This window comes from Microtus oregoni, unplaced genomic scaffold (genome assembly GCF_018167655.1).
Source record: "Microtus oregoni isolate MIOR12 unplaced genomic scaffold, Mior012 000002F_ref0000024, whole genome shotgun sequence".
Lineage (NCBI taxonomy): Eukaryota > Metazoa > Chordata > Mammalia > Rodentia > Cricetidae > Microtus > Microtus oregoni.
The window spans coordinates 13,634,034-13,760,285 of record NW_024543061.1 but is presented as its reverse complement, the minus strand read 5'-3'; the positions used below and the strand labels follow the sequence as shown (position 1 = coordinate 13,760,285).

At 47.1% G+C, this 126,252-nt stretch overlaps 6 protein-coding genes, 2 non-coding genes and 1 pseudogene across 12 annotated transcripts; 4 read left to right on the top strand and 5 right to left on the bottom strand.

Annotated features, from left to right (window-relative positions):
• The first annotated feature begins 4,808 nt into the window (after window positions 1-4,808).
• Vamp5 (vesicle associated membrane protein 5) lies at window positions 4,809-14,228 on the top strand. 2 transcript variants are annotated; one of them, XM_041640707.1, is made up of 3 exons: window positions 4,809-4,950; window positions 13,081-13,218; window positions 13,791-14,228. In XM_041640707.1, the coding sequence occupies exons 1-3, from the start codon at window positions 4,948-4,950 to the stop codon at window positions 13,959-13,961; spliced, it is 312 nt and encodes a 103-aa protein (XP_041496641.1). In that variant the 5' UTR covers window positions 4,809-4,947; the 3' UTR covers window positions 13,962-14,228. The 2 variants fall into 2 exon arrangements, with proteins under 2 accessions (XP_041496641.1, XP_041496650.1); XM_041640716.1 differs by lacking the exon at window positions 4,809-4,950 and adding an exon at window positions 9,400-9,455.
• Window positions 14,229-19,775: 5,547 nt separating this feature from the next.
• Window positions 19,776-21,521, top strand: Rnf181 (ring finger protein 181). The gene is made up of 5 exons (XM_041642517.1): window positions 19,776-19,936; window positions 20,608-20,735; window positions 20,902-21,011; window positions 21,160-21,234; window positions 21,378-21,521. The coding sequence occupies exons 1-5, from the start codon at window positions 19,812-19,814 to the stop codon at window positions 21,435-21,437; spliced, it is 498 nt and encodes a 165-aa protein (XP_041498451.1). The 5' UTR covers window positions 19,776-19,811; the 3' UTR covers window positions 21,438-21,521.
• Window positions 21,522-22,278: 757 nt separating this feature from the next.
• Window positions 22,279-26,676, bottom strand: Tmem150a (transmembrane protein 150A). Of its 3 annotated transcripts, none has more exons than XM_041642489.1 (8): window positions 26,476-26,676; window positions 25,752-25,933; window positions 25,272-25,319; window positions 24,922-25,008; window positions 24,007-24,074; window positions 23,592-23,719; window positions 23,257-23,434; window positions 22,279-23,030 (listed from the first exon to the last, which is right to left on the bottom strand). In XM_041642489.1, exons 2-8 carry the CDS (start codon window positions 25,814-25,816, stop codon window positions 22,789-22,791), a joined length of 816 nt encoding a protein of 271 aa, XP_041498423.1. In that variant the 5' UTR covers window positions 25,817-25,933; window positions 26,476-26,676; the 3' UTR covers window positions 22,279-22,788. The 3 variants fall into 3 exon arrangements, with proteins under 3 accessions (XP_041498423.1, XP_041498438.1, XP_041498430.1); XM_041642504.1 differs by lacking the exon at window positions 26,476-26,676 and adding an exon at window positions 26,014-26,460; XM_041642496.1 differs by lacking the exon at window positions 26,476-26,676 and having other exon boundaries at window positions 25,752-26,460.
• Window positions 26,677-29,045: 2,369 nt separating this feature from the next.
• Window positions 29,046-34,908, bottom strand: CUNH2orf68 (chromosome unknown C2orf68 homolog). The gene is made up of 4 exons (XM_041639683.1): window positions 34,728-34,908; window positions 34,535-34,650; window positions 33,352-33,503; window positions 29,046-33,024 (listed from the first exon to the last, which is right to left on the bottom strand). The coding sequence occupies exons 1-4, from the start codon at window positions 34,832-34,834 to the stop codon at window positions 32,902-32,904; spliced, it is 498 nt and encodes a 165-aa protein (XP_041495617.1). The 5' UTR covers window positions 34,835-34,908; the 3' UTR covers window positions 29,046-32,901.
• A 1,049-nt stretch (window positions 34,909-35,957) lies between these two features.
• Usp39 (ubiquitin specific peptidase 39) lies at window positions 35,958-65,213 on the top strand. Its single transcript, XM_041644008.1, has 13 exons — window positions 35,958-37,347; window positions 38,443-38,512; window positions 39,440-39,534; window positions 42,840-42,976; window positions 43,520-43,672; window positions 45,098-45,323; window positions 48,963-49,040; window positions 52,746-52,813; window positions 53,509-53,697; window positions 56,701-56,843; window positions 62,149-62,284; window positions 64,167-64,253; window positions 64,763-65,213. Exons 1-13 carry the CDS (start codon window positions 37,083-37,085, stop codon window positions 64,808-64,810), a joined length of 1,695 nt encoding a protein of 564 aa, XP_041499942.1. The 5' UTR covers window positions 35,958-37,082; the 3' UTR covers window positions 64,811-65,213.
• LOC121443738 lies at window positions 40,924-41,030 on the bottom strand. The gene has a single exon (XR_005973696.1). It is a non-coding gene; the product is annotated as a U6 spliceosomal RNA (small nuclear RNA).
• A 19,584-nt stretch (window positions 65,214-84,797) lies between the features above and the next one.
• Sftpb (surfactant protein B) lies at window positions 84,798-93,630 on the bottom strand. Of its 2 annotated transcripts, none has more exons than XM_041644337.1 (10): window positions 93,564-93,630; window positions 93,166-93,293; window positions 91,735-91,806; window positions 91,148-91,273; window positions 90,414-90,578; window positions 90,105-90,194; window positions 87,758-87,941; window positions 87,073-87,233; window positions 85,258-85,338; window positions 84,798-84,860 (listed from the first exon to the last, which is right to left on the bottom strand). In XM_041644337.1, the coding sequence occupies exons 1-10, from the start codon at window positions 93,628-93,630 to the stop codon at window positions 84,798-84,800; spliced, it is 1,137 nt and encodes a 378-aa protein (XP_041500271.1). The 2 variants fall into 2 exon arrangements, with proteins under 2 accessions (XP_041500271.1, XP_041500276.1); XM_041644342.1 differs by having other exon boundaries at window positions 87,758-87,872.
• Window positions 93,631-99,324: 5,694 nt separating this feature from the next.
• On the bottom strand, window positions 99,325-100,782 carry LOC121433668 (annotated as a pseudogene).
• A 2,087-nt stretch (window positions 100,783-102,869) lies between these two features.
• LOC121443827 lies at window positions 102,870-102,976 on the top strand. Its single transcript, XR_005973712.1, has one exon. It is a non-coding gene; the product is annotated as a U6 spliceosomal RNA (small nuclear RNA).
• The last annotated feature ends 23,276 nt before the right edge of the window (window positions 102,977-126,252 follow it).

Genomic DNA, 126,252 nt, shown 5'->3' with positions numbered 1-126,252 from the left:
TTTGGTGAATGCAGGTGCATGTGTATCTATATGTGCTTGTATGTGTAAGCCAGAGGTCAATGTTGGATGTCTTCATTGCTTTCTACCTTACTATCTAGTGTGTGCCCTGTTTTCCTTCCTTAATGGTACTGGGGATTGGACCTACATCATTATGTATGTAAAATAAGTACTCTACTACTGAGTTATAGCTCCAGCCCTTACCATACTTCTTGAGACGTGTAGGCTGAGGCTGCTCATTCATTCCTGGCCACCCAGACCCGAAATAATCACACAGAAACTATATTAATTAAAACACTGCCCGGCCTATTAGCTCGGGCTTCTTATTAACTAACTCTTACATCTTAAATTAACCCATTCCTATTATTTTATATTTTACCACAAGGCTTGTGGTTTACTGGTAAGGTCCCTGGGGCGGTTGTCCCCTTCAGAGGCTACATGGTATCTCTCTGACTCCTACTTTCTCCCAGTATTCCGTTTAGTTCTCCTGCCAGGAAATAGCCTAGCTCTATTCTGCCCTGCCATAGGCCAAAGCAGCTTTATTCATTAACCAGTAAAAGCAACACATATACAGAAGGACTTCCACATCAGAGACGGGGTCACTCAGTAAACCTGGAGCTCAGGGATTTGGCTAGGATGGCTGACCAATGAGCTCCAGGGATCTGCCTGTCTCCACAGTGCTGAGGTTACAGAAGCCTGTGTCAGACCTTTACAGGGAACTGGAATCCTAACTCAGGCCCTCATGCATGCACAACAAGGGCTTTCCCTCCTGTTTCTCCCAAGCCCTCCTGTTTTTCTTCATAGCACACTGTTCATAGGCCACAATAAGGATTTCCTAAGGATCTTACCACAAGGAGAATTAAAACCTCCATAGCACTTTAGGGTAGGATGTGGAATTCAGTGTCTTCCTTGGACCTTGTTATGTCCCTTAACTAGTCTCCTGGATGTGTTTGCAAAGATATGACATGCCATTTAGAACCTGATTCAAGGGCTCTTCTGCCATTCTTTTCTATGGCCTTGGTATAACTCAGAGCCAAACGCTGAAGGAACTAGTCAGCTTTTCCTTTGTTGGTCGTTCTGTGTATTCTGTTTGCCTTTTTCCACCATTGCTCTTCTGGGTCTTTACAGGGCCCTGGATCTCAGCTGTTCTGAGGGGGTGGGGGCAAGCATCTCTCCCCCGAGTCCCATGCTGGTCACAGTCAATGTCACAGGACAGGCCTGCAGCACAATGAGCTTTCTGTCTTCTGGACCCCTCCTCCCCACCAGGTTCTTCGTCAGCACTGTGCTTTCCAGGGCCCAGTCTGCATTGGTTTGTGGGAAAGGTTCTTGGCTACCTCTACCCCTGTTTCCTCCACAGCCTTTCCAGAATTAGAAACAACCTGTTGTTGGGAGGATGTGCGGAAAGGGCAGGGTTAAGAGACAAAAGTTGGAGACTAAATAGAGACCAGATTCTGGAACCATGCTCCTGATTCCAGGCAGGACCGGGAAAGTACCAAATAGCCCCTCTTGGTCTGTTTTGCCATGGCAACACCTACCCTCTCTTCTCCAACCTGCTCTGAGGTGCTGTGTCTAAGCTTGGAAACCAGTGATCTGTCCTCACAGTGGCTCAACCCCAGGGAAGAAAGCCTCTGATCCTTTGGTTAAGAGGCCTCTTTTGGAATGTCAAGGGCGGTCTGGAAGATGGAAGACGGCTTTGGTGATTTCTCCACAGACGTTCAGGAAGGCTATGCAAATGCCGGAGATGCACCAGCAGCCTTGGTACAGGAACAGGCCTGCAAGTTTCTCACGACGAGTTCTGAACAGAGAAAAGTCAGAGCTAGCACTCCCACAGTGCTTTCTTTTTACATTGGGGTGAAATTCTTAATCAAGTCTCACTTTGTAGCTTTGTAGCCTAGCCTAAGCTGTCCTGGAACTTACTATGTAGTTCAGGTTGGTCTCAAACTCAGTCAGCCTTCCTGCCTCATCCTCTTAAGTATTGGGATCACAGTCATAAGCCACAGTGCCAGCTCAGTTTGTCTTTTTGTTTTGTTTTTAGAGAGGGTCTCATATAGTAAACACTGACTTTAAATTCACTATATATAGTAACTGGGCAGTGACGTCGTGTGTCTTTAATCCCAGCACTTGGAAGGCAGAGGCTGGTGGATCTTGAGTTTGAAGCCAGCCGGATCTACAGAGTGAGTTCCAGTACAGTCAGGGATACACAGAGAAACCCTATCTCCAAAAACCCCACTGAGTATCAGACCAGGGCTTGGAACTTCTTTTTTTTTTTTTTGGTTTTTCGAGACAGGGTTTCTCTGTGGTTTTGGAGCCTGTCCTGGAACTAGCTCTTGTAGACCAGGCTGGTCTCGAACTCACAGAGATCCGCCTGCCTCTGCCTCCCAAGTGTTGGGATTAAAGGCGTGTGCCACCACCGCCCTGCAGCTTGGAACTTCTGATCCTTCTGCCTGGCTCCCCCAGTGCTGGGATTTCAGGCATCTACCACCAGATCAAGTTTCTGTAATGCTGGAGATCAACCCCAGAGCTTGGTGCACGCTAGGCAAGCTCATGTCCAGCCGCAGTTTACAGCTGAATTTTTCCCTTAACACTAGTTTTTTTAAAAAAAATATTACTCTTTTGAGAGGCCAGGTCACCATCTTGAACCCCAGATTGGTGCCTAGTTCAATTATCGTCAGAGAGCCTTCATCCAGCAACTGATGGAAACAGAGGCAGAGAATCACAAGCAAACATTAGGTGGAGTTCTGAGAATCCTGCGGGAGCGAGGATAAGAGCGAGAGGAAGGATTATATGAGCCAGAAGGGTCAAAGCACACTATAAGAAAACCCACAGAGAGATGGCTCAGTGGTTAAGAGCATTGCCTGCTCTTCCAAAGGTCCTGAGTTCAATTCCTGGCAACCACATGGTGGCTCACAACCATCTGGAATGAGGTCTGGTGCCCTCTTCTGGCCTGCAGACATACAGACAGAATATTGTATGCATAATGAATAAATAACTATTTTAAAAAAAAAGAAAACCCACAGAAACAACTGACCTGGGATCACAGGAGTCTCACAACTGAGACTGAGCTGACAACCAGGGAGCCTGCATGGGACTGCCCTCTGCATATATGTGACAGTTGTGTAACTTGGTCTTCTTGTGGGACTGCTAAAAATGGGAGCAGGGGCTGTCTCTGACTCTTTGCTGACTCTTGGGGGTCCTTTTCCTCATACTGGGTTGCCTTACCCAGTATGAGGAAAATACAAGGGGAAGTGCCTAGTCTAACTACAATTTGATATGACATGTTTGGTTGATATCCATGGGAAGCCTGTTCCTTTCTGAATAGAAACAGGGAAGGAGCAGGTTGAGAGGGTGGGCAAGGTGGAGAGGGACCAGGAGGAGAGGAAGGAGGGGCAGCTGTGGTCGGGAGTAAAATGAATAGGTAATTTTTAGAATTACCTTTTCTTTAAATTACTTTTATTTCATGTGTAAAGATGCTTTGCTTGCATTTGTGACTATGTACCACATACATGACAGGTGCCCTTAGAGGCCAGAGCAGGGCATCAGATCCTCTGAAGCTGAAATCATAGACAGTAGTGAGCTGCCATGTGGCTGCCGAGAATTCAGTCTAGGTCCTCCAGAGGAGCATCCAGTGCTTTTACTCACTGAGCTAGGGCTCGCAGCCCACGTTTTAGTCCTCGACTAAGAACATAAGACCTAATATATTTCCCCATAAGTTTTTCGCGAAGTTCGGATTACAGGTGTCATTGCAAATCTTTTGCCTTTTTGATTACACCTTTCACACAGTCCTTAAAAACAAGCTCATAGCCTTGAAGTTGGCCTGGGGCTGGACTGGGCCAGTGGGATTTAGGAAGAAGACTGCTTATCTGCTCATTGGCTCCTCTTTAATTTTTCCCAGTTCTGCAAGAAAAGCTGTGGTATCCTCACCACCCCTCTCCTTCAAAATCCCATCTTCCTCACCTGCTAGAGGTCCCCCACGGCAGGCAGCAGGAATCGAAGGGGAAGCTGCACATTCTCGGGCTGGACCGTCCCTGTTTGTTTTCCTTGCAGCAGCTTGCTCTCCAGCTCGGGTGTTCTTCAGGACTTCCCATGTTTGTGTTTTATCTTTATAGGAAAGGAAAGGTCTCTCTACTTGAGTGCTGTTCTGGAAGCTAGCTCAGATCTATCTTTTCCTTTTCCGCCTCTTGTTGGTCGCCGTTGTCATCTTTTATTTCAGGCTGGGATCCATCCCTGCAACTTTAGAGGCTCATTCATCCATACATCATTGAGAATTTTAGCTCACGGAAATGTCTGCAGCATTTTAGCATTAAAAAAAAAAAATCCCCACTCCCCCGTGTCTGGCCATCAGAGGACAATTTGCAGGAGCTGGTTCTCTCCACTATGTGTTCCAAAGATGGAACTCTGATTAGGTTTGGCTTCAAGTGCCTTTATCCAATGAGCCATCTTGCCAGATCTGTTTATCATTTTTAAGTATACAACTCAGTGACATGTAATGCTGCCTGCTCCGTCTGAAAACAATCAGAACTTTGGAGTGGTTGATGAGTTTTTAATTTCGGGTGAGATGAGCTCACCAAGGTGACAAACACCCATTCTGGAGTGTCCATGACATCTCAAGCACTTAGCACTCACAGATGCTTGTTGCATGACAGAATGACGCCTCCCTGGCTAACTTCTTTTGCAGTCGCAGATCCAAAAAAACATTCCCTTTTCACTAGGCTGGGGTGTCATCGGAAGTCGGACGCTGGTGACCCGGTAGGAGGCGCCCCACGGGCCCTATTGTCGCTTTCGGTTTGCCCGGGTCGGGCACCTCTCTGAGAAGTCGCGCCCCCCCCCTCTCCTTGGCCCGCGGGCCCGCCCCGCCCCGCGGCTTCCTCCTGGACCGCGGGCACCGAGGCCGCACAGGGCAGAGGAGCCGGAGCCGGCAAGCAGGCTGTGGCGGCAGCGGCTGCAGAGGCGATGGTGAGATGGGCAGGGGCAAAGGGCGATTGTGCAGGGGCGTGAGGTGGGAGCCCGAACCCCAGGGGTGTGGGTCACACTGGTCGCATGGGCCAGACCCAAACTTTGCAGGCAGCGGGTATAAGGGACTCAGAGTGCGCCCCGTCGGGGCGGAGTGAGCGGAACTGCAGCTTCCCACGCTCCTGCCCCAATACCGGGCAAGACACTTAACCTCCACAAGCTTTCTTTTCCGTGCCATAAAGTAGGGGCAGCAGCAATACCTACCTACCTTAGTAGGTCCTTGAGAGGTTAAAGGAGATGTTTATGGTTGGTGTTGCCAGACACTCAGAACCCTCTGCTAAGAAGTAGTAGGTAATGTGATGACCTCTACAGGTCTTCCTGGGGCTCAGAGCGCCAGTGCTGGCCCAAGGGCTGGAAACCTGAGTAGATGCTTGGGCGAGGTCCGCTGTAGGCCGGCTGCTGAAGGATAAACACTTTCCCCAGGGAAAGAGAAAATAAGTTGTTTGCTAGAAAAGTCCCTTGAAATTATCAGTGTGACACAGGCTGACTCTTTCCTAACCTCTACCTAGTGACATAATCCTGAGTTAAGTCACCCATACCTGTTGCAGACCTGCCATTTCCAAGGTGCCGGAGACCTCTGGTGCCAGGATGCCCCTCCCCTTGGGACTCCTGGGAGCATGGGCCAGACTGGAAGCAAGTTCAGTCCTCTAAGGCTGGATGGATGGGGCCTGGCTAGTGGTGGCAATGCCTGGATGGCTTCGTCTCTAGGGAACGGGAGGCAGGAAAGGGAAGTGGGGCAGGAAAGTAGTCCTAAGCTTTGAGGCCACACCAGGAAACTGAGGGAGTCTCTGAGAATGGGCTCGAGCTGAGAGCCCACTTCCTAGAGTGCAGGGTAAGAGATGGGAGGAGGTAGGGGGTGGGCTTCCAGAGCGCCCTCAGCTCCTGGGGAGCTGAAACGAAGGTTAGCAGGTTAGCTATCTGGCTCTATGGGAGAACCTTGGGATGCTCACAGGTGCATTCCGGGTAAAGGGGGTTCAGAGCCAGGAAGGGGGCTCATTGTTCCTCCAGCCTGTCTCCAGCTCCATCAGCTAACTCTTCCTCCCTTCTTGTCCCCCTTTCTGGCTCCACCTCTTTCCCTTTGCCACCCACCCCTCTGACTACCTAATTACCCCACCCCTTTCCTTTCCTTCCCTTTTCTTCTCCGTGACTCACGGGGTCAAAAAGGATATAGCAGTTCTTTTGTGCCACTAGCACAGAACAAAGCGATGATTGGGAAGATGGAAAGCGAGCAATCTTTTTTTGCAGTGTACAGGTGTGGTGTGCATGCTTGTTCACATGTGTGGGCAGGTTCGTGTTTAGGTGCAGATGGAAGTCAGAGGTTGATGTCAGCTCTCTCAGTCAACAGCTCTCTGCTCTGATTACGAGGCCCGGTCTAGGGCTGAACCCGGAGCTCTCCAGCTTGTCTAGGGTAGCTTTTCCTCGGGGTCCCTGTTCCTGCACCCTGAGCACATGGACCGCTTGACATTTATGTGGGTGCCCTGGAGCCTTATGCATGGAGCCATCTGTCCAGAACCATAAATAAGTTTTTTAAAAAGACTTGATCGTATGTGTATAAATGTTTTTCCCACATGTGTGAATGTGCACTGTGTACACAAGTGCATGTGGAGTCCAGAGGAGGGTGTTGGTTCACCTCATAGTGGAATGGTAGATGACGGTGAACTACCAACTGGGTGCTGGGAAATGAACCCAGGTCCTCTGGAAAAGCAGCAAGTGCTCTTAACTGCTGAGTCAGCTCTCCAGCCTCACTATAAATAATTTTAAAAATTACTTAGCTTGCTTGTTTGTTTTTTGGGGGACAAAGTCTCATATAGGTCAGGTTGGCTCTCACTATAAAGCTGAACCACCACGCCTGACTAGAATTAACTATTTTTTTTTTGAGGCAGTCTTGCTATTTAACCCTTAACCTACTTATGTAGACAAAGCTGGCCTTGAAACTGCAGCAATGCTCCTGCCTCTGCCTCCCAAGTACTGGGATTACAATTATCTGGTACCATGCCCAGCTATTGAATAATTCTTTTAGTTAGTTTGTTTGTTTTTATTTTTGTTTTTTCTTGAGACAAGATCCCACTATGTAGATTGGACTGGCCTCGAACTCTGCCTACTGAGTTCTGGGATTAAATAGGTCCACAACAATGCTCAGTCAAAAATAATTCTTGAAGTCATTCATCTGACAGAATCTGTGTGTGTAGTCACAGGCCTCTCGTTTGAACCCAGCATCAAGTGGCTGGTAGTCTTTAGCCCCCTCTCTCTGTAACTAGTTTAGCTTAGTGTTTAGACTTGTGGCCCCTGGAGTCTGGCCGTTCTACCCTCAGATCAGTTACCTACTGACTCCGGACAACTCTGGGCTGTAAAACAGGGATGATAACACTGTCCAGTGGGTTATTGTGAAGACTGAGCCAGATCCCCCGTGCACAGCTGGTCAGTGCTGCTCAGGTTATGTACCCACTGAAAAGTGTCTGTTGCTAGTGTTCAAGACTTAAGGCCTGTAGCCCCAACACTCAGGGGCAGAGGCAGGAGGACCCCCAAGTCTCAGGCGAGCCTGTGCTGTTTATTGAGAATCTCTTTCATTTTTTTTTTAAATTAGAATTTCTGAAAGGGCTGCAGTATGTGACGTCCTAGGTTCAATCCCCAGGACCACACAAATAAACAAGATCTCAATAGCCTGTGGGACCTGAGCAAAAGAAAGCCGAGGCTGGGTCAGAGCAGCAGTTCTCGAGGATCCACGGAAGGTTCCCCACTTAGACAAGATGATAGTGTGCAACAGGGAAGACCTTGGCTGGTTATGCATCTCGTAAGAAAGGAAAGAAAAGGAAAAGGTGACTCTCTTGAGGAACATATACCCGCACCTAAGATGTCCTTACTAAGGTCCCCAACTTCTTCATGGTGGGGGGGGGGCGGTGGTGTTGGCTGGAGTGGTGGCTCAGTGCTGCTCTTCCAGGGACCTGGGTTAGATTCCCAGCACCCAGATGGTGGCTCACAACCACCCCTCTCCAGATGCCAAGTTCCAAAGAACCTGACTTCCTCAGGCAGGCACATGGTGCACATACAAACATGCAAGCAAAAACATCCATACACACAGAAATAAAAAATGAATAAATAAATCTTGGCGGAAAAAAGAGTGGGCAAAAGGAGCCAAGTGCGCATGATGGTAGACACGTAGTGAGTTCAAGGCCATCCTGGAAAGAAAAAGAAAATGGGCTGGAGAGATGCCTTATTGGTTAAGAGCAATGACTGCTTCTACAGAGGACCTGAGCCCAGCCCCCAGTCTCCATTTTAGGTGGTTCATATGGCCAGTGCCTGAAGAGACCAGATAGGTTGTTAGATGTCCTGGAACTGGAGTTGCAGGTGGTTGTACCCATCTCATGGGTGCTTGCAGTCAAAGCAAGGTCCTCAGGAAGACCAGCCACTGCTTCTAATCGCCGAACCTTCTCTCTGGCCCCCATAAATATTTTTTTAAAATAAATCTTAGGGCTGAAGGGATGGCTCATCGGTTAAGAGCACTGGTTGTTCTTGCAGATGACTTGGATTTGACTCCCGGAACCCACACGGCAGCCTACAGCCACCCAAAATTCCAGTTCCATGGAAGTCTGAAATCCTTTTCTGTCTTTCTTGGGCACCAGGCACATACATGGTACCCACACATACCTGCAGGAAAAACATCCATTCACATAAAATAAATAAATCTAAAAAAAATCTTATGTTTAAAAAAGAAGTCTGTCATAAAAAGGAAAAGTGATGAAAAATTGGTTTCCATTAATACTAATTAGTTATTTATTTGCATTTAGTGTGGGTCAGGTATTGCTTAGGCTTTTGTTCATAATATATCCCACAGGGGACTGGAGAGATGGCTCAGTGGTTAAGAGCATTGCCTGCTCTTCCAAAAGTCCTGAGTTCAATTCCCAGCAACCACATGGTGGCTGTAACGAGGTCTGGTGACCTCTTCTGGCCTGCAGACATACACACAGACAGAATATTGTATACATAATAAATAAATATTTAAAAAATATATATCCCACAGTCTGAGCTGGGGTGATGAGCTCTGTGAGGTAAGTGCAGTTACCACCACTTTACAAAAGAGGAAGTAGTTGGTCAGAAAGGTCACATCCTCAGGTTAGTTAATCAGCTGGTAAGTGGCAGAGCTAGGTAGAATTTGAGGCGAGGGAGGCAGCACACCTTGTTCTTGAGATCGGGTCCTCCTGTCTTCCAGGCCCCCAGCAATGAGGTTATAAGTGCTCACCAATACACACGGTTTTTACATGGGTATGAGCTAGCAGGCTCTGGGAATTTTCCTCTACCATGTCACGTGCTCTGTCCCCCTTCCTTGTGCTAGGGTTATGTTCACGCGTGGTCACACCCTACTTCTTGTTTTTAAGAGGCAGAGGCAGGGAAATATCTGTGAGTTCAAGCAGCCTAGCTGGTCTATATATTGAATTCCATGCCAACCAGAGGTATGTAAAACGAAACAAAACTGGGCAGGGCGGGAGGACGTGCTCAATGAGAGATCAAAGGTCTGAAGCTCTCCGCAAGCACGTGTGTGTGTGTGTGTGTGTGTGTGTGTGTGTGTGTGTGTTCCTGTTCTAGCACTCTCTACCACATCCCTTTGAGACTAAGGCTTTTACCAAACCTGGAGCCAGAATGGCAGCCCATAACCAATAATCCTCTCCCTTTGCTCGCTAGGTAGCTGGGGGTATTAGGATGTGCAACCATAACTGGCTTTTTACATGGGTGCTTGGGATCTGAACTCAGGAGCAAGCACTTTTACCCACTGAGCCATCTGCCCAGCCTACACACCCCAGCCTCTGCCTCTCGAAGGTCTCGTGTTGTCTGAGAATTTTCAATTCTCTTGCCTCTGTCTCTGAAGCGTTGGGATTGCAGGTGTGTGTCATGCCTAATGTTTTTGTTTTGTTTTTGAGACAGATTGTACTACATAGCCTAGGCTGGCCTGGGACTGGAGATTCCCCAGTTATGCATGCCACCACCCCTGACTTTTTTGGGTTTTATCACTTCCTCCACACTGATTTCCACCCCTTGACTTCTGCTGCTTTCCCTAGCCCTGCCCAGCCTCTCCACCCTCTGCCAGGTCCCTTCACTAGTGGGCTGTGTCCCTGCCTCTGCCAGAATGACCCAGCTCCATTCCAGTACCTGCCCTTTTGATTACAATTCTGACCCTTGTAATCGCCTTACTCCAAGGGTGACTAGGACACTTTATGTCTCGTGTGGAACTTTACCCTTTTATGATGGCACCACATATTTCTCTTTCTCAGCTAGGGAGAGCTCTTCCTGAAAACAGGTACAGTTCATCCAGAAAATATCTGTCATGTGTGTGCCAGCTGCCAGGCCCTTGGCTGAGTGACAGGTGGCACAGAGCAGCTTGGTCCTTGCCCTCTGTTTGCTCAGCTCTTCCCTGACACTTTTCCTAGCAATCTCTCTTTCATACTGTGAGCAGAGACCTGTGTCTATGGTTAGGGTCCTTTTTATCTTTGGTTGAGGAGACCAAAGTGGGCTGGGATTTGGTGGCTGTGTTCCCTGGAACATACGTATCCTTTTGGGTCTGGGGCCCATCTTGGCTCCCCATAGGCGTAGGCCTGGCTTTGCTGGAGAGGAGAAAGGCTCTGGACTATAGTTGGAGCACAGCCGGCTCTCCATAGAAAGTGAGCCTGCTTACCCTTTGTATGGGAATAAGATAACAACAGCTGTAGAATCTGGAACACAAGAACAGAGCTGGGGATGTAGTTCAGCGGGTAGAGTGCTTGCCTGAGCGTGAATGAAGCCCCGGGTTTTCATCTCCAGCAGCACATACACTGGGCATGGTAGAGCACACTTGTACTGGTACTGCGAAATGAGACTAAAAGGGGCAGAAATACAAGGTCATTTTTGGCTGTATAGTGCGTTGGAGGCCAACCTGGGCTAAACAAGACCTTGTCAAAAGAAAAAAGAAAAGAAAAGGAAAAAGTTAAAAGGTAAAGAAATAGGAAGATGCTGGGGCTATGGCTCCGTAGTTAGCAGCACCTGTCACTGGTGCGTCAGCATTGGTAGGGCTTTCTGGTTACCAGACTCTTCCAGGTTCAGTGAGAGACCCAGTCTCAAGGGAGTAAGATAGACAGTGACAGAGCAGGACACTGGCATCATCCTCTGGCCTCTGGGTGCATTGCAAGTAGGTGCTCCAGCAAAACCACTAACAATACACTCATAAGCTACCCAGAGTGGGGGACAGACAGACAGACAGGGGCTGTGAAATGGCTCAGCGGGCAAAGCGCTTTCCACACAAGCCTGCTGACCAGAGTTCAATCTCCAGAATCCATGGGAAAGTGGACAAGTTGTCCTCTGACCTCCACATCTGTGTCCCCTTACAATCATAAAAACGAAAATACCCACAGCATCTCACCAAATGGTGATTCTCGTTTTCAAGTTCTGTCCATTCCCAAATCTGTGCTTTGGAGTTCTGGGATGTGGGGAGGTTCAAACAATGGAGCCTTGTCCAACAATGCAGTAGTCACAGCGGGGATGACAAGTGACTCAGGAATGGGAGGACGCATGAGTCCCCTGTTCTCTTCACTGCTGCCTTGGGTTCCAGCCCCTGAGCAACTTCTGCCTCCTTAGTTTGCCCACACCACCCTAAAAACAAGCTGTTTTTCTGGCTCTTGGGTAAATATTGACCTGTTGGGGTTTCAGGTGCCTGTCCCTCGAAACTCCTGCTGAGCTAGATAAGCAAATCAGGAGAACCTCTCTTGAGACTAAGGGTTCCTTTTGGATAGGCGATCTAACAGCCGGCCCCTTTACTGGGTCCTTGGCGTGATCAGCATTGTGCTGGCCTCCCAGGCTTAAGGATGCCAGCGGATGGACTAGGATGCTGCCCCCTGCTCTCCCTCTGGGAGCGTGTGACCTAGCTGTGGAGAGAGGACTCATGTGCTGGGAATGCGCTGGGGCTGTGTGCAGGGGGGCAGCTGTGATGGTCCTCTGTGAGGATTCTTGCCTGTGGAGGAGGGAAGCCTCTGTGACTACCAGGTCTCTCCCAACACGTATTCTCCGGTTTTAAGTGGAATTCTGTCAAATGCCAACATGTCTGCTGCTGTGAACAATGGGAGATATGGGCTGGCAGGAAGGGGTGGGGGTTGATGCTCTGTGAAAAGGAGATAGATTAGGGATGGGCTGGGAAGGACTAGGCTAAGGGGAGGGAGTTTCCCGTGGTTTGCTAATCCTCTGGTATTTGTCTTCCTGACGAGATCTGCTCCTGGTCTCAGCACGTGACATCAAGAGACAGCAGCCTTTTGCCCCCATTCTCTTACCCTCTTCCCCTCTCTCCCTCTTTTCCTTTCATACCCCCCCCCCCCCCATTGAAATGTGTGCCCGTCTTGTCTCCAAAACAAACTGGGTTTCTTGGTTAGGTGAAGCAGTGCCAAAGATTGTCACTTGGATTCCATTGAAAACTACAGATCCCAGTGAAGTCCTGGGTGACTAGAAGGCTGGAGGCCAAAGGCCAGAGGGTCTCAGGTTCCCAGGAGGAGAGGAAATAGAAGGTGGTCACTGAGGTGGAGAGTAGGTTAGCTCAGAGGCAGAACTGGCCTGACTGGTCAGCTAAAGAGGCAGAGATGAGCTGCTCAGTTGGGGAGGGGTTCTAGGCAGGGATGCTGATATGGCCTGGTCTCCAATGACCTTTCTGTCCTGCGGAGTGGATTTTTTTTTCTTGCCTGGCTTCCTGCTCTTTGCCACTTCTTGGGGTCAGTGGGAAGTCATAGGACAGATGCCAACACTGGGTAGATGCCATCTTGGAGCAGGTGAACAAAGCATCTGCTTTGTGGGAAGGTGGAGACCCGGGAAGTTCCCAGTTTGAGCTAACATAGAAGAAGCCAAGATACTGAAATCCAGAGAGGATGAACAAAGAGCCCGGAGGTCAACTGTTCAGAAGGCAGCCCTTTAACCTGAATAGCTCATGCCTTTACACACAAAAGATGCTATTACTCATCTGCCATACCCAGACATTGTAGGGGAGCGGGGAGTTCAGGTCCTTTGTGCCAGGAGGAAGGCTCCTGGGTGGGGAACTCTTGCATCCTTGACCTTGGGCTTGGTGCTCAGGCAGGGAAAGAATTGGAGCTATGCCAGCAGCAGGCGGACGAAGTGACGGAAATCATGCTCGACAATTACCAAAAGGTCCTAGAGCGGGATGGCAAGCTGGCAGAGCTGGAGCAGCGCTCGCACAAGCTCCTGGACATGGTGTGTGGCCCCGGGGAATGGGGAAGGGACAGAGCTCTTAGGCTGTGGTGGGGAGGCTAGAGATGGGGTCTAGGACTTCTGGTTTCCTACTAGAGGATTTTAGAAAGATACACTTGGGTTGGGGCTATAGCTCAGCTGATAGGGTGCTTAGCTAGCATGTGCAGCCCTGGGCTCACTCCCCAGCATGGCGTGAAACACAGCAGTGTACACCTGTGATGCTAGCACTCAAGGGATCCAGAGGACCTGAAGCTCATTCTCAGTCACACAGTAAGTCCAAGCCAGAGCTGCAGGAGACCCTGCCTTACAAACAAATATAAACAAATAAACCTAAGAAGTCTTTGGAGTTGTGTGCATTCCTAGCGGTCATGGGCTAGGTGGGTGTGAGCTAGCAGGGTCAAGAGTCAAGTGTTACAGCAGTGTTTGAGGTCAGGAGCCAGGTCGGAAGGGTTCCAGAGTGCAGTGAGTGGAGGGGCAGCAAACAGGACAGGGGGATGCTGGCATGCAGATGGAGAGCTGCCTTTGAGGTCCTGTGGAACCGTTAACTCTCTCTCGGTGTCTCTGGGTATCCACAGAGTTTGGCCTTCAGCAAGACAACCAATACTCTAGCCCAAAAGAAGCGCTGGGAGAACATCCGGTGCCGGGTCTACTTGGGGCTGGCAGTGGCTGGTGGCCTTCTCATCATCCTGATTGTGCTGCTGGTCACCTTTCTTCCGACGAGCGATGGGGAAAGTAGTCAACCATAGGACTTGGATGTAGGAACTGCCGTACGAACTGGAACTGACCCAGCCAGGCCTGGAGGAGAGGCTGAAGGACTGCACAGGCCTGTCCTGGTCTCCAGGGAATCCTGGTGTTTGCGTCTGTCTGGGCCTCCCCACTGAGTGCTGAAGGGCATCTTGGACGTGTGCACCTCTACATCCCCCATTATGTCATGGACTGGCCCTTGAGGGCAGCCTGCTGCACTGGCCCTACTAAGTGGCACCGCTGGAGCTGAGTAAAAGCTGCTGTTTGGTTAAAAGAGTGCTCTCTCTCTTTCTCTCTCTCTCTAACACACACCCCACAGACACAGAAATATAACAGACACACATACATCACAGACACAGATGTGTACATACATACTCCAGACACAGAAATACCTCATACACACACACACACACACACACACACACACACACACATCCCACGGGCCCAGAAACATACTACATACTATATACACACACATATACACTAAATTAATGTAACTTTATTTATTATTTTAAATATTTTTTATATTTTATTTATTTATTATGTATACAATATTCTGTCTGTGTGTCTGCCTGAAGGCCAGAAGAGGGCATCAGATCTCATTTCAGATGGTTGTGAGCCACCATGTGGTTGCTGGGAATTGAACTCAGGACCTTTGTAAGAGCAGGCAATGCTCTTAACCACTGAGCCATCTCTCTAGCTCTTAATGTAATTTTAAAAAGAAAAAAAGATTTTCCTTTAGGATACCTCCTTCCTTTCCTCTCCTCCTTGATCTTGCCCTTCACAGACAGACCTTTATGTAATATAGGGGCATGGACACAGCAGCCCACAAAACAGACCTTTTTGTGGAAAATGAAAATCCATCATTTCTGACGTCTTGAGGGTTGTCAGAGGACCAACAGGACTCCAGATGGAAGAACAGAGAAGAACGGGCTTGCTGGGAATCCAGCTCAGTTCTTAAGAGTGCTTGCCTAGTATGAACAAAGTCCTGGCTTTGATGGTGGCGCACACATCTATAGTCCCAGCACTCAGGACATAAAGGCAGGAAGATTACAATGTCAAGATCATCCTTGGCTACAGTTAGATAATGTCAGTCTGGACTATGTGAGACCCTGCCTCAAAAGCAAAAAGGTGGCTGCAGAGATGGCTCAGTGGTTAAGAAGGCATACTGCCCTTGCAGAAAACCCGCATTTGCAAGTTCAGTTCCCATCTCTCAAGTCAGACACTTCATAACTACCTGTATGTCCAGCTTCAGGAAGAGCATCCCTCTGTGGGCACCTGCACTTAAGTGTACACACACACACTTTAAGCAAACAGAAAACATGCTGAGAAATAATCCCATAAAGTGTTTCCCTTGAAAATACAGGGACCTGAGTTACATCTCCAGAAACCCTTTTAAAAAGCCAGGTGTATAGTCCAATATGATAGCATTAACCTTGATCTAAGCACTGGGGGTGTGGAGACAGGTAGATCTCTGTGAGATTGATAGCCTGATCTACACAGTGAGACTTTCTCTCAACACATAAACAAGCAAACAATAAACAATATGGTGGCCTTGTACATCCAGAACTGGGAAGGTAGAGACAGACAAACCCCTGGGGAATCACTAACCCCCAGCCTAGCCTAATTGGTGAGCGCCAAGTCAATAAGAGATGCCGTTTCAAAACTGATCTGGTGAGTAAAGACTGTGGAGTTGGGGGCTGGAGAGATGGCTCAGCAGTTAAGATCACGGACTGCTCTTCCAGAGGACTTGGGGTTCAATTCCCAGCACTCACATGGCGGCTCACAACTGTCCTGTAACTCCAATATCCTCACACAGATATACATGCAGGCAAAACACCAATATACATAAAAATAAATAAATAATTTTTTTAAAAAAATACTGTGGCATTGTAGCTGGTCTGGTATGTTTGTGCACACCTTGCCCAGCTCTTGGAAGGCAGAGGTAGGCAGATCTCTGTGAGTTTCAGGCCAGCCTGGTCTACAGGGTGAGTTCCAGGATAGCCAGGGCTACACAGAGAAACCCTGTCTTGAAAAAACAAAACACAAAAATAACAATGCTCATCTCCTCTTTATCGCCGCTAGTTTCTCAGCTCTGGCTAACCAGCATGGATTGTCCTAGCAGAGCTAAGATTCACCTCAGTGGTGCCAGTCTCTTGTTGATCACCACTGGGCCTTCAGCCCCAGCTGACCAGAGACACAGATTTGTTTTTGCTTGTTTGTTTGTTTGTATTTTTTTTATTTTGAGATAGGGTTTCTCTGGTTATCCCTGGCTGTCCTGGAACTTGCTTTGTAGACCAGGCTGGACTTGAACTCACAGAGATCTGCCTGCTTCTGCCTCCAGAGTACTAGGATTAAAGATGTGTGTCACTACCACCCGGCTAAGCCACAGATTCTCAATTCAAATATATCTCACAAACAGCCCTGGCAGAGTCTCTAAGGGACTCTTGGTGTGGGAGGTCCTTCTGTCTATGTGTTGCTTTTCTTGGTTAATAAATAAAGAAACTGCCTTGGCCTGTTGATAGGGCAGAACTTAGGTAGGCAGGGAGATGGAACTGAATGCTGGGAGAAAGAAGGGCAGAGTCAGAGATGCTGTGGATCCACTGCCAGAGATAGACATGCTAGAACTTCGTTGGTAGGTCATGACCTCATGGTGATACTCATATTAATGGAGATGGGTTAAATTAATATGTGAGAGTTAGCCAATAAGAAGTTAGAGCTAATGGGCCAAGCAGTGATTTAATTAATATAGTCTCTGTGTGGTTATTTTGGTTCTGGGCAGCTGGGACTAACAAGCGGTTCCCTGCAACAGACTCTCAAACTTGCCTCTGAAATGTCTTTAAGCCAGGCCTTCATCAGCTGCATGGCTGTCAGCATTATTTTCCAAGTTCCCACAAGTTCATTAAGTTCTAAGACTTTAACAACTTTTCCAGCCCAATGTTCCAACTTCCTTGATGGAGGTGGGTCTTGTATCTTATCTGTTGCTTTCATTGGTTAACTAATAAAGAAAAACTGCTTGGCCTGATAGAAAATTAGGTAGGTGGATCAAACAGAACAGAATGCTGGGAGAAAGAAGCCGAGTCAGGCAGTCGCCATGATTCTCCAACCCCAGACGGATGTAGGCTAGAATCCTTCTTGGTAAGCCAGCTCGTGGTGCTACACAGAATATTAGAAATGGGTTAGATCAATATGTAACAGCTAGCCAATAAGAGGCTGGAACTAATGGGCCAAGCAGTGTTTAAAAAAATACAGTTTCCGTGTAATTATTTTGGGTAAAGCTAGCCAGGTGGCGGGAAGTGGCCCGCCACTCCTATTTCAACACTTCCTTACCAGTCTTCCCAGATAATATGTTCAGATCTGTCATAGAAATACCCAAGTCCTAGTGCCAATTTCTGTTTTGTTTGCTTCTATTTATTTATTTGGTGTTTTCTCTGTAGACCAGGCTGGCCTCAAACTCACAAGAGATCCCCTGCCTCTTGGTGCTGGGATCTTCCTGAGTGCTGGGATTAAAGGCATGTGTCACCACTGTCTGGCAGTGTTTCCTTTCTATTGTGATAAAACACTATGACCAAAAGCAACTTGTTGAGAAAAGGGTTTATTTCAACTTATAATTGTAGTCCATTATGAAGGGAAGTCAGCACAGAAAATCAGGGCAGGAACTGAGGCAAGAACTGGAGCGGAGGCCCAGTGAACCCTGTCTTCACTCTGCCACGTGCCAGGCTAAGTCCTTGGTGGGCGCTACTTCTCCACCATCACTGTTTTACAGACAAGGGTATAGGGAAGCGGTGAATTAAGAGGTTCCCTAGGAACCCGGCTGCCCGCTTTCTCAGTCTGCTTCCCTATACAGTGCTGGGGTGTCACTGCCTGCAGTGTGCTGGGTCCTTCCATATCCGTCACTAATCAGGAAGAGGACTGTCTACAGGCTCGTGGGATGGAGGATTTTTTCAGTGGAGGTTCCTTCTTCCCAGATGACCCTAGTTTATGTCAAGTAAGGGTCATACTGGCTTATTAGTCATTGTTAGAGACAATGTCTCCCTAAAAGCCCAAGATGGTCTCTTAAATTCTCAGATTACAGGTATATACCACCATGCCTGCTCTAAGAATTTGTTTCCTTCCCTGGGTTTATTATCATCTTCCTCTGCTGAGAAAGATGGAGGAGATCCCTTTGTACTGTTAAGTAGGTCAGCAACACTTACATTGGGTAAGCCACTTCTGGGGGCTCAGATTTCATTTATATAAAAGGGCACAGAGGTAATGAGGGCGCAGCTCCATGATAGGGCAGGTGCTTGCAGGCTCTGCAGTTAAGCCCCCATGAGAAAAAAAAAGCAGAAGGTACCTCACTACAGTATCAGACAATTACAGTGATCAGATATGGGTTTTTGTTCTGTGTCTCTCTTTTTATCCTGTTTTTTTTTTAATTTTAATTTTTATTTTTTGTGCATTGTTGCTTTTGCCTGTGAGAAGGTGTCAAATCTTAGAGTTGCAGACAGTTGTTAGCTGCCATGTGGGTACTGGGAATTGAACCCAGGTTTTCTGGAAGAGCAGTTAGTGCTCTTAACTGCTGAGCCATGCTCTTCAGTGACTCCCCCCCCCCCCCACCCCAACCTTCCAGCTTAACCTGTTTAAGACTCTTACTATGTAACCATGTAACCATCCTCGGGCTGTCACTTTTTTGTTCTGGTTTGGTTTGGTTTAGTTTTTCGAGACAGGGTTTTACTGTGGCTGTACTGGAACTCTCTTTGTAGACCAGGCTGGTCTCGAACTCACAGAGATCTGCCTGCCTCTGCGGGTTTTTTGGGCGGGGAATTTATTTTTATAACTGTGTATGTGTTTCTGCCAGTTGAATGTAGGTATGGGGAAGAAGGGAGACAGAGGGGTTATCTGGAACTGGAGTTGCAGGAGGTTGTAAATTGACCGATTTGAGTTCCTTACCATACATGATTTTGTCTTCTTCCTCTTTCCTTATTTATGTTTTTTACTTTTTTTTTTTTTTTTGATTTTTCGAGACAGGGTTTCTCCCGTAGTTTTTTTGGTTCCTGTCCTGGAACTAGCTCTTGTAGACCAGGCTGGCCTTGAACTCACAGAGATCCGCCTGCCTCTGCCTCCCGAGTGCTGGGATTAAAGGCGTGCGCCACCACCGCCAGGCTATGTTTTTTACTTTTATTGACTGAGACAGGGTCACACTTTGTAGCTATGTTTGGCCTCACACTCACAGAAATCCCCCTGCCTCTGCCTTCTGAGTTCTGGGGTTAAATGTACTTTTTTTTTTTTTAAATGTGTGTGTGGGTGTTTTGCTGCCCTTCTGTCTGTCAGTCCTTGCGTGCCGGGTGCCCGCCGAGTGTCGGAACCCTGGAAATTGTCTTACAGATGGTTGAGCGCCGCCTGTGGGTGCTGGGACTAGAACCTGGGTCAGCTGAGCTTCCTCTCCAGCCCTTCCACCCTTTATTTTTATACCCAGAGCATCACAAATGCGTGGGAATTATCCTCTCGAGGAGTAGGCGGGGCATGACGGGAAACTCAACCAACAAGACTCAAAACGACTTCCGGCTTGCACTTCCACTTGTGGAACACGGTGAGGGCTCTCGGGGCGTGACGCCGGGAAACTCCCCGGAATTCCCTCGTTCTCCAACTCTATTGGCTTTAACCTTTGGTCACCTGACTCTTCTGACCAATGAGAAGCGACTGAATCTGTACTTCCGTGCCTCTGTGCGGCCAGCGAGCCACTAAGCCCACCCCACGAGTTCTCTGATTGGCTGCCCTCTCAAAGCCCGCTCGCTTATTGGCCAGGGCGGCATCCGGCTATCCAGCGGCAACCTAGAGCTGTGTCAGACAAGCCTAGCAACCCGGCAGCCATGGCGTCTTATTTTGATGAGCACGACTGCGAGCCGTTGAACCCTGATCGCGAGGCCCGCAACAATATGTTGCTGGAGCTCGCGAGGAGAGTGCGCGGGGCTTGGAGCTGGGCCCCGGGCAGCAGGTTTCTGAGCTGGGGCTTGGCGGAGAGGGCGGGTAACCTGGGAGATGGGATGAATAATATGGAAATGTTAGTCTGGGCAACGCGAGTAGACGGGAGTCATTAATTTGGGCCGTTAATGAGCAGGACTCGCCAGGGGATCGTGGGAAGGACTGAGCTGGAAAGGGTGGGAGTCGCAGAGGGAGACACCGGAGAAGATTGTCACGGGGGAGCGGACACGACCTGTGTTTCTGCGCGTAAATTGGATAGATTCTAGCAGTAAGCTGGCACAGAAGTCCACTGCCGCCCCGGAATCAACTTGGCGTTACCCGGTCATTACTGAACGACTTCCTTGAGACCGCTACTTCGTGTAAAATGGGAATGAGCAGCGAGCTAGAGTTGTGTGGTCACACTGCCGTGCTGGTGTTTTTCTTGTGTTTTGTTTTGAGACAGTCTCTATGTATCCCTAACTGGCCTGGAACTTAATACCTAGAAAAGGCTGGCCTCGAACTCACAGCCTCCCAAGTGTTGTGGGAGGCGTCGTCCCGCCCCCACCCCGCCTTTTTTTTTTCCTGAGCTGCTGTTGTGTACTGGTTATTATTAGCTAGGACACGTGTTTTTGTCTGTGTCTAGGGAGTTAAGGGGACCAAAAATGTGTGGTTTCCTTAGTTGTGACATTACCCCCTCTTCCTCAGATCACTCTTTAATAGGATGGACTTTGAGGACTTGGGACTGGTAGACTGGGAACACCACCTGCCTCCACCAGCTGCCAAGGCCGTGGTAGAGAGCCTCCCCAGAACGGTCATCGGTAGCGCCAAGGCTGGTGAGGATACAAGGTCGTCTTTTCTGTTTAGGGCAGATAAGCCAGACCTGCCATCTCCCCCAAGCCACCGCAATCTGGCCTGTTAGTTTTCTAAGCCAAGTCTGGGTCTGAGTGGGAGGTTGGGTGGGGCCTTAACAGTTCTCCTGATCAGCACATCCTCTTCAAGAGCTCAAGTGCCCTGTGTGCCTTTTGGAATTTGAGGAGGAGGAGACTGTCATTGAGATGCCCTGCCATCACCTCTTCCATTCCAACTGCATTCTGCCCTGGCTAAGTAAGGTATTTCATCCAGCCCTTACCCTGCCCTGATAACCAATTCTGAAACTTCAATTTTGGTTATGGACTGAGATGGGAATTAAGGAAGGGTAGGAGCAGGGGTGGAAATCTGGAGCAGGAAAATGCTGGAATACTGTCCTGATTTTTCTAGACAAATTCCTGCCCCCTGTGCCGCCATGAGCTGCCCACTGATGATGATAGTTACGAAGAGCACAAGAAAGACAAGGTAGGGGCTGGTGATTTTGTGGAGGGATACAGTGGGCTTGGTCACCCGTCCTTCCACCTCAGCAGACTCCATGACAGCTGCTCTGTGGCCCTATCCATCAGGATTCAAGCCTGGCCCTGCCCAGCCTGTTGTCTTTCTTTCAGGCTCGGCGGCAGCAGCAGCAGCACCGCCTGGAGAACCTCCATGGAGCCATGTACACGTGAGGCACCATCAGGGCTGTGAGCTCGGCCTCTGTGACATCTATGCCCTTTTGCACTTAGAGTCTTCATTAAAGGTTTCTTTACCCACTCTGCAGGTGCACTGCTCACACGCCCGAGCAGGGGCTCTGCATCCTCAACCCTGCTGCTAATGAGAAAGATGGCAAAGGTCTCAAATGGTAGAAGGTGCCAGGCTGCATTTCCCTTTCTGCTGGCTCTAGACTCTGGGTGGTGGGGCCCTGGTAGCAGCCAGGGCTTGGGTCTGAGTGTTCTTGGTTAGAAGTCAGACTGTGTCAGGGCCTGGCACTTTGTAGCTTTTTGAAACTGATAACTAACTTGCACCACCCCCTTCCGGAAGAATCTAGTTAACCTTGGAACCTTTAGTTAACATTGGAATCCTGGGGGTGTTCTTTAGTTCCACAGAGAAAACTTTTAACATTGTAAAAGTTGCTCTCTGTATCCTGTCCCTGTAGTCCCCGGGTATCAAGAAATCAAAGTTCAAGCCAGACTGGGCAGGGAAAGAAATTAAGACTACAAAGCCAAGCCAGGTCTTTAGCTTGTTTAGACTCATAAAGGGGGCCAAGGTTTTGAGAGTGGGTTTCTATGTGGCCCTGGCTGGCTGAGCCTGGTCTATACAGAACTTAGGAGATCCTCTACCTCCTAGCTCCCCATTGCTAGTATTACTGGTATGTACCACCATGTCCAGACCCTTCTGATGTATTTAGATGGCACCTGTCACTCTTAGTTACTGGCAACCCTCAAGAATCTTTCCAGGATGAAAGGGTTTCTTCTCATCCCTACCTACTGGATCAGACCCTCCCTGATTCTCCAGAACAGACTGCAAACATGCAAATTAGAATTCTTTTAATAGATATAAAAAAAGTACTAAAATACTCATGTGGTTCTGCTGTGTTATTTGCCCTAAAGGAAGTGAGGGACAGAGTGAAGAACCCAAATGCAGCTGGGTGGGCCTTCCCTTATGCTAAGGCATGCTCCTCCCATCATCCAGACTTATGGGCCCCCGCTGCCCCAGCCCCCAATTCCTGCAACAGGAAACCCCAGTGGTCTGGCTCTGGCACTGGGAGTAGAAGGCACCTGAAGGGCTGGCAGGGCAAGTGAGGACAGGTGACCTTTAACTCAAAATACTGCTCTGGTATGGGGTAACAGGACATGGAGCAGAGCAGCTGGTGAGACCACGCTCCTCTATGGCACAGGTGGATGTTGGATGGCCACTTCTCCAAGAGTGAGGAAGCCTAGATCCCAACAATACTCTAAAAAATTGTTTTTGGTACAAAAGAAATGCAAAGAAGGTAGAGGGTGTGGGTACCGCGGAGGCTGGGCCAGCCACCCTCCAGACTCAGATCATGGCAATACTCTCAGGAGCACAGTTGAGGTGGGTAGAGGTGCTGCTGCTCCCAGAGGACTTACAAGCCCTGCCAGGGGTGGGCTGCAGGGCAGCCACCAGTGTGCCTGAGGAGACTGTCCCAAACTCATAGCTAAAGGTGCCATAGAAAATGAGGATATCGAGGACAAACACCCATTCACACAGGGCAGCCCCATGCTGCAGCTGAGAACTCTCGTGGAAGAAGAAGACTCCACCTGGAGTAGGTAGGGTTAAGGAAAGGTTCAATGGGATGTGTGGACTTGGCAGCACTGTTCAGCCATCCCGTATATTTAAGTATGCTGAGGTAAAGGCTCAGACCTCATAAGGAGACTATAGGACAACGGCCACTGGGCTCAAGATCCCACCCCTACCCCCGACTTGGGTGGGAGAAGGGTTGAGCTAAGGGGATGAAGTCCTGGCTACCCTGTCCCAGAAGGATACTAAGGACCAGGGTGATGAAGGCGATGACAGCTAGCACACTTCGCAAGTGGGCCATAGCCAGGTCCAGGGTGGTGGTGGCCCCATGGTAGAAGAGAACACATTGCAGGCACACAAAGAGCAGCCCAGCAAGGAGGGCCACACCGGCTCCGATGTAGTGTAGAGACTTGGCATGGTCCACCTGGCTCAGACAGGGGCTAATCCATGAAGTAGCCCCACCTCTCTTCCCCATCCAAAGCTTCTCTTTCCCTCCTCACCCCCTCCCTTCCTGGATCAGCCCCCAGGCGCTGCCCATGCAGGCAGCTAGACCCTATTAAGGGGAGGTAGGGAGGAGGCACCTGAAAGTTGCCGACCACCACAAGGCCCGCAGCATTGGTGCAGCCTGTGATGAGTGCTGTGGTGTTAATCCAGGAGTGCCGGTTCTGCTCCAGGAGCTGCCCATAGCGAAGGAGGCAGATCAGGGCCACTAGGGGAAGACAGTAATGCTGTGGCCAGTTCCTGGCCCTCCTCCAACCTTCCCAGCCTGCTCTCCAGCCTCTTGCTGAGAGCTACAAGGTTGTGGACAAGAAGGTAGGACTGTTTTTGTGTCCTTCCCGCCAGTGCCAGGCTTTTATCCAGGGCAGCTAAGATTAGTTAGCATCTGGTCTTCAGTGAACTGGAGAGAAGTTGCCCCTTCACCAGCTCTTGGTGATCAGAGTAAACATTTCTGGGTGTTTTTGGAGATGAAGGTAGGGATGTTATAGTATCACTCACCCATAAAAGCACCCACGTTGCCAATGAGGCTGAAGAGGCAGCTCTCTGGGGGATATGTTCCAGACTTGCTGAGGGGAGGGGTGAGGACAGTGAGGCAGGAGTACCCATGGCCCTCTTCACCCCTCCCACACCCTCTGAGGGGGCTTTATCTGTACTTGGTCCTTCAGCAGGGAGCCTCTGATTTAAATAGAGCTCACGTGTAGGAGAGATAAAGAGGTGTCCCAGGTGCCTGGCAGATCTGAGACTCCTTGCAGCCTGCAGCTGCTCTAAATCTCCTTGAGCTTGTTTTGGGCACTCAGAAGTGCTGACCTTAAATCCAGGTACTTCCATTGGCTAGCTGTATAACCAGAATGAGTATCTCCAAGCCTCTGTTTCCACATCAAAAGTGAAAAGAGATCCTAACCTGAAGATGGATGGAAAGGCACTACTGGCATATAAAACTCAGCAGAATGCCCAGTCCTAGAAATAGCAAGTAGTGCATTTATTCCTTTGAAACAGGGTCTTACATTGCTCAGACTAGCCAAAAACTAGCTGGGATGACCTTGAATTTCTGACCCTCTTGCCTTACTCTCCAGAGTGCTGGGATTGTGGGCCTGGGCTACCACATCTAGTTTTATGTGGTGCTGGGTTTTGTGAATGCCAGGCAAGCATTCTGCCAACTGAGCTACGTACTGAGCTACATGCCCAGGCTCCCTTGTCTCTGTTCTTCCCTGAGACAGGGTCTCACACAGCACAGGCAGGTCTGGAATTCATCTTCCTACTTCTCAAGTGCTAGGAGTATAGCCCTTTGCCACTAGCCTTGGTAATATTACTTGGCTAAGTGTGTTTCATCTTGAGATCCAGAGATAGTCCTTTGCTTGAGGGGGTTTCTGAAGTGCAGAGGGACCTAGAGTCTGTCCAGTTTCCAGGACCTACCTGATGAGAGGAACGTCGTCAAGGGTGCAGCAGGTCTTAGGGCCCCCTTGTTCAGTGGGGTCAGGAGAGCAGGACTCGTTGTAGGACCTGGCAGGTAGGACACAGGGTAGACTGGGAAGGGGTATCTCAAAACCTTGGAAATCTTTCCGACCTCCCCAGGGCCTTCTTGGAGCATAAGTAAAGAGGATGAAGGGATGATGGGAAGTGGATGGGCGGGTAGGATGTCATGCCTGGAGACCAATGTCAGGGAACAGCAGTGAGGACTATGGTCTCCATGTGGCTTGTGGGCTCAAAGAGGGACAGAGATGAAGGGAACTTGAGAGTGAGGCCATCTGCAGAATGTTCCATACCAGTTTTCCACTGGGCACACGTGGCGGTTCATCACGGCCATGGCATACCTGTGGAAGCAGAACTTCCTGTCACCTGTCCCCATGGTTCTTCAGGCCCAGCCACCCCCTACTGGCTCTTTGACTTTTGACCTAATTCAGCCTCACTGTCCCTGCTGTCATTTGGTGGGGTGAGGAGGTAGGTACTGATGCTATAGCAGACCCTGCAGAATTGCCTCCAACCAAAGACCCTCTGGAGGTGTCCTGCCTAGAAGTATATGTCGGAGCTGTCTTGCTGGACTGCAGTGGTGCCAGCTTGTCTCACGAGGCTGTGTGCCCAGGAATCAGGCCAAGCTTTGGAGACAGAGTGACCCTGGGTACCTACCATTCTGGAGCCTACAAACAGGTCAACAGATTTTTTTTTTTCAACAGATTTTTTTATGTGCAATCAAGGTCCTGTTAGAGCCCCCCCCCCCCCCCTCGACCCACACTCCTCTTACTTACACTGTCCATATGCCCGTGATGGAGAATGCTGACAGGCTGACAGGCAGGAGGATCCAGGCGGTCATGAGGGAGTGGAGCCAGGGTGGTGGTGGTTTGGGGGTAAGGACAACAGGTAGGTGGGGAAGAGGGGGCAGGCCCAGCTACCTTGAGATATTTCAGCCACAATCATCAGCTGCCCTGGCCTGGTGGGGGAGAGAGATCAAGGTCCAGGGTCTGGTGACTGGCCAGGGCGGGGGGAGGGGAAGGGTGGGCAACACTTCACCCAGAGCTCTCCCTGGGCTTTCGAGCGTCCAGATCGTGGCACCCTCTGGCTATCCATCTGGGGCCTCCGCGAGATTTACTCAAATGCCACCGGCGCGCTGAGACCCTCGGGCAAGGCTGTAACATCTGGAAAGAGAGCCAAGCTCCCCGACCTGAGGGACACCGGCTCGGTGGAGGCTGGAGCTAGGACAATCATGGGGATCATGCCAAGGAAAGCCTGGAAGGGTTCGCCCGGCCGAGAAAGCGGCTGCGAGGCGTTGGCGTGCGGGCAAACCACCTGACCACCGCGCCCCGGCAAAGGGGCGGGTTCTCGAGGGAAACCCGACCGGGTCTCGCTCGGGTAGGCACAGGGACCCCAGCTTGGGTAGGAGTCTGCAGTCAGCGACAACTCCCCTCCCTCCAGAGTCCGGCTCCCCAAGGCGAACCCTTAGTGGCCGAGAGAGAAAAGAAGTCCAGTACGCACCTCCCCGGAGCGCCCCGCCGCCGCTGCCGCTCCCTGCTCGGCCCCCTCGTGGCTGCGTCTCCAGCTGCGGCCCTCGGAGCAGCCCTGAAAGGTTTAAAGGGCCGAGCGGCCCCGCCCCTGGCGGCCCCAGGCCCGCCGCGCCGCCCGCCGGGACGTGGAGTCCGCGTAGCCCCGGCCCCGGTGCCGGCGCCCCGCCCGAGACTACAACTCCCGAGCCCCCGCGGCAATGTCACGGGGGAAACGTGGGCGGTACCCTAAGTCCAGGGGACCTGGGCGCCGGGGGCGATGGCCCGGACACCTCTGATCTAGAGGGCAGTTGTGTTTGTCATTCCTGCGGTGGGAGTGCGGGCTGGCCGACCCTGCAGCTCCGCCCGTGACTGTAGCCTGTGGCTGTCATCGTACACGTGGCTGAAAGAAGCCTTCCTCCACTGCCTCGGCCGACTGTCAAGGCTTTGGGGAGGCTCTCCCCTACCTCAATGTGGCGCCCCAAGCCTGCCACAATCTTGACAGGCATGAGGCAGGTGGATGAGAAGGCAAGTATCAAACCTGGTCCTGGCTTAGGAAACCCAAAGCATGTTGGATTTGGTTTTGCCCACCCCACCCGCTTCCCTCCGACCCGCCCCATTAGCAAACTTTGGAAGAAGGCTGCTTTTAATTTTATTCTGGGGGCATACAAGAACACAGAGTACTGGCCAGAAGTCACTGTGTTCAAGATGTTTCCCGACTAACGACTCAACACTTAAATAAGGTTTAGGGTACTAAAGGATATCCATTTTAAATACATACAGGTGCCTGTGTAGGGCCAGTAAAGATGAACACACCCAGGTGCTCTTTGCTAGAGGGAAAGGTGAGGGACTAAATGGAATCTGGGAAGAGATAATAGGGAATAAATTACCCATTAGTCTCCCTTCAATTGATGGGCTGAGAGTGTACCCGGAACATTCTCTCCATGAAGGAAAGGGCAGGCTATGTCCTGTGGTGTGATAGGTGTGCCTGGCTCTGCCTATGAGGCAGCCGAGCAGTGGGGTCCCCGTGAGACCACTCTTAGGAGAGTCATTATCCCAAGGGAGCACAATCTCAGGCTGGTAGAGGCGGGAGATAGACTGGTGAAACCAAGGTTAGCTTCACAAAGTCCCTTGTGCTGAAGCAAATAGAGCAGAACACGCTGTGGATTGGGGCTTGGGGCTTCAAGAGGAGAAACCTTGCGGGGAGCCAAATGGAGGACAGAAATGTATTGTATAGGAAACCACTGAATGGCCATTTCCCCCTTACCACCAGGACTTATTAGGGAAAGCAAGATCGAGAAACATGACTGTGCAATCATTACTGGACAAGACGAGCTTGGCTGAATGGACAGGGGTGGTGGTGGTGGGTATAAAATCCAGCCCAGCTTCTGACTGTAGGGACAAAGGTTCAGCTCTCAGTAACACAGAAGTAGTATCTTCCTGTCCCACTGCATTCCGACCTAGCCAGGTACCTTCTTATATGTTCAAACAGGACTATGACCTATCGCTGAAAGCTGCTCCCCTTCCCCCCACATAGTGTCTATTATGTAATCCAGACTGGTCTCAGACTAATGATCCTTCTGGCTTTGGCCTCGAGTGCTAGGATTACAGGCATGTAGCACCACACCTGGTTAGCTTTTTTTTCCTTCCCCTCAAGATAGGGACTGTGTAGTTCTGCTGCTGGAACTCCTTGTATCTGGCTGGTGACCTTTTATTTTTAAAATTATATGTGATTTTTTTATTCCTTTCTATGTATGGTGTTTTGCCTGCAAGTCTGTGCACCACATCCTTGTAATGGATCCTCTGGGACTAGAGTTATGGTTGTGTGCTGGGAATTGAGCCTTTGTCCTCGGGAAGATTATCAAGTGCTTTTAACCGCTGAGCCATTTCTCTAGCCCCCAAATTATAATCTTTCAACTCAAGAGATTTGCCTATCTCCGACTCTTCGCCCAGGGATTAAAGGTATGCTTCACCAAGCTCAATTTAGCCTTTAACTTTTGACCATCATCCTGCCTCTGTCCTAGTACTGCTACGACAGGACTCCATGGCCTTGACATTTATTTAGCTTTGCAATTCCTAAAGCTCACCGCATCCTACTGAGTTGGATTTGTCTCTCTATCCCATCTTCACAAGCACTGCTGACTATTCTGACATGGTGTTGAGGTCACCTGCACTCTGGAGCTTTGCCACTGGAGGCACTTTGAGATTTACTAGGTCAACCCGAACAATCCCTAAAACTCTTAAGATACAGGTCCTGATGAGGACCAGCTTGTTTATGGACATCTGGAGGAAGCTGCCTAAGAGGACAACAGTAGGACCAGATGGCTTTAAAAGTTTCAACTTTGATGCTCTGTGAGTCTAGCTGTTATACTCTGACCAGAGCAGCTCTTAAAATAGTGAGCCCAGCAAGAGATGAGATTTTCAGTGCTGATTCGGTAGTGGAACGACTTTAGGGCAGGCATTTAACCTCCTGCCCCAAGTACACAAGTGATTTCACAACTCTTGGCAAAAACAGTGCTGTAAAAATAGTTTATTCGGTTAAAAAAGTACTTTCCACAATTTTGAAACAATTTTCATAATTCATTTTATTTATACAGAAACACCGGAAATGAGAATGTATGGCTTTTTCTGTTTAGCACCACACAGCTGGTACACTCCTATGTGGTTTTGCTTTGTTTTTTGCTGTATAGTTTAGGCAGTTCTCGAATGGACAGTGCTCCTCCTGTCTGAGTTTCTTCAACTGTTCACCACCACTCCCAGACTCTTGTTTGGTTGGCTCTGGGAAGAGGAGCCCTTTACTAGAAAGTTCTCACTTGTAGTTTCACTCCAGCTCCTATGGAAATCTGGGCTGGATGCCTAGGGCTCCCAGGGATAGGATAGGAATATAACTGAATTAAGGTTTCAAATAACTGTCAACATTCCACAAGATTCCCCAAAATCTCAGAGGTAGGAAAGTCATCTGTCCTTCACACAAAGGTCTCATTTAAGTTTGGGTTGTCTGGGAAGCACCACCCTGCCATTCAGACCTTGTCAAACACACAGCAGGTTGGCATACTTACCCCAAAGGGGTTCAAGCTATCTGGGTTGATCTAGTTAGTAGTACACCCCAGATGACCAAAGAGATGGGATGTTCTTCCACATTGACTAGACCCACCATGGCTGGACTGTAGCGGACCATATACTACTCACATCATATACATTTTGTATCTTTTCCCTTCCTGCACTATACTCTTCAGAGACTTTCATGCTTGCCAGAGGGCTGCAACTCCAGCTTTATCATTTCTACTTGCATAGCCTAAGGCCCCTTGCAAAACCAGCTCTCTCACGAATTTCATAAACTCTGACTCAGGAATTACAAAACTGTGAAATATGGGCTTAATTCTAGTTAAGAACTGAGGGGAATAAACATTCCACAGAGAGTAGGAATGAGACTTTTTGTTTGATACAAGGTCTGTAGTTCAAGCTAGCCTCAAACTCAAGGCTTTTTTTTTTTTGGGAGGGGGGTTTAACATGGGGAGTTGAGACAGGGTTTCTCTACATAGTCCGGCCTGTCATGGAACTTGCTATGTAGACCAGGCTGGCCTCAAACGCAGAGACCTTTCTGTCTCTGCCTCCCAAGTGCTGGGATTAATGGTATATGCCACCATGCCTGGTTATATGGCAATCCTTTCACCTCAGCCTCAGATGCTGGAATTACAGGCATGTGCTCTCCTACCTGACCCAGCCTCCCTTGCCCCCCGTATTCTCCCCCACTCCCACCAAAAAAAAAAAAAAAAGACAGCCAAGACCTTATCTACTCAAATGAGTGCTGACCCTGAAGCAGTTGCTGTTAAGTTCTGCTTATAGCACACTGCTTCTACTGTGCCACAGCACGGCACAGTTCTGAGAGCTCACTATGGCTGTAAGACATCTAGAAGCAGGTCTGCCAAATGAACTGAACAGTACTACCATGGACCCCAGAGGAGATGAGAGTGACGTAGCCAAGCTATGAGGCTGAAGACGCAGCCCCCGGCACTTCAGGGGTGCTGGAGAAACAGCAGCAGCTCCGACAGGCTGGCTCAGAATGACGGCTTTCTGTTAAGTGCAGGTCTGCAGCTTTAGGACAAATAAGCTAAGAATCAAGAAGGCTTTCTTGGCTAGAAAATCTTTCATACACCCGATAAGCAAAATGCTTCTGGGAAAAAGGCTGAGAGGAGTTTCTATCAGTCACCCTTCTGAGGTCTTTGTGAGGCTCATATAAACACATAAAAGGACTACACTGAATGCTGTGTTCTTCTCTTTCTTCCTTTTCCAAGAAATGGGATTAGAGGCAAATTTTTAGGTGCTGGGTCCTCAGATTCCTCTTCAGGTCTTTTTTTCTAAGTTCAATAACTGAACCAGGAAATAGGAAAGAAAGCTCTAAGAACGCAAACCCCCCAAAGCAGCCAGAGTTCCAGTGAATCCTGTGTTTCAAGTCAGAAAAGGACTGATTAACTGGAGACTAAAATGACCTGCTGGATGAAGAGCATGGAGTTTGGCAGAACCTCCTTCACCCTGGAGGTTCTGGATGGAATTTAACCATGCAGGTCCAAAGGCACTGACAGCACATGTGCGCAAGTGCAGGGGAAAGGCGCTTTCCTTTGACAGCAGAACTGGGCTTAGGACCAACATGCTTAAGGCACTTAACCCTGGGATCAGCTCTCTGGGTCTAGAGCATTTAGGTCCCCAGTCACACCCACAACCAGGCCCTTCTAACTTACCACCTAACTCACTGCCCCAGAATTCCTCTGCATGGCAAGCTGTGACTTACTGTTTTAATGACATCAAGATGCCCAACCCCATTACATCTGTTTTCATCGGAGTGGGATAAAACCCAGCAGCCCCTAAGTATCCTTAAAAACTACTGAGCTGATCGCTAGAATGAGGGTCTTGAGAGCCTTGTGTAGAAACCCCCGGGGCAGAGGGTCTGGTTGTAGGCAGTCTCTGTGCTCACAGGCTCTTTTACAACTCACATTTCAAGCTGCTCAAGTTAGGCTCATTTCCTGGAAATCCTAGTGCCTCTGAATTCCTGTGCACAGGATGTGTTGTGGACTTCAGACCTTAGCCTAATCTTGTGTTGGAAAACGTCCCCTGTTGGAAAACTGCTATGTCTGGAGATCTTTACCCAGAGGACCTAAGTTACATTTTTTTTTTCTTGAAACAACTTAGGTTGGACTTTAACTTGCAGCAATCTTCCTACTTTGGCCCCCTGGGGTTACAAGTGTGCATAACCATGCTCAGATATAATCTGGGGAGGTAGGAAAGCATCGGGTGAAGAAGTGATCATATCACTTCATCTATTATGTTCTTTAGGACTCTCTTTTTGCAACTACAGGCCACCTCCCCCAAAGGCAATTATACCTATTGTCAACTTTCCCAACTTCAGTAATTCAAGACTGTTAAGCCATAATTGGAGAGTTATTTTCAAATTTGTTTTGATAATTCCCCTCTAGTCTGAGCAGATGGTATATTCTGTTTATAGCTGGGGAGTGAATTTGGTAGACCTAGCCATTTGAGACAGGGTCTCTCTTCAGAGCCCTGTCTGTCTGTCCTGTAACTCCCTCTGTTCCAGGCTAGTCTTGAACTCACAGGGAGCTGCCTGCTTCTACCTCCTGAGTGCTGGGATTAAAGGTGTGCATCACCACTCCCAGCAGGAAGGTTTTTCAACAGATAACTGAAGCTTAGCTCAGCATCTTCTTCCTAGGTCTCCTACACAGACGTCTACACAGTCAAAAGCAGTGGGGCATATGAGCAGTTTGGGAAAGTCATGGAAGGGGAAGGAGATATGTTCCCAAATAGGCCTCAAAAACAAAGTTCTCCTGCTTTATTGGCATCAAAATTACTTGGAGAACTTGGTAGGAAAGCAGGCTCCCAGAATCCCCACTTCCAAATTCCTGAGTGGTCGAGAAACAGTCATGTTGGGAGGGTGGAGGAAATGGATTCTACCCATGGCAAAAGATAGGAGAAAGGAAAACTGACAACTGGTCTAGGGGAAGCTGGGTGGATGAAAGTAGAACATCAAAGAACCACAAAATATCAAATATGGCTCAGGAAAGGGCCTGGCAAATAACCTCATCAAGATAGCAGCACATGGGCAAAGGTTTCATAAGCCCTGGTTCTCCTTGAACTCTCTGCTCCCAAAACACCAAGTTAGCCAAAACTGTCCATAAAATTCCAGAATGTTAGGTCAGACAAATGGGCCAATACACAAGAAACAATGGCTGTTGGGAGGTAGGCCAGATGTGGTCCTGCAACCCCCTTGTGGTTACAGCAGCTTGGAGAGGGAGGACAAGGATCCCTGAAGATCATATAGACTGGTCCTGGTACCCTCAAACTAGAGGTGAGCTCCCTGGGCAAAATTCTGCCAAGTGCAGTGAGTCCTGCCTGAATGCCTTCAAGCTGGTCAGTGTTGGCTCTGGCGCTTTGCAAGCTCTTCCTGGATGCGCAGTCTGAGGGCCTCTCGCATGGCTGGGTCCAGAGGTGAATGTGCTGATACTTCCTCAGTCACCCTTCTGGGGTCATCATCCTACGCAGAGGAAGAGTCAGGAAGCTCAGAGCCAGTCTCTTTCAGGAAAGTGACCTGCCCTGTTCCTAGACAGCATTCTCATAGGATTCTCATTTCTCAGGAGTCCCCTGTAACAGTGATTCACAGCTGAGAGTCATAAGCTCTTGCTGTCCCCGCAACTAAGAATCGCTGTGTGCTGAGAAAGTTGTACCTCTGCCACTGCCCAGCAGTCCCATGGGGAAGACATGTTTTCCCACTGGCCGTGACATAAACATCGGCTCAGGGACTAGCAGTAGCTTCCATCATGGCCCGGGACCTTCAAGCTGCAGCTGTTTCCAGAAGGCGTACCTGATACACAATGACTGATGTGACCTCTCCACTGTCTGCCTCATATTCTAAGCAGAAGAGCTGGCGGCCAGAAGGCTCCAGCTCAGAGCTTCCAGTACTGCTGCTTTCCCCCGACTCTTCACAGTCTGGGTTGACTAGGTGGGCAGAGCCATCTGTAAGGGCAAACCAGAATGAGAGGGAAAAGGGGGATGCTGCTAAATCCCCTACCCACAGAAATCATCAGAAAAAGGGCACCAAGAAAGGCTCCAGGCTTCCGACAGACTCTGGGTATGCATGTTTGTTTTTTTTTTTTTTTTTGGTTTTTTTTCGAGACAGGGTTTCTCTGTGGTTTTGGAGCCTGTCCTGGAACTGGAACTAGCTCTTGTAGACCAGGCTGGTCTCGAACTCACAGAGATCCGCCTGCCTCTGCCTCCCGAGTGCTGGGATTAAAGGCGTGCGCCACCACCGCCCGGCCGGGTATGCATGTTTGTGAACACAGTGTGTGCGTTTGGGGAGCTGTCAATCAGGATTTTAACTTTTCTATCTTTCTCTACTCTAGAATAGTTCTGTTAGAAAGTAGGTACTCTTGCACATGTCTCCAGCACATATCACTGGAAGCTGCTGGAAGGATGGGCAGAATTATGCCTCGGTTCAAATCCAAGCTCTGACATGCTGGACAACCTAACATTTCACCTCTTTAGACGGTGAAACAGAAATAATAGTTCCCAGCTTATGGTGTTCTATGGACTCAACGAGTTAATGCACTCAGGATCTAAACCCTCTATAAATAACAGCACACCAACTTGGTGTCATATGTTAGTTAATTTGAGTGTATGGTCACAGGAAAACCGGGAAAAGGCCATTTGCTTGGTTCACTTCAATTTATGTACTGGCCGCTTATGTTTTTAACTCTCAGCCAGGCTTTCTCTCTTCCAGGTGGTAGGAATATTAAAATACAGCATGGCAGACCACACCGGTGGACAGTGATTTCTGGTAGGGTCCCATGTACCTTCAGTGTTGCTTAACTGGGGTCACGAGCCCTGGAGCGGAGATCTGAGGGCGCTGAGGCAGTGGCTTCTGTGAGGGCTGTGACAAGGGGGACGTGGGCCCTGACACAGATAAAAGGGGCTCGCCCAGGGGGTGGGGCTTGCCGAGGGGGTGGGGCTTGCCCAGGGGGCGGGGCCTCGGTCTGGCTGCTGCTTACCTCGGTGACGCGGCAGGTACACCGGCAGGTCTGGCTTGCGGGGCCGCGTGGGAGCGGGTGTGTGGCGCCTCCTCGCCTTCTCTTTGGCCTGCTTCACCTTCTTGTCGTAGTCGTCCCTGCGGGGAGCCGAGCGGGAGTCAGGCTCTGTCACCTGGCCGAACCGGGCCGGGCCGGGCCTGGGGCGGGGCGGTACCGAGCGATCTGGTTCCGGCGGATGTGATGTACGAAGCCGTGGCTCATGTCCAGACGCCCCCCGGGCTTGCAGCACAGTCCCCGACCTGGATCCCGTGCCGCCTCCATCCGGATCCTGGGCGCAGAGCCGCAGCAACCGTCACAACAGCCGCGGAACTCAAGTCGCCAGCTGCGGAGCCCGACTTCCGGCTGCGGACTGCGACTTCCGGCTCCGTTGCACTTCTTCCGGTTGCGTAGGCGCCAGTGTTTTAGGAGTTTAGGAACCTGGTTTAGTGGAGCACCATTAGGGCGGGAGTTTCGCTTTCATTGTAATATCACCAATCCGAAAGAAGAATTTTATAGCTGATGTACCAGGAAATTATAAAAAATGCGAGTCGTCCACGAACATTGAAAACTATTGTTAGAGATGTTTTTTTCTTTTCTATCCTTTTAAAATTAGTTCTTTAGTGTACAGTACAGTGAGCTTCATTATGAGATCAAATTTATGTGTATATGTGTATCTGCTTTGTTCGTATAAGGGCAGATTCTGCTCATGAGAAAGTGATATCTTGTCATTCCCATCACCTTTGCTCCTTCTCTCCCTTTAGATCTCTACCTTGACTCTTATAGTTCTTTATCTCTCTCTCTCTCTCTCTCTCTCTCTCTCTCTCTCACACACACACACACACACAATTAAATCTATGCTCTGCCTGTGGAAAAACATGCAGTATTTGCGATCAATCTTTCCAAATCTTACTGAATGCGCTTAACACGATTTCTAGATTCACTATTTCTTTGCAAATGACTATTTCATTCTTTGTGGCAAAGAAAAAAGAAAATGTTATATGTGCCACTTGATTGACTCTGAGCCAACTGTGCCTAAGTTTCTTTCCTTTTGTGTGTTTGAGTGTGCGGTGTAGGCCAGAGGAGACTGCCAGGTTTTCTGGTTTGTATTCTCTATTTTTTTTTTTTTTTTGAGATACGGTCTCACTGAACCTGTAGTTTATCTGGCAGCCATCAAGCACCAGTGGTTCTCCTGTCTCTCAGGTAGCTAAGTCCCTCCCCCCATACTCAGCCCCTATTCCAGCAACATTGGGGTTGCATTGTCCCAGCCCAGATCACTTGCTTAACTGTCTTCATGGGAGGAAGCAAGGCTTTTTTTTTTTTGTTTTGTTTTTTTTTTTCGAGACAGGGTTTCTCTGTGGCTTTGGAGCCTGTCCTGGAACTAGCTCTTGTAGACCAGGCTGGTCTCGAACTCACAGAGATCCGCCTGCCTCTGCCTCCCGAGTGCTGGGATTAAAGGCGTGCGCCACCACCGCCCGGCTGAAGCAAGGCTTTTGAGGGTCTAATATGTACAGCTGTCTCTTCCTTCTTTCCTTCTGCTATACAGCTCAGGATAGTCTCGAACTAACTCTGTAGCCCAGACTAGCCTTAAACTTTGGGAATCTTTCTGCCTCAGCTTGAATGGATATTTTTTTTAAGTCCTTGTTTTAAATGTGAAAAGTAGGAACTCATTATTAGAACAGTGACAAACTCTTGTACAACTGTGTGATGGAATATTGCAATGCAAAGTAAGGAACAACTGTCTATACAGTTGTGAAAGAGGCCAGGTCAGAGAGAGTTAACACTGTATAGCACTTGAATATGAAATTCTAGGCAATGTGGTCACCCAGTGGTTTGGGTAGGATTCCACAGGGGCACAAGGGCATTTCTGGAGTGAGACAAGTTTCCTCTCTGGATTATGGCAATGGATTCACAAATGTTCACACATCACAATTTAGCACATTACACTGACCAGACAGACATGCAGCACTTTGTCAATTCTACTTCAATGGAACTGTTCCAATAGGTAGGACTAAGGCATGGCTCAGTGGTCAAACTGAATTTGGAGTTTTATTAACTAAACAATAAATGAGCCCTGGCAGAGTATTTGCAATTTCCTTATTTCAAGAGCCCTCTAAATGTGGTACTAATTGAAGTTCCCAGGTACAAGTCTGAATGAAAGGTAATTTGGGAATACTGACTCCTTTTCCTGTATAGGACATCAGTCCCGGATCAGGGGACATCTCTGGATTGTCGTTTCGAGACACAAACTGTCCTGAAGATATCTAGGGTCGAATGCCAGCTTCCTTTCTTCTACAATCACCGTAACCCGTGAAAGGTTCCTATCTCTTTAAGCTGTGACGAGCAGCTGTGAAGCAGCAGGTTCATAACTGTCTCAACAGGGCGGGTAGCGCCTGTAAGGGTCCTGCCGCGTGTGTTGTCCCTCTCAGCGACTCGTAGCGAGCTGTGCTTCTGAGGCCAGCTCGGCTCCTGATTGGCTGCGTGTCCCCAGCGTGCGCGGCTCCGGCGCGGAAGCTCCTAGCGGCCGGCGGCGATGTCTAGCCGGTCTAAACGGCAGTCTCATGGTTCCACCCGTGGGAAGCGCGATTCCGAGTCGCGGGGTAGCTCGGGTCGCATCAAAAAGGAGCGAGACCGCGAGCGGGAGCCCGAGGCGGCGAACTCCCGGGCCAGCCCGGTCCGCGTGAAGCGGGAAGCCGAGCCGACTGCGCGGGAGGTTCCGGCGTCCGCGCCCCCGGCGGTGAGGGTGAAGCGGGAGCGCGAGGCCGACGAGGACTCGGAGCCCGAGCGGGAGGTGCGAGGTGCGCGGGGCCGGGCAGGGCGCGCCCTCCATGCTCGCCTGTTTTCTTCTTTTCTCCTTTTTCTTTTTTTGAGACAGGGTCTCAGAAACTTGCTGTTGTAGCCAGGGATGACCTTAGATTCCTTTACTGAGCTCTGAGATGCCCATTTTTCGCCTGCCTTTTACTTTTCCTTACTTTCTGTGCTTCCCTGCCCGAGGTTGAGTCCAGACAGGACTGTTTTCAGATGAAGACTGTTCTAATCTTCACGTTGTCACGATACAACACAACCCCCCTTTATCGAATAGCGCACTTGGGTCAGGTGCTCTGTAAATAAATTTACAGATGTTCCCCTCTCCAGCTTTTGCAAAGTTCCAATATCTGGAGTAAGCCGGTTCAGTCGAGATCTCTGTGCACCCGATTAAAGTACTGACTTTGTATTAGTTCAGTATGGAGACAGTTCTGCTTCTGGGTTTTGCAGGAGGTTGTTGTAGGACTTATATATTGTCTTGTCAATGATGTTGATACAGTCAATAGCCTTAGGAGAGAGATTGTATTATTCTATAGATTGTATTATTCAAGGGCTAGGTTTAATGGTGTACACCATCATACATGGTGAAAAAAAAGGGTTAGTGCATTTATTTATATGTGTGTACGCATGTACCATGGTGTACATGTAGAGGGCAGAGGACAACTTGTGGCAGTCAGTTCTCTCTTCCTACCTTGTAGGTCCCAGGGATTGAATTCAGGTAGCTAGGCTTGGTGGCAAGTACCTTAGTAAGCCATCTTGCTTGCCTGGATTTCTTTATGTAATACATGGATTAATCTTTTGTTGGTTATGTATGTAATAGATCTACTCTTAGTTTGTACCTTTTTAGAATGTTGTCACTACAAGAAAAGTAAAAGCTTTCCCTAATCTTAGTTGATCAAATTTTTCCATTTCCATGGGAAACAGAAACAAACAGAACACAGTGTGCCTGTGATTTGAGTATTTTCCTGTTCTCTATTTATGTTTCTGTGGAAGAGCGAATCCTGCCCTTACTAGTCAAGTGCTCTTCCACTGAGTTACATCCCAGCACAAGTTTTCCATCTTAAAGTCTGTGATCTCTTTCTTCTCAGCAAAGAATGGCCGAGTGGATTCTGAGGACCGGAGGAGTCGTCACTGCCCATATCTGGATACCATTAACAGGTCAGTGATAGAAAGAGGATGAGGAGAAGGCTTGGGGATATATCTCAGCAGCAGAGCACTTGGACTGGCCTGTCAGAGGCCCAGGGTTTAATTCCAGTACCATACAGTCAAAAATCAGTGGGTTTTGATATGCAGAATATAGTAAAAATTTTGTCGAAAATTCTCCAAACTGAGCAGTGAACAGTTCATTCAAATTTTCCTCATTTTAAGACTTTTTGCCTCAAGAAGCCTTGTGCTTCTTGCCATGTTCTTCCATGTTGTCTCTTCAGAGTGGCAAAGTTTATTTGTTTGTTGTGTAGCTCTGGCTGTCCTAGAACTCAGTCTGTAGACCAGGCTGCTGTGGAACTCAGACATCCACTTGCCTCTGCCTCTGGAGTGCTATCTTACTCTATAGTCAATGACAATCTGGGACTTGTAGTCTTGCTGACTCAATCTTCCAGGTGCCAGAATTAGAGGAGTTGGGCCTCTATGAAAAGTTGTCTCATCCGTGGGGGGAGTGGGACCAAGACTCCCTGAAACATGCCAAAATCTGACTGTTGGATATATTACATATATTCAATATTTATATAGTTACATATGTTCAGTGCACATCCTCCTGTTACTTTAAATTGTCTGAGATTACTAATCCCAAATACAGTGTCAAGTGCTATGCAAAGTAGTCATTTAGGGAATAATGCCAAAGGGGAAAATGTCTGTATATGTTTAGTGCAGATGTAACTTTTGTTTTTTCCAAATATTGATCCACAGTTGGATGAATCTAATGAAAAAGTGTGTTGTGGGCATTTGCGTTTGATGCAGACACTTTGAGCCTGCTCTGGATATGTGGTTTTATGTTCATGCAGTCTCTTAAGGACGTGTGTGGCATTGTGGCATGGAGAGCCACCACTGCCTCGTCCCTGTTCATTGTTCCTGTGCTCTGTCTCTCAGGAGTGTGCTGGACTTCGACTTTGAGAAACTCTGCTCTATCTCCCTCTCGCATATCAATGCGTACGCCTGTCTGGTGTGTGGCAAGTACTTTCAAGGTAAATAAATGGCATGAATGATAAATCTTTTTTTTTTTTTGTGGAAAGTAAGTTATTCATGGGGACCATGTTTAATAGTTTCTGTCTGTCTTCCCAGGAAACTGGAGGTTTTCTCCTTGATCAGAGTTGAGCACATCTGAAAGGGAGAAAGAATTAGTAGTAGGTTTCCTGGCACCGAGCTTCTAAGTTTCTTTCTTTTCCCCCCACCCTCTTTTCCTTCCTTTTGTCACTGGACAGTGAACCTAGGTTCTCAGATGTACGAGGCAAGTGTTCTACCACTGAGCTGCATACCCAGGTCCTGGGTTTCTGAGTCTAATGTTTTCTGCATTTATATCTTTGCTGTTTTGAGGTGGGGTCTGAGTACGTAGGCCAGGCTTACCTTGAAGTTGAGCCTCCTGCCCCAGGCTTTCTTGTGCTGGGTTTTTTTTTTTTTTTTTTTTTTTTTGGTTTTTCGAAACAGGGTTTCTCTGTGGTTTTGGAGCCTGTCCTGGAACTAGCTCTTGTAGACCAGGCTGGTCTCGAACTCACAGAGATCCGCCTGCCTCTGCCTCCCGAGTGCTGGGATTAAAGGCGTGCGCCACCACCGCCCGGCTTCTTGTGCTGGGTTTTGCAGGTGCCCTATCATCATCTCCTGAGAATACTTATTTAGTTCTTTTCTGAAAATGTATTATTTTAACTCATTTAGACCAACAAGTAGTATGCATGTACATAGTATAATGGGGAAGTAAAAAAAAAAAACGAGAAGCCACATTTTTTGCTTTTGTAGGGAGCGTATGTGAGATCAAGGTTGACAGATAAAACAATCAACAAATCCTACATTAATGATTTCTGCTAGACTATAAAGCAATGAATAAAAATGAGGACAGAGGGTAGTGAAATACATGAAGGTCAGTTTTTCTTCCCCTTTGATATTTGAGACAATACTTCAGTATGTAGCCCTGATTGACCTAGAACTCACTGTATTGGCCTGACTGACTTGAGCTTACCTCAGGTCCCCTGCCTCTGGTCATCTGAGTGCTGGGATTGTAGGTGTTGTCATCCTGCCTGTCTCCAAAGTCAATTCCTAAAAATGTATTACATTTTAAGGTTAGTTTTATATATCAGTGTGGATATTTGTGGGCATGTGTGGAAGTCAGTGGACAGCTTGTGGGAATTGGTTCTTTCCACCATGTGGGCTCCAAGGATTAAACTCAGGTCATTGGGCTTGGTGGCAGATGCCCTTACCTACTGAACCATCTTGCCAGCTCCCCAAGGTCGAATGTGTGTGTGTGTGTGTGTGTGTGTGTGTGTTGTGTATATTTTCAGACAGGGTCTTGACCCTCCTGTCTTCATCTCCCTAATGCTAGGATCACAGGTGTGTGTCACCATGCCCAGCCTTTTTTTTTTCTTTAAAATATGGAACACTGCACGAATTAGCATGTCATCCTTGCGCAGGGGCCATGCTAATCTTCTCTGTATCGTTCCAATTTTAGTATATGTGCTGCTGAAGCGAGCACCCTTTTTGTTTTTCATGGTTTTTCGAGGCACATTTTTTTGTGTGTGTAGCTCCAACTTTCCTGGAACTAACCCTGAAGACCAGGCTGGTCTCAAACTCACAGAGATCCACCTGCCTCTGCCTCCTGAGTGCTGGGATTAAAGGTGTCCGCTCAGCCTTTATTTCTGATGTTTTAGGTTAGAATATGGAATGATGGGTCTCATACGCTCCTTCATACACGTGTGTCCTTATGCTTTGTTTTCATTTGTTTGTTTGTTTGTTTGTTTTTGTTTTGCTTTTTGAGACAGTGTTTCTCTTTCTCTGCATACAGCCCTGACTGTCCTGGAATTCACTCTGTACACCAGGCTGGCCTTGAACATAGAGCTGTGCTTGCTTCTGCTGACATTAGAAGTGCGTGTTCCGCTCCTCTGCATTTGAATGTGCTGCAGGAGAGTGGTACTAAAAAGAGGAGTGCTGGAAGGGGCTGCGGACGTTACCCCAGCTTCTCAGGAACCTGAGCTGGGGGATTGGAAGGTGGAAATTTGGAGACAGCTTAGTCAACTTAGCAAGATTGTGGCTCAAAATGAAAGAGTTTGGCAGGGTAGCCTGTAGTTTGTTTTTCTTTTTTTTTAATTCTTTGTGGGCCTGCCACCCTGCTCCCAAATAAATACATGGAGACTTATTCTTACTTATGAATGCCCTGCCTTAGCTTTGCTTATTTCTAGCTAGCTTTTCTAAGTTAAATTATCCCGTTACATTTTGCCTTTGGGCTTTCTTTTCTTTTCTCTCTTTGTCTCTGTCTCTGTCTCTCTCTCTCTCTCTCTCTCTCTCTCTCTCTCTCTCTAACCCTTCTTTATTCTATGTCTTTCTTCCCTTCTTACTCCGTGACTGTTGTGTGACTGGGTGGTTGGCCTCTGGCATTCTCCTCTTCTTCTCCTATTCTCACTCCTCCTTGTTCTTTGCTTCACTCAAGTCTAGATTTTCCCTCCTATTTATTCTCTCTGCTTGGCAACCCCACCTCTCCCTCTTTCCCGCCTCACTATTGACCATTCAACTCTTTATTAGATCAGTCAGGTGTTTTAGGAAGGCAAAGTAACACAGCTTTACAGAGTTAAACAAATGCAGCACTAAAGAATGTAACACATCTTTGCATTACTAAACAAATATCCCACAGCATAAACTAAGGAAACTTTCACAACAGTAGCCTAGTGCTGGAAACTCTGGGTTAACATTAGTACTGCTAAAATAATAACAAACATAAAGGGATGTAGCGAGGACAAAGGACAAGGGTGCAGGTGGGAGCTGAAGACAGCTGATGGGAAGGCAGCCTCAGGATAGGTATATCTGTGTGTGTGCATTTATGTTCTTATGTATTAAATAACATTTTTTTTGATACTCCTAGTTTCTGATTCATATGAAGTTAGTTTATATATATACTTTTGTTTGTTTGTTTTTTGTTTTGTTTTTTTTGAGACAGGGTTTCTCTGTAGCTTTGGAGCCTGTCCTGGAACTCACTCTGTAGACCAGGCTGGCCTTGAACTCACTGAGAGCCTCCAGTCTCTGCCTCCCGAGTGTTGGGATTAAAGACGTGCCACCACCGCCCGATCTACATGTATACTTTTATGTTGAAACTAATTTCCCTAACTTATGTCTTAGTGTTCTTTCTGGTTCTCTTTGTGAGAGAAGTTTATGTGGGGATTAATTTCATGGATGGCATAGGACTTACTTTGTTTTTGCTTTTAACATGTTTTGCACAAAGTAATGAGGCAAGAGCAGACTTGATCTGTGCCTTTTAGGCCTTTCTCTGACATCCCTTCCCCCTTTCCCACAGGCCGGGGCCTGAAGTCTCATGCTTACATTCACAGCGTCCAGTTCAGCCACCACGTCTTCCTCAACCTCCACACTCTCAAGTTTTACTGCCTTCCTGACAACTATGAGATCATCGACTCCTCACTGGAGGATATCACAGTATGTGTCCCTGGTTGCTGGTGTCGGCCACATTGTTTTGTGAGCTATCCCAAGGGACTCTGGGAAGGGCCCTGCTAGAGAAAGTGAAAAAGTAGAATAAATTCAAGTTTCAAACTAAGTTCATGATGATAGTTCTGTGACCAGGAAGATTCTGTCCTGCCTCACAGCCCTGGGAGGCTTGGAAGCCTGGCAGGGAAGAAGGTGCTACACTCTTGAGCTAGATACACAAGATACCCCACTGGAGACTTGGGCTCCTGCTGGCTTCTTAGTCCTGAGCATCCTGGGTTTCTGGCAGCCATTGATCATGGAGTTGACCAGACTGTAGGGGTAAAGACAGACGTGGAATTCAGTGATTCAGGATTAGACACAAAGCCCCTTGCAGATGAGTTCTGTGGAGGACTTACTCCCCTACCTCGGTCTTCATCCCTGGTGGCTGAGCCTTAGGGTGTAGAGTGGGGCATTCATGACCAGGGAATTTTTATTTTCTGGATATACTTTGTGAACCCTGTTTACAACAACTTGTGTGTTCTTTTTGCTTGGCAGTATGTGTTGAAGCCTACTTTTACAAAGCAGCAAATTGCAAACTTGGACAAGCAAGCCAAATTGTCCCGGGCATATGATGGTACCACTTACCTGCCAGGGATCGTGGGACTGAACAACATAAAAGCCAATGACTATGCAAATGCAGTGTTGCAGGTATGCTCAAGAAAGGACACTGGGGAGGGGAGAGTAACTGGAAGCCGCCAAGAAGTTAACACTTTTTCGAGAGTACAGTCAGAAGGGCCCAGACCCCAGGTCTCTGAGAACTCCACCTGAGCATTCGCTCTGCAGCCAGCAGCACACTCCTTTCTAATCAAGGGGCGGCTCCCACATGCTGAGGGAGTTTTCGGCTTCTAGGCTTATGACTCCTGCAGTCTCCAGATTATGAGAGGCAGTGGACTCTGTTCCTAGGCTAGGCCAGACTGAACCACTGTGTTGGGGTCTATTTCTTTTTCTCTCTTGCTCCCTCCTCCCTTCCTCTTTTTTTTTTTAAAATTTATTTTTATTTTTTGAGACAGGGTTTCTCTATATCTCTGTAGCTTTGGAGCCTGTCCTAGAACTCGCTCTGTAGACCAGGCTGGCCTTGAACTCACAGAGATCGCCTGTTTCTGCCTCTGGAGTGGTGGGATTAAAGGCATGCACCACCTCCACCTGACTCTTCCTTCCTTTCTGTGTATATGTGTGTACTGTGTGAGTATGTATGTGCACGTACGAATGCAGGTTCTTGTGGAGTCCAGAGGAAGGTGTTGGACACCTTGGAGCTGGAGTTGCAAGCAGTTCTGAGCTGCCAGACGTGGGTCCTGGGGGTTCTCTGCAGGATCAGGATGCACTCTAAACCGCTGAGCCATCTCTCTAGCCCCTAATACTCTTAAAAAAGACATTTGATTTTGCTTGCTTTTTTGTTTGTTTATTTGTTCAGTTGCTCTGTGTGTTTTTTTTTTTTTAAATTTTGTCTTTTTGTTGGTTTTTTTTCTTTTTAAACTAGGGTCTTGCTCTGTAGTCCAGGCTACTCACTACATAGTTCAGGCTGTCTTCATACATAGTCCACGCTGGCTTCTCTTCTGCCTCAGCCTCCCAGGTACTGGGATTACAGACCTGAGTCTCTGCTTGACTTTTTAAGTCCTTCATTCACTAAGTGTTTGTCAGCCTTTATTTTGTGTGACTCAGTGAAGGACGTTTCTCTGAGCTCTGGCAGCATTTTCTGAGGGTCAGTTTCTTCCTTCCTTCCTTCCTTCCTTCCTTCCTTCCTTTCTTTTTTCTTTAAGATTTATTTGTTTATTATGTATAGTGTTCTGCCTGCATGTATGCCTGCAGACCAGAAGAGGGCATTAGATCTCATTATAGATGGTTGTGAGCCAATACATGGTTGCTGGGAATTGAACTTGACCTCTGGAAGAACAGCCAGGAAGAGCAGCCAGCGCTCTTAACCTCTGAGCCACCAGGCCTTAGGGTCAGTTTCTTTTGAACATTTGAAGGCTGTCCTAGTCCTGTCACAGGCTTTATCTGAATGTTAGCTGGAACAGCCTGGTCCTGAGGGGTCCTGCAAAGGGCTTTGTGCTAACTGGAATGCTTGATTTCCAGGCTCTGTCTAATGTTCCTCCTCTTCGGAACTACTTCCTAGAGGAAGACAATTACAAGAACATCAAGCGCCCTCCAGGGGATATTATGTTTTTGTTGGTCCAGCGGTTTGGAGAGCTGATGAGAAAGCTCTGGAACCCGCGGAACTTCAAGGCACATGTTTCTCCTCACGAGATGCTTCAGGCAGTTGTTCTTTGCAGCAAGAAGACTTTCCAGATCACCAAACAAGGTGAGAGACAAGTCACCCACATCTCTGACTTGAGGACCGCATTTCAGGGGCATCTCAGAGCCGGAGAACACTTTTATTTCCAGTTGTCAGTGAATCCTGATAGGACATGAAGGGACTGTCTGTGGATAGGGGGTTAGGGTCTTCATTCTTTTCTGATCAGTGGGTGAAAGAGATTTGTGTAGGGGACCGAAGAGACTACAGCTGTATAAAGAGAATACAGAAATCTGTTTTATTTGTCAGAATAATGGTATTGCTTATGGGAGATCCTAGGCAAGCCCCTGTTGTTAAGTAGCTGCCGCTTGTGCTGCTCATTTGTTGTGTCCCCTGTTGGGTACTCAGGGAAGTTTTCCACTCTTTCTCATCTCTTAGCCCAGTTCTCACTGCTGCTGAGTGAAGTCTCCGGTTACTCTTAGTAGCCGGGTCTTACACAGTACCACATCGCATCCATTTGTTCATCCTGCGCTCTTGGTTTTGAGATAAGGTCTCACTCTGTAGCCCTGACTGGCCTGGCGCTCACCCCAAACTCACAGAGTATTTGAATTCTTCCTGTCTTTGCTTTCCCCACGCTGGGTCATCCTCTACTTTTCTTCCTGAGTTTTAGAGCTACAGGTTGAGGTATATGATTGCTTTCTTCCAGGAAATGCCAGGCTAACAGGAAAGGTAATTGTATAGGAAGTAATTAGAGGATGTTAAGTGCTGTGATGAGAAAAGCAGCTTCTCCAGCTCGTGGAGCAGAGACCCACGTAGACATATGGGTAGAGTCCTGAGTGCTGGGTAGAGGAGGAGGTGGGTTGGTAATAGGCATGGCTAGGCAGGCATGGGGTTCCAGTATAGTTTGGGATGCCCAAATGTGTCTGGCACAGAGAGTAAGTAGTCACATTTTGGATTCCAGGGTCAGTGGAGAACCAGGGTAGTGGTTAGGAAAGGGGATTTTCCAGTTTCTGTGTCTTTGTAAGGAGACTAGGTTTTACCTTAAGGTTGAAAATCAGTTGGCACTTGCCAAAGTGTGACAACAGTTCCATGGGCTTGGGGGTGGTGCACGCCATTAATCCTAGCACCGGGAGGCAGACATAGGCGGATCTCTTGATTTCGAGGCCAGCCTGGTCTATAGAGTGAGTTCCAGGACAGTAGGATACGCGTGCAAACACACACACACTATTCTGACCTGGGCATGATAGTCCATGTGTATAATCCCAGCACCTGTGAGGTGGAATAGGACTCAAAAATCCCAAATCAAAATAGAAATCCCATTATTCTGATTGAGGAATGAATTGCACAGAGAGAAAGGTCAGTGGCTTGGTTTTTAAATTTTTTTTTTTTATTATTTTGTGTAAGTGTTTTGCCTTTATATGTATGTCTGCATACCACATGCATGCCTGGTACCGGAGGAGGCCACAAAAGGGTGTCAGATCCCCTTGAAGTGGAGTTACAGACAGTTGTTAACTGCCATGTGGGTGCTGGAAATCAAGCCCAGGTCCTCTGAAAGAATAACAAGTACTATAAACTATTGAGCCATGTCTCCTGCCACCTCTACCCACAATACCTTTTTTTTCTTTCTTTTTTTAAAGATTTATTATGTTTACAGTGTTCTGCCTGCAGGCCAGAAGAGGGCACCAGATCTTATCACAGATGGTTGTGAGCCACCATGTGGTTGCTGGGAATTGAACTCAGGACCTTTGGAAGAACAGCCAGTGCTCTTAACTGCTGAGCCATCTCTCCTGCCCCACAATACCTTTATTTTTAAATAATAGACAGGTTCCTACTATGCAGCCCTAGCTGTCCGGGAACTCGCCATGTAGACCAAACAGGCACAGAGATCCACTTGCCTCTGCATCCTACATGCTAGAAATAAAGGCATGTGCCACCATGGTTGTGTAGTAGTGCCTTTCAGATTCTCAGGGACTTGGGAGAAGAGTACTAACTAGGAGATGATAAGATAAGTAGATGAGGAGCTGAGACTCGGGGTTTAGGAGTTTGGGGCAACAGAGAGTAAGATACACTTGGGAATAGATAGTGTATGTTGACCAGAACCCCATGATTTATTTCCAAATGAGCAGAAGTCGCTAAGACATTTGAGCATGAAGTCTTATAGTTTGCAACAGGCCAGTAACACTTACTCTTCTGAACAGGGGGCAGCCACCTCCTGTGCTAGATGAAGCCTCACATATCCAGGATCCAGATTCATAAAATTACTTGGTTTCTGCACCAACTCTGTGAGGTCTCAATTTTGTTTTGATTTTTAAGATTTATTTTTAAGTGTATGTGTGCGTGTGCGCAGGTGCCCGTGGAGTGTGTGTGAGAGTATGTATGTGTGTGTATATATATATATATATATATATATATATATATATATATATATATATATATATAAATGTGCAGGTGTTCCTGGATTCTAGAAGAGGCTGTTGGATCCCCTAAAGCTGGAGACTGGAGTTACAGGTAGTTGTGAGCCATCCATTGCAGAGGCTGAAACTGAACTCAGACCCTCTGCCTAAGCAGTGAGCTTTCTTTTCTTTTTATGTCAGGGCTACAACAAGATATGATATTTTTATAGAGAAATTTATTTTGTGTACTATGGGTGGTTTTATCTGTTAGCCTTTCCTTCAGTTTTTGACACCTTTGCAAAGTTAAAGCATGATGGTTAGAGTTGCAGAAAAGCCTTAGCCCTAAGAGTAAGCTTACCTTGTTTCCTCTTCCATAGTCATAGTTTGCATTGTCAGTTAAGTAGTTTCCTCAGTGTCTGGGCATTATCAATTGCCTAGATGTGTGTGGGTGCGTAGAGAAGTTCTTGCTTTGGTCATTTGTAATTAAATAAAGCATTGTGTGTGTGAATTTAGGAAAGCAATTTTGTAGAGCTGTCAGGCCTTTGGAATCAGGAGATGAAGTTAGAGCAGAGTACATAGCCTTATAGATTTTAACTAGATGAACAGAGGGGAAGTGAATGGAGACGGACATCTGTAAGACAGTAGCCATTGTCTCAGACATACTTGGGAGGTCGGCACCTAGTTTCTTCTTAGGCACTCTTATCGTGGGCCAGGAATGTTGCTTGTTCCCAGAATCCTTTGCTTTGCATTGTATGTGGATGCTTTCTTAGAAATAGCACTTTAAGTCACCTTCCTGAAAGATAAGTCTTTAAGATAGGGAAGTGAGGAAGGAAGTCAGAGCCACTCTGAAGATGTGGATGTTACAGGGCCGTCATTCATTATTATTGCTGGGTGGTGAGGTACATTCTGGGATGGAAGTGACAGGGTCCAGCTGTAGATCAAAATACCTAGAGAGAAAGAGAAGACTAAAGAGTAAGGTTGGGGGACTAGAGAGATGGCTCAGTGGTTAAGAGCCCTGCTTATTCATCCAAAGGTCCTGAGTTCAATTCCCAACAACCACATGGTGGCTCACAGCTATGTGTAGTAAGATCTGGCACCCTCTCCTAACCTGCAGACAGAACACTGTATACATAATAAATCTTTAAAAAAAGAGTAGGCTTGACCTTGAGGAGTGTGGGTGTTTGTTGTCAGGTAGAGGAGGATGCACAGGGTGGAGGATGCGTGGCTAGAGAGGGTGAGGAGAACCAGCCAGTACATGGTTGGGTTCCTTTCCTGCTTCTGAGCTTCAGCATGTTCTCTCTCCCTTTGTTCTCAGGGGATGGAGTTGACTTCCTGTCTTGGTTTCTGAATGCTCTGCACTCGGCTCTGGGCGGCACCAAGAAGAAGAAGAAAAGTAAGTCATGCTGCTTGTCCAAAGAGAGCCCCATTTTCTTGGTTTTTGCTTTTTTTTTCCTAGAAAAACATTTATACTTATACTGCTTCTTCCATTTTGAGACAAAGTCTTGCTGGAGCCCCAGCTGGCCTGGAGCTTAGGTTCTTCCTGTCTCAGTTTCCTCTGTACTGAAATGACTTAGAATGCATGATTCTTCTGCTTCTACCCCCAGAAGTTCGGATTATAGGCATGTGCCATTAGGCTGTGCTAGACCTGAATTGATCTTGCCCTGTTTTTTTTTATTAGAATATGGTTATATTCTCAGTTTATTTTTTTTCCTGGTTGTTTTGCTGTTGTTTTATCTTTTTTTTTTTTTTTGAATTCTTTGAAATATATTCTTGCTTCCTAGCCCAGGCTGGGTTGGAATTTGTGATCCTCCTAATTTAGCCTCCCTTATACTGAGATTACAAATATATACTGCCTTGCCTGCCTGGCCCCAGTAGTTTTTAAGCAGAAATGCCAGGAAGATACTGGGTTAAGTAAGACAGATAGAAGACATGGCTGTGTCTTGTCCCTCCAGAAGTGAACTTCCAGCGGCCGAGAGTAGAATCGTGGTTACCAGAGGCCTAGGGCTAAGGGCTCTCAGACAGAGAAGTTAGCAGGAGGAGGAGCTTTTAATGTTCTTTGGCACAGTGGGTAAAAGTGCTTGACATCCACTAACTGTACCTCAATAGAGCTTCTAGAGAGGATTTGAATGTTTTGAGCACAGGGAATGATAAATGTTTAGAGATGAACATGGCCGTTATTGTACTATGTATTTATTGAAATAGCACTCTGCTCCATTAATTGATATTGTCTTGGGTATCAATTAAAGCTCGTTCACCTCCAGGTGTTAGGATTACAAGCATGTGTCATTTTGCTCAGATTAAAATGTTTGTTATTTAATGTGCCTACATGAGTGTATGTGCACCACACATGTGCAAGAGTATTCCATGATCAGAGCCTGTCAGAAGCCCAGCGATTGGAGTGACGGGTGGTTGTGAGCCATCTGAAGTGGGTCCTAGGAACTGAACTCTGGGTCCTCTGCAAGAGCAGTATGTGTTCTTAACTGCTGGGCCATCTCTCCAGAATAAGTCAAAGCTTGGTTTTGCTGTTGTTTTTGAGACAGAGTTTATATGTGGTTCTGGCTGGCTGTCCTGGAACCGACTGTGTAAACCAGACTGACCTCAGACTCACACAGATCACCTGTCTCTGCCTCCCAAGTGCTGGAATTAAAGACAAACACCACCACATACTGGCCAAAGCATCTTTTTACAAATCAGAAATGGGTATAATTATGCTCTAGAAATTCTGACCCAGTTTGGAATGGAGAGTGGGAGCACTGTGTTCTAGACTCTTCGATTCCTGCAGTGCTGGAGCTGGCGAAGGACTGAGGGGTAGAGCAGACTGAAAAGTGGCTCTGCTTGTGGGCACATGACTAAACTAAACGTCCTCTGTCCCTCTGTCCCTCTGTCCCTCTGTTCCTCTGTCCCTCTGACCCTCTGTCCCTCTGTCCCTCTGTCCCTCTGACCCTCTGTCCCTCTGTCCCTCTGTCCCTCTGACCCTCTGTCCCTCTGACCCTCTGTCCCTCTGTCCCTCTGACCCTCTGTCCCTCTGACCCTCTGTCCCTCTGACCCTCTGTCCCTCTGTCCCTCTGACCCTCTGTCCCTCTGTCCCTCTGACCCTCTGTCCCTCTGACCCTCTGTCCCTCTGACCCTCTGACCCTCTGTCCCTCTGACCCTCTGACCCTCTGTCCCTCTGTCCCTCTGACCCTCTGACCCTCTGACCCTCTGTCCCTCTGTCCCTCTGACCCTCTGTCCCTCTGACCCTCTGACCCTCTGACCCCCAGCTTCTCTTGTTTAGTTTGAGTTCCAGTTACACTTTGTAGCTTATAGACTGCAGAGTCAGGTGACTCATTCTGGAGACATAAGGCAGTGTAGCTTTCTTTTTTGTTTTTGTTTTTCAAGACAGGGTTTTTCTTTGTAACATTCCCGGTTGTCCTGGAACTGCTTTGTAGGCCAGGCTGGCCTGCCTCTACCAAGTGCTGGGATTAAAGACCTGTCAACACCATGCTCTGCTGCTTGTCTTCTTTTTTATTTGATTGATTGTGTGGTTGTCTATGTGTTGTTTGTTTTGCGATCAGGTCTTGCCTTGTAGCCTGGGCTAGCCTCAAACTCCCAGTCTTCCTTCTTCACTGCCTGAGAATAGGTGTGTCCCACCACACCCAGCTCTTGTCTTCTGGGTTCTGATGGCTCTGCTGGGTGAAGGAGTTGGGTTCTTACTCTAGATAGCTCTGCCCTGTCTGTGAGGTAAATTTAGCCAAGCTCATTCTCTCAGGTCTCTAACTTGTGTTTCACTGGGATTCTGTGAGCCTGTGTGCTTTGTGTCTTTGTCTTTGTCTTGGTTTTGTTCTTCTTCTTTTTTTTTTTTTTTTTTTTTTGGTTTTTCGAGACAGGGTTTCTCTGTGGTTTTGGAGCCTGTCCTGGAACTAGCTCTTGTAGACCAGGCTGGTCTCGAACTCACAGAGATCCGCCTGCCTCTGCCTCCCGAGTGCTGGGATTAAAGGCGTGTGCCACCACTGACCGGCTTGGTTTTGTTCTTGATTAACATCTTAGTCATTTCTCTCTCTTGTCCAGTATAGGTTACAGCCTTTTGAAGGCAGAAATACCTTGACTAAGCTGCTTTTGAGGCCGTGTGTGTTTGTGTATGTGTGTTTGTGTGTATACACCTGTGAAGGTCAGTGCTGAGATTAGAGGTGAGATGGGCCTTAACCCTCTAGGGATCAAACTCAGGTCTTCATACCTGATGGAAGGCTCTTTACTGACCAAGCCATTTCCCACTGTACCTATTTTTGTTTTCATTGTTTGAGGTAGGATCTCATGTGGCTAAAGTTGTATTTGAACTCTTGATCCTCCTGTCTCCACCTCCCAAGTGCTAGAATTATAGGTGTGAGTTACCACACCCAGTTCTATGTCCAGTTCTGACTGATATTTTAAAAAAAGATTTATTTATTTTATGTGTCTCAGTGTTTTGCCTGCCTTTTGCTATGTGCACCATGTGTTTGCTTGGTTCCCTCAGAGATCAAAAGATCGCACTGGAGCCTCTGGAATGGTTGTAAGCTACCATGTGGATGCTGGGAATTAAACCTGAGTTCTCTCTGCAAGAGCAACAAGTGTCCTAAGCTGCTTAGTCATCTCTCCGGCTCTTTCTTTTTAAAATGATTATGTTTGGGGCTGGAGAGATGGCTCAGTGGTTAAGAGCATTGCCTGCTCTTCCAAAGGTCCTGAGTTCATTTCCCAGCAACCACATGGTGGCTCACAACCATCTGTAATGAGGTCTGGTGCCCTCTTCTGGCCTGCAGACATACAGACAGAATATCGTATAAATAAATAAATATTTAAAAAAAAATGATTATGTTTTTAAGTCATTCTTTTCAAACTCACATTTTTCCCCTTTCATGACCCAGCCCAGTGGTTAAAGAATGTTGTGTGGAGGAGATATAATGTAATTACTTAGGAAAATAATTATGTAAGTACAGTGATATATGTTACAAGGTGAAGCTTCTGTGCTTACGAAGAGCTTGAGTCTTACACTGTTCTGGTTTATACCAGAAATTAAGAAATTGGGATATGTTCTTGACATGCTTTCTGGCCTCACAAACTTTGTATTTTGCTTCTTGTTTGACAGCTATTGTGACTGATGTTTTCCAGGGGTCAATGAGAATCTTCACTAAAAAGCTTCCTCATCCTGATCTGGTGAGTGTCCAGAACAGAATTCTAGCCTGATATATGTTACCTGGGGGCCTAGGGAACCCGGAGCTTAGAGAATAGACAGAATGTGCCCCACAAAGAAGTTGACAAAGCACCTGCTGTAGGGCAGTTCTGTGCCCATAGTGGTCTTGTACTGTGAACTTCAGAGTTGGTAGCTCGTAGTCTTGGTTGAAGTGGTTTGACTGCTGAGTGGTTCAGCTGAGCTTGAGAACTTTTTTAAATAGTAGGGTATATAAGTAAAACCCTTTCAAATAGGATTAGTGTTTTCTTTAAGAGTTGGTCTACAAGGGAATGGGTTTGAGTGGTGTCTTCAAATCCATGTGCCATTACACTTAGTTCTCATTAACCCTCTCTTCTGTTGCCCTGCTCTATTCCCAGTGCTCTCTTCCTGGCAGGTTTCTTTCCACATCAGTTCCTCCTCTTGCTTCATGTCCCTTGTATTCCCTTTCCCACTCTTTCCCCTAAAGGTCTCCTTCTGTCAGCGATCGATCGCCTTTCTAGTTGGATGACCACATGCATGCACACACATGCCATCAGTTTTTGAATGAATACTGTCAGGTGGTTCTGCATACAGGTGCCTGGGCTCTGGACTAGGGAAGATGTGAATGAGCATCATGTCTCTGTGGGTTTGCTTTCTGCTGTTCACTCCTTTCCTCTTTCGTCTTCTTATTCATTTCCAGCCAGCGGAAGAGAAAGAACAGCTGCTCCATAATGATGAGTACCAAGAGACGATGGTAGAGTCCACGTTCATGTACCTGACACTGGACCTTCCCACCGCCCCACTCTATAAGGATGAGAAGGAGCAGCTCATTATCCCCCAGGTGCCGCTCTTCAACATCCTGGCCAAGTTCAACGGCATCACTGAGAAGGTAGCCACATTGCCACCCTTGCCCTGTTTTCTCGGTTTGTATTTTAACTTTATCATCACCAGCACCCCTTTTTTTCAGTGTTGACAACAGGGCTTTGGAAGTAGAAGGCAAGTGCTCTACAGACAAGTTACTCCCTAGACTCTGTGTCTTTTTCTATTTCAGAATCAACGCATAAATATCATAGTCTTACTCTGAATGTACTGTCTTTTTCAAGTCTCCCAGCCTCTCTGGTGTTTAACTCTTAACTTTGTAGCCCTTCTTACATGGCTCCTGCCTGCCTCTGAGAACAGTAAAGAAAAGTGGGAGATTCAGATGTTTGGAAACTCAAGAAATACAGAAATTTCATCTTTAAAAAGAGAATTTTTATTTTGTTGTGTTTCTTGAGGTAAGGTCTCGTCTAGCCAGCTTAGCCTAGAACTTGCTGTGCAGCCAGAACCAGCCTTGAATTCTTGATTCTCCTTCCTCCACCCAAGTGCTGGCCACCACTTCCAGCTCCAACAATTATTATTATTATTATTTTTTTTTTGATTTTTTGAGACAGGGTTTCTTGTAGCTTTTTTTGGTTCCTGTCCTGGAACTAGCTCTTGTAGACCAGGCTGGCCTCAAACTCACAGAGATCCGCCTGCCTCTGCTTCCCAAGTGCTGGGATTAAAGGCATGCGCCACCACTGCCGGCCGTCCAACAATTATTTTTAATTTGTCTATTTTGCTTTTATTTTTTTGTTAATAATAAAAGTACTTACTGTTAATTCAGTCTCAGTATCAAATTGTTGGACTTTTTTTTATTTTCCCCTGAGGTAGGGTGTTCTTTGCTGTCCTGGAACTCACTCTATAGACCAGGCTTGCCTTGAACTCACAGAGGTTCACTTGCCTCTGCCTCCCAAGTGCTGGGATTAAAGGTGTGCACCACTACCCAGTGAAACTGGACTCCTGGGATGGGAGAAAAGAACCTTGAACTCTTTTGCAGTGGCGTTTCCTTCTTACGGAGCTGGCAGTGACAGTGTAGACCCCATACTCTTATTTCCCTTGCTATCTTATTAACATTTTGGAGAAGTACCCAAACCCTTTCTTTTGTAAAAAGTTTCTTCATTTTCTAGATGACCTTTCTCTCAGTTTGCTGGGGAGCAGGTCTGTAAGGACCCTCACTATGCAGTGTCAGAAGTGGGTCTCTTACTTGCTGTTTTATAATAAGGTCATTGTCCAGATAGTATTGAAGCAGGCATATTCTAATTTAAAATCAGTATTTTCTTGGGGTTAGTGAGATGGCTCAGCAGGTCAAAGCCCTTGTCATGGAGGTCTGGAAACCTAAGTTCAGTCCCTGGAACCCACAGTGGAAGGAAAAAACAGACTCCTGGAAATTGCCCTCTGGCCTCTAGACATGAAATGTAGCATGTATACATCCACTTTCACCCAACATATCTATCTCTCTCTCTCTCTCTCTCTCTCTTTCTCTAAATTGAAAATATTTTCTATTTCCTTGAGCAATTTGTGGATCTCAAGGGGTCTGTTTTTCCGTTTAGAACTCAGTCAGTTCAGATGGAAGCCTTGGCTGATTGTTTCTGGTTATGATTAGTCTTTCAGTCCTATCTCTTAACTAAATGTAAGCTTAGGTTTTACTGGGGTTTGAGCCTCAACCTCATGCATACTAAGTAAGTGCTTTATTGGGTATATTCCCAGACAAGGATAAGAATTTATGTTTAACCCCAGCACTAGGGAGGCAGAGACAAGTGGATCTCTTAGTTCAAGGCCAGCCTGGGCTACAGAATAAGTTTCAGGACAGCCATAGTTATACAGAGAAACCGTGTCTTGAAAATCAAAGGGGGGGGGAAGGAGGGAGGGAGGAAGAGAAGGAGGAGGAGGAAGAAGAAGAAAAAGAAGGAGGAGGAGGAGGAGAGAGAGAGAGAGAGAAAGGAAAAGAAAAGAAAGAAAGAAAAAACGAGAGAGAGAGAGAGAGAGAGAGAGAGAGAAAGGAAAAGAAAAGAAAGAAAGAAAAAACTATTCTCAGGGCTGGAAAGATGGATCAGCAGTTCAGAGTGTTGCCCTTGCAGAGAAACTGGGTTCAGTCCAGCATGCAAGTGGTACCTTACAACCATCTGTAACTTCAGTACCAGGGAATTGGCATGCTCTTCTGGCCTCTCTGGGCACACATGGGTTCATAGATAGGCAGAACACCCATCCACATAAAAGAAAAAGGGAAGCCACTAATGTTCACTCGCTTTAAGCCCCTTGGGTTGGCAGGTCCTGGCCCTTCCCTTTCTTCTTAGGCCATGTAGAATGAGCTCACAGGAAATGTGACCTGCTACACTACTTACACAAGCCCTGAGATTTCTTCTCAGATGTGAGCTTCGGTTGCTGGGGATTGTGATAGACCAGTGCCTCCTGTGCGCTGAGTACAGGTTTTTACCACAGAGCTACTCCAGCCCAGGTCTTAGAGCCTTTAAGACAGAAAGGATAGAAGAAGTTGTTAGCCACCTCCTTTGGAATACTGAGGGTGCTTCACTGTTACTAAGGCAAGAAAAATTTCCCCATTTTGAGTAAGATCATTTTTGTTTTTCAAGACTGGGTTTCTCTGTAGCTTTGGAGCCTATCCTGGAACTTGCTTTGTAGACCAGGCTGGCTTTGAACTCACAGAGATCCCCCTGTTTCTGTCTCTTGAGTGCTGGGATTAAACGCATGTGCCACCATGCTGTCTGGTGTAAAGTAAGATCTTTCTGGTGGTAATTCAGCTTTTAACCGTTGTTTTTATTTGGTGGTTTTATTTTCCGTGTTTGCCTGAGCCTGTACAGCTATGGTATTAGTTTCAGCAGTGTGATCCTATACTGGCTGAAGTAGTCCATTGTATTTTACTCTGTGTTTGCTCCATTGCTAATCTTAGCCTCTTTTGTGATTTTTGGGACTAAGTATTTTCTAAATTTTAGGTGTGATACAGAGAAAAGCTCAGTTCCTTTTGTACTGAGTGCTGACTCTGAGTGCTGGCACTAATGTCATGAAACTGTTTTTCTAGGAATACAAGACTTACAAGGAGAATTTCCTGAAGCGCTTCCAGCTCACCAAGCTGCCTCCATATCTAATCTTTTGCATCAAGAGATTTACTAAGAACAACTTCTTTGTGGAGAAGAATCCGACAATTGTCAACTTTCCCATCACGTGTGTATTGCCCTACTTCATTCTGGCGGGTTCCCCTCCCCCTTCTCTTTTTGAGACAGGGTCTTATGACTGTCCTTCAACTTGGCAGATGATCCTGACCACTTGAAACTCCTGCCTGAGCCTGTTGTAGGAGCTGCTTGCTTGTTCCGGCTGCTCAGTCCAGAAATAATCACCCAGAAACTATTAATTAAACCACTGCTTGGCATATTAGGTCAAACTTCTTATCGGCTAGCTTTTACATACTGATTTAACCCATTTCTATTAATCTGTAACACCACGTGGCTGTGGCTTACTGGATAAAGTTCCGGCGTCTGTCTCCTGCGGGGCTACATGGCTTCTCTCTGACTCTACCTTCTTTCTCCCAGAATTCGGTTTAGTTTTCCCTGCCTACCTCTATTTTGCCCTGCTCTGCTATAGGCTCAAAGCAGTTCTTTATTCATTAACCAATAAAAGCAACACATGGACAATAAAAGCTCCCACACCATCAGCCTCCCAAGGCCACGGCTGTCCCATCTGAGTGTGAGTCTGGATTATCTTTCCATAGTGTTCCTTTTGGACTGACTTGGTTGAAGATTATAAGAACCAGCTTCCTACATCAGAGAAATTAATGATTTTGCTGGAAGGATGTATATATTTCAGAGTCCCCAAAGGCGGATATTGTAGTTATAGTTTTTCTGTCCCGCAGCTGCTCTGAAGCTTGTATTAATTACAAATGCTGGGCTGGAGCTGGAGAGATGGCTCAGGGGTTAAGAGCACTGGTTGCTCTTCCAGAGGACCTGGGTTCAATTCTCAGTCTTGCATGGCAGCTCACAACTGTCTGTAACTCCAGTTACAGGAGATCTGACATTTTCATACCCATGCACCTAAAATAATATTAAATAAAAATTGAAAAACAAAACAAAATGAGTGCCCAGCTAGTAGCTCAGGCTTATTACCAACTAACTCTTACATTTTAAGTTAACACATATTTCTTATTTGCACTCTGCCACATGGTGGCACCTTTATTTATTTATTTATTGGTGGCACCTTTATTAGCATGGCACATTCATCTCCTACTCCCACTTTGTCTGGTTGACAACTCCAGACTCCACCCTTTTTTCTCCCAGCATTTTCTTTTCTAGCCTAACTTTCCTATTCAACTATTGGTCAGTCAATTTGTTTATTAAACCAATCACAGGGGCATATAATCATACAGTATATAGAAGGATTATTCCACAGCAGGATACTTAACTTAGATACAGCCATTTATTTATTTGCTTACTTATTTGAGATACGGTCTCATGTAGTCCAGACTGTTTTTGAAGTCACTTTCTAAGCCAAGATGACCTTGAACTTTTGATTTTCCTACATTCTACCTTCCAAGTTCTGTAATTACAAGCATGTGACAGCACACTGTCATAAATTACAAATTTTAATGTGGGACCTTTTAATTTACTCTGCAGTTGAGTTTTCATGATTTTTTGGTTTTTTTGAGACAGGGTTTCTCTGTTTAGCTTTGGTACCTGTCCTGGAACTAGCTCTTGTAGACCAGGCTAGTCTTGAACTCATAGAGATCCACCTGCTTCTGCCTCCTGAGTGCTGGAATTAAAGGTATACGCCACCACTACCCGACTTAAGTCTTCATGATTTGTTTGAATGAACTGAAAGGGTACCTGATATTTTTCGTTGACTCCTAATTCAGAAAGACTGAAGTGTCTTTAGAAAGACCTCTAATTCATACAATTGGTTATGGTCTGAAAAGCCAATGTTCTTAGTTTTTTAAATTAAATTTTAAAAATTATTTTATGTGTATAGCTATTTTGCCTGCATGTATGTCTGTATCTTGTGCATTCCTGGTGTCCACAGAGGCCAAAAGGATCAAATTCCCTGGAACTGGAGTTACAGCCACTTGTGAGCACCCATGTGGGTTCCAGGAATCAAACTGTAGTCCTCTGGAAGAGGAGCCGGTGCTTTTCCCTGCTGAGCCATCTCTCTACCACTAAGAGACAGTGTTTTACATGGTCTGAAGAAGGTCTCTGAGAATGTGGGGAAGCCTCGTGGCAGGCTGAAAAGTGTGTCAGTGGGTACTGAGGTTGGAGGAAGCATAGTGTCCAACACAGATGGCAGGGGAGGGCTTTGGTTTGGCCTGTGTTTAACTTGAATATCTAGAATATGTCCAGTTTTCCTGTTGACAGGGAAGTTTTACACTTTTGTTTGTTTCTTGTAGTCTTTGGATTTCATACTTTAAGTCTTTGTAGTTTTGTTTTTCTTTTTTTTTTTTTCTTTGGTTTTTCGAGACAAGGTTTCTCTGTAGCTTTGGTGCCTGTCCCGGAACTACCTCTTATAGACCAGGCTGGCCTTGAACTCCCAGAGATCCGTCTGCCTCGCCTCCAGAGTGCTGGGATTAAAGGCGTGTGCGCCACCACCACCGGGCTGTCTTTGTAGTTTAAAATAGCTGAGGAGTTCAGGGTTATGGTGGGCAGATGCTCATCTCCTGGTCTCCTTTTCCCCTCATCGCCTTTCTTTTTCAGTCCCTCAACTACCAGGACTGCCACTTTTCTCCTGTGGAAAGATGTCCAGTTCTTGGTTCTGTGTGAGTCTGAAGAAGGGATTAGCTGGGCAGATGGCTTAGTGGGTAAAGTGCACTCTGGGCTGTGGGATTTAGAGTGGATGAGCCCTAAGGGTCCTCCCAGTGTAGGGCTTGTTTTGTTTTTCTAATGGATTCTGTCTTCCCTGAGAACCTGCGGCAGTAGGTGGTGAGAAGAGAGAGGTGCCCTGGGGTATCTTTTCTTAATTACTAGAGGCAGAACCAGGCATCCTAGGTGCTGGGCAAGCACTGTATCACTGAGCTTTATCTAAATTTTATCTAATTTTTGGAGACAGGATCTTGCTATGAAACTCAAACCTGGCCTTTGCTGAACTGTGCCCTCAGCTCAGCCTCCTCAGAAACTAGGACTGTGAGTCTGTGACAGATGCCATGCAGGAGAATTTCTAAATGAGGAATACAAGAGAATTTTCTTTTTTCTTTTTTAAAAGAATATTTCTTTAAATTTTTTTTTTTAATGTTTATGAGTGTCTTACCTGCATGTGTGTCTGTTTGCCATGTTCATATAGAGCCCATGGAGGTCAGAAGAGGACACTGGATCCTCTGGAACTCGAGTTACAGATGGTTGTGAACCATGTAGGTATAGAGAACTGAACCTGGGTTCTTTGAAAGAGCAGCCAGGCTCTTAACCTCTAAGCCATCTCTCCAGCTCCTTCTTTTTCCCCAGGTTTGTCTTCCTGTTTTCTGTCACTGTCTTGTTTGTGTGACAGGTGGGGAATACAGAAGCCACCTGTCTCATCTCTTGAATGAGACTTCAGAAGCACTGCTTTTGAAATCCCACCAACCAAAGCTTTAGGTCAGAGCTAGTCTCTTGTGAGTGGACAGTGTGTTCCTGATAAGAAAGAGCTTCAGTCGCAAAGAGGCCACTGTGTGGATGATGGTGCTTCTTCAATCCTGCAGAAACTCCTTACCCTGCTGCCTTTTCTCTGAGGCCTGGAGTGGGTTTCTCCTCTTAGCAGCTGCATTTGTACATTTGGCAGTTGGGACTTGGGTAGCTTGCCCTTTAGAAAGCTTGCTCTGGAGAAGTTATAAAACAGGTCTAATAGACCAGAACTCAAAGACAATTTCATTTTAAAAAATTACGTTATCTTTATTTTGTGTATGTGTGTGCACTCATACATGGGGTTGATGAGCCTCAGCATATTTCTGGAGGTTTGAAGATGATGTATGGAATTTATTTTTCTTCTTCCACTATTTGAGTCCCAGGGGTCACACTCAGGCCACCAGGCTTGCATGGTGAGCACTTTACTAATTGATCCATTTTCCTGTTTTTTAATTTTTTTAAAAAACCTTTTGTTTGTTTTGTTTTGTTTTGTTTCTGAGACAGGGTCTCTACAAAGCTATTCTGGATATCAGTATATAGGCCAGGTTGGCTTTGAACTCAAAGACATCCTCCTACCTGTCTCCTGAGGAACTAAAGATATATGTCTCTGCGTCTGGTAGAGGCAGAGGTTTTGTTTTGTTTTTTGTTTTTTCGAGATAGGGTTTCTCTGTAGCTTTGGAGCTTGTCCTGGAACTAGCTCTGTAGACCAGGCTGGCCTCGAACTCACAGAGATCTTCCCTGTCTCTGCCTCCCCAGTGCTGGGATTAAAGGTGTGTACCACCATCGCCTGGCTGTTTTTTAAGATTTATTTATTTTATGTGTGTGGGTGTTTTTGTCAGCATGTTTGTCTGCACATCATATGTGTGTCTGGTGCCTTAGAAAATCAGATGTTTTTGATATTGGATCCCTTGGAATTGAAGCTACAGTACAGGTGGTTGTGAGTCACCTTGTGGGTGCTGGGCATTGAACCTGGGTCCTCTAGCAGCCAGTCTTAACTGCTGAGCAGTCTCTTTCCAGCCCCCAAGGTTTTTTGGTTGTTTTTTCCTTCAAAAACAGGCAGAGTGTCAGTCTGTGGACCAAGTTGACCCGAATCACTTTGTAGCTCAGAATGTCTTTGAACCCTAGGTTCAGTGGAGACCCTGCCTCAAAAATAAGGACTAAAGTAATTGAGGAAGACACCAGGTATTGGTCTCTCACCTCTCCAGGCGTTCACAGCCATCTGCATGTGCACACAAGTTCATACACCACACATACAGAGATCAGAAGACAGCTAGCTCTCTGGACCCATTTTTTTCTTCAGTGCTGGTTTCTAGTCTAGAAACCTTCAAATAAATTCCCCTTTTATACCTTTGCTACCTACGGCAGCTGGGTTACTTGTAATGATTTTGCCTCTAACTTCACTGAGAAAAAAAAATGAAAAAAGAGTCTTGAAAATAAGAAAGCTGATGGTTGCCTAGTTTTCAGATTGAGGTGGTTACAGTGACACATCATGTGGTCAGTCTTCTTCCATAGGGCGTCTCAGGCAAAGGGCAGCTGCTGCCTGGATCCTGGAGCAGCCAGGTACGCTCCTAGCCTGTGGGCAGGCCCTGCTGCCTCAGCTCATCACCATCAGGGGAGGCAGTGGAGCTACGATCCTTCTATAAAAGACTTAAATTCACAGCTGTCTGGTAACAGCCACGATTCCCACTCAAACCCTTGCCTCCAGACATGCTTCTAAGGGGTGTTTTTCACTGTTGGAAAATGTGAATTCAACACCCTGGAACTGTTGTGGCACTACAAACCTTTTCAGAACTAGGACTCTACAGTAGCAGTCAACAGCTCTGTGCATCATTCGTAAGGGGCCTTTCCCTAACCTCACAGCTGTGGTCTGATGTTCTGTTGTTTCTCTTTATCTCCAGAAATGTGGATCTAAGAGAATACTTGTCTGAAGAAGTCCAAGCAGTGCACAAGAACACCACTTATGATCTCATCGCCAACATTGTGCATGATGGCAAGCCCTCTGAGGGCTCATATAGGATCCACGTGCTTCATCATGTGAGTGGCCTCTGACTGGCCTGGGACAGAGCTGCAAAATAGGCGTTGTTCCTGTGGTGTGTTTGGGTTTGCCCTTTCTGGGCCTGGCTTCAGAACTCTATGTACTGGATGGTTTTAGTTTTGTCTTAATGTTAGACACCACTGGGAGGTACCTCAGCCCGGTTACGGTAGACATTAATTTTCAATTGGAGTAGAGGCTGTGAATGCAGCTGCAGATCCTGCGGTGCTGAGCCCATCTCAGTGATTGGCATCAAGGTTAATTACGAGACTCTGCTTTACAGTGTGTGGGTGCAGAATGAGGTGTTGAGTGTTCTAAAGTTCCCTGGTAGGTTCTCCTAGCCAGTCAGGATTGAGAACCTCTGTTCAGGGTCAGAGCCCCACCAGCCCCAGGAGCTGTGGTGCCATCAGAGGGCTCCTTAGGACAGCAGAATTTCAGCCCCCTGGGACACATTGCATCAGCTCTTCATTATTTAACAAGACCCTTTGATATGCATGAGATTAATGTTTGAGAAGCATTGGTTTAGAGACTCCTTACTTTGTCATGATTGTTTTTTTTTTTTTTGGTTTTTTCGAGACAGGGTTTCTCTGTGGTTTTGGAGCCTGTCCTGGAATGTCATGATTGTTTTTAAGACAGGGTCTCATACTGTAGCCCAGGCTGACCTGGAATGTAGGCATAGCCCAGACTGACTGAGAACTTGTGGCAGTTCTTCTGCCATTAGCCTCCCAAGTACTAGGATCGGAGGTATTACTGCCATGCCTAGCTGAGCTAACACATTTTAAGAGTGTATCTAAAGCTGAAAACAAAAGCACACAATATATGTTTAAATGCAGAATTTTAATGTAGGTTATTGTCTGGGACTAATGGTTTACTGTCCTTAAAGCACATCCCTCACACATGAGGAAACCTAGACTTATAGTCTGAGAATTTATCTGAAGTCAGTAACATTGGGATTTGTACTAAGATATTTGGCCTCAAAACCATGCTTAATTAGTCTTAGAACCAGAAGTGAACTTGCTTATATAGGCCCACATTTTCTCTGTAGTCCTATACTCTGAACTTGTGGTATCTGCAGTCTGTCAACACCTGTGTCCTGTTACAACAGTTCTTTCATGTGTTAGGTCTTTTCATGGTAGCATGCTGTGAGGTAGTTTGGCTATGTTGGCGACATTGGTTTGCAGGTAAACTCTAGGTGATGGGCAGTGTCCACCAAGGTGTCTTACCTTTTTCTTTGTTGCTCCTGTCTCTGGGTTGAGGGTATGGAGGAGGGGAATGTTCATTTATATGTTCTTAGCAGCCAGCTTTATGTACTTTCTAGCAGATTTGTCTAATTTACCATTTTTGGACAGGAAAAAGACATTTGAGATTGGAGGGCATTCTCTTTTTCTTGTAAGTGGCCACCTATATCAGTTCCCCTTAAGTGGGTCTGGGGATTTAGCTCATGTGACAGGGTGTCTAGCATGAACAAAACAAACAAAAGTTTGATTCCAGACACCACATGAACTGGGTGTGGTGGTGCCCACCTATAGTGCCAACACTCTTGAGATAGAAGCAGGAGAGTCAGAAGTTCAGAACCTTCCTTGGTTAAAGAGAAAATCTGATGTTAGACTGGACTATGTGAGGACACCCTACACACACACACACACACACACACACACACCCTACACACACATACACACACACGGGGGGGATGCAAAATGTTTGGTACTCCATTGTATTTCAAAGACGCCTTGACAGGAATTGAGGTTATCAGAACTGTTTATTGACTCAGGTCTAGCCAAGGTTTTGACTCTTGTTGATGTTTAGTGGCCATCCTGGGCTGTGATCATTTTCACACCTCTGTTTTTGGAGAGCAGATTAACCCAACCTTTCATGCTTTTGCAGGGAACCGGCAAGTGGTATGAATTACAAGACCTCCAGGTGACTGACATCCTGCCCCAGATGATCACATTGTCCGAGGCCTACATTCAGGTGGGTGTGGCCCAGTAGAATTGATGTAGAGTCTTGATTACAGATCTGGGTGCTTCAGGAGTGCAAGGGGACCAGATTATGTGACCCCAGAAGTTAAACAGATTTTCAGAAAGGAAAAGTACAGAAGCCTGTAAGTCAGCAAGTGTGTTTGTGGCCTTTTGAGTTTAGCAGAGATCTGTAACTTAGTCCCAGGAGATCCAGAGCTGTCTTTTGACATTTGAGCATACCAGGCATGCACATGGTGCATACATAAGTGTAGACAAGACATCCATACACATTAAATAATAAATGAATCTGAAAAAGAATAAAGAAAAGAATGAACAAAAGTTGAGGGTGTGTGGAAACGTGAATGGGATGGAAGGGACTGTGGTGGGGAGTGTGCGTCATTAGTGGGGAAGGCAGCGTGTGTGACAGCGGGCAGGGCGGGGCAGCCTGCTGCTTGCTGCCTGGCAGAGAATAGTTACATGATGGCCGACTGCGGAGCTCATCATTGTTTTCATTTCTGACAGATTTGGAAGAGGCGGGATAATGATGAAACCAACCAGCAGGGGGCTTGAACACCTTGTCTGGGGTTTTACTCCCAAGGGCTGAAGATGTTAAATGAAAATACTGAAGCTGTAACTTCACATGGGCTGACTGAAGATTCCTGCCCCAGCTCAGTTTCTATGGGTCTGCCTGTGCTGTCCTGTGCTGTCCAGTGGTTCTCTGATCAGCACATTGCAGGTGATACTCCTTCCCTTTCAGCGCCAGCAGGCAGAACTCCTACAGATGGATGCCTTACTTGAATTGCTGCAAGTATCAGAGAACAGATAATTCCTTGGAAACATCAAGTCTTGAGATTCTACGAGTGAACATGAAGCTAACAGCATCTTTCTGTCTGTCATAGGTAGATGGTTTTCCTATAGTTCCTTCTCTCCTATGGAACTTTTGGAATGGATTAAATAGCCTCCTGTTTTTAAACCAGCCTTTTGTTTTATATACCTCATTTAGGCTTGAGAAGAGGTTTATTTTCCTTTGTAACTTACACTCTTTCTGCCCTTTCTGCCACGCAGACTGTCATCTCGTGGGCATCATTCTTTTCTCTTCCTATCAGCTTGTGGGTGGTATGTCATTTGGAGTACATTTGTCTCTAAGTAACAAAATATTCACTAAAAATGATAAACTCTTGTGTCTAACTAGAAGGCTAAAGGTAGGCAATTTCAGACTGCAATGCCGCTTTGGAAGGCAGAGATGAAAGAACTAGAAAGCGCTGCTTACAGCAGTGCAGTTCTGAGCAGGTCTTAGCCAGGCCAATGGGGAGCCAGAGCAGAGATTGACTGGCCAAGGAATTGGGTAGAAGCATCTTCTACCAAGCTCAGTCATTGACTCAATAACCTGGAGGATTTGAGCTCTGGCAGGAGCACTGAAGCAAGTCTAAGATGTGGGAAAGGCACTGCAGCAGGAGCAGTCAGCGGATTATGGCAGCTTCTCTTTGAATTTGTCCCCTCCCTCCCTCCCTCCCTCCCTCCCTCCCTCCCTCCTGACAGTCTTGCTCTGTAACCCAGTTGGCCTCTAATTTACCATCTTCCCGTCTCCACCTTTGGAGTGCTGGGATTATAGGCTGTCACTCCCCTTCAGCGGGTCTGAACTGGGGTGCTTCTGCAGCTGTGGCCCATGTTTTGTTTGATGTATTGTTTTACAGATGATAGAAGCTGGAATGTCTCAGGCCCCTCCTCTCACTGTTCACCTCTTCCCTAGGCCATTTCAGCTGTGCCTGTGACTCTGTTTGCCACTCTGAGAGAGGGGACACCTAGAAAGTTCTAACACCACACATCCCTGATTTTTTTTTTTTTTTTTTTTTTGGTTTTTCGAGACAGGGTTTCTCTGTGGCTTTGGAGCCTGTCCTGGAACTAGCTCTGTAGACCAGGCTGGTCTCGAACTCACAGAGATCCGCCTGCCTCTGCCTCCCGAGTGCTGGGATTAAAGGCTTGCGCCACCATCGCCCGGCTCTGAATTCTTGATCTTAAAGCCAGTTGCCTATTTGGTTTGCTTTTTGATGTCTTCAAATCAAATCAAGCTTAGTTGAGAATGTAGTTCAGTTGGTAGAATACTTAATTCGACTAGCATTCACCCTTGGTTTGATCTCTACCACCACATAAACCAGGCATGAAGGCATGTGTTTGTAATCCCAGTATGTGGGAGACGTAGGCAGGAGAACCACAGTCAAGGTCATTCTCAGGTACCTGAGATCCTATCGCAAACAGAACCCTGATCAGTTTTTCAGGAGTCATCCTTTCCTTTTCTTTTCTTTTGGTGTGTGTGTCTGTCTGTCTGTCTGCCAGCCAGAGGAGGTCAGATATCCCACCATTATTCTCTGTCTCATTCTTTTGGGACAGGAATAAACCTAGAGGTAGTCTTTGTACCAGCAAGCCCCCTTGATCCTCTTGCCTTCACCTTGAAACAGTGGTTTGCAGGTGAGCTTGTGTGTCCACAGAAACTCAGTCTCGATGCTTGTGGGGCAGGCGCCCTTTCCCACCGAGCACCTCTCTAGCCCCCTCCTATCCTATTACCAAGTCCTGTTTATTTTCTTTTGCATGTGTTTGTCTCTGCTCCCTCTCTCCCCATCTCCCTCCCTCCCTTTTTTCTTTTCCTCTTTCCCTGTCCTACTTGAGCTAGTGAAATGTTTTGGTGGGTAAAGGTGCATGTTGCCAAGCCTGAGGCCCTGACTTCAGTTCTTGGGATCCACATGGAGAGAACTGATTCCTGCAGTTGTCCCATTCCTAAAAGAGGAAAGTTATTGAGAAAAAATGTTGGCTAGAGAGATGGCTCAGCAGGAGAGAAAGACACATGCCATCTAGACTAGACCGAGTTCTACATGAAAGGAGAGGACTGACTCCTGTAAGTTCTCTGACTGCTACTTTTGCACTGTGGCACACATATGTCCCCCTCCCACACTAAGTAAATGTAACTGAGAACAGTTTAAACATGTGATTAGCAGTGGTGGTAAACACCTGCCTGTGTTGACGTGGGAAGGTTGGGGCTGGGGATGAGCTCAGTGGAGGAACACTTGCCTGGCAGCCCCAGACTCTGTGTTTCCCTCTAAGTGCTCCTCTGGCTTCCATATGCACACACACTCATACACTCATGCACATGCACACTACCCACACAAATGAACACAAACATGCACATAATAAACACATTGGTGTGTACACACATACACAACTCAAACTGCTTCCTGCTGAATGGGGGCGTCGTTAATTAGGTCTTTCATGGTATAACCCGTGTGCTAGTTTCATCTCAGTTGGCACTTGAGTGAAGCAATTTTCTGAAGGTGTTCACAGCAACCCTTCAGGAGGACATGGTCTATCATACCATATTGGGATAGATGCAGTCCACAGACTCTCACCCTCTGTGAAAACAAAATAAGAAACTCCTTTCCAAAGCATCATGTCCTTAGATCCAAATTTCAAAGTCAAGGCATTTTCAAAAGATCTATGTTGGATTAGTTCAGCATTTATAAACAAATATCTTTTAGCAGCTGTTGCTCCTTCCTCAGCATTCAAACAATTCAAAGAGAGCATAATAGCATACAGTATCAAAATTCTCTGTGTATTTTCCATCTTTGTGTGCTTTATTTTAACCTCTATTTTGTTTATTTTTACTTTTATTTTTTGCTTTTTGAGACAGGTTCTCCGTATCTTTGACCTGGAATAACTCTGTAGACCAGGCTGTCCTTGAACTCTCAGAGATCCTCCTGTCTCTGCCTCCCAGGCATTGGGATTAAAGGTGTATGCTTCTACACCTTGAACTCACAGAGATCTGTTTGTCTCTGCCTTCTAGGCACTGGGATTAAAGGTGTGTGCTACCACACCTTGAAGTCACAGAGGTCAATCTCCCTCTGCCTCCCAAGTGTTTGGATTAAAGGTGTGTACTACCACACCCAACTACCCTCTTTCTTCCTTTTTTTACTTTTAAGAACTTTTAACTTTTAGCTTGCATATATTTTTAACACACTGTAAACCATTTAAAAGTTTTCTTTTTTCTTTAAATCTTTTACTGTATATGTCTCTTTTTTGACCACATGAGTCTTTAATTTACCAAGCAATATCAGTAGGACTAAAGCCGTGGCTTAGTTTTCTGCCATTCCAACCTTGTGGCCGAGGTACCGGCATTCAGTGCCACAAGTCTACAGTGTTTCAAGGTCCTTGCCATTAAACAAGCTGCAACAGACAACACTCAAGTCTTCTCTCTGTAGCTGGCCCTCCTGCCTCAAACAGTCAGAGTTTGCCCTGGCAGGATGGCTCAGAAAGCCGGCATTTTAAAACAACACAGGTTTTTTCCTGCTACTGCTGAAAACAAACAAGCATTCAGTCGGCTTTTATCAACACCATTTAAATGTTTCGTGGCAGGACCTCTTAAGAGCTGCAGGATTTTGCAGCTGAAGCTGAGTCAGGAAGCCTCTCTTAGATGAGAGCGCTTGCTTGCTTCTAGCAAGCAGAGCAGACCTGAGAAATCGCTGCTACCAAGAAAACATGCTTTACTCTTTCCCAAGCTTTCTCAGGCTTTCAGTGGATACAGTTGTCCACACGTCTGGGCGCCATTCTGTTGTAATGAGAGCAGCGGGCTGTGTCCCGCCACCCAGCCACCGACATGGCTAGTTTATGCCCCGAAATAATTACAAGGAAACTGTATTCTTTTAAACACTGCCTGGCCCATTAGTTCCAGCCTCTTATTGGCTAGCTCTTACATATTAATCTAACCCATTTCTAATAATCTGTGTAGCCCCACGAGCTGGCTTACCAGGGAAGGTCTTAACTTGCGTCTGTCTGGAGTGGGAGAGTCATGGCGACTCCTTGACTCAGCTTCTTTCTCCCAGCATTCTGTTCTGTTTTCTCCGCCTACCTAATTTTATGTCCTATTAAAGGGCCAAGGCAGTCTCTTTATTTAACCAATGAAATTAACACAAAACAGAAGACTCTTCCCCCATCATGCTGTATAATTTTGCATATGTGCACATAAAAGGTTTGAATAGTATATAATGAAATGCCTTGTGTTGGGGCTGGAGAGATGGCTTAGCAGTTAAGAGCACTGGCTGTTTTTCCAGAGCACTTCGGTTCAAATCCTATCACCTATATGGTAGCTCACAACCATCGATAACTTCACAACCAAAGGCTCTGATGACCTCTTCTGGCCTTTGTGGGCACCAGACACACATGGTTCACAGACATATCTATGGAAAAAAATACCAATAGAAAATAATTAAAACAATTTTTAAAATGGCTTGTGTTGTCTGTTTAAAATTTAGTCATTTGGTACTGGCATAAGAACAGACAAGAGGACCAATGGAACAGAATAGAAGACCCAGATATCAATCTATACATCTTCGAACACCTGATATTTGATAAAGAAGTAAAAAATATCAAATGGAAAAAAGAAAGCATATTTAACAAGTGGTGCTGGCATAACTGGATATCAACATGTAGAAAAATGAAAACAGACCCATATCTATCACTATGTACAAAACTCAAGTCCAAATGGATCAAAGACCTCAACATAAAGCCAGCCATACCAAATCTTACAGAAGAGAAAGTGGGAAGTACACTCGAATGATTGGCACAGGGAACCACTTTCTAAATATAACCCCAGCAGCACAGACACTGAGAGAAACAATAAATGGGACCTCCTGAAACTGAAAAGCTTCTGTAAAGCAAAGGACACGGTCAACAAGACAAAACGACAGCCTACAGAATGGGAGAAGATCTTCACCAACTCCATATCAGACAGAGGTCTGATCTCCAAAATATACAAAGAACTCAAGAAATTGGACACCAAAAGATCATAAATCCAATAAAAAAAAATGGAGTGCAGACCTAAACAGAATTCTCAACAGAGGAATCTAAAATGGCTGAAAGCCACTTAAGGAAATGTTCAACATCCTTAGTCATCAGAGAAATGCAAATCAAAACAACTCTGAGATTCCATCTTACACCTATAATGGCCAAGATCAAAAACACTGATGACAACTTATGCTGGAGAGGTTGTGGGGAAAAGGGAGCACTTCTGCATTGTTGGTGGGAATGCAAGCTGGTATAACCCCTTTGGATGTCAGTATGGCAATTTCTCAGAAAATTAGGAAACAACCTTCCTCAAGACTCAGCAATACCACTTTTGGGTATATATCCAAAGGATGCTCAATCGTGCCACAAGGACATGTGCTCAACTATGTTCATAGCAGCTTTGTTTGTCATAGCCAGAACCTGGAAGTAACCTAAATGCCCCTCAACGGAAGAATGGATAAGGAAAATGTGGTACATTTACACAATGGAGTACTACACAGCAGAAAAAAAAATAATTTTGGATTTTGCAGCCAAATGGATGGAGCTAGAGAACATTATTTTGAGTGAGGTAACCCAGACACAGAAAGACAATTATCACATGTACTCACTCATAGGTGGTTTTTAAACATAAAGCAAAGAAAGCCAGCCTACAAACCACAATCCCAGAGAACTTAGACAACAATGCGGACATTAAGAGAGACTTACATAGATCTAATCTACATGGGAAGTAGAAAGTATAAGAAGACAAGATCTCCTGAGTAAATTGGGAGCATGGAGACCTTGGGGGAGGATTGAAGGGGGAGGGGAAAGACAGGGAGAGGAGCAGAGAAAAATGTAGAGCTCAATAAATATCAATTAAAAAAAAACAAAACTTAGTCATTTATCATGAGGCCATAGATGAAATTGTACTTCTCAGTAAATGAGAATTGGCTCAGTGAACCTCCAAGCAAACCATATTATTTTCATCTGGAAGTAACTCATGGTCTTTCTTTGTAGCCATGGCTGTCTTGGAATTCACTGTGTAGATTAGGCTGGCCTTGAACTCTCAGATCTGCCTGTCTTTGGAATGCTTGGACTAAAGGCTACACTACTAAAGGCTACTAAAGGCTCAGTTCCTTATTATTTAGCCTTTCATAGTGACTGACCATTTAATCTTCCTCTTTCCCTGGAAGTAGCTTTGTCTTGTCCTGAGCAGAGCTCTCCTCCTCCCCCTCCCACTCCTCCTTCTCGTCTTTCTCTGGTCCCGGTGTCTCCTCAGAGGTACCACTTGTCTGGACTGATGTCTACTTATTTGTGCTGGCATTGCCAAGTAAATTCTGACCCTTGGTGGGCATGGGCTGTGACTGATCTTGCAACACACCACGACAGGGCTGTCTCTGCTGCCCCCATTCCCTCTTTTTGTGTAATTCCAAAGGATTGAAGGCATAGAAGATGCATTGGAGGTCGAAGACAATTTGTGGGTCTCATTCCTCCCCTTCCACCACATAGTTCCCAAGGATCAAACCCGGTTCATCGTCCATGGCAACACATGCTTTACCTACCGACCTAGTTTTCTTTCTATTGCTGGAACAAAGACAGTGACCAAAAACAGCTTGGAAAAGAAGACTTGCTTTATTTGGCTTACACAACCTGATCACAGTTAATTAAGGGAAGTCAAGGTAGAGACTAAAGCAAGTGGCCATGGAGGAATGCTGCCCACTGGCTTGCTCCCTGTGGCTTGCTCAGCCTGTTCTCTTGTACAACCCAAGGCTCCCTGCTAAAGAGTAGCACCACCCACAGTGAGCCAGGTCCTTCATAATCAAGATTTCCTCCACAGACTTGCTCACAGGTTAATCTGATGTAGGCAGTTCTTCAATTGAGAGTCCTTCCCAGATGACCCTAGGTGTGTCAAGTTAACTGAAAGCCAGCCAGCACAACCACTAAGCCATCCTGTCGCCCTCACAGCGCTCTTTAATGTTTATTATTTTTGCAGTGTTGAAGATTGAGCCTAGGGCATCATACATGGAATGCAACGGCTTTAACTACTAAGCTACAGCCTTGCTGCTTTTTTATTTTTGAGATAAGGTCTCATTAAGTTGCTGCAAGCTTGCCTTGTGCTTGCTAAACAGCCTAGGCAAGGCCTTGAATCTGTATTCCTGCCTAAGCCTCTGAATTCCTCCTTTCCTTCCTTGAGGCTGTGATGGAGGCAGGATTCCCTGGTTGTCGAGAACTGATCCCTCCTGGGACTTCTTTCCGATATATATTATACATATAACATTTTATATACTAAGAGAGGTTGAGCTGAGCATCTCGTCGCTGCCCAGTCTGTGAATCTGGGTGCCTTGGTAGTCCCAATCTGGCCTTGGAAGCTGGATCCTGGAGAGCTGCTGGTCTGAAGTCCACAAAGCCAAAACAGTTCCATTCAGTGAAGGATAGTGGTGGCGGTCACAGTAGAAACAGAGTTGATGCATTCGCCAGCCAGGAGTGAAAGCAGTCAGGCAAAAATAGCTGTGATCTCATCCTCATGCTTTGGCTCATTTTCCCAACCCAGCTACATCGCTGCTTTTTAAAGGTAAAATATCCCCATTTCCTTCCGTTGCCTGAGTGCAATAATGAAAACAGTGACTTTTAAGACAACAATGTGCTGTACATTTATGAAATACCTATTGTGAAGTTTAAGTTTAGAGGCCAAGGATTTGCATCTCATCTGCTGTCTCAGAGCAGGGTGAGCAGAAAGTTTGCACTGGTGCTTGGGTGGTGGGGTGGATCCAGAGGGTCTGGAGTGTGGGAAGAACTAAGTATACTGTTGAAATATGCATGTGGTCACAGTGCCTCCCTTGGGGTTGGTAAGATTGAGTGTCATGGGTCTGTTTTTGTTTGTAGTTTCTAGATTTTCTTTAACAAATGTAGTTTTTTCTAATTAGAAACATGGCAAAAGTTTATACATACATACATACATACATACACACACACACACACACACACACATATGAAAATGAATGAAATTTATGCCCTGACAATGCTGAAGCATGCATGGGCAGCCCATATATGGCGGTTCTGCTGAAGTTGTCCATGTATTGGGTTTCATGGTCTACGTTGATGAAGACGATACATGTTGTGGGAGGTTCTTCCACTCCTCCAGCCTATAGCCGCTGAGATACCAGCCCATTGGGGCGTGGTCTCTCTCCCTTTAAAAAAGCGGCCACTTCCCTCTCCTCTCTTCACTTCCTGCTCTGCCGGCTACTAGACTCCCTTCCTGATTGTTGTCTGGGACGGTGATCTGTAAGTTTTTTCCCCTTTAAATAAATACCACCCTATTAATCATAATTCCAAACTGGTGTGGCATTGTTTGTGACTTACGCCTTCACCTGGCGCCCAACGTTAGGACCTCTCCTTCCCCTGTTCGGCTGCAGTTCGGCTTGGCGCGAGCCCTGCCTTCCTCAGCCGTGGCCTGTGCCTTGCGGCGGCCTTGTGGCCTCTGTCTTGTGCGTGGTGCCAGCAGTTTAATATAAATTATCACGCACTGGCTTTTCTTGCTGCAGTTCTTTATATTTTTCTTTTAGACACCTCAGATTGACTTCAAGTCCCCACGTACCCTATCGTCTGCCTACCCATGTGGATTTAAACTCCACAGGCCCACATGGTTCGCTCTTTTCTGAGTCGTTTTTAAATCTCCCTTGCAAGCATAGCTCTTAAGTGGCACGTACCAGAGCACGCAGTTGCCGGTTGCTGAAAGCTGCAGCCCCTCAGGGTGACTCTGTCACGTGGAGGCATACACAGCTTCCAGGTTACTCTTCTCTACCCCTGGATTCTGGGTTTATGGTTCAGTGTACGGAATTGATTTAATTACATTTACTTTGTTGAGCAACTTGCATTTCTCAGTTTTTAACAAATACTAGGGAGACTCTGAAACAGGACCCTGTTTTCGTCCCGACTTGGCAACAGTGCCACCTGCTGGAAAATAGGAAATATAGCAGTTTTCGTTTCCAACATGAATTTTACTGTTCTGGTTACCAATACAATGGGTTATATCATGCAAGGTTTATATGACTATGGGGATAACTTAATTTACTGGTTACTAGGTTTCAGTATTTTTTTTGCATATTCTATCATTTAGGAAGAATATGGCACTCCTAAGAACCATACAATCTTTACCAGAAACTCATGCAGATCAGGAGATTCAGGATTCAAAAGAGATAATAATAAAGACAATAATAAAAAGACTTGAAATGATTAAAGAAATGATTGGAGCTGGTGAACAGAGTAATAAGGCACAAGGACAGGATACAATATCAACACCAGCTATTAGAACTGGCTTACCCAGGGTTTTAATGGCATACCCTATACTTAATTCTGACAAAGAGTCAACTTCTAAAGGCTCAAAGGGAGTCAGAGAAGCTAGATGGATGCCAATAGCAATGAATGATCTAAAAGAAATTAAGCAAGCTATTGTTAATTTTGGCTTGCACTCTGCATATGTAAAGGAAATGATAAGGACTTGGGCTTCTAATGCTAGAGCTACCCCCCATGATTTCCATCAGTTAGTGTCTGCAGTTTTAGATAATGGACCTTCCTTGGTGTTTGGAATTTATTTCAGAGAAGAATCCAAACATATGGAACAGCAAGGAAGAGTAAAATGTGTCAAGGTTTCCCAAGATCAAATTCTTGGTGCAGGAGAATATGCTGATCCACAGGTCCAAGCTCTTTATGACGATGAAGTACTGTGTCTATGTCACCAAGCAGCTTTAAATGCTTGGAATAGGATACAAGATCCAGCAAAAAGGGTTGAATAAGATACCAAAATTAGGCAGGGACAGAGAGAACCCTTTATTGACTTTTTGCAAAAATTAATTAAGGCTCTGGACATAGGGGTAACAGACCCAGAAGCTAGACGAATACTTCTTGAATCTCTAGCTTTTGAGAATGCAAACATAGAATGCAAAAAGATAATTGGGCCTTTAAAGTCTAGATCAGCACCTATGGATGAATGGATTCAGCATACGATGAATGTTGAGACGTTTAGCTATAATGATGAATCTTGGGTAGGAGAAGCGATTTCCAAAGCAATGAGGAGACATCAAACTGCCAGGTGTTTTAATTGTGGTAAATTAGGACATCTGAAAAGGGATTGCAGGCACAGAATTTCTAGGAATAATATCTCCTCTGGGAATGACAAAAATAGGAGACCTAGGCCTTCAGGTATATGTAGGAGATGCAGTAAAGGCCGACATTGGTCCAACGAATACAGGTCAACAACAGACAAACAAGGCAACCCGATACCGTCAGGAAACTCCTTGAGGGGCCTCTCACAGGCCCCCAAGCCAACAGTGGCCCAGTCATTCCCAGTCACAGTGGAGTACGTGCCTCACCAAGAAAATTAAAAGCTCCAATTTCTGCTGAAAAAAGTAATACTGGTCTAAATGATGAGTTACGAGTGGAGGATGAGTCAAAAAACTCAGTAGGACAGAGTAAACGTATATTTTGGCAGACTTCTATTAACGATCAAAGACCAAAGCTAAGAGTCTGTATAAATGGCACTTTTATTGAAGGCTTATTAGACACAGGTGCGGATGTAAGTATCATTACTCCAGAATCTTGGCATCCGAATTGGCCTCTTCAAGAGGTAGATGTTCAGTTCCTGGGAATTGGAACCCTATCTCGTGTAAAACAAAGCACAAGATGGGTTGAATGCATAGGGCCCGAAGGGCAAATAGGAAGACTAAGGCCATATATAGCCAATATTGCAATAAATTTATGGGGCCGTGACCTGCTACAGCAATGGAATACCCAGATTAACATTCCTGTAGTTCCAGGAACTCATAAATCTGGGAAGGATATGATGAGGTATTATGGAAAATGGTCACCAGCCATTCAAGCTGTACAAGAACATACAGCAAATACCAAACATTTAGAGGTACCAACAGCCCTACCTTTAAAATGGCTAACTGAGAAGCCAATATGGATCAAACAGTGGCCTCTAGCTGAAGATAGATTACAGGCATTGGAACAGCTGGTGCAAGAGCAACTAGATGCTCACCATATTGAAGAATCAACCAGCCCTTGGAATTCTCCTTTGTTTGTTGTAAAAAAGAAAACTGGTAAATGGAGAATGGTGACAGATCTAAGAGCTGTCAACAAAGTAATTCAACCTATGGGCCCACTACAATCTGGAATTCCTTTGCCTTCTCTGTTACCAAAAGGATGGCCTCTTATAGTTATTGATTTGAAAGATTGTTTTTTCACTATACCGTTATAAGAAAGGGATAGAGAAAAATTTGCCTTCACAGTGCCTACTTATAATAATTCTCAGCCTAATAGGAGATATCAATGGACTGTCCTCCCACAGGGTATGCTCAATAGTCCTACATTGTGCCAATATTTTGTAAGTAAGCCTTTGGAAATAATTCATAAACAATTCCCCAAGTCCATAATTTATCATTACATGGATGACATCTTGTTATCTGATTCAAATAAAGATACTTTAGAAAGGATGTTTGAAGAAGTAAAGAAAGTCTTGCCTAGGTGGGGATTACAAATTGCCCCTGAAAAGATTCAAAGAGTGTAGTAATTAGGGGGCAGCAGCGGGGCTGCGTCCCCAACACCCCAGCCGCGTGCTAGCTTATGCCCGAAATAACAACACACAAACTGTATTCATTTAATCACTGCTTGGCCCATTCTTTTCTAGGCTAATTCTCACATATTAATTTAGCCCATTTCTAATCATCTGTGTGTAGCACCCCAAGGTGCGCTTACCGGGGAGATTCTAGCCTAGTCCATCCTGGGTCGGAGCTTCATCCCGGGAGAGGGGCATGGCGTCTCTCTCAGGCGTCTGCTCCCGAGAGGAAAGCGGTCGAGTCTCTGACCTCACTTCCTCTTCCTCCCAGCGTTCTGTCCTGTTTTCTCCTCCCACCTATCCTCTAACCAATAAAATGGGCCAGGGCAGTGCCTTTATTAGCCAATGACCTTCCTCCATCAAAAGAGGAAATTCTATTAATTACCTAGGTTACAGAATAGGGTTAGAGAAAATTAAAATGCAAAAGGCACAAATTAGGAGAGACAGGTTAAAGACTCTTAATGACTTCCAAAGATGGTTGGGAGACATTTCCAGTCTACGACCAGCTGTTGGGATAACACCTGATCTAATAGTTCATTTAAACAAAACCTTAGATGGTGATAAAGATTTGAATAGTCCAAGAAAACTGACATCTGAAGCAGAAAAGGAACTGACAATGATTGAGGAAAAATTACAGGTGGCACATGTGGATAGGGTGAACCCAAATCTTAGCTGCATCCTAGTCATATTGCCTTCCAAAATTTCTCCTACAGGGATTCTAATGCAGAGGGAAGATATTATTTTAGAGTGGATATTTATACCTAATAAACCAAGTAAAAAATTAAAAACTTATGCGGAAAAAGTCTCTGAATTAATTATAAAAGGTAAGCTGAGACTTCGTCAACTAGCAGGTATAGACCCAGCAGAAATTATAGTGCCTTTTACTACTGAAGAAATAAAAAAGTTATGGGAAGACAATGAACCGTGGCAAAGAGCTTGTGCTAACTTTTTGGGAGAAATTAATAGCAACTATCCCAAAAGTGGTAGACTTAACCTCATAAAAAGAACTTCTTGGATTCTTCCTAGAATTGTACGTGATGCTCCAATAACTGGAGGCTGTACGTTCTATACTGATGCAAATAAATCAAGGAAAGCAGGTTACAAGTCAGATGAATTGAGTAAGGTGGAACAAAGCCCTTATAATTCTGTCCAGAAGGCAGAATTATATGCCATTCTTATGGTGCTAAGGGATTTTAAAGAACCTCATAATATAGTTACAGATTCACAATATGCAGAAAGAGTTATCTTGCATATTGAAACCGCTTAATTTATACCAGATGACGCAGAGTTGACTTCATTGTTTATTCAGGTCCAAGACATAATCAGGAACAGGCTTTGTCCGATGTACATAACACACATCCGTTCTCATACAGGTCTGCCTGGTCCTCTAGCCCAAGGCAATGCTGAGATTGATCAATTATTGATTGGAAGTGTGTTGCAGGCCTCAGAATTTCATAAGAAACATCATGTCAATAGTAAAGGCCTAAAGAAAGAATTTTCCATTACTTGGCAACAAGCTAAGGACATTATAAAGAGATGTTCTACTTGTTCTTTCTATAATCAAACACCGTTGCCTGCAGGGAGTAACCCAAAGGGTACTAAGAGAAATGAAATCTGGCAGATGGATGTGTTCCACTTTATGGAATTTGGCAAATTAAAATATGTACACCACACCATAGACACGTATTCAGGTTTTCAATGGGCTACTGCCCTGAGCTCAGAAAAGGCTGATTCAGTAATCACACATTTATTGGAAGTTATAGCCATCATGGGTATACCTGCACAAATAAAGACAGATAATGGTCCAGCATATGTATCTAAGGAAATGAAACGCTTTTTTGATTATTATAATATAAAACACATAACAAGTATACCAAATAATCCTACAGGTCAGGCAGTTATAGAAAGATCATATCGTACTATAAAGGATATGCTGAACAAACAGAAAGGGACCGAAAATACCCCCAGAAATAGATTACATAATGCTTTATTAACCTTGAATTTTCTTAACACTAATGAGAAAGGAACGACAGCAGCAGAAAGACATTGGATAATGGAAAAGTCTGCTGAACTAAATCAACCGATTTATTTCAAAGATGTGCTGACCTCTCAATGGAAGCCAGGAGATGTGCTACGTTGGGGAAGGGGTTTTGCTCTTGTTTCCACAGGAGAAGAAAAATTGTGGATACCATCAAAATTAATAAAGTTTCGATTTGAAGAGGAGAAACCTCTTGGAAAGGAGAAATGACAACTCATCCACAACGATGATATTCATACAGGTGGTAAGAAAAACATATAGAATGGGGGCAGGGTTCTGTTCTTATCTCCACAGGAAAACACTCATCTTTGAAAAATTCAAGGGACCCTGGATGTTTGGATACTGACAGATGGAAAAATACCTGCCCAATAGGAAATATCAAGAAAACTGAATGGGTTGTGTAAGTAAAATATATTAAACCATATTTCTAAATTTATAGAGCTGGTTTTGAAGTTGGACTCTGGCTCAGTCCCTCTCCAATTCCAAGCCTGTTAGTAGGAGAAAAACCCAGAGTTTCTGGAGTTTCTGTCTCATGTCAAGAGCCATGATATGGGACAGAAAGAAATATGAGTTTAGAAAACATCTTTGCTTTTCTTCATATCTATCATACTTTTCATTGAATATATCTATCATGCCTTTCATTGAATATATATATGTATGTCTATATATGTCTATATGATTAATGTTTAAGTTTTTCACAATGAACAATGAGTTTTTCCTGAAGTGACATTTGAAGTTTCCAGGAAGAAGATGGGGCCCCACAACAACAACTCTACCTGGTTGATATGACGTCATGATACTGATAGCGCTACTACAAGACCTGTTTTGGGTACCAGCTGCACAAGACAAGATGATCCCAGCTTGGTTAGCTGAAATGGTGCACATCTTGTACAACATTCTGGCCAGACCTGCACAAAATACTCAGAGACTATTGACAATTTTAAAAGACATTGATCTTGAAATTTAACCATTATTTTACTTTCACAGGATCCCCCAGAAAGAACGTCGCCCCCATGACAGCTGGAAGTAATTCTAGAGGACGACATCTCCTTTCCCAGTAAAGTTTGCCCCTGGGTTTAGGGACATCATTTAGGGGTTGGGAGGTTGGGGGAGGAATTTTATAAGCTCAGGGATCATTTTGGAAAAAAAAAAGAGGGATGATGGGATAATAGATTTATAATTGTGAGTTACTGTTTTTAGACAAATATATTGGTATAGATTCTTGTATATTGATACAAAGTTAAATTATATTGCCTATTGTATGCATGCATGTTTCTACCTCTATTTAAAACATTTTTTATGTATTGACATATATTGTATTGATATATATATATATTGTATATATTTACCATATTGCAGTGTACCTTTCTACCTCTGATTAAGATACTTATATAATGTTTGTGTATTGATATATATTTACCATATTGCAATGTATATTTGTACATTGTTTATATTTGGAGGTCATTGTCCTCATTTGTTTCACAGTTGTTTATTGTCTTAGTCTTTAAGTTAGATAGATATTGAGAATTATATAGATTAATAGTCATCTAAGTGTGTAATTTATAATTAGACTAATCAGGTTCTTTAGATATATAGAGATTATACTCAGTATAGATAGATAATCTTCAACCTCTTCAAAGAGCTGTAGAAAATGGCCTTTAATCTAACTCAGAGTTTCGTGATAGTGAGACACAATTGCTCCTGGCAACACCGCTCTATTTCCGAGAGAATGTTGAGCACCAAAGACACTCCACCTGGAGCCTTTCTTTTTGGCAGAACTGGCCTTGGGGCAAAGAAATGCCCATACCTTAACCACTGACAGAGATACAGAGCATGCATCAATGGATAAAACAGGACTGTCATATCCTGCCAAGACAGGGTAAGACAGTTTTGAAAAGTTGCCTGCCTTTGAAAATGGTATGTCAGTTATGCTAGGCCTTAGCCAAAGTTGGTTGCTTCAACGCTGCAAACATGACTTTGGGTGACTGCCCAGGTAGCTAGTTGTCTCTGTGATTTGTTACATGTTTTGGAAGTTGTTTTACTGAACCTTCTAATTACCCAGGTAACATTATTTCCCTTCTCAGATCTTCGATGGGGTTGAAGACTATATAAATGTAGTTACTTTTTTCTCATGACTTGGCCAAGTTATTTATTTTACAAGACCTAAGCTAGTTAGAATAGGATATTTTGTACTTATTGTATATAATTTCGTAGTAGGTTTAGAACTCTCTTACTTAAACAAAAGGGGGAGGTGTTGCGGGAGGTCCTCCCACTCCTCCAGCCTATAGCCGCTGAGATACCAGCCCATTGGGGCGTGGTCTCTCTCCCTTTAAAAAAGCGGCCACTTCCCTCTCCTCTCTCTCTTCACTTCCTGCTCTGCTGGCGACTAGACTCCCTTCCTGGTTGCGCAGAGGGCTGTTGTCTGGGACGGTGATCTGTAAGTTTTTTCCCCTTTAAATAAATACCACCCTATTAATCATAATTCCAAACTGGTGTGGCATTGTTTGTGACTTACGTCTTCAGATACACACACACACACACACACATTTTTTTTGTTTGTTTTGTTTTTCAAGACAGGGTTTCTCTGTAGCTTTGAGGCCTACCCTGGAACTAGCTCTGTAGACTAGGCTGGCCTCTAACTCATGGAGATCCACCTGCCTCTGCCTCCCGAGTGCTGGGATTAAAGGCGTGTGCCACCACTGCCCGGCCACACATATATAAGTACGTGTATGTACACACACACACACACACACACACACACACACACACACACATCTGGCATTTAGATATTTAGTACTGAAGATTGAATTTTTTAGATTCACCTGTTTTATGTTTATGAATGTTTGGCCTGCATGTGTGCTTGTGCATCAGGCACTTGTCTGGTGCCCTTGGAGGTCAGAAGAGGGCATCGGATCCTCTGAAACTAGAGTTGCAGATGGTGAGCTGCCATGTGGGTGCTGGCAATCAAACCCACGCTCCCTGAAAGAGAAAAGTTCTCTAAGCTGCTGAACTCCCCAGCCTCTCATTTGCTTATTTTGATATTTTGGCACCTTCAGCTCACCTTAAAAAGTAAGCTTCTGGGGAGAGAGGAGGCAGCAGGAGGGTGCCAGGCTGGAGCAGGCACGTGGACAGCGGATGGGGACCCCTGCTCTGGAGGGCCGAGAAAGAGGTGCGCTCCAGCCCTGCTGACACCAGGCTGAGGCTGTGACTCCTGCCACCGCTTTAAAGACACTGTTTTCTTCCTTTGCACAAGGGAACAGGATTTTATTAGCTGTGACCCAGGCATAGCGTTAGCATGGGAGCTGGTCCTTGTATGCACAGTCCTCCCTAATCTTAGATATCGTGGCAGACATGGAATCACTCCCAGGACTGTAAACTTAAAAAAAGACAGGAGAATCTAGCCCTCTTTCCATGCCCTTTGTTTTCAGTGCTGGGATAAAACCTGGGGTCTAGAGTGTGCTAAGTCAGTGCTCCACCACCAAGCTATACCTTCAGCTCCAGAAGCCCTTTCTAGAAGAAGCCCTAGCAGAGAGCTCCTCAAGTACGGAACCATAATGGCCAGCGCATGCAGTGCTCACCCTCACCCAGGTCAGGGATTTCCTGACTCAAGAGAAAATTATCATTATTATGTGTATGTTTATAATGGCGGGGGTAGGGTGGGGTGGGACACATGTGTACCATGGCATAAGTCTGGAGGTCAGGGGGATAACTTTTAAGGAGCCAACTCTCCTACCATCAGGCTTGGGCAGCAAATATCTCTATCTGCTAAACCATCCACTGGCCAAATTTTTAAATTAAATGTGCATAGATGTTTGTATTTACATGTGTGTGTGTGTGGGTCCACGTAGAGGCCAAGGGACAACTAGAAGTTGGTTCCCTTCTCCCATGTGGATCGTGGGGCTCAGACTGGGATCATCAGCCTGGGGCAGTCAACTTATACTCACCAAAGCATCTCACCAGTCCTTCCTGGTTTGGGTTTTTATTCTCTTTTTTCAAAAAGCATAAGCTGAGAATTTCATAATGCCTATGTCTGTGTTTTGGACTGTTTGTGGCTTGTTTCACTTAAAAAAAGAAAGCTCTATCACAGGCTGTAGTCTCCAAGTGCTGAGATTGCGGCCAAGAGACACCATGACACCGCCTTCAAACTTGTTTGTGTGTTTGTTTTCCGTTTTAGTGCTGGGGATTCAGCCCAGGTTCTGCATGCTAGGAAAGTGCTCTGTACTGAGCCTCCCCCACAACCCTTACAACACTTCAGGTTCCCATTTTTATTCTTCCGAAGCTTGCATTTCATAGAAGCCTTAGCAAGAGGTTGATGAGGCCAGACCCAGGCTTCTCCTTGCTGTCTTCTGGGAGCCATGGCAGTTTCTTCCCAGTCCCTGGGGGTGTAGGAGCTGTAGGAGCTGGGCATGGCTCTGCTGGATGTGAAGACCTGAAGCCCCTCGGAAGGCTTCCAGAAGACTGCTGTGCCTCATCCCCGAAGGGCTGTGGCAGCGTGGAGCACGCAGGCTGACAGAGGGCTGAGGGCACAGGGTGCTGTGAGGAAGGAAGTAGGGGGTTTAGGGTAGGAGGTGAGGCTCCTGGGTGGGGGGAGTAGCTGCTGGGCCTGGGGTCTGTTGTGATGGCAGCTGCTCAGAAGAGCCCGAGCCCCTTCACTGGGCCACTTGTAGCTTGAGTAGTTGTGGCAATTTGAAAGAAAATGGCCCCCAAAGGGAGCAGTATTATTCGAAGGTGTGGCTTTGTTGGAGGAAGTATGTCACTGTGGAGGTGGGCTCTGAGGTCTCTATATGTTCAAGCCACACCCAGTGTCTCACACTTCCTCTCGGCTCCTGGTCAAGATGTCGGACTCTCAGCTCTAGCACTGTGTCTGCCTTTACATCACCCGTGTCGTACCACGATGATAATGGACTAAAGTTCTGAAACTGTAAGCCACCCCATTAAATGTTTTTCTCTATCAGAGTTACTGTGGTGTTGGCGCATGCCTTTATTCCCAGCACTCGGGAGGCAGAGGCAGGTGAATCTCTGTGAGTTCGAGGCCAGCCTGGTCTGCAAGAACTAGTTCCCGGGGCAGACTTCAAAGCTACAGAGAAACCCTGTCTCGAAAGACCACAAAAACAAACAAACAACAACAACAACAACAACAAAGAGTTGCTCTGGACATAGTGTCTCTTCACAGCAACAGAATCCTAAGACACTAGTGATATCTCAAGAGAGGACTGTGCATTTTGTCTGGGGGCCCACAGTCTACTGATGGCAGGATTGGGACCAGAGCTCAGGTCACCTCACTCTTCCTGCTTCACCAGGCAAGGCCTGGAACCCTGGGAACTAGGGAAAAGACGACTCTCATCTTGGCAGCCTCCCTCGCTCCAGGTGCCCAGATGGACTTAATAGGGAAGGGCATATTAGACTGGTCCCTGAGAGACTTAGTGAGGGTTCCCCCTGCTCACAGGGACTGCCAGTGCCGGGGTCCTTCCTCATGTTAGAAGTGGTGAGCTGGGTGTGCATGCTGGCAGAGCCCTGTCACAGGGACCCACTGAGTTTTACAATCGTGTGAACAGATGGTAAACCACACAGTGAGGGGCTTGCCTGGATTACACTGTGACCCGGACCCAGATCACTATCAGGGTCCCTTGAGAGACCACTGTTGCCCTTCATCCCCCGGGTCATTTCCTGACTCTGGTGTTAGAGCCACTCCTGGCTTAGAAAACAGTGACCTGGAAAGTTATTGGCCGCAGAGAAGATAGAGTCAGGTGACCATGGTACTCTTGGCATCTGAGGAAGTGGGGACAGCTTAGACAGTGAAGCATGATTTCCCCTGAGGTCTAAGAAAGTTTGAGTTTAGCTCGAATATGTGATATCCTTAAGGTCAGGCAGTCCAGATATGAGGAGGCCGTGGATAGAAACTGTGGAGGGCTGGATGGGGTGAGAATGGCAAGGAGTGGCAATAGGTCAAAAACCCAAAACAACCAAATAAAAAAGCCTTTTCCTGATGGGGCCACTGGAGACCCTCAGAAGCCGGGAGCTGGGCCTGGGAGAGGTAGGGTGACACAGTCCACAGAAGGGGCAAGAGTGGGGCTGAGACTTACCTGGAGACTGAGTTCTCAGAGGTGCGGGCTTTGGAAGCATTGCAGAGGACTGGCCGGGGCCTCACACACTCCCAGAGCCTGCCAGAGACAGCAGCGGGTATGGAGACAACTCTCACTTCAGACCTGCTGCCTGGATACGACCTTCAAGACCTGTGGTGCCACTCTCCAAGACATGGCCTCTGGGACACCCCCCCCCATCCTGAACTATAACCCCACCACCGGACACACACTGGCCACTGAACACAACCACAGCCCTCAGCTGTCTACCCCGCCATCTGTTTGCTCCCCTTCCACCTTAGTGTGTTAGGGTTTTTGCTGCTCTGTTCTGTGCTGTTCTGTGGGTGCAACTAGTGCTGGACTGCTGCACCTGGGCTGCCGGGCTTTAAGAGATGGGGTTCCTAGGATCCTGATCCATGGGAGATGGGGCTTCAGGAACAGAGAGAAATCCTGGGATCAGACAAAGGGGTGGGCGTACCTGGCAGGTGGTATGGGCATTCCGGCTCCTGGGCACCAGGACCAGCAGCTGGGGTGTGTGCTGTTCCACAAACTGCTCACACTGAGGAAAGACAGATAGACAATATGTAGGTCCCAGTCTATGGCAGGATGTATCTGTCCTGTAGTCCTGGCCTTCTTGCCTCCCCTGGCCACTCCATTCCTTCTGACAGTGGGCATGCGTCTGTCAGTGTCTGGCTGACCTTTCAGACTCTATCTAAGGACTGGAGAGATAGCTCAGTGGATGAGGTGCTTGTCCCCCCTTTGGAAGACCTGATAGAGGGGCTCATAACCATCCTTAACTCCAGTTCCAGGTAATCTGCTGGCCTCTTGCAGCCTCTCTGGGCACTGCACACACATGGTACCCATACATGTATAAACATGAAACACATACACATGAAAATAAAAAAAGACCCCACCTAAGCCTGATTGACTGCAACTGGTTTCTGTGGGGAAGGCAAGGCCCTGGAGCTGGCTTCTGGGAAGAGACCGGTGGGCTTGCCTCACTCACATCAGTTCATGTTTGCCCAGCATGCATGAAGCCGTCAGTTTAAACTGCCTGGAGCACACAAAGCTGAGCATAGTGGAGGTCTCAGTACAAAGGAGGTGGAGGCAGGAGGATCAGAAGATCCTTCAGTGTCAGGTTAGGTTACACGAGACCCTCTTTCTAAAGGAAGTACTTTTCTACTTTGGTGAGGGAATTTATCATAGGTTACAGAACCATAAATCTCAGTTCTTCTTTTAAAATGTCTTTTGCTGGGGCTGGAGATATGGCTCAGTGGTTAAGAGCACTGACTGCTCTTCCAGAGGACCTGGGTTCAATTCCCAGCACCCACATGGCAGCTCACAACTGTCTGAAGATCCAGTTGCAGGGGATCTGACACCTTCACACCAATGCACATAAAAATAAAGTTAAATGAAGCATAAAAAAAAAAGTCTTTTGCTTGTTTTGTGTTTTGAGGCAGGTTTCTCTGGGCAGCCCTAACTTCCCTGGAACCCATTCTGTAGACCAGGCTGGCTTCTAAAGCAGAGATCTTCCTGCTTCTGCTTCCTGAGTGCTGGACTAAAGGCATGCACCATCACTGCCTGAAAATTGTGTTTTATTTATTTATACGTGTGTGGGTGCACGTGTGCTCAGGACAGCTTACAGGAGTTGATTCTCCTCTTTCACCATAAGGATTTCAGGGATTAAACTTAGGTTGTCAGACTTGGAGGCAGTACCAGTGAGCCATCTCACTTAGTCCTCTCCCCATTTCCTCTTGTTCTCTTCCCTTTCTATCTCCTTTTTCCAGACAAGGTCTCATGTAGCCCAGGCTGACCCTGAGCTGAGGCTGACTTTGAACTCCTGATTCTCCTTTGTCAGCTTTCCAAATGCTAGGATGACAGGCCCCCACTACCGCATTCAGCTTCTAGCCCTCATGTACAGGTGGACTGCTCCCAGCTGAGTTACAGAGTGAGCAGGCTGGGACAGGGAGGATCCTGGGAGAAGGCTGAGTTCTTTTCCTGCTCCAGCTGGCCCTGGCTTTGCTCATTTTCTGTTGCCTATTAGACACTGTCAGATGCTGCCCACCATGGGGGTAGCATGTGGCCCACCAGGGACAAAAGCACACTAGGGTGATACCAAGAAAGGACAGCGTGACCCTTTTCTACTGGGACTAATAGCACTTTGAGCTTGGCCCATGAAGAAGGCCTGTTGATGGCTGGGATCTAGTCCAAGTCCTGGGTGTCTTCGGCTACAAAGCCTCTTCTGGTTCAGCCACCACCACGTGTCAGTCCTATTCGTGTGCCCACCCTGTACCTTTTGCCTGTCCAGCCAGAAGCGAAGGCAGGCCTGGCGCATTGTCTGCGGCATCGCCTCTTCACTTGTGTTCCAAGCCCTGGTGATCACGGCCTTGCAGAGGTGGCACTCAGTGTCTCGTGGTGGCCATTCTTCCACCGGGGAGTCCAAAGCCGGGAGGGCTAAAGGGAAAACAGTCAAAACTGTACTTCAGGGTGGGCATGGTGACATATACCTTGCCACGCCAGCACTTGAGGCTGAGGCAGGAGGATCACACCAAGCTTGAGGCCAGTCTCTGCTCTGTAGTGAGACTGTTTTAATCCTTCCCCCAAAGCTGACATACACAAGTGTTGGTTCTGGGGCTGGAGAGATGGTTCATTGGTTAAGAGCACTGGCTGCTCTTCCAGAGGACCTGGGTTCAATCCCCAGAGCCCACATGGTGGCTCACAACTGTCAGTTATTCCAATTATAGAGGATTCAGCTTCCTTTACGGCCTCTGTGGGAACCAGGCACACCCAGGGCATATAGATGTAGATGCTGGCAAAACACACATACCCATACAAATAATATATAAATAGTTAAAAAAACAGTGTTGGTTCCTGTCCCCCACCTTGTCCGTGTACCCTCCTCCTCTATATGTGCGCTGGAGCTCTAAGTCAGGAAGAGGACCAAAGGAGGAGGGGTGGGGGGATGAGAGCAGGCTTACCTGGGTCAATGACGTTCTCAGTGGCGCATCGGAGGACAAGGCCGCAGACTAGCTGGGGCACCACACGGCCCAGCAGTGCATCGAGTAGGAGGACTGTATAGCGCTCAGCCAGGCACTGGCAGATGCCTCCCACCACCAGGGGTACCACGTGGCACACCTGGGCCACAGCCACGGCCAGCACACCCTGGGGTGGAGGTGGAGAAAGGACAGCATGGGACCTTCCTCTGGCATATGAGTGGGCACCCCAGGCACACCCCTTTCTCCCTTCTAGGAAGGCGAGGTGTGCTGTCCACAGGCCACTGAGCATCCAAGACAGCAGCGACTCAGGGGTGCACCTGGAGTCTTTGAGAGAGTCAGCAGTTGACACAGACCAGATCTGACTCCAATTGCTTTAGAGCCGCTTGAAAGGGGCAGCAAGGCCAAGGCTTCTGACAGCCTGGCCCAAAGCTAGAACTCCAAGCCCATTTCCTGAGCCAGGGCCACCCTACTTCCCCATGGTCATCCATCAGGAAGACAGACAGTTCCTTTCATTGGGCCAGACAGATGACGGGGTCTTTAAGAGCCCCTGGGAAAGCCATGCTTATCCCACCTCTCGCCAACTTCAGACAACCTCTAAGCTGAAGGGCATCAGAGGTCACAGATGTGTGGCTCTTTCCTTTATTCAGCCCATGTGACAAGCTAGCCCCAGTCCCAGGAGGTTGAGAAAGGAAGAGGACTCAGCGTATGGACACCTCTGGAGTGTGCGGTGCTTCAGAAATGGGGCACGCCGCTTAAGGCACCCACCTGGGATCATCAACCCACACATGGCTCTCCTCCTGTTATGGTGATATAAGTCAACAGTCATTGTAGTCAGTGAACAAGCTGTTCACTGGTGACCCGGGCTCCACCCTGGGCTACCTCCCTGGCCTTATCCTCTCTCTGGTCCCTGCTGTCTGGAGATGATGCTAAAATGGCTTCCTCGCTGGGCCTGCTCCCCTTTCTGGAACACTTCAGCTCTGCATCCCCTGCCCAGCTCTCATCCTGCCTGGCCATTCAGCAGTTTTCTGATCAATTGAACACCCTTCCCTGACAACAGACCCCCCACTTTGCTGACTGTTCTCTCTCAGCTCTTCTGCCGCTGTTTCCACCGGTCCACACCTTGTCTCTTCATGCTTTTTCTCGGTTCTTGATTCAGTCTTCCGCCGGTGATGCTCAGGCTGGTTTGACTGGCTGTTTGTTTGTTTATGCATGCGTATGTTCTTGTATATGGACACTTGTGTGTGCAGGCATGTGGAGGTCAGGGGTCAATGTAGTGTCTTCCTTAGTCAATCCCCACCTTTTCGTTTTTTTAAAGATTTATTTTTATTTATATATGTGTGTGTATCTGAGTATATGTATGCTACATATGTGCGGGTACGCACGGTGCCAGAAAAGGGCGTTGGATTCCCCAGAGCAGGAGTTGCCTGACAGGGGTGTTGGGAACCCAGCTCAGCCCTCTGGAAAAGCAGCAAGTGCTCTTAACTGTTGAGCCATATCTCCAGCTCCTCTTTCTTGTTTTTTGAGACAAGGTTCCTCACTAACCATGGAGCTCACCCATTGGGCTAGGCTGACTGGCCAGCAAGCTCCAGGGAGCTGCCCATTTCTTCCTCCCTGGCGCATAGAGTTCCAAGTGTGCATTGCTATCCCCAACTTTTTATGGATGCTGAGGATCTGAACTCAGGTGCAGCCAGGATGTTTCTCACTGAGCCATCTTCCTAGCTCCCTGAGCTCCTTCCTTCTTGATGGATGTCTTTGGCTCATCAGGACCTTGCTTCCGTCTGGATCTTGGCTTAATTGTTACTTCTTCGGCGCCTCCCCTGGCCTAATTCCCATGATTTCATCTGTGTGACCCCTCAGCTCACGGGGTCTATAATCTGCATCTTCTTTCCACAACACAGGCTTCAGAAAGGTGGGGATGTGTGCCCTGCTGTGGGTCTTGAGTGACTCCATTTGGGCAGTGTTTATAGGGCATGACCATTTGTGGGCAGGACAGCCCAGGGCTGATGAGGCCACTGGGAGAAGCCACCATGGGTTTGGAGACAGAGGGATGGAGATTACTGGTGGACATTCAGATTTGGAGAAATTAATGCATTCTTTTCCTACAGGGACCATCAGGACTTCTCAGCCTTCAGATGGTGAACTCCTGGAAGAGAAGGCTGGCCCTAACAGACTCTCCTGTACCTGAGCCTCAGTTTCCTTGGGTAGGGACAAGGCGTGGGTGTCTCCTCACCTACCTCCTCACAGCTTTCTTGGTGTGTTGAGGTGAGGGAAGGTGCAGCTATTAGGGACCCTTCTGAGCTCTGTGGGGTTCTGGGCACTGAGGCCTTACCTTGGGAATCACAGTTTGGACCCGCTTGATCAGAGTCCTGCAAAGCCAGCAGAAGGGCAGAGGGATGGGGAGCTGTTGCTCAGAGAGGTCCTGAGGAAGGAAGGGGTGAGGTGGGGTTAAGGTTGGTGCTTTCCGAGCCCTGCTGGTTTCACCTTGCCTTCTCTGCCTCCTACTTTAAGCTCTGCCTGGTGCTTTTTGTCTCTTTCCAGCTCTGCCCCTCTGGGTGCTCACGTGTCTCAGTGGCCACTTTAGCCTTCGGGATTTTCCACAAGCGGCTGTTGGAGGGTGAGGTGGGGAGGGTTGACTTACCTGTGTGTGAGGCCCAGGCCTTGCCAAGAGGGCCCCTGGCAGCGCAGGGAGGACCAGCTTGTTCAGCAGAGGATCTGGAATAGCATCTTGCATCCCTGAATCCTGTTCTAATTTAGCCTGTCCCAGTGGGCACAGGCCCACATGTTTGCAGATAGCCTTTGGGTTCTAGGGCACAGAAAGGTAAGGGCTGTTAGGATCAGGAGGGAACCCCTCACTGCCCAGGCTCTGTTCAGGGACAAGGATCACAGTCTTTGAGCCTGGACTTTTGGGGAGCAGGCTGGGTGGGAGGCTCCATTTTAGGATTCCAGGGAAGGGACAAAGACTGATGGGATGATGTAGGGCCATAGGGCAGGTGTCTGGGGAAGTGTGAATGCATGTGAGCATATTGTGTGAGAATAAATAAGAATGAGGGTGTGTGAGAGAGAGGGGATGGAGGGCATGTCTGGATGGCTGCAGTATGTTATTGAGCAGGTACACCTGATCTGGGTGTCTGGATGAAGGAACTGAATTTCTTATAACTGTAGTGGGAAGTGTGTGTGTGTGTGTGTGTGTGTGTGTGTGTATGGATATGGGTGTTCATGTATATGACTGTGTGGATGCTGTGTATGTATCTGGTTGAATGTTCTCTCTCTATTTCCGTGTGTGTATGTGTGTTGGGGCCACTTATACAGGAAAGTGACCACTTAGGCATGTGAGCTGTGTGGCGGGTGTGGCAGGCAGGTCAGGGTCCTCACTATCTGGCTCTGGAAGTAGTCGATAACCAGGGGCAGGTAGACATCAAGCACTTTTCGACACCGGGGCACGAGCAGCTTCAAGGGAAGGACATCACATTCTTGTTCCAGGAACTTTCGGATTGTGTCCTGGGAGGGTAGAGAAGGGAGGGTTAACCTGGCCTTTGTGAGGTCTGCCCCACCAGAGTCCCCTGATGCAAGACCTCCACACTGGGTGTGTGTGGGCAAGTGTGTGTGTGAGTGCATGCAAGACCTCCACCGGAACACACTGGGTGTGTGTGGGCAAGTGTGTGTGGCCTCGGCTCACCAAGGCCAGAGGCGTCAGATCATCCTGGAGTGACTGCGGTCGTAAGCTGTCTGAGGTGGGTGCTGGGAACTGAACTCAGGTCTTCCAGAACATATGTGCTCTTAGCCATGGAGCCATCTTTCCACCCCCTAAGCTCAGTTTTATGAACCTACCCTTGGGTGGATGAATCCACATGGAGGCCTCACCTCAGCCTAGAGACACCTTCTGGGGAGCTTGTTCCTTCTCCTCACTCTGCCCCTTACCCCTTGTCCCCTAAACTTCACCCAGGTCTGGTTCCCATTACCTGGAAAATGTCTTCCTTGGTCATCTTTATGAGGAGATGGACAATATCCTCACACTCTTGGCACAGGTCATTCTGGAAAAAGGGTCTCAAGTGGAGCAAAAGAGTTGAGGTGTGCTCCTAGCTCCAGGGAGCGTGACTTTCTCAGACACAGGCTGACAGATCCCTCTAAGGCATAAGTATCCACCCCTCATCCAATCTCATCCTGTTGTGTAGATTCTATCCCATTCCATTTGGTCCATCTCATTTTATCCCATCTTCTCTGTTGCGTCCCATCCCATCCATCCAGTTCCATCCTATCCTACCCCTTCCCATCCCGTCCATCCCATCCTATTCCATCCCATCCACCCTATCCCATCCCATCCTATTCATTCCACCAATCCTATCCCATCTACCCCATCCCATCCATCCCACTCATCCCATCCCATCCCACTCATCCCATCTCATTCATCCCACCCCATCCCATCCATCCCATCCCACTCATCCCACTCATCCCATCCATCCCATCCCATCCCACTCCATCCATCCCATCCATCCCATCCATCCCATCCCATCCATCCTATCCATCCTATCCATCCCATCCATCCCATCCACCCCATCCCATCCCATCCCATCCTATTCATTCCACCAATCCTATCCCATCTACCCCATCCCATCCCATCCCATCCCACCCCATCCATCCCATCCATCCCATCCATCCCATCCCATCCATCCCATCCCACTCATCCCACTCATCCCATCTATCCCATCCCATCCCAACCCATCCATCCCATCCATCCCATCCCATCCATCCTATCCATCCTATCCATCCCATCCATCCCATCCACCCCATCCCATCCCATCCCATCCTATTCATTCCACCAATTCTATCCCATCTACCCCATCCCATCCCATCCATCTCATCCATCCCATCCATCCCATCCATCCCATCCATCCCATCCATCCCATCCCATCCATCCTATCCATCCTATCCATCCCATCCATCCCATCCACCCCATCCCATCCCATCCCATCCTATTCATTCCACCAATTCTATCCCATCTACCCCATCCCATCCCATCCCATCCCATCCCATCCCATCCCATCCATCCCATCCATCCCATCCATCCCATCCATCCCATCCATCCCATCCCATCCATCCCATCCTATTTCTCCCACCCATTTCATCCCAGCTCATTCCATCTAACCCCCCATCCATCCAGCTCACTCTACTCTTTCCCACTTTTTATCAGCCTCTCCCATCCATTCGCCCTGTTTTGGGTCATCACATCTATTTCATTCTGTTCAGTTCCACCCATCATTTTATGCCATACTATGCCATACCATCCTCCACACCACCCCAGCCTCTGTGGGAACCCCATTTCCCTTATGCCCATTCAGAGCCCACCCTGATTCCTCCTTTCCAGATCCCCAGTGCATCCTAGCACTACTCACAGCTCCTGCATGTCCCCAGACTTCCTGTAGGCAGTGCCCCAGGGCTCTGCACTGCACTGCTTGCTCCAGGTTTTGGCACCAGAATTTAGGACCCTGTGCACAGTCCGGGGATGAGGCCGACCCGACAGCTATAGTAGGGGTCAGAACAGTCTTCATCAGGATCCAGGATACACTTGGCACTCTGCCTCCACTCCACCTCCAACCCAGTTTCATGTCAATCATCTGAGTCCTCCTGCCTCAGTATCCACCAACTGACCTTGGACAAGCCCCTAGGGCCTCTCTGGGTCAGCTGACTTGTCTTTAAATTCAGGAATATGTGCAGCCTGGGATTGTCCTAGGCACAGAACTGGCTCAGTAAGTGATGGAGATGCCTCTGCAAGGGAGGCTGGGAGACTCACCTGCACCTGGGCTGCAGAGTGTGGGCAGCAGCAGCAGCAGCCACTGCAGTAGACGTGACTTGGCCATAGTTGCCTACTACTTGGCACGCTATTTGAGGCATGCTCTTATAGTGGGGGAGAGGACCTGGGGGCCGGACTCCATGGGAGCAAGCTGACCTCAGTGTTTGCCTGGGTCTTGAGAACCCTCCAGGTGTTTGATCCCAAGCCTCCTCAGCAGGGTCATGTCTGCCACCTCCCCTGTGCTGGCTGCTGTTCCTATTCCTTTCTCTTACCCTCCTCCCCAGTTTCTGCAGCCTGTCTCTCTGCTCATCCCCAAGGGGGTCTTGCTTAATCCCAACTCTCTGTGCAAGGGATGTTGAGGCAGGGCTGTGAGTGGGGTGAGAATGAACCTCTCCAGCCCCACCCCAGGCAGTCCTTAAGCAATGCTCTTGAGAGCTTCCTGCCTGCCTCTTGATACAGGGTAAGTGCCGGAAGGGCACATCCAGGGTCCTCCTAGGGCTGCCTAAGCCCCACTCCCTCCTTACTTTAAAAATTCTCTGATTCTATAGACTCTGGTTGGTGCTAGTGGGAAGAAATTCAGACAAAACAAGATAATGCCCTGTGAGGCTGAGGCAGGAACCAGAGTCTGGGAGGATTTCTGTTTCCCCTGTGGCTCTCAGGTAGCTTTGTCCAGAAGCAGATTCTTATGCCCCTTAACCACCCTTCCTGGGTATGAGATGGGGCTCCCCCGAGGCCATGTCCCCACCGGACTGGGCCCCAGCGAGACAAGAGTGGGCAGTAGGATACTGCTGTGCCCCACCCATCAGAATCCCCTTATTCGATTCCTGCCATGGCTTTCTCCTTGGGAAGTGCTCCAGTGCTCCCAGGCTGGGAAGGGTGGGAGCTAGTCCCGTGATGAGATCAAGTAGCTGGATGCACGATGGAAGTGGCTCACAGATTCATATGGTTTCTATTGGCGTCAAGGCCTTGCCACCGTGCCGAACAGTTGCCACAGTGAGGATTAACTGAGGCTGGGTAAAAATGTGTGACCAGAGATTATGAGCCCAGTGGCTTGGCTAAAATCAGGATAAGTTTGAGGCCAACTTGATCTACAAAGCAAATTCCAGACTAGACGGGGTTACAAAGGGAGCCTGTCTCACCCTTCCTGACCCCAAAGGCAGTTTGTTGTTATTTATTATTATTATTGTTAGTTATTAAGACAGTATTGAGTCCAAACTGACTTCAAAGTCATTATGCAGCCAAAGCTGACCTTAAATTTCTGATTTTCTGCTTTGCCTCCCGAGTGCTGAAATTACAGGTGTGCATCGTCACACCTGGTTCTATCTGCGCTGCTGGGGATTGACCATCACACCTGGTTATATCTGCGCTGCTGGGGATTGACCCAGGTCTGAAATTACAGGTGTGCATCATCACACCTGGTTATATCTGCGCTGCTGTGGATTGAACCCAGGTCTTTGTGCATGGTAGGCAAGCAGTCTATCCTTGAACTATATTCCCGGCTCATGAATTAGCCTCAGCCTTGGATCGATTGATTTCCATTTTGCCTCTCACCAGTCCTGTAAGAAGGCCACTGACACCCAGACATCCAACCCTGTTGAGAATCTACCTCTGGAACTCACTAATGCCCACAATGGTCTGCAGCTCACAGAGATCCACCTGCACCTGCCTCTGCCTTCTGATTGCTGGGATTAAGGGAACACACTATTATGCCTTGCTACATGTATATTTATTGTAAATGTTTTTTTTTTTTTTTTTTGGTTTTTCGAGACAGGGTTTCTCTGTGGTTTTGGAGCCTGTCCTGGAACTAGCTCTTGTAGACCAGGCTGGTCTCGAACTCACAGAGATCCGCCTGCCTCTGCCTCCCGAGTGCTGGGATTAAAGGCGTGCGCCACCACGGCCCGGCTATTGTAAATGTTTTTATGTAAGTCATAGTAACCAAGACTGCCATTTACGGGTCTGGAGAGGCTCTGCTTATGAGCACTGGCCGCTCTTCCTGAGACTCTGGGTTTGATTCTCGGTACCTGCATGGTACCTTAGAACGGCTGTAACTTCAGTTCAGTGGATCTGGTGCTCTCTATGGGCACTGTACACATATGGTGCACAGACGCACACAAACAGGCATGCAGGCAAAACATCAGGCCTAGGCTGAGCGAGGCAGTGGGACTTGCACAATCCCCTCCAGGTGACCCTGCTACTCGCCGGCTACCGTACCAGAGCCCTCAAGGTTCTTTGCACATACGTGTTTCATTTTGCTTGTGTCACAACGCAGCAGAGCTCTGGTCCATGAAGTCATCCAGGCTCCCAGACTCCTCCCTCTGCTTGGTTGGAGGCTCACAGGCCTCCTAGGTCACCCACGTCTGCCTGGCAGCATCTAGGAAGAGTGGAAGACAATGAGGGAGGTTTTAGGGACCAGGACGGGTGTGGTGTCTGCCATGGAGCCTACCATTCTGTTGGCACTTTACCCCAGGGAAAGCGAGGAAGGGGCCATCTTAAGAAAGTGATGAGATCTGCTTTGCTTTTTTATTTCTAGACAAGGACTCAGGGAGCTTAGCCTGGTCTCAAATTTGATAACGTAGCTGAGGATGACTTTGGACTCCTGATGCTCCTGCCTCCACTTTCTGGGTGCTGCGACTGATGGGTGTGTGTGCATTGCCATACCTGGTTTATGTGGTGCCGGGATTACAGATGTGTGTCCACCATGCCTGCCTAGCTCGTGTTTCTCCAGGCATCCCACTGTGCCACTGAAGACGCCTATGATGTCTTCTGTGGTATGACTGTCAGACACTGCCCCCCCTCCCCCCCACTGGACAGTCCTCAGGACCTTGATAATAGCTCTAGAGAGTTCTTTGGCTAAAGACTAATGCCAAAGTAATGTCAAGTAATGCAGACAATGCCAACAGAGGTGATATTTCTGCTACGTTTTACGTTTCTTGTTTCTTTCTGCCTCTTGGTGGTCCTTGAGGGCTTTGATGGCAAGGGCAGAAACCTGGGCCTATGCCTTCTGATGGTCCATCTTGCTCAGGGTCAGGATAGGCATGACACTGCCTTGGACACTGGGGCCTCTCAGGTGCAGATCTGTGATGTCACTGGGATGAGACATGGTGTTGGTGACTGGTGTCAGATGAGTCTGGACCTGGTGTGGACTTGGCCTTTTTGGCATGTGGACCGAAGGTCCCAGAATAAGGTAAACATGTGTCAAACGTTCAACAACTATGACTGGCTGCTTAGAACTCTGGGCCGTGGAAAGCTGGACTGTCAGAGATCCACAGCTAAATTATCTCCTCAAGAGCCTTCGTCACCTGTGCCAACAAGCTGGAAACCAAAGCCTACGCCTTTAATTTTTCTTTGTTTTAAAAACATTTATAAAATTTTAATTATGCATATCTCTATGTGGATTGGCATGGGTGTTAGAAAAGAGTGGATTTGGAGCTAACAAGGTGGATCTGGGGTTAAAACCGCTTGCTGCTCTTCCAGAGGACCTGTTAATTTGGTGCTGGGAACCAAACTAGGGCTTTATACTATCTAAGCATGCGCTCTATGGCTGAGCTACATGCCGGGTACACACTAAGCTTACTAAACTGTATCTTTTTTATTGTTTATTTATTTATTTTTTGAGGCAGAGTTTCCCTGTAGCTTTGGAGCCTGTCCTGGAACTAGCTCTTGTAGACCAGGATGGCCTCGAACTCAGAGATCCGCCTGCCTCTACCTCCCGAGTGCTGGGATTAAAGACGTGTGCCACTACTGCCCAGCCACTAAATTATATCTTTAAAGGGGCTTATTTTGTTTTTAAGTATATGTGTGTGCCTCTGGGTGCTTTCCATGTGTGTGTGCCTTGCCTGTGTGTGGAGGTGTCCTTGGATCCAGAAGAAGGCATTAGATTCCTTGGAGCTGGAGTCATAGGTGCTCATGGGTCACCTGATGTGGGTGCTGGGAATCAAACTCAGGGTTCCTGGAAACTAAGCAAATGCTATAAACACTGACCCATCTCTCCAAACCCTAAATTGTATCTTTTGAAAAAGACTTTTATCTTTATTGTGTGTGCATGTGTGTGTTTAAGTGTACACACAGTGTGTGCACCTGTATGCATGTTTCTTCCCCGATTACTGTCTCTTCCTTTGAGGTAGGATCTCTCCTTGAATGTAGACTCCACATTTTCTTGGCCAGGCTGGCAGCCAGAAAGCTCTAGTGATCCTTCTGTCTCTGCCTGTCTCAGAGTAGGGGCTACAGGGGTTCAAAAGACTCCTGTCTTGGTTATATTTACGCTGAGATCTGAACTCTGGTCCTCATGATTTCGCAGCAAGCCCTCTTAACCACTGAGCCATTTCTGCAGCCCTCACATGTCTCTTAAGTATTATGTTGTTTATATGAAGTAAGAAATACAGATAAAGCACTTTTCTGCATGGGATATTTGATGTATCTTGGGGAACATTTGCACAGCTGGGTCACAAGTTGAGCTAACCTTTCTTCTTGGAGAATACCATTTCCCCCTGTGGTAATAAAGTAGAGAGACGTCTCTGTGGTAGAGCTTGTGCTTGTGCAGTGTAATCCCCGCACCACAAACCCCATGAACATAAAATGTGTCTTCTTGATGGCTTTCATGTGGCCAGGTCTGAGGTTCTGGGTATATTCTCATTGCGAAATAAATCCCCAGGACATTGTCATCTTGCAGAGCTACACTCTGTGCCCATTAAATTCCTTTTTGTTCCTTTCCCAGCATCTGATAACCATCGATCTTTCTGCTTCTGTGAATTTTTTTTAGGGAGGTTTGTTTTTGTTTTTCTAGTGCTGGGGATTGCTCTGCCGGTTCACACACACACAGACACACAGACACACACATGCACATGCACACACACGCACACACACGTATTTCACACACACACACACACACACACACACACACACACACACACACACACACACGTTTTAGTAAGTGCTCATGTAGCCCAGGCTATTCTCAAACTTGATAAGTAGCTGAAGATGACTTTGAGCGTTGATCCTCCTCTGGGATGGCAGGCCTGTGTCACTGTGCCCGGTTCATGTGGTACTTGAACACAGGCTTTATGCATGCAAGATGAGCACTTGACCAGCTGAGCTACACTCCCAGTCCCGTGTCTTTGAACTTGACATCTTTGGATACTGAATAGAGATGAAATGGTAAATGGGATGTTGGCTTTTTCATATGCGTTTGCTTCACTTAGCTTTATGTTCTTATGTTCATTTATTGAAGAGCATGCATTAGGGTTTCCCTCCTTTGGAAGGCTGAAAAACATTTCTCTGTGTGTACACCATGTTTTTTAAAAAAAAATTTATTTATTTTACATCCTGATCGCAGCCTCACCTCCCTCCTCTCCTCCCACTCCCTCCCCCCTCTTCCCTCTGCTCTGTTCTTCCCTCAATCCACCTCTCAGAAACAGGCTGGGAGGCCATTAAATAAGGGGTCTTTTCTGTTTATTTTTCAGATGCTCTGTATCACGGTGAGGCTATACCCTCTACTCTTACATTCCTAGTTTGTTGAGTGTTCCTGTTAGGGGTACATGCCTCCATATTCATGTGTACAGAGTCTGGAGGCTGTCTGATTTTTTTAAAACCACTCCCCCACCCCCTTATAGGGTCTCGTTGACCCAGGGATCTGCCTGTCTCTGCCTTCCAGCATTTCAAGTGTGGTAACCTCTGTGGCTCATTTGTCTTTTTCTACACTTAGCAATGCTGTTTATTTCAACTTTTATAATCCTCACGATGCTCTCTTGTAAGCCTGATATGGCTAGTGATGAAGGTTGTGGTGAAGCCTAAGAACAATAGGGATTTTCTTTCCTGTACGGGCAGCTGTGAAGCTACCAGGGTCTAACTGCTCACTGAAGGAAACTGGTCATCTTTTCCTTGATCAATTACTATTTCAAACTGGGAACCCAAATAGGATTCGGGACAGGTCACATCCATGCTTTTGCCCCAGTGACACAGCCCTTGGTTGCCAACTGGAGCAAATGCTGACACAGATATGTATTTTCCAGGATTTTTTGTGGCCTTGCATAGAGTGACCAAAATAGACCTCCTCTGCCAGTCCACCAGGAAATTGGCACCTGCGAGTTGTGGCTGCTCCTCTGTTACATAAGAGAACATCCTGCAATTTGTTTTTCATTCCTGTAAAACCCCGCACCAGTGCTGAAGTCCCAGCTGTCATCGTGTCCTCTAACATTGCGGCCATGGGGGTTGGTACCCAGAACACTGATGGCAAGGCCGTGTTCCGAGGCAGCTGGCTGATATCCAGGTGACTTCGGTAAGAAATTTGGTTCGGTGCAAGCTAAACCAGACAGTCAGTGGAGTGCAAGACACTTTCCACCCTCTGCCTGTGGTGGTAGGCAGACAGCAAATCTCATCTTACACTTCAGCTCAACACTGTCTGTTTGAGCCGGGCGGTGGTGGCGCACGCCTTTAATCCCAGCACTCGGGAGGCAGAGGCAGGCGGATCTCTGTGAGTTCGAGACCAGCCTGGTCTACAGAGCTAGTTCCAGGACAGGCTCCAAAGCCACAGAGAAACCCTGTCTCGAAAAACCAAAAAAAAAGAAAAAAAGAAAAAGAAAGAACACTGTTTGAGAATTTTCTGGAGCCTTCCGAAGCACCTGTTGCTGGACGGACATCCGTTTCAATGTCCTTCTTCTCCTGTCCAGTTACTACTTGGTTTTTGTTGTTGCTGTTTCGGTTTGGTTTTTTTTCTTTCTTTCTTTTTTTCTTTCTTTAAGACAGAGTTTCACTGTGTAGCCCTGGGTGGTCTGAATCTGACTGTATAGACCAGGCTGGCCTTAAACCTACAGAGATCCACCTGTGTAGACCAGACTGGCCTCAAACCCACTGTGCCTGCACAAATTTCTTTTTAAAAAACAGTTTTAGATAATATGCGATGCATCCTTATCACAGCCATTCCAACTCCATTTCCTTTGGACACCCTCAACACCAGCTCCTCCAGTCTTTGGCCTCTTCCTCCTCTGCTTCTCCTCCTCCCACTAATTTCACTAGTACTGCCTGCACACTCATGGGAACCTTACCAGGGACCATATCTCTATCGAAAAATGGCTCCCTCTTCCCAGCAGCCATCAAATGCAGACAGCTCCTCAGCTAGAGGTGGGGCCTCCTGGCCTCGCCACCGTCCACGCTGGGATCACCGATCCGACTGGCTTGGTCTTGTGCAGGTAATGCGGTGCAAGCCCGTGAGTGCTGTAGCCATAGCATGTCCCGAAGACAACACCTCCTGGCACTCCCCAACATCCTCTGGCTCTGCCACGCTTTCTGCTGCCTACTCCTTTATACTTCCTGGGGCTTGTGAGGCTTGAGATGGACGTCCTATGCCCAACAGTGGCGTATTCTCAGCATTTGAACCAGTTAGGGGGTCTCTGTATTGACTGGTTCCCACTGGAAAAAGAAGCTTCTCAGACCAAGATTGGGAGTAGCACTAATCTAAAGGTATAAACAAACATTTAGAAGGCAGTTTGACAGCATGTTCATTTAGTGAAACAACATTAGTATGTCCCCCAAGGGCCTATGACTTCCCTAACTCTGGGCTTTGGGCCAGGCTTACAGAACTGGGCACGAGTTCCCACCTACGGAGCAGTCCTCGGAAGTCGGTTGTTCAGCCCCTAACAGTCATGTCATTATTTCTCCAGTCGGCAGGTTAGCATTGTAGCGTGCAGGATCTACTGCTGGGTAAATCCACGGATGATATCTCTCCTCCAGAAGCCTGCATTATGAAAGCTATCCAGCAGAGAGGAAATTTCAGATTCAGCTCAATTTCTTTACATCCTGCAACCAAAGTGTGTTTGTCAATAAGGTCTTACCATCTGATGGTTGTGGTAGGAACAGCACTTGGGAATTTCTTATATCAGAAGTTCAGGCACAGCCAAAAACCCCTTGTACCTCAGAAAATATTCTTCCCAGGCTGGGGATGGGGATGTAGCTTAATTGGAAGAGTGCTTCTCTTCCAATTAACAGGTTTGATCCCTAGCACTGTAAAAATAGGGCATGGTGGCACACACATCCTAGCACCTGGGAGAGGAGGGCAAGAAGGTGAGAAATTCAAAATTATTCTAATTCAAAGACATTCTTGGGTATACAGTGAGTTCAAGGCCAGAATGAGCTCTCTCTCTCTCTCTCTCTCTCTCTCTCTCTCTCTCTCTCTCTGTGCGTGTGTGTGTGTATGAGAGAGAGAGAAAGACACACACACACACACACACACACACACAGAGAGAGAGAGAGAGAGAGAGAGAGAGAGAGAGAGAGAGAGATATTTTCTTGCCCTTTGTAGCTTATGGGAACCTTGGCATTATCCAGATACACATCCCAGATACAATCCAAAAGAAGAAACTAGGGCTTATCCTTCCTCTTTTCTTTAAGCCAGCGTTTCTCCACAGGGCTCTCTGTGGTTAGACTTATCTGCCACCCTAATGACCCATTGTGTGTATGAGGAAGTCTCTATCTGATATCAGTATCCTCAAACCCTGATGAGATTCCTGTTCTAACCCACTGACAGCCTGGCCAGGCACCATTGTGGTGCCTGAGATGGGGCCCTGCTGATCATATCAGGTCAGCTGCCTAGGAAATAATAGAGGAAGAGCTGCTGAACCCCGTGATTTACTATCTAATTAGAGGGACAGAAAAAGGCTGTTCTCAAACTATTAACTCTAACAAATTGTGTGGGAGGCAACACGGGGTGCTTCAGTTAGTGCTTCTCTTTCAGGGTAGCTAGCTGAAGCCATGCACGGGTGCCGAGTCTGGACCCTGAGCCAAGCAGGCTAAGAACTCCTGACGGTACACGTGTAAGCCAACCTTCTTCTGTTGTTAGACAATAAGCCCTAGTCTCTTTTCATACAAACTCCAAAAACTTGCTAGACAACCTTGCCAAACTCTAAATTGTGCTATTGATTGCCAAGGCCTCTTGACTCCAGTGCACAAGAACTGACCTTACCTATAGTGCTAGGCTAGCTCTGGAAAATTCCGACTTCCCTTGCCGGAGGTCACCTGGGTCACAGTTTTATGGAGGAAGGCCATAGGCTTTTGGTGTATGCAGTAGTTTCAGAGAGGCCATGGACTCTGGCCTCTGTTTTCGTGTTGAAACACAATATTTGAATAACCCAAATCTGTGCTCCTAGCCATGGCCACTTATGTTTGCCTCTACTGTAAACGGTCTTATTTATTGTTTGTCTTGGTACTAGCCAGCTCCGGATTTAGCCTTATTTTCAATAAATTTGTGGATTAGCTCAAACTCAGAAATGGTGAGGTAAAGGGTTTTATATGGGGACCTTAGAAAATGTATTTTGAGTGTTTGCTTTGGCAGCACACATACTATAATTGGAACGATACAGAGAAGATTCGCACGGCCTCTTTGTAGGAACAACACACAAATTCATAAAATACTCCTTGTTTTTAAAAATATATATTTTGAGAGCCAGGCATGAAGGCCTATGCCCATAATTCAAGCATTTAGGAGATAGAGGCAGGAAGACCAAGAGTTTAAGGTCATCCTTAGCTAGAGCTGTGAGTTTTAGTCCAGCACAGGCTACACAGTGGAGGTGCTGTCTAAAAAGATAAACAAAAACCACTTTCAGAACCCCTCCCTGCTTCAGGGGACAACCCACTCCTCAGGGCCTTGTCTGCTAGCTCTTCACAAACGACACACACACACGCACACACAAACACACACATAAGTGCACACACACGCACACACAAACACACACGCACACACAAACACACACATAGGTGCACACACACGCACACACAAACACACACATAAGTGCACACACAATGCTCACATGTACACATAGAAAAGCACACGTAGGCTGCATATAAAGTACAGGAGGTAGGGTGCTTGCTTCGTACGCTTTAAGCTGTCGGTTGGATCACTTGCAAAAAACAAATCACAAAAACCAGAAATTGTATTTCAGAGAGCACGGGTGTTGATAGTTAAAATCGGTGTCCTGAGGAAGGAAGAGAAGGTGGAGGGTATATTGAGCAAGCAGTGTTGAGTTTTTTCATGAGAGTAAGAATTCCTGGGCTGGAGAGCCAGACGAGAGATGAAGAACACTTGCTGCTCTTGCAGAGGACCTTGCTTGGGCTCTTTGAATCCCGCATCTAGGTGGCTCGCAGTCATTTATAACTCAAGTTCCAGGGCACCTGACATCCACCTCTTTGGGCAGTCCCATGACATGGTATACATGCATACACATGAGAAAAATAAACAAATTCCAGAAACTTTTGCTGGAGTTGAGAACAGGTGCAGGTTCTCATATAGATAAATGATAATAAGTGATAGAAGAAAAAGAAAATTATATATATATATGTGTATATATATATATACACACACATACGTACATATACATTTGCAAAAACAAGTTTATGGCCTCAAGATCCATTTGTTTTTGTTTACCTACCTATGTGTGTATGAGTATGTTTCGTGTGTGCGAGTGTGTGCACATATGTATGTATGTGTCTATCTATGTATTTATACTCTATCTAAGGTTTCTGAGAACATGTAGTCTTATTCTAGGCGCTCATGTAGATGTTGGGGGAGACTCCCCATGCAACCTCCAAAGGCCGTTCTGGGAAATTTTCCCAATGTTATTTCCACCCTAATTTTCCTTTTATTTTCCCATATTCCTGGGTCTCCTCCCAGACACCCTTCAGCACCGTTCCCCGTGCTTGAGAGCACCGTCACGCTGGAGCCTTTTCACAAAGAGTTGCAGGTGGAGTCAGTTAGACACTGGGAGTTTGTGTATTGTTCCCCGCTCCCTGACCCAAGCTCCGCATCCCATAACCTGGAGTAAGAGGCATCCTAATGTAGCATTCTCAGGAGCGCTGAGTGGGATAGAAAGACAGGAAATGGGGGGGGGGAGTGGGTACAGGTGCTGCTGCCAAGCTTGATGACCTGAGTTACATCCCTGGGACCACGTGGGGAAAGGAGAGAACTGACTGTCGGAACTGACTGAAGCTGTCCTCTGCCCTCCATAAAATTAGTGAATTAAAATGTAATAAAAACTTTTTTTTTCCGAGATAGGGTTTCCCTGTGTAATGGTTCTACCTGTCCTGAAACGTGTTTTGTAGACCAGGCTGGTCTCAAACTCACTGAGATCCGCCTGCTTCTGCCTCCCAAGTGCTGGGATTAAAGGAGTGCACCACCACCGCCCGCATAATAAAACATTGTTAAGACAAGAAAAGTTATGGAGACATGGACGAGTCAGAAGCCCCTTACTCTGGAATCTGGGATCCAGCCAGTGACTTCAAGACAAACAGTAAACATGGCTGCTTCTAGCGACAGTGCCTCACAGCAGGGTTGGTGCTGACGTTGAGGCACGATGCTCGTGGTCTAGAGTCTGACTGTATGAGTGTTCCCTGTTCATCCCTGAACAAAGCATCGCCTACAATTCCTTTTACAAAAGGGAGTTCTTTAAGATTAGAAAGAGCTGGTTATGGTGGCTTGCGCCTTCAGTTCCTGCAGAGGCAGAGGCAGGCGGGCCTCTGTGAGCTTGAGGCTAGCCTGCTCTCCACAGTGAGTTCCAGGTCAAGCAGTCTGCATAGTGAGAACTTTTCCCCCTCCAATAAAAACCTTAAAACAAGGCCTGGAGGCATGGCTCAGTGGTTAAGAATGAGTACTGGTCTATGAGTACTGGGCTTTCAGGAGACCAGAGTTCAATTCTTAGCTCTCACATCAGGCTGTAACTCTAGTTCCAGGGAGATGCTTCCAGCGCGAGCAAGCAAGTGAGAGAGAGAGAGAGAGAGAGAGAGAGAGAGAGAGAGAGAGAGAAAGTTAGTTCCTGTATCCATTTATTAAACATACACATATATATTAACTTTTTTCTTTACTCTTTCTGTCTTTCACATTATGCATCTTGATCCCATTCATTTCCTATCCCTGCCTATCTGACCTTGCAGGCCCCCCCAAAACATATGGTTTGGTTTTAGTTTTGTGAAACAGGTGCTTTGGAGCCTGTCCTGGAACTTGCTTTGTAGACCAGGTTGGCCTTGAACTCATGGAGACTTACCTGTTTCTGCCTCCCAAGTGCTGGGATTAAAGGCATGTGCCACCCCCGCCCAGCTAACATATTTTTTTTTTAAATACTCTATGTTCTGGCTCATCTGGAACTTGCTATATTGACCTCCAATTCACAGAGATCCACCTGCCTCCCCGAGTGCTGGCCTTGAAGGGGTGAACCACCATACCTGACCAGTTCCTATATTTTTGCTTAAATTTTAAAATTTGCTTAAACCTCAAGCTTCACTTAATCATTAAACCTTGTTGTGAAATTAGATCCTTTGAAAAACAGAGCTGAGCCACCGAGCATATCCAAGCCGCTCTGAAGATGTCTAATTGCAGCTCTGGCTGCTGCAAAGCCCTCTTATCTTGGGTGTGCGGTGTTCTTTTGCTGTGAGTCACTCTCTCTAAACATCCTGCTTAAGTGAGTCGCGCACTCTCCTTATCTCCTCTTAATATGCTCGCTTACTTTGCCTCACTCTTCTCTGTTTTGAAATTCTTTTCTGCAGTGTAGGCAGGTATCTGACTTTACTTTAGTGGAGGTCCCTGAGCAGCTGGGCCTCCCCACTTCTGCTGACAGTGCTGCACAACGTAGCGCCTCAGCCATTCCGGTCCCGGAGTCCTAACTTACGGGAGTCTCCACAAGCTAGATAGAACCAGTCACCCTCAAAATCAAAAAATAGTGGTGTAGGCCAGCGGGTCAGCCGAGCTGCACCCCAGACAAGAGGGACCGAGCGCTCCAGCCCTGTCTTTAGGGGTGCTGATGTGAGCTCCAGGGTGATGGAGGGAAGGGGATGAGAAGAGTTTGTGGCCAAGTCGCCATGCTCAAGCTGTGGTCTGACCAATCACCGTGTCAGCTCTGTTTATACTGATGTTGGGGGGACAGTCACAGAGGCAGGGGTGTAGGCGTTGGGTGCTGAGGAAATGCGGCTTGGCAGAGGGATGCCTTCAGGATCTCTTTGCTTATGTTTGTCTGTCCTGTGATCCAGGCAGTCTACATCCTGAGAGCACAGATCCTGCAGAGATGGCACCCTCAGAAGGATGGAAACCTGGCATCTCTGTTCTGGCCACCTGCTTGCTGTTGCAGGTCTGCGTGTTCACCACACATGGAGTGTCTCTCTAACATAACTCAGCTCCCTTCAATGCTGAGGATGCCAAGAGAAGTCACTGACTTAAGCCTGCAGCTACTGTAGATTCCTTGCAGGTTGGGCCACCCCACAGAAAGGCCTGTCACCCACGATGATAGCTAGGAGCACCCCGGAGCAGAAGGGACATTGTGGAAACTGGACTGGTCCCCTCAAGGGACGATGATGTTAAAGAAGTGTTGGGCCACCTTACAGGACCAGAATGGAGACAATCAACCAGACGACACTTGAGTTCTTGCTCCCCGCCCCAATGCTTCCTCCATAAAAGCTGGAGAGTGACTTCATGTAGTCAGGCTTGGCAGCAAGTGCCTTGACCCACCGAGGCATCTCAATAGCCCACTTTCTTCCTGTTATTCAGCCTAGGACCCCGGGCCACGAGATGATACTGCTCACATTTTAATGTGGGCCATCCAACCTCAACGACCCAGTCTAGAAACTCCATCACAGATGTGCCCAGAGAGCCGTCTCCAGGAGATGCGAGATTCGGTGGCTAGAGTCAACATTAAGCATCACTTGCTAAAGCAGGGTTTCCTTTCCATCCTGGAGTCACTGTCTTCGATTATGGGAGCAGCTGTATCACGGGGTGATCTATTTCCAGGACAGGAATTCCTTTCCACAGCAGGTGACCCAACCTGAACTTAGATTTTCCAAGTCTCAATCAGAAGTTGCATCAGGCTGTTGGCTCATCTAGCAAATTGAATGAATTCTTTTTATTCTGACTCAGGGAGAGGCAGGGTTGTGTTTGGCCCTTTGTTGGATATTTCCAAGCAAAGGGATGGAAGTCTCTCCCTCTCTCTCTCTCTCTCTCTCTCTCTCTCTCTCTCTCTCTCTCTCCCTGTTTTATTTGAGTCAGGGTTTTCAGCATATAGTCCTGGCTGGCCCTGATCTCACTACATTATAGCCCAGTCTGGCCTCAAACTTACAGTACGATCTTCCTGACTTCTTTACTTCCTGAGAGCTAGGGTTATAGGTGTGCACTGCGATACCAAAGTTGGAGGAATTATTTCTTTCTCGGGATGAACTGACTTATGTGCACAGTCCCCTAAGGACAAGCCACAGAAACCAATACTGGCTAATTTAAGAAAATGAATAGTCATGGCCACTGTGGGGTAAGGCCTAGACCCAAACTTAGACAGACACAGGAAGCTGGAGGGAGGAAGAGCTCATTGGTCTTGTTTGTCGTGTCTTTTTGAGGCAGGGTCATGCCTCAGTCTCCTGAGGGATGGGCTTACAGGTGTGTGCTACCACACACTGTGTGGTCATGGGACTTGCAAGAACCTTACCCCTTTCCTGTGTTTTCTGCTCCAAAGCCGGGTTCTGCCAAAGCAAGGGCAGCTGGCGAAGCTTTGATCTCAAGACTGAATGGGTGTTGGGAGATGTGGGAGTGTTTGGCAGGAGACACAGAGACCCTTCAGCTTTGGGTAGAAGGATGGAGCACTAGCTTGCGTATACAAGGTGGTCCAGATGATTGCCAAAGGATGCTATGGTGACACTAAGGAAAAGGCCAAACACACGTTTCTTTTTCTTTTAAGCGGCAGGCAGGGTCTTACTGTCTGGCTTTGCAGCCTTGGCTGCCTTGAGCTCAGTGTATAGCCCGGGCTAGTGTTGAATTGGAAGCAATCCCAAGTGCCATTGCTCTTGTTGTGCGAAGAGGCTGAGGTCACCATCGTACTTACTAAAAGGAAGCTGTTTCTCTGACAGGGGTCAAGGACTGGAGACTTGCCTGGGCAATGGAGACTTATGTGAGACTCACCCTCAGTTCACTCTCCTCAGTGACTGAATGCACTCACCTGTCAGCTGTTGTCGCCTGTAGCCTGAGGGTTTACTCTTTAGTGACCGCCACTCAGAGGAAGCCAGGTCCTTGCCTACACTGCAGAAAAGAATTTCAGGGGTCAGGGTTGAGCAAAGGGCGCTTAGTAAGGAGAGATAAGAGACAGAACACGCGTCAGATTAGGACTGGAGCCAGGGGAGACAGAGGAGGAGGGGAGGGAGACAGAGACAGTGAGAGAGGAAGAGAGATGGGGGAGAGACACAGAGACAGCAAGAGAAGGAGAGAGAGACAGGAGAGGGAGAGACACAGAGACAGCAAGAGAAGGAGAGAGAGACAGGAGAGGGAGAGACACAGATACAGAGAGAGGAGAGAGAGACGGGGGAGGAGACAGAGGAGGGAGGGGGAAAGGACAGAGAGAGGGAAAGAGAGAGACAGACACAGAGAGTGAAAGAGACAGGAAAAGAAGGGGAGAGACAGTAAGACTGGGATGGATAGACACAGTGAGAAAAAACAGAGACAGGCAGAGAGAGACACAGAGACAGAGAAAGAGAGAGAGAGCTCTTGTGAGCACACGTACCTCAGGTCCCTTCACTGTGGCCACACACTCACACACAGACACACACAGACACACACACAGACACACACACACACACACACACATGATTCAATGGTTTGCAAAGTTAAAATTGCTCAAAAGATATCATTTGCTGTCAGGTTTAAAGATTAGGCAAAACTTAAAAATTAAATACAAAAATATGAGCTGGTATCCTCATTTCTCTTTTGTTAAAGAATTTCCTTTGTATAAACGATCGGTAAGATGTGGTTTACTCGAGACTCTCGGGACCAGTGAGGAAAGACGGGCCAGTACCGGTCAACTCAAGGCCGCAAATACTCTGCCCCTAAGTCCAGTTTGTGTTGTTTTTGTTTTGAGATTGCACTTCTCCTTCTGAAGCCTTGGCTAGCCTACTCTCCGCGAAGCTCATGCTAACCTTGAACTCACGGTCTCCGGCCTCAGTCTCCTCAGCCCGCCACCACACCCAGCTCCAGTGTTGGCCTTAACGCCCTGTGTGAGATGTCTTAGGGAAAAGGAGGTTACTAGGCAATTTTGACTTTGTCAGTTGCAAAGCAACTCTTAGCCAGCAAGAAATGCCACCATGTAGCTGGGCGGTGGTGGCTCATGCCTTTAATCCCAACACTCGGGAGGCAGAGGCAGGTGGATCTCTGTGAGTTTGAGGCCAGCCTGGTCTACAAGAGCTAGTTCCAGGATACACCAAAAACTACAGAGAAACCCTGTCTTGAAAATCAGAAAAAAAAAAAAAAGCAGCGTCACCATGTTCCAGGGTGCCCAGTTATTTCCAGTTCCATGTCTCCTTCATAGCTTCTGCCTCTCTGTTTCTCTTTCTGGCAGGGGATCTTGTATACCAGCCTGAACTCAAAGTTGCTGGGTAGCTGAGGATGACCTTCGGTTTTTGAACTGTGGTGGGATCATGGGCTTGTGTGACTGCACCTGCTTTATGTGGTTCTAGGGATGGAAACGGGACTCTGCCCATGCTCTACCAACCGAGCTTCTTTCTCACCTTAGGCTGGCTTCCTAATGATTCTGTCGCCCAGCTGGTCTCAGACTTGTGATGATCCTCCTGCCTCAGTTTACTGGCTATTTCTCCTGCTTTCTGTTCTGCCTGGAACAGACATCCAGAACACTGTGTGTGGGTGACACCCAGAGTACTTATCCTCCCTTGTTGTTCATGGAGCAGCACCCCAAAGGGAGAGGTCATTCCATGGGTACAGCTACCTCTTGAGTAGGAATGTCTAACCTGTGGCTAAATTGATATAAGAGTCTGCCGTAGGCCCATCCTCCTCATCTACCTCCACCACGTTAACAGCACTATGTTACCACGTTGTCTTGCTTCGTGCTGAGATTTTCCCCTAGGCAGTGGGCAAGGTGGATTTCTGTTTTTTTTTTTTTTTGATTTTCAAGATAGAGTTTCTCTGTGTGTAGCTTTGTAACCTGTCCTGGTACTCGCTTTGTAGATCAGGCTGACCTCGAACTCACGGAGATTCACCTGCCTCTGGCTCCCAAGTGCTGGGATTAAAGGTGTGTGCCACCCCTGCTAGGCATTCCAGTGTGTTTTGTAAGTTCTCCCTGGGTTCTGGGCCAGGATGGTGAGTAGGGTGTGGAGAATTTTCTCTAGTTCCTGCCTGGCTAGGGCACTGCTAATGCATCCTATTACAACCCCACCTGCTCTTGGGATGACCTTCCAAGGCCCTGGGGACTAAGCCCCATACTCCAAGGCAGCACTTTTCCTCGCTGACGCTGGGAGTAATTCCTGGAATTGCTGTAGGTGCTTCACATGCGGGTGTTGTGCAGTAGGTTATCTGTTTGTCTGGACATCTGCATACCTCTGTGTGTAGCGTACGTGTGAGTGCATGTTTGTGTGCATGCATGTGGGAGAACACAGGCCAATGTTGAGTATCTTCCGTCTCATGCTACCTTTTATTTTGAGACAGGGTCTCCCCGTGCCCAGAGTTCACTGATTGGTTAGATTGCTGGAGATTATCTCGTCTCTGTGTGCCACTACCTCCTTCCAGGCCAGAGGTTATAGACAAACGTGCCATGCCCAGGCTTTGTGTGGTTGTTGGGATTTGAACTCGAGTCCTTATTCTTGTGAGGCAGGCACTTTACTGAATAAGCTATGCCCCCAGCTCTCTTTCTATGAAAGTTGCTTTCTGTTGTGGGTTCTGTCTCCTAGTTTGTATGAGGAAGATGATTCTGACGTTGATTGCTTGTTCTCTGTAGCACACTTGGGTTGTTTATTGTGAGGACTCCCTAGAACCAGGATTCAGATGCTGCACAGACCTCTGATACCTCATTCAGGAAGGTGGCACAGCAGGATTGCGTGCGCAGGGTCAAGCTGGGTCACACTGGGCCACACTGGGCTACCGGTGAAACCCTGTCTCAACTTTAAAGCAACAGTAACAGAACAGCAGCAGGGGTTGGGAAGGTGGCTCATTGGTTAGAGCACTCACCCAGCATGCATGGATACCTGGGTTTGATCCCTAGCACCTCATAAACTGGGTGTGGTGATGCACCCCTGTGTCCCAGCACTTGGGGGGGGGGGTGGAGGCAGGAAGAGCAGGCGCTGAAGACAGCTGCTTCGTGGTGAGTTCAGGGCCAGCAGCAGCAACTAAGCCTAAAACTCAAAAGGACCACAAGGGGGAGATGAGGAGGGAGGGAAGAACACGCTTTAACACCGTTCACACACTGCCACCTATTGGCAGAAAACCCTGTTTAGCCTAGTTATATAATAAGAGGGTTTTTTTTTTTTCTCTTCCAAATTCTTGTTCTTCCTTACATCAGCTGATATTTTTCATTGCAACAATTAGGTTTCAATTTTCAACCAATTGAGTTTTTTTCTGTAACCTGGGCATGATGGCACCATGCCTGCAGTCCTAGCACTGGAGAGGTGGAGGCCGGAGGACTAACACCAGATCCCGAGTGAGTTTGAGACTAGCCCGGGCTACATGAAACCCTGTCTCAAAAACAAAACAAGGGGTTAGAGATGGCCCAGCAGTTAAAAATGCTTGCTCTATCATGAGGACCAGATCCTCCCAGCACCCACAATGGGGGACTCACAAAGACTCGTAACTCTATCCCAAGGGAGTCAACACCCTCTTATGGCTTCTGTAGGTACACACACACACACACACACACACACACACACACACACACACACCCCAAACACAGATACACATGCACACAAAAAAAATCTTTAAAGAAAAACAGCAACAATCCCACAGATGGGTACAGTGGTACAAACTTTGCAGAGGCAAATGGCTCTCTGAATTTAGGTCAGCCTGTCTATATCGCAAGTTCCAGGTCAGTCGGGGCCACATAGTCAGACCTTGTCTCAAAAAGCAAAACAAAATAAGAATAATAAGCAACCACAATAAAAAGGGTCTTAGAACCTTTGAAAGTTTTTTTCAAGTATATTCCATAATTAAGCAAGCAAGTAAGTAAGTATCTGCTGGGTGATGGAATCCGAATCCATGCAGCAATCATACACTTGCTGTGTTAGCTTGGATCTCAGGCACTGGTATGTGCCAATGATTTTACACACGGAAATGGTCAGACATAGGCACTTCACTGCACAGGCTGGATCTAAGTCTATGGATGGAAATATTGGGAACAAAAATTCCAGAAAGTTCCAGATAACAAGACTTCAGAGAATGAAAACTTATCTCAAACAGTATAAGACTCAAACAAAACAAGATTTGCCACTTGATTCTCTTAAAATGGAGACGAATCAAGTCTAGACACACCTGGATGGAGCCTCCAACCACTTCTGGCCTCCTCAGTGTCTCTCCCGAGCATGTGAGCGTTGCTTGCTTGTGTCTTGTTTGTGTGTGTGTGTGGCAGGGCCTACTGTGCTGTGCGTATCCTGTACAAGTATAGATGTTTTTCTTCTCATTATTAATTCCTGAAAACATAGCATTCATTTTTATTTTTAAAATTGTGTGTGTGTGTGTGGGGGGGGGGTGTTTGGTCCATCTGATGCCTGTTCAGCACGTGTATGTTGTGATGTCAGAGAGGGTGTTGGGCTGTGGCAGGGCAAAGGTCTCAGACAGAGCCATCTTTGGTTTAACCCGAAACTGACCCCTCTTTTCTACCCCCATGTGAAAAGTCCTGTAGGAATGTAGCCAACCCCATTCTAGAAATACCCCACCTAACCGCATGTTTTTGGCTTCTGTTAAACCACTTTACTCCTATTTGTCTGTCTGTCTGTCTATTGTCTTTCTGTCTGTCTGTCTGTCTGTCTGTCCATCTGTCCGATCATCCGTCCAGTCCAGGTTGACCTTCAGTTTGTTATGTAGCTGAGGGTCTTAAACTTCCAGTTTCTGCTGGGATTCCACGGGTGAGTCACTGCACTGGTTTTGTGTGGTGCTGGAGTGGAACCCAGAACTTTGTACATGCTAGGGAAGCACTCTGTTGACCAAGCCACACCCCAGAGACCTGATGTCATCTTATATTAGGATGACATAAATTTGTGGCTGTGTCAATTTTGATATTTGTAGGATATCCAGGAACTGGGCCTGAAAGACAGCCAGGGATGGCTTGATACACATCCTAGCTGAGTTCTCTTTGACAGAGCCTTGTAATGACTATTTCTCTGTCCTGCCAGCTCACAAATAGAGACGTGGAGACTTTTACTATGAAGGCTCAGCCTTGGCTTAGGCTTGTCCCATTAGCTCTTATAGCCTAAATTAACCTGCGTTTAATAATTTTTAAATTATTAACCTATATTTTACCACGTGTTTTTTTTTACCTTTATTTCACTCATTCTGTATGTCTGACTTCCTCTCTCTGCCTGGAAGCTCTGCCTGTACCTCCTGCCAAGCTATTGGCCATTCTAATCTTTATTAAAGCAATCACAGCAATATATTTTCACATAGTATACAAATATCTCACAACAGACACCAGAAACAAAGATATCCTGGTACTATGAGATTTTATTTTTTTGAGACAAGGTCTCCTGTAGCTGAAGCTGACCTTGAACTCACTATATAACCAAGGATGACCTTGAACTTTTGACCCTCTGCCTCTATGGCCCAAGTGCTAGGTTTATAGTCATGTGCTGCGGATCAAATCTAGGGTTTCATGCACACTAAGCAAGCACTCTGTCAACTGAGCCACATTCCCTATGAAATGGTTTTAAATTTACATCTATCTATCTATCTATCTATCTATCTATCTATCTATCATCTATCTATCTATCTATCATCTATCTATCATCTATCTATCATCTATCATCTATCTATCTATCTCTCTATCATCTATCTATCTATCATCTATCTATCTATCTATCATCTATCTATCTATCATCTATCTATTATCTATCATCTATCTATCTATCTATCTATCTATCTATCTATCTATCTATCTATGCATGCACACGTATGAAAGTACCACAGTTCACATGAGGGAGGGGATCAGAAGGACAACTTGTGGGAATTGTTGAACCTGGAGATGGAACTCAGCCTTGGTGGCAAGTGCCTGTCTCCCAGTGAGAGCTTGATCTCAAATATCATTCTATTTTTTTATTTTTTTTCTTTTTTGAGACAGAATCTCATACTGATTGATCATCATAGGCTTTTGCTGGTCAAGTCTGGGAGATTTATAGTAATAAATAATGATTTAGAATAAAACCAATGTTGGTTTCTTCACGTAGACATAAGCAACAGTTGAAGAAATAAGCCGACAAGGGAAGAAGGATGCTCTTTCTTCTCTAGAATTCCTCTTGGTCAGGGAAGAAGGTATGCTGGAAATCGAAAAGCCAGGCTTTGGCTGACTTCACAGTACTAATGGCTAGAGGATCTTTATGAGGTTGAAGCTGGTGGCGGGATGTGACAGACAACAGACGCTGCATTTTCTCCAAATGTCTCTTCACATAGCATGCTAATGTCAAGGCAGAACATAGTGGCCTTGCTTGTAACCACTCTCCAAGTGATCATCTTACTGTCCTCAGGAACAGAGGCAGTAGCTTCCTGCCCCCCTGCTGGGATGACCGAGGACACAGTGTCTCTTCAGTGGTGTTCTTGCCCAACATACAGACCCACAATCTAATCATGAAAAATACCAGACACACCCAAAGTGAGAAACATTCTGCAGAGTAACCGGCCACTGCTCTTGAAAAATGTCACAATCGTGAAGAGCAAAGAATGAGGAAACTGTCTCAGATCACAGGAGACCACGGGACAGGCCAGCTCAGTGATCCTGGGTTGGAAAAGGAGCATCAGTGAGACAGTTGACAAACTTTAACTCATGTCTGAAGATAAGTTACCAGTACTATGTTTCTGTTTCATACTCTGGCTTTTCTGATTAAGCTGTGGCTATATAAGATGTCAGCATTGTGGGCTGGAGCTTAGGGATAGAGCCTGGCTTGCCCAAGGCTCTTGGTTCAATCCGTAGCACAAGAAGGCGGCTGTGGTGCTGAGATCCAGTGTTCTACCCCTTAGTTACATCCTCAGTCCACGTGATGTTGATCTTTTCAAAGGTCATTTCTTTTCATTTATTTTATGAGTGTTTTGTTTACATACGTCTGTGCACCGTGTGTGTGCAGTACCCTCAGATCTCTGGGAACTGGAGTTCAAATGGTTGTGAGTCATGTAGGTTCTGGGAATGGAACTCAGGTCCTCTGGAAGAACAGTCAGTGCTCTTAATCACTAAGCCATCTCTCCAGTCCCATCTATGACGTTTATAGCATTTGAAATGGTTGGAAATGAAGAAAACCAAGCACACGTATATGCTTTTTAGAAAGCAGTACTTGGGGCTGGGGTGTAGTTCAATCAGTAGTCTTGCAGGCACACGTGAAGCCACACGTACAACCTTGAGTTGTAAAACTGGGTGTGCTGGTGCGTGCCTGAAATCCCAGCACTCCCAAGGAGGAGAAGGTCGGGTCAGAAACCCAAGGTCGTCCTCAGGACACAGAGTTGGAGACTAGCTTGGGAAACTCGAGGATCTATCTAGCAAAAGAAAGCCCACACCACAATAGCATGGGGGTAATTACAAAGCGAGCTATGTTTTGATTGCTTAAGTTTGGAGCCCTTAAGCATTAGCCAGAGTTCCTCGTCTTCACTCCTTCCTAGCAAATGGAAAGCATCTGATGCTGACCTTATCGTACCACACAGGTAGAAGGAAGGGAAGTCTTAGGGCACACACTGAGCAGGTCAGATAGTAAAGGCTCATTAGATGTTTGAACTGAAAAGCGAACATACATTGAATGGATTAAGCCTGGAATTTTCTGCTCACAGCTTCTGGCTGCTATTTCTACATTTCAGAGATCTCTAGAATAGTCTGGAGGGCCACAGGGCTTGACACTTTTTGCTTTCACAGACTGGTCCTAGAGTGCTAGAGTTCCAGGGACCACCAGTGACAGCTCTGGATCAGGAAGATGGCTTTGGTAGCTATCTGAGGTCCTATTGCTTTGGTGGCTAACCAGTCTCTTTAGATGGAGGGACTTGCTCAGGATTGCTCTCTGACCACAGAGAGCTGCTTCCAGAGCCTGGGTTCAGATGAACAGGAGTTAGAAAATGGTTGCTGAGCTGAGCTTGGGCACTTAGTCCAGAGCTGGCTGGGGTCACCTCCAAGGCCATTCTTTGTCTCTGTCCCTCTCTGTCTCTCTCTCTCCTGGAGTTTGGCCCCCTAGCCTCGTGCATGCTAAGCAAATATTCTACCACAGCTCTTCACGTCCAGCCACGCTCTCCACTTTTAGTTTGGGACAAATCTTTCTGAAACCTGGAACAGAATGGTGTCTCTGGAGAGGATTTCTATTTCCAGTGCTACAGATGTCCCCGAAGGGGGGTGGCATCTCTGCTCATACCCACTGCTCATATAGGCATTTTTTTTTCTGTTGGAGGTTCTTTTCTTTTTTCTTTCCTTGACTGAGTCTCATGTAGCTCAGGCTGGCTTCAAGCTCACTCTGTAGCTGACACTGACCTCTGATGCTCCTACCCCCACTCCCTGAGTGTTAAGGTTGTAGCCTGTACCACCACACCTAGCCTACTTGGAAGTTCCAACTTACGATATTTCCCCTTCTAGACAAAAACCAATTCTCATTTTTGGGGTGCCTGAGGCCCCTCTTGCTGCTGTGGTGCACATCACTTGACCCCTGAGAGGGAACAAGTCCTAAGAAAGTATGAGACAGAGCCATGAACAGAGACAAACCTCAACAACAAAGCCTGAATTTTCTTCTTGCCTCCTCAGCGCTCTGAGAAGCGTGTAGGAGAGGCACACAGAACTGCTTCTGGAATCCCATATCTGTGTGACTCTGAACAGGAGCCTACCTTCTCTGGGCTTCAGTGTACTGAACCCTAAAAGAACTATGAGAGCGGATGATTTCTTTCCGGGTTTCTACTTTCGGCTCCTCCATTTTGTGGCACCGGGAGCCCTCTGACAAAGGCCGAAGGAAGCCAGGCCCATTCCTGGAGGACTTGAAGGTGTTTGCTCTTGGCTGTGGCTCTAGGGAGGGATTGTCTCTGCTCTGTCTGCAATTAGGGCTGAGTCAGACATGAACATGCCATGTGTTAAAATAAGAGTAGGTGTTTCTGAGAAGGGAAGTGCCAGAGCCGGCCAGGCCGGGATTAGCTGTTGATAAGGGGCCTGGCATTGTTCTAGCCCTCCCCTGAGGCCCACACCACATCCTAGAAGAGAAGCCAGGTCCCTTGGCAGGGACAGTTGTGGCCAGAGCTGGAGGGGCTGTCCTGGAGGCCATCTGTGGCCGTGGCTGTGAGGAGGTAGGGCATCACAATGGTCAGGCACAGACCTCATCCTTGGTGCAACTTTGCTATCGCAGCCTGGGCCCTTGTTACAGCCTTGTCCCGCAGCCAGGTCCATGCTAGGCAAGACAATGGAGGAGACCCTCGCCGGCCAACCAGGCAACCTGAAATGTTGTGTAAATCCAGCAAGCCAGGCCAGCCACGTCCTTAACCCCAAGGTCAAAGCAAGAGCCAAGGAATGGGGAGGGAGAGGGGGACCTCTCCAGTTCAGACACTTCAGTCTTGGAAAACAAAGGCTGACAGGAATGTGAGGAAACCACTGTTTACTCGGTTCTCAGGAGTGTTCCACTCAAACGTGTCCTAAAACACTTCTGGGCTGAGGACGAAGGGGGGAGGCACACCGAGGTGGGAACTGGAGGTGGGGGTGAGAACTCGAGGTTCTTGGGAAGTTGTGGGGAGGAGGTCAGCTTTCTTTCCACCTCGCTGAGGATGCAGGTGTCGGCCACTCTGAGGTTCAGTGAGAGCTGGACAAGAAGGAGGGCAGAGGGTCTGAGGGGATCAGCAAGGATTTAGTGTCCAATCAGGAGGGTGGCTGTGAAGGCAGTGGGCGTTATTGTGGCAGATGGCCACTGTGGTGGCCTAGTGATAGAAGGACATGAAGAAGGATACATGGAAGCAGGGGTGACCGTTTCGAACCCAGCTCCCAGCTGGCCGAGGTCGGAATATTATTGGAAAAAAGGTTGCCTGTTTTGATCTTCCCTGTTGATGACCTCAGGCCTTCCTTCTACACACGACTACAGCAGGCTTTTCGTGACCTTCTGGAGACAGAACTTACTTCCTGCTACTCAGAGGCATTGGGTCTTAGTCCTAGATTCTAGGGAGTAAACGTGACTGTTCCTGAGTGCCACAGGCCTGGCCAGGTGAGACAAGCTCATGGGACAAGGGATCTTCCCATCTCCACCGCAGCTGTAGGGAAGAGGCAGTTCTTACCGTCCGAAGAAACAAAACAGAAGGGAAGAGAGGATGGGCAAGGAAACCATTTGACGCTGGGCCTCAGAGGGGACAGAGCCAGGGGACAGCTGGGGAAGAAGAGTTACCAACTCAGGACAAAACATCCCCCAAACCATATCCTTTACAAATGATCTGAGCCGGTGGGTAGAGGGATGGCATAGGGGCCAAGCGCACAGGCTACTCTTACAGGGGACCCAGGTTTGACTCTCGGTCCCTTCATGGTAGCTCATGACCATCCCAAACCACCGGTCCAGACCTGATGCCCTCTTCTGGCTTCCTTGGGCACTGCACACATGCAATGCATAGACACTCATGCACGCAAAACATATACATAAAAGAAAAAAAGAGTGCTGGGACTTTCTAAATGAGCTAGGTACAGTGACAAATGTCTGTAACCCCAGAACTTGGGAGGTGGGGGCCCGAGGATCAGGATTTAAAGTCATACCAAGTTTAAGGCCAGGCTATATGAGATGCTGACTCAAAAACAAACAAACAACAAAACCCTATAAGATAGATAAAAAAGAAGTGGAATTCCCATGAAGACACTCTATAACCTGTTTCCCACCAACTAATATAGCACAATGTCTGATTTCTCAAGGGGGTCTTTAAAGATTTTATTTATTTATTCCCCCCTGCCCATGTTTTTATGTATTACATATATGTATGAGCTCATGCTTGCACATGTGTGGATGCAAGTGTATGCAGTTTGAGTCTGTATGTATGTGGAGGGCCGAGGCTGATGCTGGGACTCCTCTTCCACTGGCCTGGCTAGTTTTTATGTCAACTGGAGTTGTTTGGGAAGAGGGAACCTCAACTGAGAAAATGCCCTCACCAGATTCACTGGTGGGCAAGCCTGTGGAGCATTGATTGATTGACAGTTGATGTGGGTGGGCCATGGGGTAGTGGAACCAACCCTTGGCAGGTGATTCTGGGCACTATAAGACCACAGGCTGAGGAAGTCTTGAGGAGCGAGCTAGTAAGCAGTGTTTCTCCATGGTTTCTCCATCAGTTCCTGCCTTGAGTTCTTCTTGCCCTGACCCCCCTTCATGATAAACTGTAATGGGGATTTGTAAGCTGAAATAAACCCTTTCTTCCCCAAGATGCGTTTGATAATGGTGTCTTATCACAGTAGGGACCCTGACTAAGATACCCACCTATTCAATGAGGCAGAGTTTCTCAGTCAGATCCAGGACTTGAAGATATGGTCTCCTGCCTGCCTTTGGAGGCTGGAGTTATAGGCAGGCTGCCACAGGCACTCAGTGTTTATATGGGTTCTGGGTACCCAGACTCTGGTCCTCTGGCTTATGCGGCAAGTATTTTAGCCGCTGAGCCTTTCTCCTGGCCTTGTAGCAGGGCATTTTTGATTAAGACAACCTCAGAGGATTAGACACATTTCGGAGAGTTGTCTCCTGCCTGTCTGTTCCCTGCTCTAGGCCACCGACATCAAACTCTCCGAGGTGGCACATGAACACCTCAGTTACTCTGCACGTGTTCCTGGCCTGGGGTAAATGGGCACTCTTCTCCGCAGGCACTCAGATTTGGAGAGACAGCCAGCAGAAGCAGATGTGGGCCATGGACTTTGAGAACTGATGCCCGAGAGTCTCAGGGCACACAGGAGTCTGCAGCCTCCTCGTTTCTTTTTCCTTTTTTTTTTTTTTTTAATATTTATTTTATGTGTCGGTGTGGCTGCCTGCTTGTCCTTGTGTCTGTGTGAGCGCAAGTCCCTTTGAGGCCAGACGAGGCTCCAGGCCATTCTAGGCTACCTGATGCGTGTGCTGGGAACTAAACTCAGGTCTTCTGCAAGAGTACCAACTCCCCTGCAGCAGCCATGTTTCTGTCCCAGGAGCCACCAGGCCTCAGAAGGACAGCTGGATTCCACCTCTGCTAGGCATTCAGGAGGTAAAAAATGGAGGCAGTGCTCACACACCCATAATTATCATGGGTTTCTGGAAGTTTCCCAGTTTAAGCTCTGCACAGTCTTACACCTCAGACCTGGCTACCAGCTGAGGCCCTGGTCTCCTCAGATAGCAGCTTTCTGAGGTGGTGAGGACCAGAACAGCCAAGCTACCCACGTTGGGCACCGACCCCAGCCCACCCCCACCACCTTTCCAGGCTGTTCCAAGTCCTGGACCCTGCCCTGTCCCCGGGAACGCTAGCTTTTCTCACACCCACACTTGTACAGTCATAAGCAAAGCAAAGGAAAAATGCAGGTATTGTTCGAATTCATAGCAGGTTATATTCTAGGAAAAGGTGGTGTAAGTGAAAAAGATAAAAACTGGGTCGATTTCCCCGCAGAAACAATGCTGTGATGAGAAACCCCGAGCTAGGGAAAGAACTCTCTCAAAAGTCCTGGTCTGGCTGTGAAAACTCTCTCGAGACTATTCCCTTAGGCGCTACACCGAGACATTAGGGTCCAGAAGCGAGCACCCCAAAGAAGGTCCCTCTCCGAGTAAGACAGTGTGAGTGTTTACTCAAGGTCATTCTCCATCAGCTGCACACGGTACTGTTTTCTTTGAAGTAAGGGGGACTCAGGTTAAGGGTTCGATTCTCAGCTTGGATACACATTGGTGTTGCCTAGAGGAGCTGTTGAACCCGTTGTCCTGGGTCATCTTCTAGATATGGCTCGAGGCCGGGTGTCACTCTGTCATGCCCAGGCTGGCCTTGGACTCTAAACCTCCCCATCTCAGCCTCACACACACTGGGATTGCAGCTGTGCCAGCACATCTGGCCTTCAGTGAACTTTAATTTTTTAAAAATATGTTATTATTGTGTTATAAAGCAGAGAAAGAGGGCTCCTGGGCCATGGCATGCATGTGGCGGTCAGAGACAAATTTGCGGAGTCTGTTCTCTCCTTCCACCTTTACACGGGTTCCAGGAATCGAACTCAGGTTGCCAGGTTTGTATGGCAAGAGCCTTTACCTACTGAGCCACCTTGCTGGCCCTAACTTTCTTTCTTTTTTTTTTTTTTTAATTTTTTTTAATATTTATTTATTATGTGTACAATGTTCTGTGTCTATGCCTGCAGGCCAGAAGAGGGCACCAGACCTCATTACAGATGGTTGTGAGCCACCATGTGGTTGCTGGGAATTGAACTCAGGACCTTTGGAAGAGCAGGCAATGCTCTTAACCACTGAGCCATCTCTCCAGCCCCCTGGCCCTAACTTTCTTAATTTGGACCTGTAATTAATAAGCGACATTAACCATTTTACCCTTTGCACACTTTAGGAAGAAAGGCCCTTCGAGCAGTGAATCAGGGGACTAAGAATGCACTTGAGATAATCTAACAGGAAGAAAAACCATTGATTCCGCCCCCTTAGAAGCACCCATTAGAAGCCCTGCAAAATCCTGTAATATATTCTTTCTTCTCTGAGATATCGGACAACACTTTGCCATAGAGGTCAAGATGGCTCAACAGGTGCTTGCTGCCAAACCTGCGGACCTGGACCAAAGCTGGAGGCACCCACAAGTTGTCCTCTGACCTCCACACATACTATGGAATTCAGGCAAGCACACATACAAATACAAAAATGTAATAAAAAAAACCAATCAAGACCGCACTCACCATGACAACAGTGTGCAGGGGTCCTAGAGTTAAGAAGGGGCTAGGGAGGCCCTTGAGTGGGGAGCCTTGCCCCTGAAAAGACTGCTCAGGTTTGACATATGGACAGCATTCTGCTAGCTTTTGCTTAGATCTGCTTGGACGACCCGCAAAAAGAAACGCTGTCTCAGCAAATCCCTGCTTTTCATCTTCTCCTATTTTTTTTTTTTAAATACTAGGTCTTCTGGAACTCCGATTGAGGGTGTCCTTGGGCAGCAGCTGATCTTCCTGCCTCTGCCTCCTGAATGCTGGGTTTACAAATGTGTGCCACCATGCCCCAGTTCTGTGGAGCTCAGTGTGGAACCCAGGGGTTTGTGCACGCTAGCAAACATTCGGTCAACTGGGATCTCCCACGCCCGGTCTCTCTCCTAGGCTGTTATACTCTTCTCATGTGCTAAAATAAAGTGAGGGGGAGCCCTTCTCCCCACAACACCCCATCGTGTGTGTGTGTGTGTGTGTGCGCGCGTGCGTGTGTGTGTGTGTGTGTGTGTGTGAGAGAGAGAGAGAGAGAGAGAGAGAGAGAGAGAGAGAGAGAGAGAGAGAGGAGTCATCTTTTATCACTCTTCCACCTTACTCATTGAGTACTCATGGTCTCTCAGTCAAACTCAGAGCACATCAATATGGCTAATCTCACAAGGGAGCTTGCTTGTAGATCCTGTCTCCGCCTCCTGTGGCTGGGATTGCAGGTGAGATGTCACTACATGGGTCTGGGAATTCAAACTCCTAACCCCAGTTCTTACAGTTGTGTAGCAAGTGCTTTAACCACAGAGCCATCTCCCCAGCCCCAGTAGGTCATCTCTGCCCTGCCCTGCTGGCCGAAAGCTCCTTCCCCTGAGCAGGTCTGTCTGGTGGCTGCCTCGTGCAAGTGAAGGGAGCTGAGCGCTCCACTCAGAACTCAGGACCGAGGAAGGTTAGGTTGGGTTCTTGGGTCCTCAGCTTTCATTGCTCGAGGATGGAGTGCTATCTGCATGGATGCTATGGTTGGGCCAGCTGTGAGATCTGGTAAATAAGCTGGGCAAGCAGAGTAATCAGGGTGGGGGCGGGGGTGGGTGGGCAGGAAGATTGGACAAACAAGAGTTGACTCCCCAGAAATTTTATCTGAGGCAGACAGCTTGCTGCGCTAAATTACTTCTAAATTCAAGGTCACAAGCCCCAAGGCAAGGAGTCCAACTCCCCTGGTTGCCAAGAACAGGTGACAGAGATTAGACTAAGGACTGGGAGAAGTCATGTGACTCCTAACGGTGTCCCTTGTGTGGTGGGTTCTGATGGAAGAAGAGACAGAACCTTTATTGGCTCTCTAAATTTGAGTTCAAGCTCACCTGTGAATTCACTATGTGATCCTGGAAGACACTCGAGCCTTCCTTGGCCATTGTTCTTTTGTCTTTGAGATGGGGATGACGTGTGTCTTCTATGCCCCCGTAAGTGTTGGGAGGAGAGGGGATAGACAGATGGGACCAGTGTGAGCAGTGATGATGGAGGGGAATGCAGAGGGGTGCCTGGAAATCAGGAGTCCCCGGAGAGGGTTGCTGATACCAATAGTGTGGTGGGAAGAAAATTCTAGAATGGGGTCTCCACAAATTTCTATGTGAGTGCCAGAAACCTTGACTTTGTGCTGTTTTAGAGAACTGTAGCACGATGGCAGCAGCTTTTGCCTGCCCTCCCTCTACCCGGATGTCGACTGGACCTGTGCCAGGCTGGCCTGGCACCAGTGTGCTGTCAGAGTCCAATGGGGAACAGACTCCAGGCTGAGCCTCCTAGGGAACCCCAGCCTGTGAGAGGCAGTATGGCTTCTGGGAATGGGAGGACAGGCGTGAGAGCAGGTCAGCCGTCCTTGCTGGCTCCAGAACCACTGCAGCTGCTTCATACACTGCCTTTGCTTTCGGCCTTTGTCCCATTAGAAATATTGACCAAGACCTGACATGGCCTCTGCACAGCTTGCAACTTAGTGAGTAAATAAACAGGGAATGTGTGTGCTTTCAATTTGGGACGAGAATCTAGGAGCTGGGCTGAGCGGAGAGCGGAGGTGGGGTGGGCTGGTGCCCTCCCTGACAGTAGCACTGAAACCAAAGAGGGCCTAGATGGCATTGTGGGGAAGTATCTGGGCATAAGGAATGGCATGCGTTCAAACCCGGAGGCAGGAGAGCTCAGGGTCTCGAATACCAAGTGGGCAAAACCAGTCACGGGGACAGACAGGGCAGATAGCACCGCTTCCCACTTCTTAGGTTGTAGAAAGGAATTTGGATCTCTCTCTCTCTCTCTCTCTCTCTCTCTCTCTCTGTGTGTGTGTGTGTGTGTGTGTGTGTGTGTGTATGTGCGTGCATGAGTGTGTAGAGGCATCTTGTTCTGAGTCAGTGTTTCCCATTGGCTGGCTAGTGAGAGAACTTCATGCAGGGATCTGGGAAAATAAGTGCTGGCCACCATGCCCCACTCTGTGTGGGCTTTTGGAATCCAAATGTAGAGATCTTGCTTGGTACTTTAGTGACTGAACCATTCCCCCTGCCCAGAGTTTGGATTTTCTCCTAAGTACATCAGAAAGTGCTGTGGAGTCCTAAGGAAAGCATGATGGATTTGATCCACGCCCTACAAAGGCAGCTATGTGGGGTGTGGGGTCAGAATAATAGAAGCCAGGGGCTGTTGCAGTTCAACTGATGGGCTATAAAGGGCACTTTAGACGGGGCGAGTAGGTTGTGCTTCAGGAACAAACCATCCTTGATTTTAATGACTTATCAAATATTAGTTTACTTTGTAGGTCACCAGATGGGTTCTTAACTACCTTCTTCTTAACTACTTAGGGGCTCCAAAGACAAGTCTCCCGCTTGAACACAGTTCCCACAATCTGCACGACCATGGAAAGGAAGCATATTGACTTTGGGACTCACCATCAAAAGCGAATATATGTGCGTGCATGTGGTAGTCTGAATGTAATTGGCCCCATAATCTCATAGGGAGGCACTATTGGAGTAGGTGTGGTCTTGTTGAAGGAAGTGTGTCACTGTGGGGAGGGCTTTGAGGTCTCTTGCTCCAGCTTCCCTTTTGCCTTCTGATCAAAATACAGTCAGTACCCTGTCTGCCTGCAGGCCACCATGCTCCCCACCATGCTGATAATAGACTGAACCTTTGAACTGTAATCGAGGCACCACAATTAAATGTTTTCCTTATAAGAGTTGCTGTTGGGTCTGGATGGATAGCTCAGCAGTTAAGAGCACTGAGAGCTCTTCCAGAGGACCTGGGTTCAATTCCCAGCACCCACATGGCAGCTCACAGCTGTCTGTAACTCCAGTTCCAGGGGACCTGACACCCTTGACAAAACACCAATGCACATGAAATAAAAATAACCAGCCCATCACAAGCTGTGGGTGAGGATGGGGAGGAGACATGAGTTGAAGACATGTTTGAAAGTAAAACGACAGCTTTAACTTTATACTGTACAAAGTTAAAGGAACCATGGACACAGAGCAGAGGGCAGGGAGAGTCTAGCAGACTTCCAGGGTCATGAGCAGGTGGCTGGCGGTCCCATGTGCTAGGAACACCTGGTGTAGAATGGGTTAAAGTAAGAATTGGAAAGAAAGGGTTGAACCACTGTAGGCTCCAGTTTGGCAACTAGAATCTAAAGTTCGGAGAACAGGTCTAGGCTGGAGAAGAATCTGGGTGTCACCAGACCCAGATAACGACTAGGACTTTGAAAGCAGATGGTTCTCAGGTCTTTGGACGGAGTCTGGCCATCACCACTGGCTCCTCCAGTTCTCAGGCTTTCAACCAGGCACTGAATGACACCACTGGCTTCCTGTGAGCCCAGTCCTGTAACACATCCGTGTACAAGCATATGTCCTGGGAGTTTCTCTTCTCTGGAGAATACTCGCCCCAACATCCTTACCAGT

What these genes read in the sequence shown, in the direction of transcription:
- Sftpb (XM_041644337.1), bottom strand. Translation starts at nt 93,630, where the DNA reads ATGGCCAAGTCACGTCTACTGCAGTGGCTGCTGCTGCTGCTGCCCACA. An exon ending in ACTACTTCCAGAGCCAGATA is followed by an intron (nt 90,579 to 91,147) that starts GTGAGGACCCTG and finishes TCTGTGCCCTAG; the next exon opens with AACCCAAAGGCTATCTGCAA. An exon ending in TCTGGCTGGACAGGCAAAAG is followed by an intron (nt 85,339 to 87,072) that starts GTACAGGGTGGG and finishes GTCTTTCCTCAG; the next exon opens with TGTGAGCAGTTTGTGGAACA.
- Tmem150a (XM_041642489.1), bottom strand. Translation starts at nt 25,816, where the DNA reads ATGACCGCCTGGATCCTCCTGCCTGTCAGCCTGTCAGCATTCTCCATC. An exon ending in ATCACGGGCATATGGACAGT is followed by an intron (nt 25,320 to 25,751) that starts GTAAGTAAGAGG and finishes CTGCTTCCACAG; the next exon opens with GTATGCCATGGCCGTGATGA. An exon ending in GACGACGTTCCTCTCATCAG is followed by an intron (nt 24,075 to 24,921) that starts GTAGGTCCTGGA and finishes CCCTCCCCTCAG; the next exon opens with CAAGTCTGGAACATATCCCC.
- Rnf181 (XM_041642517.1), top strand. Translation starts at nt 19,812, where the DNA reads ATGGCGTCTTATTTTGATGAGCACGACTGCGAGCCGTTGAACCCTGAT. An exon ending in CATCGGTAGCGCCAAGGCTG is followed by an intron (nt 20,736 to 20,901) that starts GTGAGGATACAA and finishes ATCCTCTTCAAG; the next exon opens with AGCTCAAGTGCCCTGTGTGC. An exon ending in AAGAGCACAAGAAAGACAAG is followed by an intron (nt 21,235 to 21,377) that starts GTAGGGGCTGGT and finishes TCTTTCTTTCAG; the next exon opens with GCTCGGCGGCAGCAGCAGCA.
- Vamp5 (XM_041640707.1), top strand. An exon ending in CGCACAAGCTCCTGGACATG is followed by an intron (nt 13,219 to 13,790) that starts GTGTGTGGCCCC and finishes GGGTATCCACAG; the next exon opens with AGTTTGGCCTTCAGCAAGAC.
- Usp39 (XM_041644008.1), top strand. Translation starts at nt 37,083, where the DNA reads ATGTCTAGCCGGTCTAAACGGCAGTCTCATGGTTCCACCCGTGGGAAG. An exon ending in ATGCAAATGCAGTGTTGCAG is followed by an intron (nt 43,673 to 45,097) that starts GTATGCTCAAGA and finishes CTTGATTTCCAG; the next exon opens with GCTCTGTCTAATGTTCCTCC. An exon ending in CACCAAGAAGAAGAAGAAAA is followed by an intron (nt 49,041 to 52,745) that starts GTAAGTCATGCT and finishes CTTGTTTGACAG; the next exon opens with CTATTGTGACTGATGTTTTC.
- CUNH2orf68 (XM_041639683.1), bottom strand. Translation starts at nt 34,834, where the DNA reads ATGGAGGCGGCACGGGATCCAGGTCGGGGACTGTGCTGCAAGCCCGGG. An exon ending in GTACCTGCCGCGTCACCGAG is followed by an intron (nt 33,504 to 34,534) that starts GTAAGCAGCAGC and finishes TTGCCCTTACAG; the next exon opens with ATGGCTCTGCCCACCTAGTC. An exon ending in CATCAGTCATTGTGTATCAG is followed by an intron (nt 33,025 to 33,351) that starts GTACGCCTTCTG and finishes TCCTCTGCGTAG; the next exon opens with GATGATGACCCCAGAAGGGT.